At 42.9% G+C, this 144,179-nt stretch overlaps 2 protein-coding genes, 1 long non-coding RNA gene and 1 pseudogene across 3 annotated transcripts; 2 read left to right on the forward strand and 2 right to left on the reverse strand.

Moving 5' to 3' along the window:
- Window positions 1-1,181: 1,181 nt before the first annotated feature.
- RTRAF (RNA transcription, translation and transport factor) lies at window positions 1,182-18,652 on the forward strand. Its single transcript, XM_003987637.4, has 8 exons — window positions 1,182-1,355; window positions 3,118-3,242; window positions 5,213-5,312; window positions 12,169-12,255; window positions 13,133-13,221; window positions 15,841-15,909; window positions 18,157-18,205; window positions 18,325-18,652. Exons 1-8 carry the CDS (start codon window positions 1,295-1,297, stop codon window positions 18,477-18,479), a joined length of 735 nt encoding a protein of 244 aa, XP_003987686.2. The 5' UTR covers window positions 1,182-1,294; the 3' UTR covers window positions 18,480-18,652.
- A 111-nt stretch (window positions 18,653-18,763) lies between these two features.
- On the reverse strand, window positions 18,764-86,697 carry NID2 (nidogen 2). The gene is made up of 21 exons (XM_023255688.2): window positions 86,125-86,697; window positions 85,161-85,469; window positions 73,810-74,042; window positions 67,642-68,396; window positions 56,523-56,672; window positions 55,846-56,091; window positions 54,490-54,690; window positions 52,715-52,945; window positions 40,952-41,095; window positions 39,884-40,012; window positions 38,848-38,991; window positions 31,953-32,072; window positions 30,908-31,138; window positions 26,955-27,176; window positions 26,174-26,343; window positions 23,606-23,735; window positions 22,959-23,130; window positions 22,283-22,440; window positions 20,691-20,814; window positions 19,718-19,830; window positions 18,764-19,427 (listed from the first exon to the last, which is right to left on the reverse strand). Exons 1-21 carry the CDS (start codon window positions 86,548-86,550, stop codon window positions 19,417-19,419), a joined length of 4,419 nt encoding a protein of 1,472 aa, XP_023111456.2. The 5' UTR covers window positions 86,551-86,697; the 3' UTR covers window positions 18,764-19,416.
- A 22,322-nt stretch (window positions 86,698-109,019) lies between these two features.
- Window positions 109,020-138,797, reverse strand: LOC123386079. Its single transcript, XR_006599594.1, has 3 exons — window positions 138,371-138,797; window positions 130,980-131,181; window positions 109,020-109,263 (listed from the first exon to the last, which is right to left on the reverse strand). It is a non-coding gene; the product is annotated as an uncharacterized LOC123386079 (long non-coding RNA).
- Window positions 135,199-135,297, forward strand: LOC111561077 (annotated as a pseudogene).
- Window positions 138,798-144,179: the final 5,382 nt, after the last annotated feature.

Genomic DNA, 144,179 nt, shown 5'->3' on the forward strand with positions numbered 1-144,179 from the left:
AATAATAATATGTTGAAATGAAATGAAACATGTATAGTTGGCTTACCCCCCAAGAACTTCAACAGGTCCTCTTTGCATGGCATGAAAGGCCTTTCGTGATCAGGCCCCCACCTCTTTCCACTGTCATATCAGCTGTCATTCTCTCCTACCCTCCAGACCCTAGAAGTTCTAGACCCTCCAGATCATGCTACTGCTCACGCCTTGCTTCTGTTCATTTGCCTCCTGACAAATGACTGCCACAGTTCCTACTTGCTTATCTGTTTATTGTTTGTCTTCCCTCATTAGCCTTTTAAACTTTATGAAAGTGGGGGCCTGGTCTGTCTTGCTCACTGCTGTCTCCCCAGTGTCTGAAAGCAGATAGAGACTGGACCAGTCTTAAAGACAAGAAGTTTTGATTATTTCCAAAGGCAACAGAGAATCACTAAAAGATGCATTAAAAAATTATCAACGGGCTTTTGTTTTTGAAAATCACTATGGTTGCTGTAGGGAGTGGGGTGTGGATGGATTGGAGAGGGCAAGACTGACCCTAAGAAATCTTACCATTAGAGTAAGCAAAAATGATGAAAGCCTGATTTGAGGTAGCATTAGTGGGGTTGGGAGGAGGTGAGGGATTGGAGACAGTGAGAGAACAGCAGGAATGGATGGCCTGCTGGATGCTGTGACTGAGGGTGAAAGGTAGTAAAGGATGACTCCCAGTTTCTGGCTTCAGAGATTCCGTAGCTGGTGGTGACGATGTCTGGAACCGTCACACAGTGTTACCGTTGTACGTTTACTTGTGGGTCTGAAAGGGACCTTGCTAAATCTTTGAATTAGCAGTGTAAGAGAGCACCTAATACATGGGAGGTATATAATAATGAATGAATGAATGCACTGAAAGTAATTCTATGGCCCAATGAGAGGAGAGGCCACAGTAGAAATTCTACACTTACTATTATCTGCCTGCTGTATCAAGAAAGAGAGAAAAACCAGAGGAAACTGGCTTGGAAAACAAGTGAGAACTAAGTGGCTACTCAGAAGCTTTCTGCCTATTGTACAACCAGGAAGCTGACAATAAAGTTTATTTGAGCGCCGACGTGCCCCGACGTGGCCCCGCCTACCCAGTCGGAGCCGCGATTGGTGGGCATTCCCCGGCTCCGCCGTTCCTAAGCTCTGATTGGTGAGGGCAGCCGTCATTTCGGAGCGTCCCGGCGCCTTCCCGCCCTCTCGCCGCGTCGCCGGTGCCTGTGCCGCCTGGTCCTCCTCGCCTCTCCTCTCCCGGCCGAAGCCCGGGGGACCAGAGCGAGACGCGGGGACCATGTTCCGACACAAGCTGACGGCCCTCGACTACCACAACCCGGCTGGTTTCAACTGCAAAGGTGAGGCGGCGTCCCGAGGCCGACCGCGCGTCTGTGACCCCGCCGGCTGCCGCTCCCTCAGTTCCCGCACCCGGACCCTCCGCGGCCTTGTTTCCCCCCGGGGTCCTCTGGCCCCTCTTTTCCGGGCCGCCAAGCACCTCTGTTTTCCGCCGCCTGTGCTTGGCTTGGGAGCCCCCTCACCCATTCCTGCCTGGGCATTGCCACTTTGTGCACTTGCTAAACTCCAACCACCACCTCCCACCCACACCCTCAGCACGCTAGGGAGTATTCGCTTTCTAACTTAGCTCTTCAACTCCATGGTTCTCCGGGTGACTGGGCGATACCGTAAGCAGAGTGCTGAAATCTGTGTTAGGTGGTAAGTTGAAGACTAGTTCATTGCCCGCTGGGAACTCAAGGGTGAGGGTGGGGAACGGTCGGAGCCCACCCAGCAGTTTGAGATCCGAGAGAGTGCACAGTGAAGTGCAGGACTGACAGAGTTACGGTAAACACGTAACAAGCTTGTGGATTTGTGCAAAAAAGTTAATAGCAGATGATCAGGGGGGTTGGATTGTAAAACGGAAAGGTATCTGGGATTTCACAGCATTAAAATTTTAGAGAGGATTAACACTGCTACCTACTGTTACTCAACTACTGCCCACCACTCCTTACGTCTTCCAGAGTTTTTGACCTGTGGTCGACTAAAAAGTTTGAAAGCATAGAGTATAACCCCCGCCCAGGGGTACTAAGACCATTGTATAATTCTCAAGACTTAATAATGGAAGCCTGAGTTTGAGATTGAAAATTATTTCTGAGCAGTATGCGTGTATTTTGTTAATCTCCTGTAGAATCATATAAATTTATAGAATCTTGGTTTTTTTTTTGTTTTGTTTTGTTTTGTTTTTACTTTCCCTTTATTTAATAATAATAATAATAAAAAGATCAGTGGCGGGGAGCCTGGGTGGCTCAGTCGGTTAAGCGGCCGACTTCTGCTCAGGTCGTGATCTCGCGGTCCGTGAGTTCCAGCCCCGCGTCGGGCTCTGTGCTGACAGCTCAGAACCTGGAGCCTGTTTCAGATTCTGTGTCTCCCTCTCTCTGATCCTCCTCCGTTCATGCTCTGTCTCTCTCTGTCTCAAAAATAAATAAACGTTAAAAAAAATTTTTTTTTTAAATAAAAAAAAGAAAAGAAACTTCAGACAATTTTCTCATCTGTAAATTGGGGATATTACCTTCGCAAAAAAGTGAGAGGATTAAATGAAATGTATTGAACTTCCTCTTGTATGCACTTATGACAGTAAATGACAACAGTGGTCAGTATCTTCTGTTTTTCTGTTTTGTCATTTAGTTTCTTGTACTTTATTATTACTTTGCTATAAATTTAACTTTGCCCAGTCCTCCCTCACTTTCCTCCCTGAAAGGAACTGGAATAGTAACTAACAAATAGCAAAAATATGTGCCAGACACTGTTTTTATCCATATTTATTTAATCTTCATAACAACCCCGAGATGTAAGTGCTGTTATTACACTCATTTTGATACTCAGTCTGAGGCACAGAAAATTTAAGGTGATCAGTCCAAGTTCACACAACCAAGTGTCTGCAGCTAGAATATGAATGCAGGCCAGGGCTTGAACAGTTTTTTAATCAGTTCATCCAAATCCTGCACTTCCAACTTGTACTTTAAGCAGCTCAGTTAACTTCTTATTTTGGAGTCAAAAAATTATTTGTAGAGAAAGAAGTGCTTTTTCCTAATGCTTCTAATGATTTATGAAATACCTTTGTTGCAGATGAAACAGAATTTAGAAACTTTATTGTTTGGCTTGAAGACCAGAAAATCAGGCACTACAAGATTGAAGACAGAGGTAATTTAAGGAACATCCACAGCAGTGACTGGCCCAAGTTCTTTGAAAAGGTAATGAATTAGAAAGTGAATAAACGTACAGAGAGCTTTTCTAAAACTTATATGAAGACAGTTGAGCTTAAATTACTTTGTGCTTTTAAAATAAATAAAAATAATAATGATCAGTATTAGGAAAGCTGGGTTTCAAGGATTTAACTTTTCTCTTTCCATGTTTGTTTTGAAACCAAATTATATTATCTCTCCCTACCAAACTTTCAGTATTAGAAAGCAATAGTTTTGTCTGGAAACACTGTGAGGTTTCTTAATGTGACATGTATTCTGTAAATGGTAAAAGTGGCCAAAATTAGAATTTTTACATTAGACTAAAAAGGTAGGAATAACACACTTATTATGTTAAGACATTGACTTACTTGCAAACTAAGATTATGTCTTGTTTGGGCTTATATTTAATGTACATAGTAGATGTTCATTGTTGTGTACATTATAAACATTCCTGACAAGGTCTGTGTATATCTTATTTTTGCAGCTAGAATAGTGTTCCTATTGACTTAGTTTAATCGTAGTAACATTTTTGTAGAAAAAGGAATTGTTTTCAAATTAGAATAAAAATCACATTTCCTGGTACCGTTACTTACATTAAACATTTTCATCAGCTTCATTACTTTGAAGAAAAAGATATTTTCCTTTAAAAATATGAAAAGTAAATTTTTCATTTGCCGCAGCAAAGTGATTAGGTACTTTTCTCTTTAGAATCAGAGATTTTGTGTATTAAGGGATTGTGTAAGTTACACACTAGCTCTATGACCACAGGCAAATTTTGTTAAGGTTTCTGTGTCTCAATATTGTCATCAATAAATAGGGATGACCGTAGTGCCAATGCCATACCAGTGGCACGTATTGGTGAGTGCTATATACCTGTGACTGGCCCATAGCAAGTGCTATATGCTCATTACTTCCCCTGCCTGTCCTAGCATTATTGCTACTACTGCTATTTTCTTTTTTCGTAAAAACTATTTTTTTGAAATTTTTGGTAGGTTTAAGACTTGGAAGTATGTTGTTAGGATTTTATATTTGTATATATCACCTCTCGTGACACATTCATGTGTATAAGACAACACAAAGTTTCACAGAAGGATATTTGAAGAACATGAAAATTTTTCTAATGGAAAACACCTAGAAGTGACAGTAAAGTAAGATAACTTAAGTGTGTTGGAACTTGCTATCCAGAGATTATCTTTCAAGTTGGTCTCTTTGGAATAATGAAGTCATTGTTTCAAACATATTCAGAACTTTTGGAATTACTTTTAAATCATGAGACGTGTTTTGAATATCTTTAATACTGGTAATTTTTTATACTTTAAGGTGGATTTGTTTTTTGCATCATGACCAAATCATGTGAATGAAGTGTTTTCTTTAAAGCAGGGAGATAAAATTTTGGGTTAGAAAATGAGTTCTAGCAAAAAAATACTGATTTGTCAAGTACCCTGAAAAGATTTCCAAAAGGGAGTTGCAGAAGTTTTGGCTAAATAGCATTGTTCCTGAAATTAGATGTTGAGCTCTTAAGAGACCCATTTGAAGGACAGTGTTCACTTTTTAAAGTGTTTTTGGGGTTTTGTTGTTGTTGTTGTTGTTGTTTTTAAACTGTGTGTTTTCAGAACTGGAGTCAGAAAGTTTAGGTTCAAGTCCCAGATCTAAGTTGTGTAACTGCTAGCAGGTGTTAATACCTAGGCCATATTTCCTCATCTGTAAAATAAGGAAGTTGTTTTTAGACCAGTGGTGCTTTACCTAGAATCTCCAAAAGTAAAAATTGCGAAAAGCAAGATGGAAATACTTTTTTTTTTTTTTTTAAGTAGTATGTGTACATGTTTCCATCCTTTGGGGTAAGTAATTGTACCAACAATTTAGTAATATAAACGTTGTTTATATTTGTAGAGATCCAAACTAAGATCTCTTTCAACTACCATTTTTTGATTCTGCTGTGTTACAGTAATAATGAAACCAGGTATTTTTTTTCTTCACAGTATCTCAGAGATGTTAACTGTCCTTTCAAGATTCAAGATCGACAAGAAGCAATTGACTGGCTTCTTGGCTTAGCTGTTAGACTTGAATATGGAGATAATGGTATGTTTTGTGGGGAATGTGTGTTTCACAGAGAGGGAGAGGAAAGGTGGGAGCAAAAGGAATGTCAAAATGTAGGGAACTTACCAGTTGAGTTTCTTTGTCTTATATTGTTTTACCTTTGGTGCATTGTAGGTTTTACGCATCCTCATTTCCCTTTTTATCATCTTTTCAAAAATTTACTTTTTGAAACCATTCTTTGTCTAGCTCTTACCCCTGCAACTCCCAAATTATCTAGGAAAGAGTTTTCTTTTAAAAAATTACAGTCTCTTCATTATCATAAAGCATTGAAAGCAACTGTCTTTCATTGGTACTTTTTAAAAGATTTCTTTATTTAGAGAGAGCAGGAGAGGGGCACAGAGAGGAGAGAGAGAATCCCCGGCAGGCTCCCTGCTGCCAGTGCAGAGTCTGATGCAGGGCTCGAACTCATGAACTATGAGATCATGACCTGAGCCAAAATCAAGAATCAGAGCTTAACCAACTGAATCACCCAGATGCCCCTTTTATTGGTATTTAGATTTTTTCTTTTAGAATTTAGAATGGTGTCTCCTGGTAATTGTCTTCTCCCAAAGTAACATTACTTTGGTAAATTTGCTGTCTTTCACAGTCTGCACCTTAGCCTTTTGTGTTAAATTGTTGTTAGAATCCTAGAATTGATGGGATTTCAGACTGTTGGTTGCAGCTGGTAATTTCACAAGAGACTGAAACATATATCTAATGCCAATAGGTGCTGTAGCCCTAATTTGTAGTAATATGTTTATTACTTTTGTTAATATTGTTTTATTATATATACTTATATTATTGGAAACTTTTGAATATTAGTACCTGTAGTAAAAAAAAAAAAAAAAATTCCAGTAAATTTGTTTCCTCTCATTAGACCATTTCATTTTGAAAGGGCTACCAACATCTAAATGCAGCATCCAGTTACCTTACCTCCATCCTCTGCATTTTATGTTGTTCTCTTTTATGCAACTGTCTCTTACAGTCCCTTCCATTTGCCTTTTTGATCTTTGTCGTCTCCCTTTTCCTTCCAGCCTGTCGCCATCCACCTTTTCTGATGTCCAGTGGATCTTTTCTTTTCCATTCCCACTGCTATAACCCTGACTCAGGCTCTTGTCACTTTCTGCTGAGATTATTGTAGTGTCTTTCAGACTCCTCTCCCATTAGCTTCATCCTCATGACCCACCAGGCTTCCTTTTGGAAACATAAGTGTTTTAGAATGCTTTGCTCTGTTTCTAAAGAACAGTTACTATTAGATATTCAGGAACACCATTGCTTTCCCATTTTCTACAAAAGGAACTCCAGGTTCCCTTGGCCTGGTATTCAAGGCCTTTGATAACTGGTATCCAATTAGTATTCACATACTTGACATCCCAGTCAAACTAGAAGAGTGCTGTTTCCTGTTCACATCTGTTTTTTCTCCCTTAGATTTCTTTGCTTACACTTTTCCTTGACCAGAATGCCATATCAGTCTGTCTCTATGCATCCAGATCCTACTCATCCTTGTAAGATCCAGCGCAACTGCCACCTTAGCAAGAATATTTCCTTCTCTCAACTGTCATAGCTTTTTTTTTTTTAATTTGTTTACATTTATTTATTTTTGAGAGAGCGAGCGTGAGCGGGGGAGGGGCAGAGAGAGAAGGAGACACAGAATCCAAAGCAGGCTCCAGGCTCTGAGCTGTCAGCACAGAGCCCGTCGCGGGGCTCAAACCCATGAACTGTTGACATCATGGCCTGAGCCAAAGTAGGACGCTCAACTGACTGAGCTAACCAGGCACCCTTCAACCTTCATAGCGTTTACCTTCATGCTTTGTGTACCTTTTATGTCATTCGCCCCTTTCCATTTTGTTTATATGTCTTATTTGCCCCACTAAATTATAAGCTGATACTCAGCTTTGTTTCCTACATTGTACCTCTATTAGCGTCCTATTGCTGCTGTACCAGATTACCACAAATTCAGTGACTTAAGACACAATTTATTATCTTACAGTTTTGGAGGCTAGAAGTCCAACATCTTGTCTTACTAAAGTCAGTTTGTCCACAGGGCTGGTTCCTTTTGGAGGCTTTATGGGAAGATTCATTTCTTTGCCTTTTTCACTTCCCAGAGGCCGCCTGCATTCCTTGATTCTGGCTCCTTTATCTTCAAATTTAGCAGCATAGCATCTTCAAATCTCTCTGTGACTCTTCCATTGCCACATCTTCTCTGACTCTGATCATCCTGCCTCCCTCTTACAAGGATGCTATGATTATATTGAGCCCACCTGGATAATCCAGTATAATTCTCCCATTTCAAGGTCCTTAATTGAAACACATCTGTAAAGTTCCTTTTGCCATGTAACCCAACATACTCCTAGGTTTAGGAATTGGGATATTGACATCTTGGGGCCGGGGCCGGGGAGGAGGTGGGAAGGCAGGGGAACAGTCATGATTTTATCTGCCACAGTATCTGACATAGTTTCTTGGAGACAGTAGATGTGCTTATTAACTTTAATGTTTGGCAAATTACGAGTATTTACGTATACTGCTACAGAGCATCAACCAGCTGTTTTTTGCTGCTTCCTCAGACTTACATTTCAAAAGCCTTATGGCAGAAGTCTTAAGGAAATCTCTAAGAGTCTTTACTTTCAATTTTAGTTTAGAAAGAAAATACTTGTGGGGCACCTGGCTGGCTCAGTAGGAAGAGTGTGTGACTCTTGATCTCAGGGTCATGAGTTTGAGCCCACGTTGGGTGTAGAGATTACTAAAAAAAATAAATAAATAAACTTAAAAAAAAAAAAAAAAAAAGGAAGAAAATACTTGTGATTCTCTCCCTTTATGTAATCATAAGCCTTGGTAGCATTAGTTGATTTTTAGGGTCTTTAGCAAAGTCTTTAACTGTTCTGCTCTGGGTTGACAGTAACTCTTAATCTGTGACAAAATTTTCTCCAGCTTTTCCAAGGTGTTTCTCAGCTGTTGCCAAGTAAAATTGTAGTCACATCTGTTTATTTGTTTTACCCTTATTTATTTCATTTGTCCCATTTTTAGAATACTGCAACTTAGGTTACGTAGGTCCCAAGAACAGTAGATGCCATGTGAATGTCCTACAGTTGACTGTAACTTTTAAGTACACTTATCAAGTGTATTAAAAGTCTAAACTAGAAAACAAGTGTTTGTTTAATTTTAAAATTCAGAAGTGCAGACCATTTTTGGAAAAGTGTTAAAGTAGTAATACTGTCCCTTATCAGTAGGGGGTGCTGTTGTTCTTTTGTTTTACGTTAATATGTTGCATTCTTCTTGACTTCTTTGACATAATTTCAGATTTACAGAAGTTGCAAAATAGTACAAAGGATTTTCCCATATCCATATGTAAAAAATGTTAGCATTTTACTTCATTTGCCTTATCCTTTTCTACCTACCCAAATACATATATGTAATTTTTTTCTAAGCCATTTGATAAGTTGTAAATGATTCTTTTCCCCTTACGTTACTTTAACGCACATTTGCTAAAAAAGACTGCCTTCAATAATTACAGTATAGTTATCAAAATCAGGAAATTAACTTTGATTCAGTACTGTTACATACAGTTGTTATATTTTTCCAGTTGTCTCAGTAGTGTTCTTTATAGCAAAAAAAAAAAAAATCCTGGACCATATGTTGCATTCAGCTATTCTGTTTAGCCTCCTATACTCTGGAACTTTTTTAAGTTTATTTATTTATTTTGATTGCACGTACATGTTGCCAGCGGGGGAGGGGCAGAGAGAGAGAAAGAGAAAATCCCAAGCAGGCTCTGCATGGTGACAGCGTAGAGCCCGAGGCGGGCTCCAACCCACAAACTATGAGATCATGACCTGAGTTGAAATCAAGAGTCAGAGGCTTAACTGACTGAACCACCCAGGTGCCCCTAATCTGCAACATTTACTCCAGTCACTTTTGTGCTTCATGACGCTGACAATTTTTTTGTAGAATGTCACTCAGTTTGGGTTTGTTCGATATTTCTTCATAAGTTGATTCAAGATTTGTACTTTTGTTAAGAATAGCACAGAAGTAGGGGCGCCTGGGTGGCTCAGTGGTTAAGCATCCAACTTCGGCTCAGGTCATGATCTCACTGCTTTTGAGTTCGAGCCTCGAGTCGGGCTCTGTGCTGCCAACTCAGAGCCTAGAGCCTGATTCAGATTCTGTCCCTCTCCCCCCTCTCCCTCTCCCTCTCCCCCCTCTCCCTCTCCCTCTCCCCCCTCTCCCTCTCCCTCTCCCCCCTCTCCCTCTCCCTCTCCCCCCTCTCCCTCTCCCTCTCCCCCCTCTCCCTCTCCCTCTCCCCCCTCTCCCTCTCCCTCTCCCCCCTCTCCCTCTCCCTCTCCCCCCTCTCCCTCTCCCTCTCCCCCCTCTCCCTCTCCCCCCTCTCCCTCTCCCTCTCCTCCCTCTCCCTCTCCTCCCTCTCCCTCTCCTCCCTCTCCCTCTCCCTCTCCTCCCTCTCCCTCTCCTCCCTCTCCCTCTCCTCCCTCTCCTCCCTCTCCCTCTCCTCCCTCTCCCTCTCCTCCCTCTCCCTCTCCCCCCCTCTCCCTCTCCCCCCCTCTCCCTCTCCCTCTCCTCCCTCTCCCTCTCCCTCTCCCTCTCCTCCCTCTCCCTCTCCCTCTCCCTCTCCTCCCTCTCCCTCTCCTCCCTCTCCCTCTCCTCCCTCTCCCTCTCCCTCTCCTCCCTCTCCCTCTCCCTCTCCTCCCTCTCCCTCTCCCTCTCCTCCCTCTCCCTCTCCCTCTCCTCCCTCTCCCTCTCCCTCTCCTCCCTCTCCCTCTCCTCCCTCTCCCTCTCCCTCTCCTCCCTCTCCCTCTCCCTCTCCTCCCTCTCCCTCTCCCTCTCCCTCTCCTCCCTCTCCCTCTCCCTCTCCTCCCTCTCCCTCTCCCTCTCCCTCTCCCTCTCCTCCCTCTCCTCCCTCTCCCTCTCCCTCTCCCTCTCCCTCTCCCTCTCCCTCTCCCTCTCCCTCTCCCTCTCCCTCTCCCTCTCCCTCTCCCTCTCCCTCTCCCTCCTCCCTCTCCCTCTCCCTCTCCCTCTCCTCCCTCTCCCTCTCCTCCCTCTCCCTCTCCTCCCTCTCCCTCTCCTCCCTCTCCCTCTCCCTCTCCCCCCTCTCCCTCTCCTCCCTCTCCCTCTCCCTCTCCTCCCTCTCCCTCTCCCTCTCCTCCCTCTCCCTCTCCCTCTCCTCCCTCTCCCTCTCCCTCTCCTCCCTCTCCCTCTCCCTCTCCTCCCTCTCCCTCTCCCTCTCTCTCTCCTCCCTCTCCCTCTCCCTCTCCCTCTCCTCCCTCTCCCTCTCCCTCTCCCTCTCCCTGTCCCTCTCCTCCCTCTCCCTCTCCCTCTCCCTCTCCTCCCTCTCCCTCTCCTCCCTCTCCCTCTCCTCCCTCTCCCTCTCCTCCCTCTCCCTCTCCCTCTCCTCCCTCTCCCTCTCCTCCCTCTCCCTCTCCTCCCTCCCCCTCACCCCCTCCCCCTCCCCCTCAAAAATAAATAAATATTAAAAAAAAAGAATAGCGCAGAAGTGATATATTCTTTTAAGTTAGTGATATGCCTCAGTACTAGTCACGTACTGGTCACGTTCTGTTCACTTGGATGAGGTTTGTCCACTGTAAAGTTAATATTTTCCCCTGTGTAATGTGTGTCTTGTGGGGAGATGATGTCAGTATGCTTTTACTCCTCAAACTACACTTCTACCTTTATTTTTTAATTTTTAAAAAAATTTTTTACTGTTTACTTTTGAGAGTGCGTGCGCAAATGGGCGAGGGGCGGGTGGAGGGGAGACACAGAATCCAAAGCAGGCTCCAGGTTCTGAGCTGTCAGCACAGAGCCTGTTGCTGGGCTCAGACTCACAAACCGTGAGATCATGACCTGAGCGTGCAGACGCTTAACCCACTGAGCCACCCAGGCGCCCCTACACCTCTACCTTTGGTCTCCATTTGATTTTTCTTGTCTGAGTCATTTATTATGTTGATGATGAGGGCCAGAAGTGTGTTTCTGATTCCATCATTTGTTCTACATTTATTTGTTGGCTTTTTACGGTAAAGAAAAAGGAGCTTTCCTTTTTCTCCAATTTATGTTTGTTTATATAAATTAGTGTAGATAATGTGGATTCTTATTTTACTCAGTGGGTCATAATCTTTTTTTGTCATTGTGTGATGTTTACACGTTCCAGATTTGGCCAGTGGGAGCTTTTTTGAGCTAACTCCTGTGTGACTTAGATTTGAATGCTTTTGTTTTTCCTCTTGCTTCATTAACAGATCATAGAAGCACTGTAACCAAAGATGGCACTTTGGACTTATTTAGTGAATTACTATTAAATACTTACATTTGTAAATTCTTTTTAAGTATTGTTAATGATTTATCAAGTGAGAGTAATGAAACCTGCCTTTGGAATTCTGAATTTCACATCTCCATTAAATCAGTTTAGGTTTGTACATGATGGTGTACTTGATGTGCTGGTTTTTTGAGAAAGCAAGGTTTTGGAATTCCACGTATGACATTCAAAAGACTTAGGGAAGAGATTTTTAGTGAGGTGGTATCTAAATCATGTAACCTATACTTACGCCTCCCATTCTTCTACCCCTGTTAAGTTTCTCAGCAAGCTGTAAAAGCACTTTCTCTCCTTAGATTTAGATGGTGTGTGAATTGTGTTACTTTTGGAAATGTTAATGAAAAGATATTTGTATAGATATTCCAGTAATCATTTTAGCTTAATCGGAAAGCTATCATCACATTGTCTTCTGATGGATAGTTTATAGCAAAAAAATAATTTTGATTGGATGAGTTATGTTTATAAATCAGTTTGGCTTAAATTCAGTAAGCAGTGTTTGTTTTACCTTAAGTAAAACAGTTCTACAAATTCTATTTTTGCCTATGTTTACAGCTGAAAAATACAAGGACGTGGTACCTGATAATACAAAAAATGCTGACAATGCAGCTAAAAATGCAGAGCCATTGATCAATTTGGATGGTAAGTGTATAAGTGCATAAAAGTGATCATCAGCATTTTTGGTCCCATAAATGTTTTTTTACTTCCTAGAATGAAGAAGTGTGGATTTACTTGGTTTTAGTAAAGTAAGAATGCTTTATTTTCTATGATGTTTTTTATTGTCATTTACAATGTGTTTTCTCCCTCCTCTTACAGTTGAATAGCTGAATGTTAGAATGCTGTTCTTTGATGTGTTCATAGTAATTTGAAGGTTTTGATTTGTATTTAATCATGGTGGTGATTGTTTGCCTTCCTGGATGCATAAAATATTTTTTCTAATCTAATGACATGAGACAAGTACTAAAATTTTTCATTATTTGAAATTCCGAGTGCCTTTAAGAAATTTTCTTTTTAAAAGTATGAAGATTCCAGTTACATTATAATAATTTAAGTATTCATTCATGACAGGTTCATTGTGACCTATGATTCACAAGCTACTCTTATGAATTAATAAGCTGGTTAGACAGACTCTAGAGCTGCTGCTTGGAGAAGAGGTTTTGGGAAAATTATCAATTGAAGGAGTTGAGTTTAAAATTGATAGCTTTGGGAAGAAATGTTTCTTAAAATTGCTACAGTAAGTGTGCCTTTTGGGAAATGTTATAGGACAAACCTAACGGGAGTTAATTTAGTCATTTATTGGATTGTTCAGTGTGGCTGATTAATAGAGAACCCATTGAGCTCATCAGTTAGCCTAATTGTTGATGTCCCTACACTGCTCTTATCAACAGCAGTTTTAAAAACTAAGAGGCTTTTTGTTATTGGAAAATTAAAAATGTTTTTTACAGGTTTATATACTTACACATAGATCTATAATAACATGCTTATAGAGCTGTAAGTTTCCATTTTTTATCTTTTACAGTAAATAATCCAGATTTTAAGGCTGGTGTAATGGCTTTGGCTAACCTTCTTCAGATTCAGCGTCATGATGATTACCTGGTTATGCTTAAGGTCAGTTTCATATTCTTGATTCTTTAAAAAAATTTTCTTAATGTTTACTTATTTTTGAGAAGAGAGAGACAGAGCATGAGCAGGGGAGGGGCAGAGAGAGAGGGAGACACAGAATCTGAAGCAGGCTCCAGGGTCTGAGCTATCAGCACAAAGCCAGATGCAGGGCTCAAACCCATGAGCCATGAGATCATGACCTGAGCTGAAGTTGGACGCCCAACCCACTGAGCTACCCAGGTGCCCCACATATTCTTAATACTTGACAGAAACCTTATATGTAGAAAAAAAAATTTCATTTTCTAAAAATTAACTTTTATTTAAATATATGGTTAAATAACAGGAACTTGGGACTTAAAGCAGATTTCATCTGTTTTAGGTTATCTAATAGCAGCTAACATCAAAGAGTGTTTACTTTGTGCCTGCCACTGTGCTAAATCCTTGGCAAAGAGATCTCATTCAGTCCTCCCAACCGTCCTGGAGATAGATGCCGATATCCTTTAATTTTAATATGTATATGAAGAAATTGAGACCAAAAGAATAGATAATGTCCAGATGACACAAAAATTGATAGAGCCAGGAATTTTATCTGGGCACTTGTGGTCTGACCTTGCGGTCCATTCTTTTTCCTGTATCTTCCAATTCTACTTAATCATTCCTTTTAAAGATTTGTGATCTGTACTCAACTAAGATAACGGAAAATGCCAAATTGGTAATGGTGGATTTGGCCAAAAACATATGCCCCAGAATCTCTTTGAGGAATGAATGTTTTTATTTTTCCCAGTGCCCCATCCTAGGTAGGCTACTTAGTTCATACCTGCATGTTAGGGAACCCAGTGATCTGAAAAGAGGTCTCTTATTTCTAAGAGGAAAGATATACTTCACCAGAGTTAGGTCCCATAATTGTGATAGTACAGTGGGGTGGGGTGGGAGGAAGGGAGTGGTATTTAAGATACTTCAGATTCCAGACTTAGAAATTATTTTAGAAATTATTACTGATCTTATGAGAAATTAAAGAGCTTTTGACTATACCTAATACATATAAATTACCTTATTCTACTTTGCAGTAAATTGAATAATTAAATTCTGTTGTATCCATAAGAGATTAAGCCATAATTTATTCTTTTTAAAACTGTATGTATTAAATGACACTTCCAACAAGAGAAAAACTATTTCTACATTATTATAATTCTCTTTACTGAATCTAAACGTTAACTCAGATTTTCTCAACTCAGATTGGTTGCCAAGAGATAAAACGTTGGGGCACCTGGCTGGCGCACTTGGTCATGAGGAGCATGTGACTCTTTTTTCTTTAATGTGTATTTATTTTGAGAGGAGAGAGCATGTGCGAGCAGGGGAGGGGGAGAGAGAGAGAAAATCTCAAGCAGGCACTGCATTGTCAGTGCAGAACCTGATGTGGGGGTTGATCTCACGAACCACTGAGATCATGACTTGAGTTGAGGTCAAGAGTTAGATGCTTAGCCAACTGAGCCACCCAGTCACCCAGAGCATGCAACTCCTGATCTTGGGGTCATGAGTTCAAGCCCCATGTTGGGTGTAGAGATTACTTAAATGAATACATAAATAAAAACTCTAAAAGGCAAAAAGTTGTTTTTATTGAAATTTAGCTCTTTATTCCTTACTTGGACAATTATGTAAATTGCTTTGGAACAGTTCTGCAGTGGTCATGTCACCTTTAGTCATAAACTGAATGAGAAGACAAATAGACTAGCATATTTGGGGTGCTTTTATTAGACTTTAAAAACCCAAAGGAAAAAGTATGAATCAGCTATAATCAAAAGCTTTTTAAATTCTAAGCTGCCTATTTGTCTTGGAAGTTTGGAAGCATTCAAATAATCCATGACACTATTGCAGACATCTTCATAGGTTTGCCAAGTGTGAGAATCACTATATTGACTGGCAGCTGGACTGATTATTGAAGATTGATTTAATGATTCTTTCTAAATGTAGTGTTTGGCTTGTTATATTATTAATAATTTTTCAGTTTTTGCATTTAAGTCACAATTGGCATCTACTAGAATTCCACTTAAAACTTATTTTTTAAACACGTGTAGGGCATGCATGCACTTATGTCTGCCATAATAAAATGCCTTGGTGATGGAAAAAACCAGTCCTTGAATGAGAGATCTGAAAATGTTTTAGTATAATTTAAAAAAAATCAAGGACAGTAGGTATGATATGCCACTCTTTTTGTCAAGAGTGTGTGTGTGTGCGCGTGCATTTATGCTTGAGCATGCTTATAATAGTCTTTTTAAGGATATACAGCAGTCTGGTTCGTTCCGTTGATTGTCTTCTGGAGGGATGGCTAAGGCTTGGGTAGGAAGGAGAACCCCCCTCCCTTTTTTTTAACATGTATCCTTTTTAAAAATTTATTTTTCACACGCATGAATTACCTATTCAAAAAAATTTAATTTTTGTGAGCATCTTTCCACATTATAAAGTATTAAAAGTGAAAATGTTCATTCTAATAGCAGTTTGTTTTTGTTTAATTTATTAGGGAATTTTAATTCTAACTTGATTAGTCTCTAGGTGTCCTTATTCTCTAGAGTCAGAAGAAGAGATGAACAGCCAATAAAAAGTAAAAAATATTTTTCGGTTTCTTAGGCAATTCGCATTTTGGTTCAGGAGCGCCTGACTCAGGATGCAGTTGCTAAAGCAAATCAAACAAGAGAGGTACGTACTATTTTTTTTAATAAATTCTAAATTGATCACTAATGAAAGCTTCTTCTAGTGTTGTCAGGAGTTTACACTTTGTATCTGCTTAAGATAAACTATGGTTGAACTGTCCAGAGAAAGGATAGGTTATTTCAGTGGGATTGAATTTGCTTCTTAAGGAAATTATAGCTATTTTTGAGTGAAAAATAAATTTACCTCACTTCATACCTTAAAGCAGCTACCAATAGCATATCCACAGTCCACCAGTACAAACCACTGCACATGCCCAGTTATTTAAAAGAATTTACCTTGTAAAATTTACCAGGTTATTTTGACGAATTGCTGGAAAACAGGACACACCTTGTCTTTGTTACTAATTTTCTTCTTTGACGTAAATCCTGTCCTTGCTCTTTTGTTTCTTCAGAGACATCTTTTCTCATTTTATTCATGTTTCCTGGCATCACTTAGGAGAAAGTAACTTACCTAAGACCACCTAGTTGGTAAGCGGTTGAGCTCAAATAGTCTGATTCAAGAGCCAGTGCTCTTAACGGTTGATGGGGACAAAGGTCTGTGTGTGAAGGCCTGCATGAGCTCATTGGCCAGCCCAGGAGAATTCTGGCATAGGGGTGTGGAGGCTGTATTAGAGTGTAAGTTTCAAGGTTCAGGTGCCTGCAGCTGTCCTCTTTCAGTCCTGCTTTGTAGGCTGAAAACTATACACCGTGACAACTTTTCCCTTAATTCTGAGATATTTTAGATAAATTGTACTAGAAATCCAAAATCCCTAGTCTCATTGACTATGGGACAGTGCAGAGAATGTCCTCAGGGTTAGCAGTAGCAGGTGTCTGATAATGCCTCTTGCTATGAACAGATACTGCAGTGAATGCCTTGGGCACAATAAACATTCTAGATTCTTGTCCTTTTTTTGTCTCCCCTAATCCCCCAGTGTCTTTTGTCCTCTGATCCCATCTTTAGTAAGGCCCAGCAGTGTTGAAAGGTTATTAATGCCAGGGCAGTGTAGTTCTCTCTGAAAGACACTGTTTGTTTTAAAGGCTCTTTATTGCTTATTAATTATGTATGAATTGGGCCACTGGAAATTGGATTAAAGATCAGCTTATTTCACCCACGCTGTAGAACAGACAGTAAATTGTTCCGCCATAATAAAATCATTCATTCATTCGTTCAGCAAAACTATGTCTTCTGTTTGGAGGCGGTGCAAATGAGGGCATAGTCAACTCTTTTTACTCTTTTTTGCAAAGTACAATTTTATTTTCATTGCTCCAAATCTTTAGTGTCCTCTCAGAAGGTCTCATGCTATAGGTATACATACAGTGGAGAGGTTCTTATAGTGAGTAGTCTTGTTTATAAACCATAACTAGCATTTGGGGCATATGGTCATCTTGAGGGGTTTAGCTGTTCCTTGGTGGTCTGTTGGCAGAGAAAACGAAAATAAGACTGGCCTAGAAAACCACTCGATGTAATTCTACTTTCTTGCTTTGCTTGCTAAATTTACATATCCATTTCTTCACCTGTATAATGTATTTAGCTATTTTAAAGTATTTGGAGCCTAGATAGATTTGCTTTAATAGATTAGGTAAGAATTGAGTAGTGACATCCTAGCATTTGTAACATTGAAAGTATAGATTTTATATAGTATAATCAGAAAGTCTGGACTGTCTGTCCTTGTTGCTACTCTGAACTCCATGGAGGTTGGCATTATAGTCCCCATGTTTGGCATATGTGTATGTAGGTACTGACCAGTTAACTAAATGGTTTAAAGTTCATTTGTTTTCCTGGACTTCAGAATAACTTCCAAATGAACTATTATTGAAAGTTAAATTCTATAAAGGTAATGTGGTAAACATCACACTAGCTGGAAAAAAGTTAATATAGATTTTAGATTTTGTATAAAAACAAATTAATGTGTTCAGAAATATTAAAAGTAAACCTATTTACTGTGCTGCTTATTGTAGCTAAAATAGGACAACAGCAGCCCTGCTCAGCTGTCCTTCCACAGCATCAGTGACAGAACAGCTGTGAAAGGAGCTAGTGTTTTATATGCCTAGTCTTAGAGGAGAGAATGGTTGGTAGAACTAGCTTCCCACTACATGTAGAGGCCATTATTTCATCAAAAGGCAAATCTACAGAGAAAACACTCAGCCCCCCACCACTGCAGCTGAAAGGGTTAATAGAATAGCTAGCAGATTTTCAGTTACAGATGAGAAAAGAACATGATTTTTAACTATAAAATTTTATTTTGTCTTTAAGGGCTTACCTGTTGCTTTAGACAAACACATTCTTGGTTTTGACACAGGAGGTAAGTGATTTTGTTTTAATCCAAATTCTTATTTTTAGAGACCAGGTGATTATTTGGGGAAGAAATGGGCAAGTAAATGGTCTTGAATACGGATTAATGCAGTGTTTCTTATAAAATAGATGCAGTTCTTAATGAAGCTGCTCAAATTCTGCGATTGCTGCATATAGAAGAGCTCAGAGAGCTACAGACAAAAATTAATGAAGCCATAGTAGCTGTTCAGGCAATTATTGCTGATCCAAAGACAGACCACAGACTGGGGAAAGTTGGAAGATGAACGTTTTAGGATGTCAGCTTCTCACGTACTTAGTACAGTTGGGAACCATGTACACTCTGGCATGTGTTTGGAAATCAAATGTCACATTTTCAAGAGAAGAATCCTAGAAAATTGACTCTGTTCTTGAGATTTACCATCATTGCTTTTTCTTTAATAAAGTTCAGGAAAGTGGATTTTTTTTTGACTGTTATGTTTGTGTATCTATATAATTAATCATCCTCTTTTGTGGGTGAGGTACATGCCAGCCCCCAGCACTGTTACAGAGACAATACAGATGCTCAAAATCATGGGAAAACTTAAAATATTTTATTGGAGTAATCTAGAAAATTTGAGAATTGTTACATCTTTGGTATTTATAAATGTAGTAACTTCTGTGGGTAACTATAGAGGGACTTATAGGATCAGAAGATACAAATTGAAACATTCTAGCACCTTTTAATATAAATAGAAATGCAGTGATGCAGAGGTAAAAAAAAAAAAAAAAATCTTAGAACTTTTACTGGGAAACTTCCCTACCAGTTCCACATAGCCTTCTCTAGGTCAAGGCTTGTGGTCTTTAGGGTTGTGTCTTTGTACTGACAACCCAAGCTTTAATTTCTTGGTCAGAAAGAATCCTTAGCAAAAATTAGATTTAGGGTCTTAATGTATTCTAGTGAGTTTGACCCTTTAAATATGACGGAAATGCTTATTAAAAATTGCTTTAATAAGCAATTAAAATTCTATTACTTTTTTAAAAACTTGTAACTTTTGTTATTCAAAATACAGTAGTAAAGATTGAGGTATAAAATTTTCACAAGATATACTTAGTCTTTTTGTACTGAAAATGTTCATCTTCTAGGTCCAATTCCTTTTTCACTTTCTTTGCCTGTGTTTGTAGTAAATGCTCTTTAGGGTCCAGATTCTGATTGTAAACTCCAAATCCTTTGTGATGCCATATTTACTTTCTTCCTGTGAGGGGAGGTGGAAGAGACAGTGGGTGAATATTTTATAACCCAGTTGCAACAACATTTTAAAGGGGAAATATCCTTATAGGCTGGCCTTTTTTGTGTATAGTTAAGCTAGTGTAGTCAAGATTGATCACCCCTGTGTATGGGCCATTAACTTTTCTATTCAAAGTGGCTCTCCCTGGTGGTGATGTTAGTGGCAGCAGCTGCCATCTGGGCCAAGGATCATCAGTTACCAGTTATAGCCTTCTCTACCCTGCTGATCCAAAGGAGCACCCTGCACATTTTGTTTACCTGTTGGGCAGTAGGGGTAGACGGCAGTTATCCCGTAGAGATGAGATCGCTGCTCCGGGAGATACTCATCAGTAAACTGGCCACTATCTCTATTTACTGATATAACACCATCCCTGGTAACAGAAAGGAAGAGTAAATTCATGGGATTTAAGGTTGGATAGAAACTCAGTTTCAATAGCAAATCTCTGCTAGCCTTCTAGAATATGTATTTTTTTAATTTAACCAAGTGAGTTTTGACTCATTTAGATTTGAAGATTTTCTAGGTGAGTGGTTCTCAAAGTAGTCCCCAGACCACCATCATCTGGAAACTTGTTAGAAATACAAATGGCCTCAACTCCAACCTACTGAGTCATCAGGAATTATGGGCTGGGACCCAGCAACAGGTTTTAACAATCCCTTGGAATGTTTCTGATGCCATACAAAACTTTTCAGAACCACTGGTCCAAGTCAATGGTTCTCAACCCTTGTTCAACGAATCACTTGAAAATCTATTAAAATACTGATGCCTAGGCCTCACGCCAGACCGATTAAATCAAGATTGCAAGGAATGGGGTAGAAGGGCTTAGACATCCATATGTATTTTTAATGTTCCCCAGTTCCTCCTTGGGGCACTAGTGTAAATTACACTACTCTTCCTTCTCCCAGGTGGACAATATATCCATAATACCATTTTTTAAAAAAATCAATTTAAATCACATGGCACCACTTAAGGGGGTAGTGTTTTGGATTCATGTACTTCCTTTTTGGATAGTTCAGTGTAAGCTGTGCCACTTTTAAGCTACGTGTGAGCAGTGCCATTAAGTAGGACTTAAAAAGCATTAGCACTTGAATGATGTTACCTACTAACAGAGATAATGGAAACTTCGGCAGAGGGCATAGTTTACTAAAGACACTTAGTGACATTAGGTAAAATGGGTGGCGCGTCTTCCGGAACCCCAGCCTCGTGAGGCACGTCCAGTGTGCGTCGGCTCACCTCCTCCAGTCTGTGTGGTAGAAGTGATCTGCAAAGCTGACAATACTGAAGGGGTAGTTGAGGTGGTTCTGAATAACCCGCCGTCCAGTCCCATCAGGTAGTGTACACTCCAGTTTCTTGGTTCCTTTTAAAACATCAGAGAAAATGAAATCATTCCATACCAGGAGAAAAGTCATTTGCCAAAAATAATTGTGGCAGGTGGAGCCCTTCTGAAAGGAAACAAAGGTAGACGAGGAAATAGGGTATTTTCTTCCCAGTGCAGTGATGCAAATTAGAAACTACAATTTTCCTGTTCTGTTACCAGTCTTCAGTTTAATAGCATTCTCGTTTCTTAGAATTTAGACTCTTGATCCCTTCTTGGAAGAGAGGACTGCATTTTTTTCTCCCTAAGTAGGACATTAGAGATAAACTTTGTTCTAATTAAAGTGTCACCTCATAAATTGTCATAAAACATCAGATAAACACTTGCCCTTTGTAAGCAATGCATAAGGCCCTTAAGAAATATTGAAGGATTTTAAAGACTTATCTTTTAGATAGGAATTAAAAGTAACTAAAATGGCGACATGGCTTATATTTTTCAGTGTAAAGGAAGCACTCTTGAAAATTTTATAGTACCTAAACAAGTCAAGAGTTTCCAAGTTTCATGCGTCTTACGAAACATGGATTTAAATTTCAGGTAGTTTTTAAAAATATAACTTAAAAAAAATAACTTGTTTTGGGCCAACCAGGTTATAATATTGGTCCATCTGCATTTTAGTTCCTTTTATTAAATTAGAAATTCTTTAAGAATGGACATTTTCATATTCTTTTTAGTATAGAAGAAGACCTATAGCATCTTTTCTATTTTTCTAATAAGGAGATCACACAACAGAAAGAACTTGGGTATTGGCAACCTTAACTTACTACCAAGGGCCGTCCTGCCACATCACTTTCCAAAAAATGTCTTCCACGTAATAGCATACTGTAAAGTGTTCTGATACTGGCAAACAAACAAAAAAAGCCTCTTGTTCATTTATCTAAGATTGCCAGTTCCAACAGAGGATAAAGTTTCTCTTTACTTTAAAAAGTATACCAGGACAGGCCACCTGGGTGGCTGAGTCGGTTAAGCATGCGATTTCGGCTCAGAACATGATCTCACAGTTCAGGAGTTCGAGTCCTGTGTTGGGTTCTGTGCTGATAGCTCAGAGCCTGGAGCCTCTTCAGATTCTGTCTCTCTCTGCCCCTCCCCCGCTTGCACTGTCGCTGTCTCTCAAAAATAAACATTAAAAAAAAAAAGTATACCAAGTGCTTGTGTGGGGAAGGGCTAGTAGCACAAAAATGAATTGGGACATAGTTCCAGCCCTCAGATCATTGCCTAAGTCACAGACAACCCCTCCCACCCAAAACCCCAAGAAGGATTAGAAGTATCGACTAAAAGTGTTCTTTAACAGTTTAGACACCAACCAAAGGAGTAGATTCTGTGCTGGCTGTACTGTTGAAAATTGAAGCCAAAAGCTCTACATACTGGGATTTGGTTTTGTTGTAAAAGCTGCGGTTAAGTGCTGGCACCCATGGTGCTGAAGTGTGCTGTGTGTACATGCCATCAGTAATACCTGCGTCTGCCCAGCAGAGCAGTTTGGAGAAGGGGTCAAAGGTTAAACCGTTAGGTAGTCCAATGTCTTTATTCACCAGAATTCTTCTGTTTTCTCCTTCTAAAGAAGACGTTTCAATTTTGGGAGCCTCACGATTCCAGTCTGTCCAGTACAAGTTGCTGTGGGATAAATTAAATAAAGATTTTTTGCAATAGCGAAAATGAGGCCAGAGAAATAAAACACCAGTGTCTGAGTTTTGGTTACTCTCACCATTTAAGGAACTTAACCCTGTTGCTTCAGCACTAGAGTTTCCTAATGTGTTGCTGAAGGAGACCCACCCATCCAGTTCAAGTGTTAGACAGCCTTGCCTGGTCAGTGATCTCGGGTGGCCCTCCAGTGCCTCTCACATACTCTGAATTCTCTCTGTATTGCACTGTCGTCTTAATGATTTTCTAGTTTATTCATTAGTTTACTACCTTACTTCCTCCCAGAATGTGAGCTCCACGAAAGAGCAGACCTTGTCCCCTTTGTCTAGAACAGCGTCTGACGCCTAGTAGATCCTATATAAATACTGTTTTTAAGTCCATGCTTTGGAGCTTTTGCACTCTTGTTCTGACCCTCCCCACACTGCATTTAAAATCCAAGGGCTCCAAATTAGGATCCACAGGAAGCAGGAGAATAGGGAAGCCCAGCTGACCCTCGGATTGGATCCACAGCAATGGCTCGAGGATTCACCAGGTCCGTGTGGAAGAGGGCCTTCCGCTCAGAGCCGTCCAGCCTGGCCCTCTCTATCTTGTCCAAGCCGCTGTCCGTCCAATACATTGTTCTACGGAAGTGGTCAATGGCAAGTCCTTCAGGGCTTATCAGACCTGGAAGTAGAAGAGCAGGACTGGAGTATTTGCAGGCATGAAAAGGGAACCCGAAGCAGAGAGATCTGCTATGTTTGAACAGTTTAAAAAACAAAAAGAGTCGAGAGGCTCTCGGCCTCAAGAACCAGGTTAACTGAGGAACAGATCCTTTGTTACTTGTCCTGCCACCTCTAGTTTTCCTTCTAGACTACATACCCACCAGCCTGATGGTACCGGGCATGCACAGTGCTGGGGCCAGGCAGCATCAACTGTGGCCACACCCTGAGTTCTCACTGTGAGCCATTTCTGTTGAGAGTTCCAATTTCTCAACAGGCTCACAGTAAGAATTACCTCCTTTCTTACGTATAAGTGTGTGTTTACAGAGGGGCTGGTATCGCAGTGCTTGATGAAGTGGCTTGAATGGCGCTTAACCTCCCCTGGTGAACGTAGAAGACTCAAATGAAATACAAAGCATCTTCCAGATGAAGCTGCTGACCTGAGCTGATGATCGTCTCAGGCTCTGCTCCTGGCTCCAGACTGGCACGGCTGATTGCCCGGCCAGCAACATCTGTCCAGTACACCATCCTCTCGCGGCAGTCATAGTCAATTCCCACGACTATGGAGCCCTTTGTGGACCAAAACATGAAATTGGAAGAGTTAGGACTCCATGCATTTCCCCAGAGCTTGTGCTCAGCTGCTGCACACATGGCTGTAGTGAACGACTCACAGTAGTCCTAAGGGCAGCTATGCAGCAGGATTACACAGGTGGCTTAGAGGCTGACTTCTGGGGTCCCAGCCAGGTTTGGCCACTGACTAGCTATGACTTTGGTATTTAACCTCTCTATGCCTGGGTTTCTTCATTTGCAAAATGAAGATACTAGTACCTACTTTATAGTGCTGCTATAAAAATTCTACCAAAAGTTCTTGTAAAGTATCCTCATCGGTCATTAGTATACAGCAAGTGCTCAATAAGCACAATTACTGTCAGCAGTAATAAAATGATTTCATGAAATCAGTCCCTTGAGTGATTAGAGAACAAACAGTCTCAGCAAAGTAAGTCCTTAATACAGTACTGGGTGAAAACGTACTCCTTCTGAATGGTATCAGCACTTCCGAAACAGCCTTTCTAAAATTCACCAACATAGGAGTGCCTGGGTGGCTCAGTCAGTTCAGCGTCTGACTTCGGCTTAGGTCATGATCTCACGGTTCGTGGGTTCGAGCCCCACGTCGGGCTGTGTGCTGACAGCTCCGAGCCTGAGTCCTGCTTCAGATTCTGTGTCTCGCTCTCTCTCTGCCCCTCCCCTGCTTGTGCACGCATGCACACCTGTGCTCTCTCACAAAAATAAACATTAAAAAAAAATTTTTAATTCAACATACAACAACAAAATTTACTCTCCCTTTTCCTATAACTATCATGAGATCTTTCCCCTGAGGTTTAATCCCTTATCCCTATCTCTGCTTCTTATACAAAGCAAATGATTTGGTTGTAATCGTATGTAGAAGAAAGTCTCCAGAAGGATAGGTTAAGGAACTGGAGACTGGTGGTCACCAAAGCGCTGGTTAGGGAGGTCTTCCCTTCCCTATTGCTAAATAAAGAAGTCTTTTTTAAATGCTGAGTCTGTGGTATTTCTTTACAAAACTCTGCACAGTACTTGCTTCATTCAGTTTCCAACCCAGACTCCTGGTCTGAGAAGCCCAACAGATGTGCAAAGCCAACATCTAGGGGCCATCTGGCTGTCCCTGAGGTCATACCAGCTCCCTGCTTGCCTAACAAAGCCTCCTGGGGCTAGCTTGACATGCCTCCGGGAGAGAAGTCAATATAAAAAATACTGTACAAAGCAGGATTTGACTCCTGTGGAAAAAATGGGCAGTTGATTTAGAGGGATCTGAAGGTCAAGAACAGTTTTACTTGAAAAGTGAGTCATCTGTCTCAGGCAGGAGTGACATCCATGTGCTTCCAGTGACCTAGGGAATCATGGGATCCATTAACCCATGTACTGACTTTAGGGTTTCTTCGAAGAAGGAGGCTCAGTTTAAGTAAATTTCCCCAAGACGTGCTCATAACCCGTGTGCCATTCTCTCAGTTCTACCACCACCACCACCACCACCTTGCCCGAATGAGAGGCAAGCGCGGAAATGCAGTAAAACCATCAGCCGTGGCTACGATAGTTAGACTGAGGTGTTGACGATTTCTTAGTTTCTCTTAGAGAAGCTTGCTAGTGGTTGCCAACACACCGAAAACTCCAAAACCTAAATCTTAAAAAACAAACCTCTTTCTCTGAATACTACCTGCTTCTAAGCTTTTTTTTGGAATCCCAAAAGTTACAGAATTAGCTTGATAACATAAGTAAAGGGAAACATGGACATTATACTCTTCTATCAGATGGGCAAGTACCTGCTGCATGAAGTTTAGAAATGGAATCAGACGGCTTTCCTTAATAACCATCAGTGCCTTTCTGGCGAACTCCCTTCTCTTTTCTCCATTTTAGAGAAGAAAGCTGTCCTCCAAAATGGAGGGAGGCTGCTGGCTCAGAAAGCGACAAGCATCTCCTATGGAAAGCTTGTCCACTCCTTTCCCAGCGTCCCACTCCACCCAAATCTTCATCTGTGAAGGAGTTAGAGAAGATAGGAGACCGATCAACAGAACCAAAACGGAGGGGAGGGGGCTACAACAACGAGGCAGTCATTAACTTCTTTCCACAGAAACCACACCCTTTAGCTAGTCCTGGACCCTCTGTGGAGATGCCTGGCATGGAGAGAACCCTGGGGACTCGGGCTGAGTTTCTTTCCATTTGCCCTCGGCTCACCATACTGCCTCCATATCCTGGTAACTCCGAACTTCCCTTTCCACTTCTCTGAAACCCCATGAACCACTGGAGAAAGCCTTGGTCAGTCAGACAGGACTCCCGGCAGACAGTGCCCTCACTTTCTGTGGCAGCGGCGTCAGACTCATGGAGTTGGGCCGCAGCCCAGAGATCCTCCAGGACCTCCCTCTACCTCAGGCCCTGGCCCAGATCTGAACGCCCCGTACGGTCCCACCCCCCACGGGAGAAATCCACTTTACATGCAGTGACAGCAGGGTCTTGGCCATGTCCTTCTGGAGCCTGGTACCATTGAGGGGCAAGTGACCGATCTGCTGGCCCTGGGCGTAGAGCAGGAAAGTGCCCACAGATGGAGGGGTCACATCAGGCCGGGGCAGGGGCCGGGCTGTGGGTGGCGCAACGGTGGGTATACCTGCCGTGGGAAGGAGGAGGGTATGAAGAATGGAGAGGAAAGAACACAAAGGTGGGTGGGGACAGGGGAAGAAGTTACTTTCCACATACCAGAACCTCCAAAAACATCAAAAGGTTTTTACCCTAGACAGATGTATTCCAGATGTTCCTTAAAAGAAATTCTAATTTCTAGGGGTTTCCCCCTCCCCCCCAAGGATTATGTAAAACACTGCCAATTACTAGGGAGGAAGACAACAAAACACTTCCCTCAGAACAAAGCAAAAACGTTTTTTTTCTTTTTAAGGGCAAAAAAACAGTATTGTGTCCGCTTTTCTTTGGGCCCCCAGGGTGACACGTGTCCCCTCTCACCCTGGGCTGGGGAGGAGGAACTGCTTGTTGAACTGAGTTCCAGATGTTCTAATTACAGAAACTGCTAATGACAAAACCAAACGTTAAATCCAAATAGGGATTTGGATCACAGACCAGCTGATAAATCAACACGGCATCTTAGCGACTTCTTTCACTGGACCTGTGGGCCCCCCCTTTCCCCAGCTTCACTCACAGCTGGCAGTTTCCATACAGAAAGCCCTCAGAGTGGATGAGGGGGATGAGGGCTGACCCCCGGGTGCTTACATGCAGGGGTGGTGCCTGGCTGGGAGCGGGTGCCCTGCACTTCTCTGCCATCTTTGTCCACGCACCAGCAGAAGTCACTCTTCCCGTGGCACTGCAGGGGGGTGAAGTGGCCCAGGTCATCGCACTGAGGCACATACTGATCGTCCCTGGGCGTGCCACCGTAGTGCTCCAGCAGGTTTTCCCTCCAGCGCTCGCACACAGTCCGGGGCCTCCGGGTGGGCTCTGAGCAGATGGGGACAAAAAGCCTTTGATCGTGAGCCAAGGACAGAATGCAGCATGTGGCTGAAGATCCCCACACCTGGCCTCCCTCCTCCTAGTATCCGCCAACAAGGCCTCAGCCAAGCGCCTGGACGTTGGACCAGTCAAGTGCTCTAAGAAGCTCTCCACAGGCATCCGGAGAACGGAGAAAAGCTCCTGGGCCAGGAGGATTTGTCATGAAGGCCGGCCATGTCAGCAGAGAGCAAGAGGAGGTTAAGATCAGGGGTGCAGGGCACACTCGGGCCCGGCCCATGGGGACACTTCTGCCAGGGCCCAGGACCTCTGCTAACAGAGCCCTTTGGTGGGGACCCTCCTCGGGGACTCAGGGGCCTACATGATACTTAAAGGCAGTATTTATTGTTTCTGGCTTGGTCCAAGTTCCAGGCCTGCACCTGAGAGGACAATCTTGACACTGGCCATGCATCTTACAAACTAGTCCTGACCTACTGCCTGCCCTACTTTGCCCTACTGCCAAACTATTCCTGCCTCCTATTCCTACCCTACTTATGTGGCCCTCACTCTGCTCACTGGAAAACTATATGGAGTAAGACTCACTGTAATTAGTAGGGGTGCGCATGGAGTACATGGTGGCCAACAGCACCATACTGACAGACGCTCCAGTTCCTGGAAGCCCTTTGGCTCAAAGCTGAACCTTTCTCCCGGGCTCCTGCTTCCTGCCCATAGCTCTGCCCCTCCCTTGTCCAGCATCCTCCCGTCTGCTCGCCCTCCTGGCTCACCACCCGGCTTACACTCCTGTGAGCTCTTGCAGAGTAGCTTCTCTAGCTGCAGTTTTCTCCCTGCTTGCTTCCACAGGGCTGTCGCTCTGTCCCAAACGTGGCGGTTCTCTGTCTGCAGGGAGTCTGCTGCGGGCTTTGGAAGTAACTTGTACCCCCGTCTATCAGAGGAGTATCTAAAGGAGCTCGTTAGAAGCTGCTGCTGCCTTAATTCCTGTAACTCGAAGCCTGTGGTCTGTGGAATCACACAGCCAAGTACCTACATGCTACTACCACCTGGGTGTATGCCATTAATCTCAGAACAAAAACGGGGACCCTGCTTTCCACCGTCAGCGCTGCTGTCCCCTAGACTTTTTCCTATCAGTAAATAGCACCTCCATTTTCCATTGTGTGGGCCCAATCATCCCTGACTCCTTTCTGTCTCTTGCTCTCCTCATCTGGTAGGTCAGAAAAAGGTCAGATGTGCCTTCAAAATACATTCAGAAAATCTTCACTTCGCACTATATCCACCCCTATCACCCTGGTCGGAGCCTCATGGTCTCCTGCTAGGATATTACAAAAACTTTCTCACTTGGTCCCTGGCTTCCACCCTCTTTCCCACCCCCCAATGTAAACAGCCAGCAGCCAGAAGAGTCCCTTTAAAATGTCATTTCTGGGGCACCTGGATGGCTGAGTCAGTTGCGCGTCTGACTTCGGCTCAGGTCATGATCTCATGGCTTGTGAGTTCGAGCCCCACATTGGGCTCTGTGCTGACAGCTCTGAGCCTGGAGCCTGCTTCTCCCTCTCTCTGTGTCTCCCTCTCTCTCTGCCCCTCCTCCACTCGTGTTCTCTCTCTCTCCCTCACTCCGTCTCAAAAATAAACATTTTTTTAAAAAGCAAAAAAATACTTCAAACACAGTCATTTCATGTCACTCCTTTGGTCAAAACCTCCACTGGCCTCCAAGAACAAAGTTGGAAACATTACAATTCGGTTCTAGTACCTACGATTCCTCCGGACAAGAGGGAGGATGGTTAACAAAATCCTCAGAGCTCAAACCCAACTAGCTCAACTCCAAGACTCACCAGGTCTGGTGGCAACGGATGCCCTTCAGGTGGCCTCTATAGTTCATAACCCTTGGGAAGCAGAGTTCTTTATAAGACCCAACGGAGAAGGAGACTTCCTCACCCAAATGTGTCTCAAAGAATCAGGACAGGGAAAGGTCACTTCTTCAAACACTAACGAGCCACCTCAAGGTGGGATGCCCCGCAGAAGTTCCCAACGCGGCTCCAGGTCCGCCCCGCAAACTCAGAGGGTGTGTTCTTAGCTCAGGGGACCACCCGATGAGGCACGGCTCTTTGTCTGGAATGGAGACACACGGCTCACTCAGCTTCTGGGAAGTGGGCACATCACTGATACGTGGGCATCCCTCTCATTCCTTACTATTTGAAGCTACTTCTTAATCCAACTACAGATTGATTTCTGGTTTCGGTTGGCAGGGTTTTAAATAGTTTGAAATCTTGGACACAGACTTTTTTCTCTCCCTTCAAGCCAACCCCATTATGCAGATGGGACTAGTCAGAAAAGGCAGCCAAGGCCAAACCAGTGCCAAGAGAGGAGCCTGGGCCACTGGGGGGAGAGTCTGCACGAGACAATGTGTCCCTCCCTTCAGTCATTAACTTCTCATTCTCTTGGCTCCCTTCTGAATCACGGTCCTTAAAACTAAATGCTTGTCTTAGTAAATAGAACTCTGAACCATTCCCTAAGGCAGGTCCCAACCATCTGATTTCTTTAAATCCCAGATGGAGTTAGAACCAAGACTTTTTAAAGATTTTAAAGGAGTGAAACAGGATTTTTCTTTCCTTTTTTTCCCCCTTGGACCTGTCAAATCTTTTCCTAAAAATAGGGACAAGAGGAACTAGGAATGTCACTGCGGAAACAAAGGTATACATCTAGATCAAACATTACCAATTTTTACCTGTGTGAATCTTAGAACTACTCATGTCCCGGCCATTGCGATATTGTTGACAGGATCAAAACTGGTGGTAATTCACCAGCTCTTCTTACTCTCATGTTAAAAGCCAAGATTTATCTTTTCCAGTAGTAAAAATAGCAAGCTCATGGCTATAGGAATTTTTGGCTAAAATGGAATCAGATCAATCCTACATTCTTCATAATAAAGTTCTTCTGTAGTTTTAAAAACGTGCTTTCCACTCTTAACAACTCAGCAAGGAATACAATCTGCCTTGGCAACCTGCAGCTGGCAGGACATGTGAGCACTTGATAGCCAGGCCCCACCCCCCCCCCCGGGGAGCACGGAGAGCCCTCAGATGGTTACAGACACGCTCACCATTAGCATCTCAGACCGCACGGGCTAACACAACAGGTCCCTGCATCTCTTCGGACAGTGGCTGGGGCAAGGGGGTTCCCCACTGATATGCTGGGCCTGCCTAGAGACAGCGGGGGTCATTAGCTTAGAGCAAACTAGTGGGATCCACCCACAGGTGTCTGCTTATTTTTCCTGTTAATACTAAACTGGCCTTCATACTGCTTCCTGAAATTCAGAAGGCAGAGTGTAGTGATATAAAGGAACATGTGCAGGCAGTTCTCTTTGGACAAAAGGCGGGTCTGGCAAGATCCGTTAGCTCCAAGGCCTCCCTAAGCTGCCATAACAGGTCTCGGGCAGTGGCCTCAGCCTGACCTACACCATTCATCTCAACGTCCCGTCTTGTACCGGGCAAGTCTAAGGCTGGAGTCCAACGTGTAACAGTGATGTCAGTCTATGTCCCTGTCACCTGAATGTGTGCACAGGTGGGCACAGATCATCTGAGTGGTCCTAGGAGGAAGGAGGCTATGAAAGGACAGCAGTCGGCCCCGAGTCTGCACGGTCTGGGCAGGAGTTATAATCTGCCCCACAGGCTGCGCCATTCAGCTTCTCAAGCCCCGGGCCTAGGTCGGTACAAGCTCCTTCCTGCCTGGCTCACCTGCTGGTCCGCAGTGAGGTGGTGTGGAGCCGGGTGGAGTCCGGGTGCCGGGGACTTCGTGACCATTGGGGTCCACGCACCAGCAGAAGCCAGTGCTGCCGTGACACTGCAGTGGCAGGAAGTGGCCCTGCTCATCGCACTGGGGGATGTGCACCCGGGAGCCAGGATAGGTGTGCTGAGCGTGGGCACTGCGCTGCTGGCGTTCACAGGGTTTCAGTCCTGATGTGGGGTCTTCGGAGACCAGGGTGGAGGAGACGTACAAAGAAGGAATAAAAGACATTGCAACCCATCCACTTTTACCAGCTAACTTCAAAGTCTCTCGTCTGAGGTGATGTTCTTTGCTTATTTTTCCCTCCCTATACTTGGGAGACAGCATAACATGGGGAAAAAAAATAGCCGGGCACTGAGATTGTGAACTCCTGGATTCTTATTTTAGTTCTGCCACTATCTACCTAATGTCTCCCTAATTCTCACAGTTCACCCTGTTAAGTCCTGAGCTGACCGTACCTACTGTAAAATCGCCCCTCCCTCAGCCCTAAGGGTAAAATGAAGAACCCATAGCTTGTGTCCAAATATCCCAAGAGACTTGGGAGAAAACAAGTAAACCTCTGTTCATCCTCTCAAGTCCAGAGTCTAAGTCTGAGAAGCTCCAGGTCAATGGCAATCACTAGGTCACACAGTGCTGGCCAAGACCTCCTAGCGTGTCACCACGGGGGCTTACTACCAGCTCACTAGGTGCATATGGCTCCTATTTAGTCAGCTTATCCCAGTCCTTCATCTAAATGACACTTACCAAGGCAAAGCAGATCATGATGGGAGTTGAACACAGCTGCCACTAGGTAGGACAATGGGTGGGGTCACACTCCTGGCCTCCCAGATTACTAATAACCAGGGACTTCTAAGTAAACTAGAAGGAGGGAACAGGAAGAAAATCCAGAGCCTAGAAAAGCCTTGGTCCCCGATAAGAACAGGCTAAAGGCTATAGAAAAAATACACTGAAGGAACCACGAGTTTTCTGTGCCTCAGGCAGCCCTCAAGACCTTACCAGGTGCGCACTGAAATCCATCCCCATGATATCCAGGGAGGCATCGGCAGGAGAACGAGCCAGGGGTATTGTAGCAGGTAGCCGAGGGGTGACATCTGTTTTCCGAGCATTCATCAACATCTGCAGAGGCAGGAACAGGGATGGGGTGGGGGGGGGGGGGCAGGGAGGAACAGCATGACTTCACTGCACCCAACTGGGGCTACTACGCGGCCCTAGTACATGTGGGTCAATGCCAAGGGGTCAACCTTAGAAGACCTCTGGGCATGAGCAGAAATATGCTGACAGCTAAAGGCGGGCTAAACATACAAAGTCGAGTGACACGTGAACGAACCCATTAGAGTAAGAATGTACAGTGTAGAAATCAAATGTGTGGTCACTTCCAGAAAAAAAAATATCCTGCGGTGTATTTCTAGAGTATCTTTCATCCACAGTGAATTCCAGGAAGTTATTACCTTTGAACTAGCCTTTGGGCTGTAAATCACTCACTTCCTTTCAGTACCACAGCAGTAAATACATGTAACAATGGTTTCGGTCTTGCCCTGTTGGCACCATGTCCCTATAACACCAATCTACAGATCCGGAGAAGCCCGGTGAGGCTCCAAATGCTTTTTCAACTAAGTCTAGAAGCACATCCAGTCTCCCGGAATCAGAGTCCTACCATCTACAATGCCCAAGGAATCAGAAATTTTCTCTACTTTCTACCTTTAGAAGAAATAGAAAAGCGTCAGAAAAATATTATCAGAAGTTTGGAACAACACATTCAAAAGAACATCTAAGGGCGCCTGGGTGGCTCAGTCAGTTAAGTGTCTGACTTCGGCTCAGGTCACGATCACGCAGGTTGTGAGTTCGAGCCCCGTGTCGGGCTCTGTGCTGCCAGCTCAGAGCCTGGAACCTGCTTCAGATTCTGTGTCTCCCTCTCTCTCTGCCCCTCCCTGCTCACGCTCTGCCTCTGTCTCTCAATAATAAATAAACATTTAAAAAAAAATTTAAAAAGAACTTCTAAATTTGTCAGGTTTATCAGTACAAACAGTTCAGGCCCTCCCACTCTCCACATGGTACTGTAAGGATTAAATTTCATATTTCTCAAAACTGCAACATCCTAGGGGTGTCTGGGTAGCTCAGTCGGTTCAGTGTCCGACTCTTGACTTCAGCTCAGGTCATGATCTTGCGGTTCCTGAGTCTGAGCCCCACATCAGGCTGCATGCTGTTGGTGTAGAGCCTGCTTGGGATTCTCTCTCCCTCCCTCTCTCTTCCCCTCCCGTGCCCTCTCTCTCAAAATAAACTTAAAAAAATTTTTTTTAAGTTACAACATCCTAGAACCTTACATGCCAGCTTATAGTCCTTTTATTTACTGCAATCAGCATATGCAGACAATAGCAAGACAGTCCCCTTTCCCCCAAAAAAACCTATGAGAGTCAAACTATTAAAACCAATGGCTAGTGGTTGAGATAAGCTCTCTGCAGAGATAGGAAGTCTTCCAGAGTAAAAGGAAGATAAAGAGTGTAAGTCTGATCAAGGCTCCACTGAAAAGAATGCCATCACTTTGACGAAAACACCCAAAAAACGATTTAAAAAATGGATGAAAAAAGGTGGGTTGGGATGATCCATGTGAAACCTAGAAGAATGTGAGTCCCAGAAGTGAACTGCATCAATTTGCTATAGCCCATGGCAGAGACACATAGAACCCAGGAAGCCCAAGAGCCACAGCCTGAATTTGACATGGATCAGCTGGGGACAGAGTTGGCCCCTCAGCCAGCCTCCCATGTCCCAGGTGAAATCTCTTCTAGGGTTATGACTACCAGCCTTGCTATGACCATGTGCTCACTGAGCCACCCTCCCAGGTGCCGGTGAGCAGACATGTTAGTGGGAGAGGAATCTCTTATGTCGTAATTAGCGAATTCACATTCTGCTTATCCTCAGTCTTAAGGAAGTTTTGTCAACATACATCAGCTCCCCTAAGTCCAAAACCATCCTGAATGCTTGACAGAACGGAGTTTAATGCCACCCAGAGAGGCTCTGCCCAGATGAACTGGCCTCCCTAGTTACCTTCTTTCCACCTACAAAGGCAGGAAAGTACAAGGTTAGAAACAAACAAGGTTTTCTGGTTAGCTCCTCAGTCAACCAAAAAGAAACCAGACTAATCACAACAAAAACTCTATCTCCAATCCAATCAATAGGTTCTATATTGTCATATTTAATTATCTTTGAGTCTGGCCCTCAGTCTCTTGACGAGGACAACTCCAACACCTAGCTGGGCAAAGCCAGTGACCATCCAGTTCCTTGGGCCTGCAAGAGGCCATAAAACTGGCTGTAAAACCAAAGCTGTAAAACTGAACATCCAGCAGGAAATTAAATGCAGGAAATTGAAGCTATTCATAATACATATGCTAAAAGGACTTCTCATGCTAACAGGAACCCCAGGCAATGACAGGAAGCAGGAATTCCTGAGACACAGGGCCTATTTCTAGAACCCATGGATCAGTTTCTTGAGATTGTTTTTGAACTAAGGGAGAGGGGACTCCCCAGAGCTACCAGGTTCCTTATGTTCTTAAAGCCTACGGCCTAAGAATTGTGATCAGACTGAAAGCCAGTCATCTTCCCACAGATACTAGAGTCAGGGGGAGGGACACTAATGGTTGTAAATGACCAGCAGGAGAAAGCCCTTGAAGGGACAGAAAGCATCACAAGTGAGGAGCCCCCGTCCCCTAGAAGCTGGAGGAGGTAAAGCTCCCTGAAACACAGTCCCCCATACCTCCTTGGAAGACCTCACACCATGACAGAAAATGAGTGCAGTCAGCCACTCCAGAGCCTGGGCTCAGAGCAGGCTATGGCTCCTCCCAAGGAGTGCTAACATTGAGGGGTGTGGGGGGAACTGGGGCTTTTGTGTAAAGAAGGGGAGCTCTTCCCTCTATCACAGGATGTCAAGTGTCAGGACAGAAAGCATGGAACACTTTCAGCCCCTAGGGAAGGGAGAAACTCCTTGTTGCTACGCTCAGGCTGGGAGCTGCCATTTATGCCTAACAATCCCTGTCAGGGGTCTTTAGGGGCTGTCAGAACACTGAGGTCAAGACGACAATGTTTGGGGCACAGTAGAACTCCTTTGCCACTCAGATCATGAAACATGGCTCAATGTCAGCACAATTCTCCATTTTATTCTGTTAAGCTGGTAAAACACCTGTATGGAACATTTGTTAAAACCCTCCATTTTGAATTCATGCTTTGGTGTTTCAAAGCTTTCACTGCCGTAATTCTGAGCCCATACCCAAATCAGGCGAGGTCCCTTCAAAACAAGCCCAACCACCGGATTACCACATTCTAGCTACACTTAACCCATCCCCCCCAACCTCCTTTGCTTTCAGATCATCCAGTGAAATTTCCAGACCCCAATAAAGGCTTCGGCCCATAAGTTCTAGCTCCCCACCTATTCAGTCAAGCACCTTGCTGGGTGTGCCCCTGTGTGGTATGTGGTGACCCTCTCTCTGGGACCCATGAGCATAATAAACTCCTCCCTTGCAAACCTTGTACTCTTCTCCTGTGGCTGCACCAACTTTACCACACCTTACTTAACATCTCTCTTTTTAGAACAGAAAACCAGAGACAGAATAACCTAAGTGCCTCTCCTCACGTCCCTCCTGAGCAGTGATGGTGCTGAGGGATGTCCCACCCGTAACTCAATCGCTTCTCCTGGAAAGGTCCCAACTCAAGACACTCTGCTTCACCTGGCAAAGTTACCAAGATCTATGAGGACAAACATGCCTGAGAAATACCGGCTCATACCAACACAAGGTGGACATCAACCCTGAAACCGTTGCAATCGGGGTTGATTGAGGGAAGCTGGAAAAGATTGAACTCTACTTGGATAAAAGTAGTAACTGCTGGTGACTCAGACTAGACTGAGAACCCAAAGCCAAGTCCAGCCTCTCCAGGGAACCTGGTTTTTAACAAACTGGCTAGAGAAAAACCCACACAGCTTTTATTGCTAGTTTAATGGAGTAAAGAATAACATGCATGCTTCAAGAATGCGCACTTTCCACAAAATAGAGCTTCTATCTCTATTTTTCTCTATTTTGCTATTTTCTCTCTATGGCCATGGGTACACATGCACATTGTGGCATGTCTTTAAATATGCGCATGCATGTGCATACACCCACACACACGTATGTACTTATCCTGCAAATCACCTTCATGACTAGCCCAGTCGGATTTAGGCATGGCATAGGTCTTTAGGAAAAGGACTATTCATTCTCTTCTACTCCACAGTCTGAAAAGCTTGGAAGGCAACCCATGGTAATGGATTCTGGGAGACAGCCTCTAAGGACCCCCAAAGATCCCTACCTCCTAGCATTTGTAATCTTATGTAATCCCCTTCCCTTGAGTAACTTGCATCTAATCAATACACGAAAGCAATACTGAGGGGATGTCATTTTTGTGATTATAACTTCCAATTTGCTAAAAGACTTTCTGCCACCGGCTTTGATGAAGTAAGCTACCTTGTTGGAGGTCTGCGTGTCAAGAAGCTGAAGGTCATCTCCAGGCCACAGCTAACAAGGACCTGAGGCTCTCAGGCCTCAAGGAATTGAATCCTGCCAATAACCATGTGAGGATGTTTCCCCAGTTAGGCCTTTAGAGGAGACCCCAAGCCTACCAGACCCCTTGTTGCAGTTTTGTGAGGATCTTTTTAAGCAGAGGACCAAGCTAAGCCATTCCCAGGCCCTTGACCTATAGATAATAAATGTGTATTGTTTTAAGCTACTGTATTTTGGGGGTAATTTGGTATGCAGCAATAGGTAACTAATACACTAAGGGAAGCAACTGATGGGTTTTAAGTTTGTGAGTTCCAGAGAAAATCCCAAATGCAGAGAAGCAAAGATTGAATAGGGACAATTAAAAATGGCAGAAATCAGCAAGAAGGCAGTAATAACAATGAATGGCATTACTCGCAAGTTCCCAACATGGAAAAGTAACCAATTTTAACATGATCCCAAAGATAATCAAAGTTTTACAGGACAAATAGAAGTTAAAAGAAGAGAGAATGATTCCAGACGGGATTAGGGCAAAAACTATCTAACTCAATTAACATTCTGATTAACACTCATCACACCTAGGCTGCAATTAATTTCAACTTGTTAGCTTTAAACCAAAGACCTAAGAAGTGAAATACTTTAAAGGCACGATCTCTGCTGACCTGAGTGGCCGGATGTTTAAATACGCAATTCTACTGACAAGATTTTGCTTCTCCAGGCAGTCTCATCTCTTAAATGTGCTAAATGGAACTGAACGGTAAAGATCCACAAGGGTGGACAAAACATTATTCCCGCATGAAGAACAGAACCATGAGGAGTTTGTGCACCTCACATCCTGACCCCCATACCTGTGGAGGCTACCCTCTGTGTGTCAAGAGTGTATCTATTACAGATGGAACTCTTGGGCTGGTCAAGTGGGAGAAGCATCTGTGAATTCCAAATCTACCTCGTTCTCACTGGGAAGCAGTTGAGCTCTGTCTAAAACCGGGGATATTTTTAGTAGAGAAAAAAACAAAACAAACCAGGGCTGAACTGAGCCATGGCTTTGGGTCATTTCAGTATAAACTGTGTTTTTAAGAAAAGCCTACAGCAGAACTTCTGTACAACAGAAGTGGAAACATGGAAGAGCCAGTTCAGACAATACCAAATGGCCCAGCACAACGAGGAAGCAGAGGACAGCTGTGCTGCCCTGACACGTGTTCTGTCCAGAATGGACGGCGTCAGTGGGCTCGTCCGGGAGCCTCTCCGCTGAGAGGGAAGGGAAGAGGAATCAGGAGCAGGAGGAGAAGCGAACATCTGGTAAGGAGGCAGGGCGGGCATGTTGTTTCATCTGCTGTGAAGCTCCCAGGGGTCACACGGCTGTTCTAGCAAATCAACGGTGGCCCAGCCAATGCAAGCAGCAGTCTGAAGGGAGGGGGAAACCCTGTGTTCCAGGTTTATAATCCCCACACAGACCCTTTCCCCACCATTCTCTCATTGCCGGTGTCTCATTTTACCCTAACTTTGTGCGCATTACTGACAGCATGAAATGGAGTTTCAATTCCATCATGTCACTGGATATATTTTGAAAACCTTTTGTGGATTATGTAGATTTCTTAAATAATCTCTATATTAAAGTACTACTAATCCCAGTTTCATGAATATTTATACCCAGAGAATTATACCTAGTTCAGTAACAACCTCAAATATTATTATTATTTAACCGAGTTAAATTTTAACAGTTAGTCCTGCATTCCAGTTTAGTGATTTTATAAAATACTGTACCAAGTCTTAACCAGCTTAAATGTGGTTAGATTTCTGGGGGAAAAAAAAAGTTTTGGGTATTTATGTATGCATTACTATCCTCTTAACACAGAGTTCTCTCTCTCCTCACCCCCTCCCCTTCTCTCCAGAGAGAGAGGTGAGAGGGAAAAAATGAGAAAGAATTGCATGTATGTTTAGAGATTACTTAAAATACCCCTTCAACCAGTATCATAAGCAACTCAAAGTTAGGCGCAACTGGAAGTGCTAGACTAAGTCACTGACCATAGATGGAAGGATGGAGACTTCCCAACAGGTGAATAGGCTTTCCCGAAGTTCCTCCAGCCTACGCCAGCTCTAAGGAACAGAAGGTTGGCTACAAGCTCGCAGTGGCTTCCTAGTGCTCCGGGAACGTCCCCACCATATGCTCACCAATCTAATCCAAGGGAAAATACCCTTTGCTCTGCTTTTTGACTCAAAGGACAGCTTTTCTCTTGCTCTTTGGACAATTCCAAGGCTGTGTGAGTCAAGGAAGGGAGAAGTCTTTTTGAGAAAGGTTCCGGTTATGTGGGGATGTTGCATACAAGGCAACTTTCCAGAGTCACTGAGGCTGACGACCCGCAGGTACTCACCAGTACATTGGTGCCCGTTGCCAGTGTAACCAGGCAGGCAGGTGCAGCTGAACGTGCTGCCCCCATGGTAAATGCACCGGGCCTGGTCAGCAGGAGCACAGGAATGACTGCCATCCGCACAGGGGTTGGGAGGTGGGGCGATCACTGAAAAGAGAAGAAGGCAAGGACATCTGAGAGTTCAGACCTGCAGATGGGTGAGACTGCTCCTCCCAGTGTGATTCACACACCCATAGCATCAGGACATCTAGGGGCTTAGAAGGCATATAGGTTCTCAGGCCCTATCCCAGAGCCAGTTAATCAGAATCTGACTTTCAACAAGATCCCTGGATGACTTGTATGCATATTAAAGTTTGAGAAGTGCTGGTCCGGGTTTGTGGTTAAAACTCTAGACATGAAGATCAGTCATTAAAATAGTGCTTGATAAAGTTTATAACTCACCAGAACTACACACACACACACACACACACACACACAGTTGCTATGATCACTGCTACTTTTTCATCCCACTGGGTTAAGAAGTGTATTTTCTCTATCATCGTCTGGCTTTACCAATGGGATGAATTTGGGATCCTAGTTCCTGTGGATCCACTTTTAGGTCCAAAGGTTTCTTTTTCTTTTCTTTTTTTTTTTTTTTTTTTTACTCTTGAAAGAGTACATTTATTACAGATGGAGTTGTACAGCTGGCCCAGTGGGGCAAGCATCTTTGAATCATAAATCTGTTTCATTTAAATTTGAGAAATATTTTACTTCTGTCCAGAACCGGTGGTATTAGAGGTTCACAGTCTTGTTATATGACTGGGCCAGATACCAAGACACGCAGGAATCCCAACTGGGTGAACACCCTTCAATAACTCAACACCGAAAGGAAAGCAACATACAAACCCAGGGCTGAACTGGGCCATAGGGTTATTTCAGCGCAAAGTGTTTTCAGAAACCATATGGCAGAGCTTCTATACGTTAGAGCGGAAACATTAATGAATCAAAGAGCAAGGTTCAGCACTATTTTGGCCAAAAAGAGAAATGGCTTAGCACTCACATATACAAGTGTGGTGGTCGTCTGCAAACTCATAACCACTCCGGCAGTCACAGCTGTAGCTGCCCGGCAAGTTGGTACACACAGAGTTGGGGCCACAGTGATGGAAGCCCGTTGCACATTCATTTACATCTAACAAGAAATAACGACAGAAAAGCGCGGCTTAAATCAAGGGTTCCACAAGTGAAAGGTCTGAACACTCGATGTTTCCTCACTACTATGAAGCTTCAACAGGACAAATAAATTGTGGACTAAACAGAAGTCCAAAGGTAAGATTTCTAAGCATCGACCAGAATGCATGTTGCAGATTATAATATTTATCTGCAGTCAGTCAAGTATAAGTCCGAGGGAGAAATATTTCAATATTCTAAGCATTCTTTAGACTTTATTTTTAAAAAAACCACTCAACATTTAAAAGAAAAACACACTGGGGCGCCTGGGTGGCGCAGTCGGTTAAGCGTCCAACTTCAGCCAGGTCACGATCTCGCGGTCCGTGAGTTCAAGCCCCGCGTCAGGCTCTGGGCTGATGGCTCAGAGCCTGGAGCCTGTTTCCGATTCTGTGTCTCCCTCTCTCTCTGCCCCTCCCCCGTTCATGCTCTGTCTCTCTCTGTCCCAAAAAAAATAAATAAACGTTGAAAAAAAAATTTTTTTTAAAGAAAAACACACTAATGACTTTTCTTTTAGAAATGTAAAGAAATTTCTGTGGATTGTGGGGATATAATAGGGGAAAAAAAACAATGTCTGAAACCTGAAGACAACCTGAAAACACATGTTTTAATAAATATAAGAAAATACTTAATACAGGATTAAAATGACAAAACTTAAGAACTCAAAATATGCAGGAACTGCAACAGTTGTCTTCTTTCTCCAATCCCAGCCCCAAACACCCACGTCCAAACTATCCTCTCAAACCTAACCAGAATATGCTTCAGTTTTTAAATAACAGCATTTAGGTTAGTAGCTGCTAAACTTGTCTTGTTGATCAGTGGAGATCATAAAAGCAGACGCACCTATCTTCTATAAACACAGGGCTGGAGGACCCCATGAAAGAACACAGCACATACAACTTACCCACACAACTCCGTCCATCTCCCTGGTACCCGGAGGCACACTTGCAGGTGTAGTCTACACCTGTCCCTGGATGGCACCGAGCTTTCGTGTCACATGTGTGGCTCCCATCGAAGCAAGGATTCACTGGGGTGGGGGTTGAGTCCACTGCATGAGCAGAGAGGAAATAAACCACACTAGCACAATCTGGTTGTTGTAAAGAGAATGGCACAGAAAGGAGATCAAAGACTCCATGGGGCCCAAAAATAAATTCAAAATGGATGAAAGACGTAAAGGTGAGACAGGAAATCATCAGAATCCTAGAGGAGAAAACGGCAACAACCTCTTTGACCTCGGCCACAGCAACTTCTTACTTGACATGTCTCTGAAGACAAGGGAAATAAAAGCAAAAATGAACTATTGGGACCTCATCAAGATAAAAAAAAACTGCACAGCAAAGGAAACAATCCACAAAACTAAAAGGCAACCAAAGGAATGTGAGAAGATATTTGCAAATGACTTATCGTATAAAGGTTAGTATCAAAATCTATAAAGAACTTACCAAACTCAACACCTGTAAAACAAATAATCCAGTGAAGAAATGGGCAGAAGACATGAATAGACAGTTTTCCAAAGAAGACATCCAGAAGGCTAACAGACACATGAGAAGATAATATTGTTCATCGTCAGGGAAATACAAATCAAAACCACATTGAAACACCACCTCACACTGGTCAGAGTGGCTAAAATTAACAACTCAGGAAACAAAGGATGTAGGTAAGGATGTCAAGAAAGGGGAACCCTCTTGTACTATTGGTGGGAATGCAAACCGGTGCGGCCACTCTGGAAAACAGTGTGGAGGTTCCTCAAAAAATGAAAAATAGAATTACCCTACAGCCCAGCAATAGCACTACTAGGAATTTATCTAAAGGATACAGGAGTGCTGATTTGTAGGGACACATTTACCCAATGTTTATAGCAGCACTATCAACAATGGCCAAATTAGGAAAAAGCCCTAATGTCCATCAACTGTTGAATGTATAAAGAAGATGTGATATATATATGTAATGGAATACAACTCAGAGATGAAAAAGAATGAAATCTTGCCATTTGCAACAATGGATGGAACCGGAGGGTATTATGCTAAGTGAAATAAATCAGTCAGAAAAAGATATCATGTGTTTTCACTCATATGTGGAATTTGAGAAACTCAACAGAAGACCATAGGGGAAGGGATGGAAAAATAAGTTACAGAGAGGGAGGGAGGCAAACCATAAGAGACTCTTAAATACAGAGAACAAACTGAGGGTTGATGGGGGGGGGGGGTGGTTAGAGGGGTGGGGAAGATGGGAGATGGGCATTAAATGGGAGATGGGCACTGAAAAGGGCACTTATTGGGATGAGCACTGGGTGTTGTATGTAAGTGATGAATCAAGGGAATCTACTCCCAAAGCCAAGGCTACACTGTATACACTGTATGTTAGCTAACTTGACAATAACTAAAAAAAAAAAAAAAAAGACTCCATGGGACTGACTATATCCTCATCTGTTTGGGGGCCCACCAGGCGACCTTACTAAATTATTAATCCCCAAAACTGGGCTGGATTATCCAACCTACAGTTTTAAATTTTTTTTTTTCAACGTTTATTTATTTTTGGGACAGAGAGAGACAGAGCATGAATGGGGGAGGGGCAGAGAGAGAGGGAGACACAGAATCGGAAACAGGCTCCAGGATCTGAGCCATCAGCCCAGAGCCTGACGTGGGGCTCGAACTCACGGACCGCGAGATCGTGACCTGGCTGAAGTTGGACGCTTAACCAACTGCGCCACCCAGGCGCCCCTTTTTTTTTTTTTAATTTTTTTTTTTTTAACGTCAACCTACAGTTTTAAATTCCAGAATGGCTTCCTCTTCCCTACTCTACAGACACCTAACCTTTTATTACTTACATTAGGCTTGTGTCCAGGGAATAAAAATATCCAAAACATGACCAACTTTTATTTTAAAGTGCTTTCACTCTATCACCTCATGTGATTCTCCGAACTTTGTGAGGTTGGCTGTCATCCCCATTCCCTTTGCAGATAAGTGAGTGACATTGGAAAAATTGCCCCAGCTCACAAAGCCAGGAAATGATACAGCAGGAATGCATACCCCCAATTTTTGTCCCTAAAGTGGGCAAGACCTCACTAAAATTCACCATTTTAGAAGTCAAAATTTCATTAATGGGAAATCTTGCTTTTATAAGATTTAGAAGACTAAAGAGGAATGATTTTTGCAGTATTTCCTCTTCAGGATTAACCTTGCCAGAGATCCATCCACCCACTGGGTAGTGAGAACTGTTAACATCTGAGATCTTCCCTAAAGTTTTATTTCTAGACAGAGTAGAGTAGTAATGCTTAGCGAGCACTTACTTACCAGGCACTGTTCTAAACCCTTTACATATAGCATCCCTTTAAATCCTCATGAGTGCACTGTGAAGAAGACATTAATATCTTCATTTTTTACTACAGTATGGAGAGGCCAAGTAACCTGCCCAAGGTCATAAGACAAGGTGCATGGAGTGGGGACAAGAAGCCAGGCAGTCTGTGCTTTCCACCACTTGGCTACAGACACCACTGAAGGAACTTCATAAACTGGGCTCATCTAAGCCAAGGGCACAGAAGTGGTGTTGGAGAGAGCCCCAGACACAAGGAATCCATTAACTCTGGGCACTTCCGTTTACTCCTCTGATTCCTCAGGTGTAAAATGGGAATAAAGACAATGCTTAGATCTGCTAAAACTGAAGAAAATAAAGCAAACCCAACATAATGTACGTGGAAGGCAATTTCGCTCCCCACAGGCAGGCCCGCCCAGTCCCTAGTGACTCTGTTCCCCCCTTTTCTTCCTCAGTGGGGCCACTACCCTCAACATGCTTTCAGCTTTATGTCTCAGTTCCTAGAATTAATTCTAATCTTAGATCCAAAAGATTTCAAGAGCTTTATCCAAACCTCCCAGGCTTTACATCAAGCCATCCCTGCTACCGAGAGGGCTTCGTCTAAGTCATAACCGGAGCTTCTGCCTTGGATTTCTGCCTGTGCCTGGTCCCTGTCTTGACAGCCAGCTCGGTACACCCCAAGTTCTGCCCGGATCATGACAGCTCCCACTGCTCCAGGGACCAGAACCTTGGCATTGGTGGATACACTGGCAACACCACCTACTTGAACTTCCTGGCACCACCTCCTCCTAGATTCCCTCTCATTTCTCTCTAGCTCACCTACATCTCCCACCCTCCTTACCTCAGGTGGGTGGGTCTTGCCCAAAGTAACTCCTAGTATAGACTCAAGGTGACACTTGCTGCCGTCACCTGCCTCAGACTGGACCCCCTTGCAGTCCTTCAGGACATCCAGCTACCTCCCCAGGGCTTGCCCACTGTCCACGCTGACTCTTCCAGTTTTCTCAGCCTGGTAGGAGCAGGGATGCCTTGTCTGAGTCTCTGAAAGGACCCGCTGCCTTCTAGTCAATTCCCCCTATCACTTTATAAGAAACACCACTCTGTGTTCTTACAACGCAATATTCTTAGTCCCAAATTATGGCCAAGCAAGTAAATAAAGGAGGGCCATGGGTTTATCCTTGGTCTGCCTCAATGATGTTGGCTGGTGTGTGTTACGGAATCTTTGCCAAGAAAAAAAGGACCAACAAATGGCTCCAGCACTTTTTAAACCTGATGAACTTAAGTCTGTCAGCGTGCGCCTAGCTCCGCAAATCAAGCAAGGTACCCTTGGGCGTCCCTCGTTCTTCCCTCTGGATCTCTTGGTGAATGGGATGGAAGCAGAACGCTGGGGTTATAGCGTAGTACAGACCAAGTTCCTGAGACAGTCCACAGCATGGTTATGGTTAAGAGTAGGGTCATGTCCTCACTGAAAGCTGAGAGCAAGGCAATTCCTTCTCATTTCTCCATTTTAGGAGAAGATGCTGTATAACGTGCGTGGTCTACCCAGCCAAAGGGGGAAGCGATCTCTGAAATGTTTTAATTTAGAAATACCAATGCTTACCCTTCTCGTTCAGTACTTTCCAGCATCAAATTTGCACTGTGGCACATTCTGGTAAAGATCAGTGAGAATGCATAGACATCAAGAGCTCACCGCCCTGCTAGGCATGAAACAAAACAAAACAAAACAAAAAACAACACAGTGCAAAAGCTGACTTGCAAACTTGGACGGGAAACACTGGCCTACCTGAAACCGAGGGGGCAAAATGTCCATAGTTACGTGACACTGATTTAAAATATACTACACTGACAGGACGGGCTATGTAATTCACAGAGTTCAGTGCAAAATGAAAGCGTGGGGCCCTGTTCACAAATTAAGAGTTTCAAGAGAACAGCCGCAGAGCTCTCAAACCAAGTGTAGAGCCCTTCTGAGCACAGGCCCTGCTCACTGAACTTGGTTTCCAAAAACACGGCTTTAAAAATACATTTCTAAAACCATTTGGCTACTCACTCTCCACGGCTTGTTAGCTTTCTCCTATTATAGCAAGAACAACACTATCTTCCTTACCATGTATTCTATTTCGCCCTCACCCTTTTAAACGGCTTGACTCTCTGACAGGGGATCTGGAACTAATTTACTCATTTAATCAAGAGGAGAAGAGCAGTTTTCCATCAAGGAACAGTCCGTTCCGCTTTGCTGCATGGCCCTCTGCCCAGTCTCCTCGACCCACCAGAAGGAGCCCTGAGGTGGGCACAAGGGCAGGAGGCCCAGCGGCGTCCTGCTCGAGGACCCCACGAAGGACAGCCAACCCAGACCTGAAGCTCAAACACTCGGAGGGCGGTTGGGGGCTGCAGCTGGGAAGTGGGCCAGGCCCCAGGCTCTGACTGCTCACTGGGAAGACTGGACGACAGTACCTCCCGAGCCCTGGGAAGCCACAAGTGCCCACATCAGATGGGGCAGCTGCGGGGTGTCCCAGACATTCCAAACAGATCATTATTCCCTCCGGAGAAACGGAACGCTTGAGAGGATACTGTTGTGTACTGCGGGGCGGGGGGAAGGTTTTGTCATTTGTTCATTTGTTGTTTTCTCTCCCCCCACCCCATTTTTCTCCTATTCAGGGAGTATAAACAACAGTATTGCAGTTTTCCCCAGGGGTGGGTGAAACGGGGTGCAAACACACAGGGTTAAAACACACACGCCCTCTTGAAATTTGGCCCAAATTACGAGGCAGTCCTGAGGCCAGCGGAGTCCATGTGGAAAAGCAGTGCCGGGCGAGGTTACGAGACGGGCTCTAGAGCTGGGGCCCAGGATTGGGTCCCAGCTGGACACGTTTTAGTTGTGACGGAGCAAGTTACTTCATGTCTATACCTCAGTCTCTGTAAAACGGGGGATGATGATTCCCCTGTTGGGCAGGGGGTTTTGTGGGACTGAGTTCATTTCTGAAAGTACTTATGACAGTGCTTGGAGCCAAGTAAACCGTCCTTTGCTATTATATTGGACTGGCATGGAAGGGAAAATCACATAAAGTTCTAAAGACAAATGAGCAACTTGGTACCTGTCAGTTTGCCGGCATTCTTTTTGTTACTCTCATCTGGTGTGCCTCCGGGAAAAACACACCCAGAGATTTATCTTTTCACTACGAAATTCTAGAATCTGCGCGGGATTCCACGGCCTGGGAGGCTCTTCGCTAATCACTGTTCTTACAGACCAGACACCGACACCCAGCAAAGTGCTGAAGGGTGTTTTCCTCAGCTGTTTGTGTTCAACTCTTTTCTTGAGAAATAGGCAATCATCTTTTCCCTTGTGGGATGTCCGTCTCTCTAAAGTCAACTGACGTTTTCATGCTATTAAAAAAATCTTTGCGTTCCCAATGCCTGTACTCCCAAGCACGTTTCCTAAAACCAAACCACCCACACAGCCACACCAACAAACTCGGGATTCTCATTTCAAGTCACCTCCGCATCCTCCAAGAGTCCAGCCCTCCTGCCTTCATCTCATTATCATATTGCTGAAGTGATGCTCATGAGCCTGAGGAGGCTTACGGAGCCCTCGTCTCCACTGCTGAGTCACAGAATCACCTCTGGAGGGGAGTCTGGCCTCAACAGTATCGATACAGAGCAAAACACGGGAGACCCTCTCTTTACTCCTTAGGTACGCCTTGCATTCTAGGGGAAAACACTAGCTATTGGCTTTCACAACTAAAATTTCCCTTTCATCTGACAATTTCCTATCTGTTAGGGTTCCTGGACTTTGCAGGTTCACCCTCTGGCTCACCAAAAAAAAAAAAAAAATTTTTTTTTAATTGACAGACTTTTTTTTTTTAAAGAACAGTTTTAGGTTTACAGAAAAATTGAGCAGAAAGTAAAGGTTTCATAGCGCCCCCCCCAATATGCAGTTCATGAACTTCTTATATTAGTGTGATACAGTCCTTGTAACGATAAGCCAATACTGATATTATTACCTAAAGTCTACAGTTTATTAGGGCTTACTCTTTGTGTCATGCAGTTCTATAGGTTTGGGCAAATGTATAATGACATCTATTCACCATCATAGAAGCATACAGAGTAGTAGTTCCACTGCCCTAAAAATCCCCTGTGCTCTCCCTACTCACCTCCCCCTGAACTCCTGGCAACCACTGACTTTTATTCTCTATAGTTTCATTTTTCCTAGACTGTTACATGCAGTTGACCCTTGAACAATTTCCTGATCCCCTGCAGAGCTGAAAAATCTGCATCTAACTTTTGACTCCCCCAAAGCTAACAGCTTACTGTTGACCAAAAGCCTTACCAATAAGGAAATATCTGATACATATTTTATATATTATATACTGTATTCTTAATAATAAATTTAAGCCAGAGAAAAGAAAAAACTAAGAAAATCCTAAGAGAGCACCAAAAACAAGAAGATACCTAGGAATAAACCTAACCACAGAGGTAAAAGATCTGTACTCCAAAAACTATAGAACACTTATGAAAGAAACTGAAGAGTACACAAAGCAATGGAAAAACATTCCATGCTCATGGACTGGAAGCACAAACATTGTTAAAATGTCTATACTACCCAAAGCAACCCACACATTTAATGCAATCCTTATAAAAATACTAATAGCATTTTTTACAGAGCTAGAACAAACAATCCTAAAATTTGCATGGAACCACAAAAGACCCCAGATAGCCAAAGCAATCCTAAAAAAGAAAAAAATAAAGCTGGAGGCATCACAAACCCGGATTTCAAGCTGCTTTACAAAGCTGTAGTCATCAAGACAGTATGATACTGGCACAAAAACAGACACATAGGTCAATGGAACAGAACAGAAAGCCCAGAAATGGACATGGAACTATATGGTCAACTAATCTTCAACAAAGCAAGAAAGAATATCCAATGGAAAAAAGACAGTCTCTTCAACAAATGGTGTTGGGAAAGCTGGATGGCAACATGAAGAATGAAATTAGACCACTTTCTTACACCATACACAAAAATAAATTCAACATGGATGAAAGGCCTAAATGTGAGACAGGAAACCATCAAAATCCTAGAGGAGAACACAGGCAGCAACCTCTTTGACCTCGGCCAGAGCAACTTCTTACTAGACACGTTTCTGGAGGCAGGGAAACAAAAACAAATATGAACTATGGAACTTCACCAAGATAAAATGCTTCTTCACAGTGAAGGAAACAATCAACAAAACTAAAAAGCAGCCTACGGAATGGGGAGAAAATATTTGCTAATGACATACCTGACAAAGGGTTAGTATCCAAAATCTATAAAGAACTTACCCAACTCAATACCCAAAAAAACTAATAATCCAGCTAAGAAATGGGCAGAAGACATGGATAGACACTTTTCCAAAGAAGACAATCGGATGGCTAACAGACACATGAAAAGATGCTCAACATCACCCATCACCCGGGAAATGAAAGTCAAAAAAAATGAGATACACCTGTCAGAATGACTAAAATTAACACAAGAAACAACAGGTGTTGGCAAGGATGCAGAGAAAGGGGAACCCTCTTGCATTGCCGGTGTGAATGCACACTGGTGCAGCCACTCTACCAAACAGTATGGACCGTCCTCAAAAAGCTAAAATAGAACTACCCTAGGACACTGCAATTCCACTACCAGGAATTTACCCAAGGGATACAAAAATAGAGATCTGAAGGGGTACATGCACCCCACTGTGGAGCTAAAGTATATTATGCTAATTGAAATAAGTCAGTCAGAAAAAGATAAATACCATACGATTTCACTCACATGTGGAATTTAACAACAACAACAACAACAAAAAACAACAGATGAGCATATGGGAAGGGGAGAAAAAAAGAGGGAAATAAACCATAGGTAACTCTTAACGATACAGAACAAATTGAGGGTCAATGGAGGGGGGTGGGTGGGAGATGAGCTAAAGGGATGACAGAGATTAAGGAGGGCACCTGTGATGAGCACTGGGGGTTGTATGTAAGTGATGAATCACTGAATTCTACTCCTGAAACCAATATTGCACTGCATGTTAACTAGAATTTAAATAAAAGTTAAAAAAAAAGAAAATCATAAGAGAAAATACATTTACAGTACTGTATAAAAAAAAAGCCACATATAAGTCAACCACCCAGTTCAAACCTGTGTTGTTCAAGGGTCAACTGTAGTTGGAATCACACAGATGTAGCCTTTTCAGGCTTTCTTTCACTTAGCAATATGTACTTAAGGTTCCTCATGCCCTTTAGTGCCTTAGTAAGCCTAGAACATTCTTATCTGCATGTTTACCAAGCTTCACAGGTGTGGTTAATTCCAACTCAAGTTTGAGAAACACGGCTTTTTTTTTTGTTTAGTTTTTTGGGGGTTTTTTTTGTTGTTTTTTTATTTTTACCCCACGGCTATTTTTTTTTTCAGTGAAGACATAACTCACATACCATATAATTCATGCATCTAAAGAACACAGATTTTTTTAGTATATTTACAGTTAGGCAACTATCACCACAATCAAGTTTAACACATTTTAATACCCACCCGCAAAAGACACTTGTACTCTGGCCATCCACTCCCTATCCTCTTATGCCCCAGCCCTAGGCAACCACTGATCTACTCTCTTCGCAGATTTGCCTCTTTGGGATATTTCACATAAATAGAATCAAACAGTAGGTTGCCCTTTGTGACTAGTTACCTTCACAAGTCAGCATGTTTTCAAAATTCATTCATATTGTAACATGTGTCAGTACTTCATTCCTTTTTATGTCTTGATCATATTCCATTGTATGCATTAGGACATTTTAAAAATCCACTCCTCAATCGATGGACATCTGGTTTTTCTCTACCTTTTGGCTATTCTGAATAATGCTTCTATGAATATTCATGTACAAGTTTTTATGGGGACATAAGTTTTCTTTTCTCTTGGTTATAGAGCTACGAGTATAATTGCTCAAGTGGTGGGGCACCTGGGTGGCTCAGTCAGTAGAGCGTCCGACTTCGGCTCAGGTTGTGATCTCGTGGTTTGTGGGTTCAAGCCCCACGTCGGGCTCTGTGCTGACAGTTCAGAGACTGGAGCCTGCTTCGGATTCTGTGTCTCCTTCTCTCTCTGCCCCACCCCCCACTTGCACTCTGTTTCTCAAAAATGAATAAACGTCAAAAAAAATTACAAAAAAAAGACAATTGCTCAAGTGGTAACTTTAACTTTGAAAAACTACTGGATTGTTTCCCATAGTAAGTACCATTTTACACTCCCACTAGCAGTGTAGGAGGGTTTCAATTTTTCCACAACTTCACCAACACTTGTTATGTCTTTTTAATACAGCGATCCACACGCATATAAAGTAGTATCATTATGGCTTTGACTGTATTTGCATTTTCCTGATGACTAATGATATTGAGCATCTTTTCATGTGTCTACTGGGTAGTTTGTGTATCTTCTGAGAAATGTTCTATCCAAATTTTTTATATTGTTTCTTTTTACTGTGTTTGTGAGAGTTCTTCATATATTCTAGATATAAGCCTCTTATTAAATATATGATTTTCAAACATTTTATACCTTTCTGTGGGTTGTATGTTCACTTTGTTGGTAATAATCTCTGAAGCACAAGTTTTTAATTTTGATGACACCCAATTTTTTCTTGATTGCCTACGCTTTCAGTATCATATATAAAGAAGCTATTGCTGGGGTGCCTGGGTGACTCAGTTGGTTGGGTGTCCAACTTCAGCTCAGGTCATGATCTCACACTTTGTGAGTTCGAACCCCACATCAGGCTCTGCTGTCAGTGTGGAGCCTGCTTTGGATCCTCTGTTCCCCTCTCTCTCTGCCCCTCCCTGCTCTCAAAAATAAACATTAAAAAAAAAGCAGCAGCTATTGCCAAATTCAGAGTCATAAAAATTTGCCCCTTTATTTTTTCTAAAGTGTAGCTAAATTACATGAAGGTCTATGACCCATTTTTGGTTAATTTTTGTGTATGATGGAAGACAGGGGTCCATAATCATTTTTAGCATGCAAATATCCCAACTTTCCCAGAACCACTTGTTAAAAAAAACTACTCTCTCTCCTCAATGAATTGTTTTGGCAACCTTGTCAAAATCAATTGATTGTAGATGTGAGTGTTTATTTCTGGACTCTCACTTCTATTCCACTGATCTTTATACCCATCCTTGTGCCAGGACTACATGGTCCTGATTAAAGTGGAAATCCTCCAACCGTTCTTTTTCGATTTTGTTTTGGCTATTCTGGGATCCTTAAATTTCCATCAATTGTAGAATCAGCTTCTCAGTTTTTGCAGAAAGACCAGCTGATAGCTGATAGGATTGTGTTGAATCTATGCTAGGAAGCACTGCTATGCTAATAAGTCTTCTGAGTCATAAAGATGCCATTACATCTAATTTTCTATTTATTTAGGTCTTAATTTTTTTTTTCAAAACTGCTTTATAGGTTTCAATGTAGAAGTGTTACACTTAAAAAATTTTTTTTTATTCCTAAATATTTTGGGAACAGAATTGTTTTTAAAGTTTCCTTTTCAGTTTGCTCATTGTTACTATACAGAAATAGAAGACTGATATACAAAAATTATATCCTTTGACTTTGCGGAACACATTAGTTCTAACAGTTTAACGAATTAGACTTTCTACATATTAAGATCACATCATAGGAGAACAGAGATCATTTTACTTCTTCCTTTCCAGTCTGCATGCCTTTTATTTTCTTGTCTAATTGCCCCGGCTAAAACTTCTGATGCAGTGCTGAGCAGAAGTGACAGGAACAGACATCTTCAGAGTGAAGGCATCCAGGCTCTCCTCATGGGGTACGATTCAACTTGTGTTTTTCTCTCTTTTTGTTCTTCCAGGCACTGGCTCTTTGTCTTACCTTGATTTGATTTGATTTGATTTGGTGAAATCCAGCTCACCCTTTGCGTTCTAGCTAAAATGTCCCTTTTTGGGTACCTCTTCCCTACACTTCCAGACTAGGCTCATAGTGCCATGCTCTTATCAGTATTATAAATACCTGTCAGCATCAGTCCCCCTCCTAACTTGCCCTCACCTTGTTCACAGATGTCTCCCCAGCAGAGACTGGCACACACATGGGGTGTGTGCTTGGCACACCAAGCAGCCTCACATATTGTGCTCTATTCCTTAGTTTGGTAGGAATGCTGTTCTACAAGTTCCATTTCTACCTCTGTCTCCACCTCAAAGACAAGCCCCTGCTTTATGCATCCTTACGCCCAGCACCTAACACAGAGCCTGGTACTCAGTAACCCTTAGTAACCTCCGTGAATCATTCTGAGGCTACCCAAAAAGGAATTTTTAAGAGCTGGATGCGATTTTTTGCCAAAACAACAGAAGGAAACATACCTTCAACTGGGCCAAGCTGATTGGTCACAGCAAATCTAAGTACTCCTTCCCCATCAGTGTACAAGGCAAAGACCCGGTCCACATTCAGCTGCTGGGTTTTGGGGATGGCCCGGTGTCTGGGGGCGTGCCTGCACGCCTGGTAAGTGATGTTCTGGTAGATGCGGTAGGACAGTGTTTGGTTGATGCCACCGAGGATGAGTGAGTAGTCTCTGGAACTTGTGGAGGTCACAGCTGCAACAGACATTATTCAGCCAAACCGGTCAATTTTGAAGATACCAGAGATTTTCATGTGGGGTAGATTTTTCTGCACAGTTTTTCATCTAATTCCTGGAGGGTGTTCCCTCGGGAAGTTCCTGAGTTAATATGGAAAACCTGCCCGACAATTCCAGGAATGTGAGTAGACACAAAGCCAACATGCAGAGGAGGAGGAAGGACGATCACTGCCATCATTACTAGCAAAGAATAAATTCTGCCACGATGTGCCAGCCACGCCAGATGCTCTACAAGCACTGCCTTGTTAGTACCTCACCCCAGCAGGGTGGCCTCTGCGATCACCGCCAGGGGGCCTTGCAGAGGTGAAGAGGTAGCCTATCACATACCAGCCTTGTGTATGTGACAGAGCTGGAACTGGGACACGAGGCAGCCCGACTCTCTACCCCAAGTTTTCATGTTCAAGATTGCACAGAGGTGACAGCTTCCAACTTAAGTCCGAAGAGTTCTGGACAAAGGGAAGGGACGTTATTTCAATCTGAATGCGGAGTTGGAAGCCCACACCAGTGTTCTGGCCATCAGCTGTTCTGTGCACGATCTGGGTTTCTCCTGCCCATTCTCCTCTGTTCACCCTCTGCCCAGCTTCCAACACTCACAACACAGAAGCAGGAAAGGCACGGCTCGGAGCAAACTGCTGTGCCGCAGGACGACTGCTGTGACTACGCCAGCGTCTTGCATTCAGGTGGTTTTACAGAACTCAGCACAATTTACACATAACAACCACGGAAGGTAGAGAGAAAAGGCGTTCTTCTGCTCATTCTCAAGATGAGAAAATAGGCGCTTAGGTGGCAAGTGACCTTAGCCCTCAGCTAGTTTAAACTACAAGTCCATGATGTGAATTCCTATCCTCTGACTCCAAACCTAGCATTAGTTGTACAACACTGCATAACACCTCATTTTATTTAAAAATTTTTTTTTTCACGTTTTTATTTATTTTTGAGACAGAGAGAGACAGAACATGAACGGGGGAGGGTCAGAGAGAGGGAGACACAGAATCTGAAACAGGCTCCGAGCTGTCAGCACAGAGCCCGACGCGGGGCTCGAACCCACGAACTGTGAGATCGTGACCTGAGCCGAAGTCGGACGCTTAACCGACTGAGCCACCCAGGCGCCCCAACACCTCATTTTAAAACGGGCTGAAACAATGTTACAGGACAAGTAAAAATTCCAATAGTCAATACTTTTCCGTGGCCCAGAGAGCACAGGTGGTTAAAAACGGTATATAATTATACAACCCTAACCCACCCCCAGAGACAAGGTTACCATTGATTCCATTATTATTTGAAAGTACTGGGATAGGAATGTTGGTATTCATTTGTGTAGCAGCCAACACTCCTCTCACTTATACTACATATTTAGTAAGAGCACTAAAATGATATTGAGCTCCTTTTATGTACCCCACACCATTCTAAGGACATCCCACATAAAAACTCATCATCCTCACAACTATCTTGGGAGATATGCACTCTCCCCATTTTATAGATGTCAAAACGGGTTACACATACCTGAGTCCGTGTAGTGGTAAAGCTCCTTGTAGGGCGCCATGTGGGCTGTGAAATTTGCTGGGATGTAAGGCACCTGGCCTTGAATGTTGGTCTTAATGCTCAGATAGTTCTCTGGGTCAAGTCCCTCGGCAGTTTGAGTGATGCGAACCCTCTCTTCCCCCGGATAGAAAATAACTTCCATGTCATGGGTAAAGGTGGCACCTGGAGAGGAAGAAAGACTTCAGCACAGAGCTAAGAAGGGGTGTTGCGCCTTCCAGTAACTATCACCGCTGTGAATTTCCTCATTCCTACTGCTGTTGGAGACGGCGCCTACGGAGATCATCTGATATCCAAGACTAAGTACCATCAGCTGCCGATTTCGTCAGTTCCCCCAAGTTTCTACTAAACAGTGTGGTTTCATCCTGCCTCATTTCACACTGCTTCTCTTTGTAACAGCTTGTTTTCCGTAAGAAACTACTAGGAACATCCTGACCTTTCTCTTTCTGAGGTTGCCAGACTTAGTAGAAAAACAAGCAAAAAAATCTTAGGACACCCAGTTAAATTTGAATTTCAGATAATATGTTTTTAGTATAATATGTCTTCTACAATATTTAGGGCATACTTTTACTAAGTTATTCACATAATTCATTGTTCACCTGAAATTCAAATGTGACGGAATATACTCCACCTACTTGTAACTCCAAACCTTGACGGAAAACAAGATAGCTCTGGAGGTGCGGGAAGAACTTTTCTCTCAGCACTTGATCTGTGATAAATCCAGTAGTAAACTGGCCTTTTCAGGTTGGGAGGAAAGAGCCAAAAAAAAAAGATCCTCTACACCACCTAAGGTGGTCCTTAGACCAGCATTTGCGTCTCCTGGAAGCTTGCTAGGAAAACAGAATCACAGACCCCAGCTCAGGTCCACAGAGCCAGAATCTGCCTTTTCACAAGGGCTACAGGTGATCTGTGTGCAGGTTAGAGTGTGAGAGGCAATCACCGGTCGGTACCATTATAGGTCAGAGTCGTGGGGGTGGGAGAGGAGGAAGTTTACTCACGAGCAAACTCCTCTCCAGATGCCCTGTAATCACCATTTGTGCATCTCTATTTGTCAGATCTGTGTGTAACAACTCAAGTAAACACAACCTAAGAAACAAGCTTGAAGCAATTCTGGTGAAAGGACATAAATGGTCCAAATGGAATCATCCCATTTCTCAGGATGACTTGGAGAACATGTGGAAGAAAACAGTCCCGTGAGACCAAACCAGGCCCAGCTACACACCTGTAGAAAACTGAGCAAACAGATCCTCTTTCACAGAATAAAAACCAAAGCTTGGTGGCCAGGAGCCATCAGCCCCCTCAAAGGGCACAGCTGCTCACCTGTGAGACGGAAGCCATTCTCCCAGCCTGGTTTTTCTAATGCAAAGAGCCAGCCAAACAGGCCTCCGATTGGCGTGAGCGGGAGAAGGGCTTGGGCCGCAGGCTGTGGGATGTGGCTGATGGCCGTGTAGGCTCTGCCGTCATTGCCCACGATGTAAGCATGTAGGTCCACGTCAGTGAAGTGGACGGGCGTGTGGCCCACGCGGAGGTGGCCACTCACTTTCCCGTTGACTCGATGCGGTACCCCTGAAAGACAGCAGATCCGGTCAACTGTGACCACGGTCCAGGTTGGGGATGGGTACCCAGAGAGTAATTCCGCTCACAATTCCCCAAACTCAGTCTTTTAGCCGTTTTCATGATTCCTAACCAACCCATTATCCATCTAAGTGCAAAACAGACCTGTCTTCGATTTATTTTCTCCCATCCACTCTCCCATCCACTCTGACTCTAATGAGCTGGCAAAAAGGAGGAAAGATTTCTGGCTAATCCTCAAATTGGGAAACCAGCCCAAATGCGCTCATTTCTCTCGATCAAGCACCTGCAAGTTGCCGGTGCTTTGATTCAGGCAGTCGGAGATTCGAGGTCCATAAGCAGAGTCACAGCGGCGGCTGGAAACAAGCAAGTGGCAAAAATCTGCACAGAGCAGCCCCCAGCCCCGTCAAGCCAGCATCTCTTACCTTCTGGCAGACAGTGCTTCCCATTTCCGTAAAACCTGGACTGGCAGTGGCAGCAAAAGCCAGTTGTGTAGTCAGTGCAGAAGGCGTGTGGGGAGCACTGTCCGTGGTTGCGTTCGCAGGTTTCCTTGTCGGCAGCATTATACGTGAAGACTGGAAAGTCAAAACAAATTCGCATTACAAGGACTAAGTGATTCCAGCATCGTTCCTGCCAAGCTTCATCGTGGACACCACATCTGCTCCATAAAATCAGTTTAGCTTGTAATAAACAAATGGGTTTTTGATGTTTAAGAGACAGGAACAACATTCAACCCAGGGGAATTAACTTGCTTTGTCTTCTGGCAAGAAGTACCACGGACTGCTCCCATCTGGTCTCACCGCAAAGCTGGTGAACTCCGGGGAGGCCGCAGCACTGTGGGGTGAGCGCAGAACACAAAAGCCAACCAGTAAGTACGCGTGAGGCCGAACTGTACAAAACTGCCATTTTGTGGGTCTAAAATGGTCAAATAGCAGCAATTTTATGTGACTCAACCTGAGAGTAACGACCTGGAGAGAGAGAGGAAGACTGAAAAGAGAAATAACAAATGTGGTCTTAGGTCCAAGCACTCTTTGCTTCTAGGGGATCCTGTACCTAAAGAGAATACCCTGCAGCTTGTCTCATCTGCCCAGAGAGGTAGGTTTTCTTCTGAGAGAGAAGGGCCTTAAAGAACACACCCACCCCTAAGGAGAATGTATGGAGAGGAAGGGAGGAGGGGGAAGGAGAGGATTCAGCTGTTAAATGCCCTGTGCCTTTGTGGGGTTTCTGGTGGTGGCTATGGCACAAGCGAGATTGCTATGCAGTGGGAGAGAGGGGGCCACGATTACAGCTCTTCTAGGAAACCACAGTGGACCAGTAGTGGCTCCTTCCATCTTCCACTTATTCTGCCCATTAAAAAAAGAGGGCCATCAGGGGCACCTGGGTGGCTCAGTCGGTTGGTTAAGCATCCCACTCTTGGTTTCGCCTCAGGTCATCATCTTATGGTTTGAGTTCGAGCCCCACGTCAAGCTCTGCGTTGGCAGTGCAGAGCCTGTTTGGGATTCTCTCTCTCTCCCTCTCGGTCCCTCCCCCCCACGCCCCCTCAAAACAAATAAACGTTAAAAAAAAAAGTGAGAAAGAAACAAAGGAATTGGAGCAGATTCTATTTCCATATAGGAAATGGCCAAGAGAGTGGGGTGTGGTTGGGGGGGGGGGGGAGCTAATAGAGAAGAGAGGGCTCTCTCCAGACACCAGGGATGATGTTAAGCCCGAGCGTGGCCACCAGGAGGCAAAGTGGCTGAGCACACCTGGCCTTCACATGGGGCGGGAGGGTTAGGATTTGGGCGGAGACTCAGGGAGCGCTGACAAGCAGGGACAGCACGGAACTCCAGCGCTGGACTCTGCCGCTGTGGGGTGCCAGCTCCGGAGGAAGACGGAGGAAGACTCCTAGGCAAACCTAGGTGGCAGCTGTGCTCCGGACCTAGGTCTGAGAAGGAGGAAACTGAAGGGTAAGGAAAAAATGGAAAGATTAACATGTGCACACTACTCCAGGGAAGAAGGGCAAACAAAGAAACCGAAGGAGGGGAGATGTACCCCAGGTAAGTAAACATAGCCAGGCAGAGAGTTGTATCCACAGGTAAAAAGAGAGCAAAGTTACCATTTAAATAGCCATTGCTCTATGGCAGATACCACTCTATGCATTTTTTTTTTAATTTTTTTTTTTTAACGTTTATTTGTTTTTGAGACGGAGAGAGACAGAGCATGAACAGGGGAGGGGCAGAGAGAGAGGGAGACACAGAATCTGAAGCAGGCTCCAGGCTCTGAGCTGTCAGCACAGAGCCCGACGCGGGGCTCAAACTCACGGACCGTGAGATCATGACCTGAGCCGAAGTCGGACGCTTAACCAACCTAGCCACCCAGGCGCCCCATCTATGTACTTTATTAACACCTTCAATTTGCACAAAAGCAGGGACTGTTTTGATCCCTGCTCTGCAGATAAACAAGCTAAAGATTAAAGTGAATTTCCTGAAGTCACACGGGCCATAGGACTTGAACCCTGGAGGTCTGGCCCCAGCTGGACTGCAGTGGAAGCCAAGTACATAGGCCATGAGAGCTGGGTTAAGGATCTGATCAGCTGCTTGGGGTTGATCAGCCTAGGCTTCAGCAAGTAAGATTTGAGGCACACGTTATAAATCGGGCCTGATGGAAGGAGAGCTGGGATGATCCGGACGGGGATTACGGTGTGTTGTGGGAAAGAGCACAGGTAAGAGGTGGCGGCAGCGGCAGGAGCATTAACTTCTGGGCCGTACTTGACCGCTGCTTACAGACTCTTGAGAAAGCAGCAGGCTGAGGGTTGGCAGAGCAGGTGACTGGACTCAAGTGAAATATCTGGGAACATGGTGAGAATGCAGTCAGTGACTCAAGACTTGGTATTAGGGCCTTGATGACACAGATGAGAAATTCCAGTTTGATAAACATAGACATTTAGGCATAATCCTGAACAGGGTGTTTTGTTTTTGTTTTTGTTTTTGTTTTTGACTAGGACAGGGACATAGAACTCACAAGCCCCTCCAAACTCCCCTCTCCCCACCCCGCCCCAAAATCTAGATTGGGTATTATAGAGGCTGCTGTGAAGAAAACGATGTCATCACCGTCCATTGATTTAAGAAGTTAGGACCCAGTTTGAGTAAAACAAAAAGTAACTTGTCAGCCTGGGTTTCTCTGGCTCCAAAGGTGACAGCTAAGTGTAAAGAAACAGTTCCTGGAGGGATTGGCACACTGGCAAGTGCTCAGGGCACGGCTGCCATCAGGACTCTCCTCTGGAACAAGGTGGGAGGGACACGGGGTGGGGGGGAGCGGCAGGAGGACCCCAACCTCTAGAACTCAACCTTGACTGTGGCTCAGGTGGCTCTGTGCAAACCACAGAAATGCTCTCTAAAATCAGGGTGACACCCCTTCTCATACCTCCATTGCCAGAAATCACATTTTTTCCTGAACGTACTTCAGAGGACCAAGGTAGAAAAGCAATGTGACGGGGCGCCTGGGTGGCGCAGTCAGTTAAGCGTCCGACTTCAGCCAGGTCACGATCTCGCGGTCCGTGAGTTCGAGCCCCGTGTCGGGCTCTGGGCTGATGGCTCAGAGCCTGGAGCCTGCTTCCGATTCTGCGTCTCCCTCTCTCTCTGCCCCTCCCCCGTTCATGCTCTGTCTCTCTCTGTCCCAAAAATAAATAAACGTTGAAAAAAAAAATTAAAAAAAAAAAAAAAAAAAGAAAAGCAATGTGACACAGGTCTAAAGAGTCGTCATATTCAGGTTAAATCGGGTAAAAATAAAACCAAACCCTAAACAGTGTTCTCCCGGATTAAAGAAAAAGCGGGTCTGTCTTGTATTCCCTCTCTTTCTCTGGTGAAGACTTGTTCTTGCACCCAATCCCTCTTACAAGAGTAGGTCGTCACACAGGGAGAGATGGGATGCAAGAGGACTGGAGATTTGGAGAGCTGAGGTTCATTAAACTAAAAAGCAAGGCGCAGGCATGGCTTTCCTATGGGTAAAAGGAGAGGTGCTCAGCAATGCAGCCAGCAACTTACAAAGGCAACTGTGCAAAAGTTTAACCAGACTGGCACACTGACTGCATTTTTCTTTTTTTTTTTTTTTAAGCTGATTTGTGAGTGCGAGTGGGGGAGGGGGCGGGGGCACCAGCTCTGAGATCATGACCCAAGCGAGACCCCAGCAGATACTAAGAGTCGAATGCTTAACTCACTGAGCCTCTCAGGCGCCCCCCAGACTGCATTTTTCTAAAAAAAATAATAATAATAATAATGGGTAGGGTCCCAAGAAAGGCCATTATGAGACAAACTATAATTAGGACGGGTTATTGGTAAACTGGTTCAGGGATATTTGTATGCAGTTTTTTTGGAGACTACTGCATTCACAGGATGGAGGTTATTGGGCCACAAATAGAAGCTCAGCCTTCCAGCCCCGTGACAGCTGCACAGGGAAAGAGGTGGAGTTCGCTCCCAAAAGGAGCAAACACAGGCTCCCCTTAGGATCCCTTCGTATGCCTGCCGTCACACAGGCGTGCACACAGATGCACACACTGGATACAGTATCAGCTTGTCAGGCCAAAGGTAAAGAAATGCCTGTTGCACTTTTTTTTCATGTATTAATTCAACACATAATGTGAGCACTCACTATGGGCCTGGCTCTGATCTAGGAATTAAGGATACAGCAGACAAACACGCCGTCCTGAAGCTTACATTCTTCTAGGCAGCACTGAACAAACAGCTCAAATACTTAGTACAGAGATGGTTGTTACGAGCTGTGCAGAATCTTAAGTCGGGGAAGGTCAAGAGGGCTGGGAGTGGGGGTGCGGACTTCGCTCTTTTAAACATCAGGATCAAGGAGGACCTTGGGAGAAGGTGACCTCTGGACAGAGGCCTGGAGGCAGGGGCACTGCAGGCAGGACACAAGGGGCACGTGGGAGGAACAGGGGCAATGAGAGAAGGCCGGGGAGGTACTGGCCAGTTGTCAAAGGGCCCCCATAGGAAGGAGCTGAGCTTTAGTCTGAGTGAGAAAGGGAGCCACTCGGGCATCTTGAGCAGGAGAGTGACAAGATCTGACCTGCCAATGAGCCAATGAGTGTGTGCCCTGGCAGCTGGAAGATCTGGTGGAGAGAAGGGCACAAACACGGAGTGTTTTGAAGATGGGGCCGACGGCGTTTGCTGATGGGTTGGATGGAGCGCAGAAAGGGAGAAGAAATGGGGAGAAGGTGAGAGGAAAGGCAGAAGCCCATGGTGACGTTCACACCTTGGTGAGCTGCCATCGCCTGAGACGGACTGTGGAAGGGCAGGTTTGTGAGGGATCCGCCTGAGACAGAGAGACTGTGGAAGGCCAGGTTTGTGAGGGATCTGTTCCAGCAACAGCTGGGAGGCATCGAGGAAGCTCTTTCCCCCTCCGACAGGACCCTCAGAGGGCACCATTCAACCACTCAGAAGGAGGGCTTTCTCCATGGATTGTGGGGAACCACTGCATCAGAATCATCTGAACCACTCCCCAGGTGGTTCTTGTGCCTGCTGAAGATGACCTTCAGGCCATTTGTAAACTTTCCATTTCTGAGCTCGAGGATGCTCATTAGCATAGTTAATGAATTTCAGCTGACAGCAGCTCCTGGGGGTGGCAGGATTTCAGGCAATGCCCTCCTATTGATTCCTGGCCAGGTAAGCAGCAGGACTCAGTGCTTACTGCCAGCTTGGGCCCAGATCCACCAGCCCAGAGGCTAAATCCCCTCCCTGATGAAGAGGCAGAACTGGATCTAGAAATAGGCTCCGACATGCAGCTATCTATCCAAGGCAAGAAAAGCCAGGCTTCTGGCCCATGCGCCTTCTCAAATTTCTAGGAGAATTGCAGATACATCCAAAGATGCTGAGCTGCTTGAAAGTATAGAATCAACGTCTGAATCCCAGCTGGATGAGATGTGCCATGAGTGTATCCCAAAACAAGTGACAATTTTCTTCTTCAGTGATCATTTATATGCCTCTTTACATCAGAGTTTTGAATGTATTTTCATCCACTTCTTCCTATTCTGGGGAAGAGATATTGTTTCCATTTTACAGATGAGAAACTGAGGCCCATGGAGGTGATATGATCTTCTGGCTCTAAATCCTATGTTCTTTCCACTACTTTGGAATCACCAGGGGACTTAGTTTAAAAATGCAGATTCTGGCTCAGAAGGTGGAGGAAGGGTGTGGAAATCGGCATTTTAAGCAAGGGCCCCAGATGAATCAGACGCTAGGGGACTAGAGACCACACTTGGAGAAATCATCTTCCGTGGCTTCTTCTCTCCTGCATTTACCCACAGGCTGTCTTCCAGACCCTCCTGGGACCCACTCTCTGCCTGGGCGCACCTGTCACAGAGAGTCAAAAACGTTAGGGACAAGTCGGCTGGCTTGTGCCCGGCACAGCAGGAGGGCAGAGGCCAGCCAGGTTTGAATGTGCTCAGTTTACAAAGGCTTTGTTAACATGAGGACTTTCAAATCTCATTTCTTCTTCCCCTTTAAGGCTTTTTCACTCTTCTCAGATCCTTCATGGAAAGAAAAGTGGGATGGGGATACATAAGAGAAGGAAAGGCACCTGCCAAAGTTCCTGAGATTCATCTTCATCGGGAGTTCTTCACAAAAATGGAAAACTTCTCTAAAAAAAAAAAAAAGAAAATTGAAAATAAGGGTGCCTGGGTGGCTCTGTTGGTTAAGCATCTGACTCTTGATTTCAGCTCAGGTCTTGATCTCAGGGTCATGAGTTCAAGCCTTGTGCCAGGCCCCACACTAGGCTCCCTGCTGGGCGTGAAGCCTAAATTTAAAAAAAAAAAAAAAAAAAAAAAAAAAAAGGAAAACTTCTCTGCTCTAGATTTGATCTGTCCTTCAGTCTTCATTCTGCCGGCAGCACGTAAACGCTGGTCTTCAGCCTTGGGCCTGCCCTCCTTCCCTAAGGGCTCTGGCCCAGCCGTGTGAAAGGTGGAAGGCGGCTGGCTCCAGGCAGATAGGACACAGAGGGGAAGGAGGACTTCCAGCAGGAGGCTGCCCCTGGCACCTAGAGTGACTTTTTTTTTTTTTTTTTTTTTTTTTTTTTTTTACTTTCAACAGCTTTTACTGCTCAAGAAAAGGACCCACATTTTCACTGCAGGAAAGATCTTCTTAAGTTTCCCTGCCTTGTAGAATGATTGACTAGTAAGAAAAACCACATCCAACTCCGTAATGAAAAACAGTGGTATAGGGGCACCTAGGTGGCTCAGTCAGTTGGGCGTCCGGCTGGGCTCAGGTCATGATCTTGCAGCTCGTGAGTTAGGCCTGGAGTCTGCTTCAGGTTCTGTGTCTCCCTCTCTCTCTGCCCCTCTCCCACTTGCGCTCTGCCTCTCTCTCAAAAATAAACATTAAAACAAAACAGTGGTATACTTTTCCCTCCAGTTTTCAGTTTGTTTTCTTCTGGGGTGTGTGTGTGCGTGTGTGTGTGTGTGTGTGTGTGTGTGTGTGTGTGTGTGTGATGCCATTGGGCACATAGTTATTAGGAGTCGAGGCGTGGGGGTCGGTATGGGCAGTGGTTTACATCCACTGTCATGACACCAGCAGGGGTCTCCACAGGTATGGGAAGCCTTTGTGCTCGCAGACCCTCAGCAACCTGGACATGTCCCTGGGAGAGATGCTGGAGGGGGAGGCAGAGCCTGCTCTGATTCATCCCAGGGTGGAAGCTGCGTGAGTAACACATTCCTGCAGCCTTTCCCAAAGCCAAAAGGAAGGTTGGACTAGAAGCCACAGGGAAATCCCTGTGGCACCCTGGGCTTTCCCGGCTCGACTGCCATGTAAGTGGGGACACCAGGATCCCATGGTGGAGTACGGATGGCTGAGGTTTCATCATGCAGACTGAGGCTAGATGAAGGTGCTCACAGCACCACCCCAGCAGGCACAGGAACACCTAAGAGCTCTGTAAGTCGTCGTGCCCACTACCCACCTCACAGTCAGTCCTGGTCCTGGTCCTGGTCAGCCGTAGTCCTTACCTCTCTCCCCCACCCCATCCACTCTCTTGCTTTCCATTTTCACGTGTCAGTCCTCTGTCCAGACCACTTCCCCAGTTGCCCTCTCTAAGCTCAGACTCTGATGCCATGGTCTGGCTCAAGGCCCTCTTCCTTCGCAAAGACTTCCCAGACTGCAGGGACGTGTGGGTCTGCCCTCCACTGTGTCACCTTAACAGCATGTGCCAATCCTTCCGTGGCTCCCTTCTCTCTTATTCAGACAAATCACTCAGTATTTCCAGGCTTCAACTTCTTCCTCTGTAACATGGGAAGAATGACAGTATCTCCACTTCACAGGGCAGTTTTGAAGACTGATCGTGACAGCACAAACTAAAGCAAGTTTCCACCTAGAGTCCCAGGGGGTATGTGACAAATGCCAGCCAAAAAGTCCACTAGTGCCTCGGTCAGAGCAGGGCGTGAGGCAGGCACTCGGGTAACTCTCTGCTCTGCCGACCAGCTCCTGGAGCTCCCTGCAGAAACAAGGCACCTTAGCTAGAAGATGCTTGCATTTCCATTATAGTGCTGGCTCTGTGGTCTCTGAAAATAGAACAAAGCAAACAATGCATTTGAGGCCAGAACTGGAGTGTGACTGGGGGGGAGGAGCGCCTGGGTGACTCTGTCGGTTAAGCATCCAACTTGATGGCACCTCAGGTCATGATCTCACGGCTCGTGAGTTGGAGCCCTGTGTCAGGCTCTGCGCTGATAGTGCAGAGCCTGCTTGGGATCCTCTCCCTCCTTTTGGGCCCCTCCCTCTCCCTCTCTCAAAATAAACAAATGAAAAAAAAAAAAAACAGAGCGTGATGGGGACATTCGTTGAGTGAGGTACACAGGTTCTGAAAAGAATCTAGGTTTCTCAACAAGAAGAAAAGTCTATAAAAAGAGTCTCTAAGGGAAAAAAAAATTTTGAAAAGAGAGGAAGAGATATTTGGGGGTTCTTTAAATCTTAATATTTTGGTTCGGCAAGATGACCTGTAAGTTTTAAAGGGGAAATTAAAAATGCACTGGGCATGGTGCTTGCCATACTCAATTCCAATCCTCACAGCCACTTCACAAGGTTTACATTTTCTCCATTTAATAGCTGAGGAAAACGAGGGCCAGAGTATATGTCTTAGCCCAAACCACACAGTAGAGCTGGGACTCAAGCTCAGGTCACCCAACACCCAAATCCATGCTCCCCCACTCGGTCAGTAGAAACAGCCAGGCAGGTGGCTCACGGCTGGGCACTTGCAGGCAACTTTCCGTGTGAGTCACTGCTTACCCCCCTCCACTAGCTATCCCAGCGGAAGTCCATTTCTGCTTGACGGACCTCTGGGGTGCCAATGTTTCCATTTGAAAAAAAAAAAAGTACCTACTAAGTGCACGTTTCTATAAACCACACAGTCTTCCTGAAGCCTGAAAATCCGAACTGATTTGCCCTCTCTGCTCTCAAGGTTTATCTGTGCTCTCTGAGGTTGCCGATTTTTTTTCTCCCCACGGTTCAAAAATTTCTAGTTAGGTATTTTTTTTTTCCTAAATGTCTCAGTGTACTAATCAGCTTTTTCATATGCATTTTGCCATTTCTAAGACGTCAGGAGTAGACGCCCTCCAGCAGCTGCTAAATACCATAGTTCGTGCCCCAGAAGGGTTATGGCTGCTGCCTCTGTTCTCTATATTCCTTAAGCCTCCTCCCCTCGCTCCAGCAAGCTCAACCTCTCACAGCTCAAAGCAGGCTAGGCAGCCCCTTTCTTCTTAACCCTTCAATCAATCACTTCCACAGATCGGCGTCTTAATATTCCAACCTCTTCCCAGGGCAGGAAATCACAAGTGAAAAGACCGTTTTAGGACTGCATCTTTACCTCCGAATTCCCTTTCCTAAAAATCTTTGATACGTGGCTTTAAATATTATGGAATTTTCACTGAAAAGTCTTCCAATAAAATTCACATCTTCCATTTGACAGAAAAGTGGCCCTTAGGCACAAATTGAGGCATAGTGACTTAACAAGCCCCTTGCCTAACCTCTAGCCAACCCCCGCCCACCTCATTCGTACTGCCTTAAATCTTCCATCATTAGTAAAAGCAGCCACCATTTATTAAGGATCAGGTAGTGCAGACACTGAGAACTTTGTTATCTCACATAGTCCCCTCAGCAAACTGAGGAGAAATCAGAGGCTTCAGGGTTTCATGAGCTGCCTCAGGTCACCCAGCAAGTGAGCGCGCAAGCAAGCAAGGCAGCTAGGATTCAAACCTAAGTCTGACACCAGTGTTCTCCCTCTAATCATTACACAATGCCACTTTTGTCACAAAATAGCTTCTTTCCTCCTAAAATAAGCACTTCTTTGAGCATGTCCTTCGAGATCGCTACCACAGCAGAAGAACCCAGAAGGCCCTCTGCTAGGTCAACACATTTTTACTACAAAAGGAATGGGAAACAGCAAAGGTGGGGCAGGGGGCAGGGCAGAGGTCCTGAAGAGTGCTTTCACCTCGGGCCTCTCGCCTCCTATTAGAGGTCAGATGAGCAGTCCCTGGAACTGGAATGAATTTGTGCTCGGTTTCCCACTCATGTGTTTACGTCCCTGACTGGGAAGAAAGAGCTGATGTGACAAGACTCTATTTGGAAGAGAAGGCAACATGGCTCCATGTCTGTATTAATTAACCACGGCCTCCTCTTGGCATTTCTTTCCTGGCCCCCTCACACTGGTCAGTGAGTCATAAAATGAGGACAAGACTGCAGGGAGGTGAATACCGCAGCCGCACAGCCATGAACCAGAAATGACAGGGCACAGGTGGTTAGCAACTTTCTTTCCCCAGGGGTCTCCCCTCCCACACACACCACCAATGCATCTCTAACTAAGGGGAGCACAAGCATTATCCCATAACAGAGCAAGAATCTGGAATGTGCGTCTGAGCCAGCACAACCAGCCACTTGAAACTAAAGCCTTCACCCCTCCGTCACTATAATGTATATGAAGCCTCAGAACACTTTACCTTTGCTGGACTTTTTTTTTTAATATTTATTTTTGAGAGAGACAGAAAGCGAGAGAGAGACACACACACAGACAGATGGTAAGCGGGGGAGGGGCAGAGAGCGAGGGAGACACAGAATCCGAAGCAGGCTCCAGGCTCCGAGCTGTCAGCGACGAGCCCGACGTGGGGCCCGAACTCACAAACTGCGAGATCATGACCTGAGCTGAAGTCGGATGCTCAACCGACTGACTGAGCCACCCAGGCACCTCACCTTTGCTGAACTTTCAAACTGAAACACTTCATTACACTATGACAGCACAGCCGGCACGAACAACCTAGTTCTTCCCCACTTACTTCGTGAGGCCCATTTAAAAAAAAAAAAAAAAACATTATTAATGGTCAAGAGATTCCAACAGACTTTGCCTGCCAAGATTTACTTGGCAGAAGAAAGATACTCCGTCTCCTGAAACGTAGGTTTAAAAGTCAGTTCCAATCTTCATTTTGCTGAATGTTTCACCAACTCCCTGGAGGGAAAAATCATAACTCTGCGCAAAACCAGCATTTTAAAAATGAAATCTCAGCGCCCGGTTTTCTCACGCACTTACCCTCAGTGTTGGAAGTGATGACGTCTTCCACCCCTAACACTTGCCTCCCTCGACCCAGTGGTATACTGTGAGCTGGCAAGGGATAGTTTAGAAGAACGACCTTTCCTTCAGGGAGGGCCGGAGGAACATCCGCTTCTGATGGTGGTGCCCCTCCATATGTGTAGGGGTTGATGCTTTTGTTTTCAGGATACGGAGGCAGGGTCCCCTGGGAAGGATCCAGTGACTCTCCTTCTACTTCTGATGGAGCTGGGCCTCTGGTCCCTGGCTGTTCAGAAGACTCAACGCGGACGTTTAAATCTGGGGTGTCCATCCCCCACGGATGTCTCCCCTCTTTGGGTTGAGGGTTCAAGGTGGCAGATTCCGTTTCAGGGTAGAATGGCCAGTTACTAGAGGTCAGATGCGGCAAAGGGGAGGCCAGATCAGAATTCGGTGGAGACATTCCACCCCCCATGGGTCTTGACTCAGCTTTCGATTGGAAGGAAACATCAACACTGCTGTGGCCATTCAGTGCTTCCTCTGGTTCACTCGGAGTGTATTCAACTCCCCCCTCATTCTCATTCTCATCATAATAATCCAAATTGTCCTCAGTGTAGTCACTTGCCAGGACCTCAGGGAGGCCGAAGGAACGCTCGGGGGGAGCTGCAGAGTGGCCTTTGGAAAGGTCCCCTCCAACTGTTGCTGGCCTGATATTGTCCAGTCGGGGGGTGCTGCCAATATGAAAAGCCCACACTCCAGGAGCCCCCAGGTTGCTTTGTCTAAATAAAAAGGAAACAGTGCATGACCAAAGTGTCCATTCGCCCACCATCCAACAAAGGTGAGCAATTTATTTTAAAACTGAAACACTGTTAAGATCAGATTCAGAGTTTTCATCAGTGTATAAAACCAAATAAAACCAGGCTTATGTGCTAACTAAAAGGATTATACTGGAATTTTGATGTAAACTACCTCTTACTCAACATTAGCTTTCAGAATGCTGGACCATCAAATTAGAAATCTGCTTTAAGGGGCACCCGGGTGGCTCAGTCAATTTGGCCTCTGACTCTTGCTGTCAGCTCAGGGCATGACCTCTCGGTTTGTGAGTTTGAGCCCCGCATCAGGCTCTGTGCTGACAGTACAGAACCTGCTTGAGATTCTCTCTCTCCTTCTCTCCCTGCCCCTCCTCCGCTCTCCCTCAAAAATAAATAAACGTTTTAAAAAAGAAAAAAAATCTCTAAAATTCACGTTTTATCTGAAATCTGGCTATTTGAAAACAAATAGAGAATGCAGGAATATTTTATACGTCCTCTACTTTTAACACACTCAGAAAAATGTATGCTTATACAACTTTGTTAAACACTTAAAACAGTGACAACTACGTACTTTTGAGATTTAGTGATATACCAAGTGCTTAATGTTCTTCAGTACAATCTACAAGGTAGGGGCAGTCATTATGCCCAATTTCACAGAGGTGAAAATAGTTTAGAGAGGCTAACCAATCTTCTTAAGGTCATACAACTAATAACTGGCAAAGCTTGGACACAAACTCACCACTAACACCAAAGCCCATGCTCTAAATATCTACCTTATGTCAGAAAACCAATATACTAGAGTCAATCGGCATCTGAATGATCACTGGTCTTCAGAATGTTACAGACATTTCACTGTTTAATCACATGGATTAATCAATAAACTAACTCACATAGAATTGTGAGTCAATGTAAAAACACTCAAAGAAATATACATGCCCAAGTGTAAAAAATGTTGAGCAAACGCAGAACAAAGTTAAGGGGAATATCAGAAAGTAGTTTTGGGGCACCTGAGTGGCTCTGTCTGTTAAGCGTGCAACTCTTGATTTCAGCTCAGGTCATGATCTCACGGTTAGTGGGATCAAGTCCCATATCAGGCTTAGCACTGACCGGGCAGAGCCTGCTTAGGATTCTCTCTCTCTCCCTCTCTTCCTGTCCCTCCACCCCCACATGTGCACGTGCACTCTCTCTCTCTCTCTCAAAATAAATAAATAACCTTAAAAAAGAAAAAAAAAGAAAATAGTTTAATCAAAATTCCATGGGTTATAGGTGAGAGGTGTTCAAAAACATCTGGAACCAGAGAGCTCACGTGTTTTCTTTATTAGAAAAGAACATGGACCCCACTCAGTTTTCCCAATGCCCCAAGGATCCATTATTTTAGTCAATGATACATTCTAAAGAGAACTACACAAAAGACTTCTAAAAAACTAAAAACAAAAACAAACAACAACAAAAACTTGAACAAACAAGGGTCTGGCTAGCTTGAATGCACCAGTTTCTATACTCCTCTGGTGTATGTACAAAATACCAAGCTCAAAGCTCCCCCCTTAATCAAAAAAATTATGGGGGTCAGTGAGGCATAAGACTTAATTTAGAGAATAACAAATTTATCGAATCATTGTAAGAATCATTGCTCATTTGGGTAGGAACTCATCATGTTCACATGGATTTCCATAGCAATAATAACTTCAGTACAATTCTAAGAATGTCTCCTTCCCTCCTTGTCTGCCCATCCCTTGCCCTTTTCTTCCTCTCCTCCTGTCCACCTTCCCCTCTCCCACTATCTTGTGTGTGTGTGTGTGTGTGTGTGTGTGTGTTGTTGTTGTTGTTGTTATTGTTTCTGCTGCTGCTCTTATAGTTACTTTAGGGAAAGAGGAGCAGAGAAAACAAAACTGTGATCTCTTGTGCAGTATGCTATATATGCTTGGTATGTTCTAAGATTCCATGCTGGTGTTTTTCCAGCAAGCAAATAAGGAACACTTAAGTAAGAAGAGAGAATCCTGAGGATCTGAGGATAGTTAGTTTATATTATCGCATCAGAGGTGTTGCAGCTATGAAATGTCTTCTTGAAGTTAGAAAAACTATAAAAGTTTCAAAGACTAGGAAAATACAAATTATGGCAGAAAACCGCTAAATAAAACAACTCTCTAATGAAATATAAATCAGTATCCTGGTTTTTGTTGTTGTGCGTGATGGGAAAGTAACCAGTTTGAGTTTATCCTAAAATCCGAGGTCATTTGGAAAGCTCAGAGATAGAGAAAATTTAATTTATTTTCTACAAAGGAAAACAAGGCCACAAAGTGGGATGACAGTGCCTTCCTCCCTGGGCTGTTAGGAGGATTAAGTAAGAACACCACACAAAATGCCTAGCATGAGGCCCTGCACACGATTAGTACTTAGTAATTACTGTCTTTCAGGAGACAGAAGAGTATAATTTCAAAAAACACAAATGTGTGCGTTCGCATTTAAATTTGCAGAAGAGGAGTTATGCCAAACACTATGGATTAGATAGTTCATTACCTTTAAGTTCACAATTATAAGACAAGTTTGAGGAAGACAAAGATACCACTGACTAGGAAGATAATTTTATTATTTAGAGATGCATACTGAAGTATTTAGTATTTAGCATTAGCATGATGTTTGTGATTTGCCTTAAAATACTTAAGTGTTTTAAAAATGATGAATAATATGGCAAAATGTCAACAGCTTCTAAATCTAACCGATGAGCTTCTGGGTATTCATTCAGCTATTTTCTCCACTTTTCTGTGTATTTTTGAAAATTTAAATTCGGACAAGTAAAATAGAAGGTTAAACTGAGGACCATTTCCACAATGGGGAGGTAGGGAAAGCCTTTCTAAGAATAACAAAGGAAAAGAGTACTATCTTTGACGACACTAAACCTACAGCTTCTCGATGTGGAGTAACTTTAAAGATGAACTGGGCAAAAATATTCACAGCATATGAGAGAATTAATACTCTTGCTGTAATTTTTCTTATTTATAAGAGCTCTCCGCGCACACCCCAGTAGAAAATAGCAAAGGGCATGGGCAGAGAAGTCACAAAGATGGATAAATGGCTATTACACCTATGAAAAGGTGTAATCAAAGAAGTGAGAGTAAGGATCTAATCAAAGAAATTAGAGTGAGGATAGCAACTGATACCTACCAGATTCACAAATATTAACAAGAAGCTGTTGATCACAGTTCTATACTATTGGTGAGCATAGAAATTGCACATTTCTGAACGGCAGTTTGTTGATGTACATCAAAGCGTTAAAACTGTATCTATCCTTTCTCAGCAATTCCACTCTTAAGAAGTTATCTTTACCAGAAATAAGAATCTGAGCAATGTGTGTTATGCTGTGTACTGCAATGATATTTCTAAAAGGAAAGATAAAAAACAAATTCATCAGTAAGTTTTTATCTTCATAGTGTGGTATAAAAATGGTGCAATGTTCGATAGCCTTAAAACGATAAGACGAACAGATTATCTTAGTGAATGATACCTATAAGACATTGATAAATGGGAAAATGCTACATGTATAGCAAAAGAACCATTTTGGTTTTAGAAAGTTTTTGCATAATTCTTAAGTTAGAATGACTGCTAATACTGGTTATTGCTTGAAGCAGTGATAATGGGTAATTTGTGCTTTTATTTCACATTATTCCGTGTGTTTGTACTTTATATTTTATATTAAGTATGAGCTATACTTCAGAAAAATCTGTTAGTCCCCTATCTTCTGTTCTCAGCAAGAACTCAGAAGAAGCATCAAAGACACAAATGAGGGCAGGCACGGAGGGAGGTAAATGGGAGTGCTGCGTGTGTGTGTGTATGCACGTGCAAGTCTTTGTGTGCATGTGTGTGTGCATGTGTGCGTGCACATGTGTAAGCATGTGTGTTAGTTCCAAAGGGTTTTTATCACCGTGGTGGGGAGCGCAACTGCTTTTTCCTACAGACTTTTTGGCCCCCACCGCCTCCTGTACCAGGAGTAGAGTCAACACTCATTCCAGTGCTCTGAAATTCTTCCCATTTGTCTGTCTACCAGAGTATAGGTTGCTAGTGTGCAGGGCCGCTGTCTCAAACATCTTTGCATTTCAAGTGCTTTGCCCACTGTGAACTCTTAGTAACGTCTGAGGAGTAGAGAATCTGTGGCCTCCAGAGACGAAGAGGAAGGTGAAACCAGAGGAGAGAAAGCAAGCAGCTAGATTTTCTCACGTCTGAACTAAAAGGCAGCCTGGATGGAGACCTAAAGATGCCCAAGGTTGGTCAGAAGACGGGGAAAGCAGAGCGGGATTCAGCATAAAAGAAGGAGTTGGAGACTCCAGACTTGTGCTTGAATTTTGGCCTTGCCACTTAATTACTTTGAGGTCATAATTTCACTTTCCTAAGCCCATTTATCAAATTGAGAAGATAGTAGAACTTACCTCCCAGGATTCCTGTGAGTTTTAACTAAGACAACTTCTGGAAAGTGTTTTACACGATGTTTGGCAACTAATAAGCCCTCAAAACATGTCAGCACTAAGTAACCAGATCTGGTTGTAGGGCCTGCTCTCTGATAGCTGAGTAGAGCGGATGGCATGTAAAAGTGTGAGGTACTGCAGTGCCCAGGAATAACATAATGGAAGGGAGACACAGTTAAGGAAGGCTAAGTAAACAGTGTATTCCGCCTGGATTCTAGCCCAGTATTAGGGAAAGGAATAAAAGCAAAGACAGTTTTTACAAGCCCTGAAATTAGTAAGTTATGAAATGGTGCCGACCCAGATATGGTGTTGATGCGGACTGACACATAGCACAAGGGCGTATTATTGCACTGGCAGAGGAAGCCTCTGATGGCACTGAGGAATGTGCTCAGTTCTAGCGACCTCATGGAAAACCAACCAGTATGGTTTCAGTTAATGAAGCCATACAGAAACCCTGAGACCTCTAAAATGCTACCAATGTGTTTGGTTTTCCCTTTTCCCCAAATTACGCTATACTTGATTTAACTTTTAACGTGTATCTGCCTAAAAGACTAAATCACAACATCTCCTCCGGTGAAATGATTAACTTGGAAAAATCTCAGTCTGGGCAGTTATATTACTGGACATTTTTATGTGGCTCCAAGAGCAATGTTTTCCATAGCAAGCCTCAGTGGCTGTGCAAACACATAAACACTGTTCTGTTTCCGGTATCTATACCCAATAGGGCAGGAAAAATAAAGGGCCTTTTATATTTTGGTGAATTTGTTCCCCCTAGGGTCTAATCTAGTTCCTGGTTTTGACCTGATGCCTCCAGTGGAAGCCCCCAAGATATTATTTAATGGTCTTATGGCCGCTGGAGTTTGGGTAGCTCCAAAGGGTCCTCAACATCAGACAGGGAAGGGCTTATGCCCTGAGTTACTTACTGGTAGAGATTCTTTACAGACTGTTCAGTGCTTGTCAAGCTGAAGTAGGGACCTTCTCTCTTCAGGTCATCGACCTCCCCTCGGCAGAAGCCCACCCGGGCAGGAAGCTCGAGCTGGACGTTATAAGACTCTTTGGGGCGGGTTCCAAAGAACTGAAGGCCATTGGCAGGGTAAAGAAAGAGGGCGTAGGTATCAGACTCATCAGACGCCAAAACTGCCTGGAAAGTGTTCCGCTATGAAAAACAAAAAATAGGAAATATTTTTAATAAAAGAAACAGAAAAGAAAAACAAAACAGAATGCAGACAAAGCATCATAAAATACAAAGGGTTTGCCCCCTTCTTAGGATTCCTCCAAATTGCTTTTGTACATTATATTCTTCTCAATTTCCTCTCCAAGTTACAATTTTGTAAGCTATACTATTATTATAATTCTTTTTTATCATTTAGATTAACACTTGAAATGTGCATAGGTAAGAAACACAGGTTACAAAAATAACGTTTTTAAGGTTTCGTATTGTTCTCATCCAAACCTCTTTAAGAGCTAAGAGCAAGGACCAAAATTAACCTGTATATTCCCACAGCCACTGGCCTAGTTCACTGTCCCAGGCACTCATGTGGATCATTCATTCATTCATTCATTCATTCATTCATTCATCTGTTACTGAATACCCGTGATGGGCAGGCATGGTGTTAGCCAGTGGATGATCTAAAGGCCTCCTTACTGTTCTCACACCCTTGCTCTCTTTCCTCTTTCTGCCGCCTTTTCACACCAGCACGCGAGTTAGCCTACCCTCACTTCACAGAGCAGGAAACAAGACTTGAGGGCTAAGAGATCTGCCTAAGGGCTGGTAGCTAGTACGTGATGGCAGGCCAGGCGGCTCCAGAGTCTATGACCTGTGCCACTAGGCCACCCTAACTACTCCTTAGCGTGCCATTCAGGGCGGTTTGTAAGTGCCCTAAACTCTTTCCCCAGGTTTAGATCCACTGCATCTTCATCGGACTATGTAACATTCCCCATCTGTGTCATGTATTTTACTGCTTCTGTATTTTTGCTCATGTTTCCCCGTGCCTGGAAACCTTCCTAACATTCCAACGCTCTCCTTCTGAGGCATTTTGTGATTCCCTGTAGATTTATTTCTGTTCTCCGACCATCCACAACACCTTTGTGGGTATTTCTCGTTAGCATTCACCTCATCTTGCTTAGTTAGCTGTTTATGTGTTTGTAAACTCCATTATTAATCCACTCGCACATTAATTCAGCCAAGTGCCTACTATGTGCCTACAAAGCACGAGACATTATGCTTGGTGCTGAAGAAACAAAGGAAGGGAGACTCTGCCCAGGATATTCTCACTATTTCGGAGAAGGAACGGCCATGACTGGAATTCAGGAGAGTTGGCGGAGAAGATAGTAGAGGCCAGAGGAGGGTGTGTGAGACCTTAGGGTTGGGCTGGGGAGGCATCACAGAGGCAGCCTGTGAATGCTAATAAACACAGGAGGAGCCAAAGCAGACCAGAGTGAGAGACTGAATTAGCCACAAACCCAACACCCACGTCCTTTTTTTTTTTTTTTTTTTTAATTTTTTTTTTCAACGTTTATTTATTTTTGGGACAGAGAGAGACAGAGCAAAATGGAGGGGGGGAGGGGCAGAGAGAGAGGGAGACACAGAATCGGAAACAGGCTCCAGGCTCCGAGCCATCAGCCCAGAGACTGACGCGGGGCTCGAACTCAAGGACCGCGAGATCGTGACCTGGCTGAAGTCGGACGCTTAACCGACTGCGCCACCCAGGCGCCCCAACACCCACGTCCTTATAGAATCACTCCTTAAAGTTCATTTTACTCTTGTATTTTCAGCCAGACACTTTTTGCCTTTACCTACATAAGGCTATCTCCACCCAACCCCAAATGGTCTGTTAATGGTACTTCCTTATCTTAAAAAGACGTTATATTTAGGACTCTAAGAAGGCTTCTCTCACTAAATCCCCCTCCTTTTACAACTTGGTAGGGGACTGGGAAGTATTTATAAATAACACTACTTCCTAAATAATGTGACTCTTATTGACTGGTAAGGAGTATTATTTCTCCATTTTGCTAGACAGATAAAAGCAGGCAGAGAGAAGAACATCACATCTTACTAAATAAAAGAGGAAACAAGAGGAAAGTGTCCTGCGTTTCGTTCTGTCCATGGCCCTTCTCCATATGGTGCTCAGACTCTTCTAGTGTTTACTCTTCCTTTCACAAGCTTAATTTCCAAGTACAGTTTTGAGGTTTAGCTTATAGGACAAAGCAATTCAGGTGTTAAAACGCTTTTAAAGAAAAAAAGAAGGCACACAACCTTTCTTTTTGTTTTCTAATGGAAAAACTTACCTTGCTTTGCTTCCTTTTTTTTAAAAGATTTTATTTTCTTTTTAAGTTTATTTATTTATTTTGAGAGAGAGAGAGAGAGAGAGAGAGAGAGAGAGAGAGAGTGAGTGGGGTAGGGGCAGAGAGAGAGAATCCCAAGCAGGCTCCACACTGTCAGCGCAGAGCCTGATGCAGGGCTTGAACTCGTGAACCGCTAGATCATGACCTGAGCCGAAATCAGCGCTGGACGCTTAACCTACTGAGCCACCCAGGCACGCCTTTATTTATTTATTTATTTATTTATTTATTTATTTTTAATATTTATTTATTTTTGAGAGAGACAGAGATAGAATGCAAGTGGGTTGGGGCAGAGAGAGAGGGAGACACAGAATCTGAAGCAGGCTCCAGGTTCCGAGCTGTCAGCACAAAGCCTGATGCGGGGCTCGAACTCACAGACCGTGAGATCATGACCTGAGCTGAGGTCACTCAACTGACTGAGCCACCCAGGTGCCCTCCAGGCACCCCTTTAAAGATTTCATTTTTAAGTAATCTCTACACCCAAATGGGGCCCTGAGATCGAGAGTCACATGCTCTACCAACCAAGCCAGCGAGGCACCCCTGCTTGCTTTCTTGCTTTCTTTAAGCACACACACTTAAAGATGGCAGAGGTGGAGCGGGGGTGGGGGGGGGGAGGCACTAAGTGTACTTGTTATTTTTGTAGTTGTGGATCGTTTCATTAGCAAACTCGACTGTTCCGAAAACAAAAGGCAGAGGATGCTTTCTAGAACGTCTCAAAGCTAGGAAACCATAACTTCTGCTGAATGTCAACAAAGCCTACTCTGCATCGTATCTCTACATAATACATACTACATCATCAATTAATGTTGATTCCGTAACTTCAGAGTACCCCATTTGTCAGAATCAACAAAGTTCGGCTAGGGAAAGAAAAGTACTCGAGGAAGGAGAAAGGACCTGTTGTAATAATCTAAGCTTTCAAAGCTCCTGGCATTGATTACCTATGGCAAATGTGAGGAAGGAAGCATCCTGGTTGAGTTTAGAGAAATTTTGTAAGATAAGGAGGAGGGGGGTCCTAGAGACTTCGAGGGAACTGAAGGGAATGGGGGAAGAAGGGAGGGAGAAAGTAAACAGAGCTGTGAAGGGGAGTGTCTGGCTTTTACTGCAGGGCCTGGGAATTTAGCACTTTATTTTATTCATTCTTTCAGTCAATCAGTCAATAAATTCATTCCAATGAAAATGTATTCAGTGCCTTTTATATGCCATCCCTGAGCCAAGTGCTTACTAGACAGGTGATAAGCCTTTATTTAATCCACTTGTCTCCACTAAAACAGGCCAATAGGAGGGTTTTAGATAGAATTTATGATCCCAAAGTACAGGCCAAAAGAGGTTGGCTGTTCAAAAACTACCCACACACCAAATGATCTCTTTTGAAGTTCTCTGTCTCGGCCCCACAAAATTCTACATCTAATTGCTAAAGAGCACACTTCATGCAGTCCTGAAGGGGTCCTCCTCCCAAAGTACCCCTCGACTGGCTTCCAGACTGGAAGGGTCTTCACATTCCTGGAGACTAGCGCCTTTGCAAGAACCCCACATGCTCTGTCTCTGAAGACAAACCTTCAGATGGGCCGCCAAACCCCACAAAAGGGTCACTGGTTCCCAACTTCCTTAGGATCCCAGGGAGGAGAGAGTGACCTCTGTGGGAAGAGGGGCAGCACAGGAAGGATCAGGGCCAGTGGCTGCCTTGTTTCAAGGTTTCTGCCATCTTGTTATCAGAAAGAGAGACAAGCCAGAGTCATCAGTAGAAACCAGGCAGGGTCTGACTCTCCCCTGCAGGTATGGGACATCACCAATCAGTGTTGACGCTCAGCAGAGCCATGCTGGCAGATATAAAACATGCCCTTCTACAAACTTCTGAGTTTACAATTCATGCAATTGATTTCGGTCATCTGGCAAAAAATCAGAACAGTGCCAGCCAGCCTTGTCCCAAATAAGTTTGCCTATAGTGAATTACAAAAATTACAATGAAAGGGGCACCTGGGTGGCTCAGTCAGGGTTAAGCGTCTGACTCTTGGTTTGTGCTCAGGTCATGATCTTGTGGTTCATGGGTTTGAGCCCTGCATCGAGCTCTGTGCTAACAGTGCGGAGCCTGCTTAGGATTCTCTCTCTGCTTTTCTCTCTTTCTGACTCTCCCCTGCTCCCTCTTCTCTCTGTCTCTCTCTCAAAAATAAATTAAAAAAACTCGGGGTGTCTGGGTGGATCAGTTGGTTAAGTGTCCAACTTCGGCTCAGGTCATGATCTCATGGTTTGTGAGTTCAAGTCCTGCATCCAACTCTGTGCTGACAGCTCAGAGCCTGGAGCCTGCTTTGGATTCTGTGTCTCCCTCTCTCTCTGCCCCTCCCCTGTTCATGCTCTGTCTCTCTCTCAAAAATAAATAAACATTTAAAATAAATATATACATGGGGCGCCTGGGTGGCGCAGTCGGTTAAGCGTCCGACTTCAGCCAGGTCACGATCTCGCGGTCCGGGAGTTCAAGCCCCGTGTCAGGCTCTGGGCTGATGGCTCAGAGCCTGGAGCCTGTTTCCAATTCTGTGTCTCCCTCTTTCTCTGCCCCTCCCCCGTTCATGCTCTGTCTCTCTCTGTCCCAAAAATAAATAAACGTTGAAAAAAATAAATAAATATATACATACATACATACATACTTACTTACCAAAATCTTTAAAAAAAATGAAAATTAAGAAGTAGGATAACTCCCTATAAGTGTCACAAAATTCTCTTTCCTGTCTGTCTTCCTTAGGGTCACATGTTCTCTACAGCGGTGGCATCACTGACTTCTGGCCTCCAGTGTTTGGTGCAAGCACTAATCTCCACTCTTTAACAGGTTTCTCCATCTCCCAGTACCTATACATTGCCGTCACACACAAGACTTCCCTTCATTCATTTTTATGCCCTAAATCCTACAGAGATAAATTCTCTAGTCTCTAACGTGACATCATTCCTGACTCTTAGCCTTTAGCAAAACTTCAGCATTTCATTAACCAATTTCCATATATGTCTCTGTTTAGTGCATCTTCACAACTATATCTTAGAGTCAGGTTAAACTCTTTCAGATAGAACCTCAGACTTCTCCTCTTCTGGACTTCAGCTCCAGAAGTCAGTGACCTACAAAAAAGTCCTGCTTTTACCTCCCATTTTCTCTGTGGACCCACCCCTTCCATCAACCACAATCATCCTGTGACACAAGTCAACACACCTTGTCCCCATAGTGAGGCCTCCGAAGTGCAACCTTCCGCCCATCTTGTGCAATCCCTTCATCCATTTCTCCGGCCTCAGGAAAAGCCTCACTTGGAACAATTTCTCCTGCTGCCTTATTCTCAAGGTCCATTCTTGCCGTCTTTCCAGCCCAACTTAAATTCCAACAGAACATCCCCCCATGTCACACAGATCTGTGTGACCCAGTTCTCCATAACTCCCATCACTCAAACAACAACAAAACAATACCTCCCTCCCCCCAAAACCATAGCTAAAGTAAACACTAGTCCTCTTTACCTCCATCAACAAGTTCTTTGAAGGCCAATACCATGACTGCTTTGCCCTATGAGGTACCTAAGACAGTTCAAGGAATCTCAGATTACCTGAACTGATAAACACTACTCATTTTTTTCTTTCTTTCTTTTTTTTTTTAAGTTGCAATCACCCCTGGCCATTCCTGCAACATCAGGTACCATGCCCTGTCATACCCACCATGAATATCCATGGACAGAAAGGGCAACAACTGAAATTGTTTTACATGGTAAAGATGCCATTCCTTTGATATCTTCAAGTTTCCGGCAACTCTGTGACATCAGGTTAGCGTGTCAGGGTTCAAGAAAGCCACACAGAACTCACGCAGTGCTTCAGGCAAGGCAGATTACTGCTTGCCAAAACCTATCTCCAAAGAACTATTAAAATAAGAACTCAAATCACAGGGCTCTTTAAAGTATTCAGAAGAACCTTCCATGCGGGTAACTGAAAAAAACATCCTCTCTCCAAACAGAAGAACCCTTATCTCCTTTCGAAATGAAACAAATCCCAAAGCCAAATGAGCATATGGCGATGTCTGAGGAATGATTTTAACTAGAAAAGTAAAAGAGAGACGGAATCTACAAATCTTCTTGTACTTCCCACCCAAAAGAGACCAGACAAAAGTTGCAATTCAGAAAACCTAGTATTTAAAGAATCCTTATGCAAAGGGCTTACATCACAGTGTCCTTACAAGATAGAAAAATTAAAAAACTAGAATCTGGTCCTATCAAGCCAACACAAAGGAACACAGATTGGCTGAGCAACCATACCCACTAGGTCTAGAGGGATATAAGGACTACTTAAAAATGTCATCCTACCTAAAAATGCCACATTAGTTAGGGGCGCCTGGGTGGCTCCTAGTCAGTTAAGCGACCAATTCTTGATTTCGGATCAGGTCATGATCTCACGGTCATGGTGTCGGGCTCTGCACTGATCATGAAGCCTCCTTGGTATTTTCTGTTTCTCCCTCTCTCTCTGCTTCTCTCTCTCTCTCTCTCTCTTTGTTAAAATAAATAAATAGAATTTAAAAATATGTTTAAAAAATGCCACATTAGCTAATTCTCACAACAATCCTGTAAGGTAGGCATTGCTCCCACATTTTACAGGTGAGAAAACTAAGAATGAGGCTGAATCATTACTTCCAAAGTCACTGGATAACCTTTCATAATCCACATCTTCTTTCAAGATGTTTTTATATCGTCATTGTCTTGACAACCACCTGAAAGTTGGGTGAGAGAGCAGTATTCCTATGCTACAGATGGAACTGAAAAAATAATGAACAAATTCACCTTGTCTGTATTGTAATTTTTGGTTTCAAATGAGCTCTGATAAAAATGGAATTGTAAAACTCGACTGTGATTTCACCGAACCAGCACTTCTGTGTAACTGTTCATCTCCCTGATTCAGCCTCACTCAATTCAACATCATCTGTCTTTATTCTACTGAAAAGTAAGACAGATGCAGCTGAATTCTCTTCAGAGCATTGGAATACTAATTTAGAAGTAATAAGGCATCAATAGCATCCTTGGCAGCCAATTTCATTGCAAGTTCATTCTTCCTTTGAATGAAATATGATTCCAAGCATTCTTTTGGTACTAAGATCACACCGAGCCTTATTTATTGGAAGTCTGTGGAAAAAGCACAATTATTATTGTGCCCACCAACATCACTCGAGCCAAGGAAATGGGTCTCGCGTGAAAAATCTGGGTTAAAAGCAGTAAAACAAAGCAAAACAAAACAAAACAAAACAAAAAAAACAACTGGGGTACCTGGCTGGCTCAGTCAGTAGAGCATTCGACTCTTGATCTCAGGGTTGTGAGTTCAAACCCTCACTGGGTGTAGAGGTTACTTTAAAATAAAGGCAATTAAAAAAACTAAGAATCAAGAAATGTGTCCTCTAAGCCTGACTTTGCCTAACGAGGAGAATTCTGGACAACTGTATTATCTTCTATTTGCCATTATCTGTGAAATGCAAACATAATTCTTATCTTGTAGGACTGTTGTGGGAAGACAGTATGATAAAATAATTGTTTCAAGAATTAAGTAGATAGCTTGAATAAACAACATATATAGTAATTGTTTTAGTAATCTTTCCTTTGAGCCCTTACCCTCTCAATACAGACAAAAAGAACTTTAGAAAAAAAAAAATCAATCCCCTGCTTAAAATCCTTCAAAACCCTTCCCACTGCCAAAGAACCAAGTCCAAACTCCCAGCAGAACATGATCTGTCCCCACCCCATGGCCTTTTCATCCTCATGCCCAACAACCGTTCTTCTTCAGTAATAATGCACCACATGCAATGCCCAAAACACATTATACTTTACAGCACATGGGTGATATGTCACATGCTATTTCTTCTGAGACTGTCCCACTAAGCTCAACTCAGATTCAAAACTACTTTCTCATTAAAACCTTCCCAGATTGAGGGGCACCTGGATGGCTCAGTCGGTTAAGCGTCCGACTTCGGCTCAGGTCATGATCTCGTGGTTCACGGGTTCCAGCCCTGCGGACTCTCTGCTGACAGCTCAGAGCCTGGAGGCTCCTTCAGATTCTGTATCTCCCTCTCTCTCTGCCCCTTTCCAGCTCATATTCTTTCTCTCTCTCTCTCTCTCTCTCTCAAAATAAATAAAAAACATTTTTAAAAAATTTAAAAAAAAACCAAAACCTTTCCAGATTGAGTCCCCTAATCAGGAAGGGTCAGAGTTAGTCTTCTTAAGTGAAGATGCTATTACACTTATCATATTATATTACACACAATCAATGTCCTCACTAAAACTATGAGGTCTTTGGGAGTAAAGAGTATTTCCTTTCATTGTGTCTATACCAGTTCTGAAATATAGTTAGTGTACAAAAAACAATTTGTTGGATGAATAAATCTTAACTACATTTAAATATAAATTACTTATACACACACATACATATCTGCCACATATAAGACATATGTTTACAAAAAGAGACTGGAAGAAAACACAAAGTATTAGCAGTGGTAACCTCTGGTTACTGAAATTGTAAATAATATTTGTTTTCTTATTTTCTACGCTTTTTATTATAGGTGTGGTATATTTAATTGCAGGTAAGTGTTTTGAACTGATATACAGAAACGAATGGATGAGTGAATGAATGAATGCAACATAATGATGGGGAGCCTTACCTTATTCATCTTTCTCCAACCCCCCACCTAGCCCAATGCCCTGCACTAAGAAAGTGCTCAATATATTTGTTTGAGGGGCGCCTGGGTGGCGCAGTCGGTTAAGCGTCCGGCTTCAGCCAGGTCACGATCTCGCGGTCCGGGAGTTCGAGCCCCGCGTCAGGCTCTGGGCTGATGGCTCAGAGCCTGGAGCCTGCTTCCGATTCTGTGTCTCCCTCTCTCTCTGCCCCTCCCCCATTCATGCTCTCTCTCTGTCCCAAAAATAAATAAACGTTGAAAAAAAAAATTTTTTTTAAATATATTTGTTTGAATTGACTGTATTCTGTTGAATTGAATAATTGAAATGTCAAACCCACATCTGTAAAAAAAAAAAAAAAAATTACTCAATGAACAAAACTAAATGTTGCCTGACAAAAATTAAATGTCAAAAAAAAAAAAAAAACCACCACAAATTCAAACACTTTTTTCTAGATCTTTTCAGAATAGCCTTCTGGGCATATTTCTCTTACAGAACACAAAACAAGAATAGCCACCATCTTGAACTACTCAGGGAGTGTGGACAAGCTACCTGATCTTGATCTTTCAGGGAGGATATGTGCCATCATTCCACAGCTAAGAAACATAATGAGTTAAAATAGAGATAAATTATAAGAGTTTCAGCCCTTCGAGTATGCCATTTTAGATTCAGGTCTAATTTCACAGGAGCCCTTACCTATTCTAAGAATGAGGCAGTTCACCATTTGCCAAGCTACCCTGAGCCCACCTGAGGTCCATTTGGAGTATTTAGATCTTGCTGCCAAGCCTAAAGACTGAGCGCTTGGGTTGTTTTAGTTGCTCAGGTAGACACTATAAAACAAATGGAGGGCAGTCCCCTGTAAACTAGGGTGCACGTAAACTAATATCTGCAGGGCAATTTGGCAAAAGCCATCAAAAACCTTATGGAAAGTGTATTCCCAGGGCGCCTGGGTAGCTCAGGCGGTTGAGCATCGGACTCTTAATTTCACTCAGGTCATGATCTCACAGTTCCTGGGATGGAGCCCTGTGAGGGACTGTGTGCTGACAGCACAGGGCCTGCTTGGGATTCTCTCTCTCATGCTCTCTGTCCCTACCTAACTTGTTTGTGCGTGCGTGCACACACGCACACGCACACACACACACACTCATAACACACTCTCTCTCAAAGTAAATAAGCTTTCTTAAAAAATAAAAAAAAAATAGGGGCGCTTGTGGCTCTGTCGGTTAAAGGCCCAACTCTTGATTTCGGCTCAGGTCACGATCTTATGATTCGTGGTTTCAAGCCCCACCGTTGGGCTCTGTGCTGGCAGCATGGAGATTGCCTGGGATTCTCTCTTTCTCCCTCTCTTTCTGCCCCCCCCCCCCACTCTCTCTGTTTCAAAAATAAATAAACTTTAAGATGAATAAATAAATAAATAAATAAATAAATAAATAAATAAATAAATAAATAAATAAATAAATAGAAAATAGAAAAAGTGTATTCTTTCTTGCCCGTCAATTCCACTTCCTAGACTATCCAGTAAGGACATGTGCAAAAAATTTAGCTAAAAAAAAAAAAGTGCTTCACCAAATTATTCATAATGATGAAAAACTGGAAATAATCTTAATGACCACTGAACACAGTGGTCAATTCACTGTGTGGAATATTATACAGATATTATAAATGATGTCAGAGAAATGTATTTCGTGACAATGAAATATATTGACAATATACTATTTAGTGGAAAAAATAGTTTACAAAACAGTGTGTGCAGTGTGAACCCATTATTGTTAACAGACAGTCACAGATAAAAATACAGATATTAATAGGGGAAAAAAACCTCCGGAAAATATAAATGAAAATGTTTAACAGTGATTATCTTTGAGTGCTGGGAAAATGAGAGGTTGTTCTTTAAATTGCCTGTATTTGCTGATGTTTTTCCTTCAATGAACATATAATTAGAAATAATTCTTGTATACTTAGAGGTGATTCTAAAAATAAACAACCAAACAGTGAACCGCCTTGTGTTCGGAGGGCCTTCCGCATCTGCCCTGGGGCCCTCCGATCCCTTTGCTAGAATTCTGTAGCCACCTCTCAGATCCTCAGAGGATGCCTAAAGAAGCCTTCTCCACTTCCCAGTCACTCCAGCCCAAGTGCCACCACAAGATACAGCAGGTTCAGCAAGAGAGCAGACCCCGAAGAAACTCCAAGCCAGTCCCTGAGTTCCAGCCCAGAGTTCAAACCCATCCCTCCACTGGCCCAGCGGCCCAGCACTCCTGGTCAGTTACCTCTTCCGAGGGCGGCGCCCGGCGTGTGGTCTCCTCGTAGGCGCCCACCTGCTTCCAGGTGACCAAGAAGGTGTGGGTGGGGGTGAAGTGCGCGGCGGTGCGCGGGAAGCCTGAGCGCACGTAGCGGGCAGCCAGGTCCAGCACGGCCCGGGACGTGTCCTCACGGTACAGGACCTGGCCCCGGCCCTGGCTCGTGTCGATGTCTGCCAGGAAGGGAGCAATGGCCGGGAAGTCTGTGGGGAAATCATCGTCCACGTACTGGGTTTCCCTAGGGAAGTCCTGAGTGGAGATGATACCGTTGGTGCCCACCTGTGGGAGGAGGGGGACAAAGGTGACGGTCGCGTACGCGGCAGGAGGCCCACGGGCGGCCACCAAAGGTCCAAATGTGTGCGCCCACCCTGCTCCACATGGAGGGAAGGCAACCGGCCCGGGCTTTAAGCTCCCCCTTCCCCACCGGCTGGGAGCCCGATTCCTGATTCAGGGCGACCAGCGCAACTTTAGCCGCTGTCCCACCAACCCCCTCTACCCCCACGGAGGGGTGCGATAGGTCCAGGAGCCCTAAAGTATCTTCTCACTTTCCGCACCACGCTGGAGGAGACCTCCGGGTCCGAGGAGGGAATACACCAGCTCTGCACCCGCGCACAGCCTTCTCGAGGTCCTTACTGGAAACCCCACTGGCCGCCCCAGCATCCCCACCTCCTTTTCCGCCTGGGACGCTTCTGTGGCTGCGAATTTGTGGGTCTGAATTCTTGCTCTTCCTCTCGAGGTAGAGAAAAGCAAGTCAGACAGCAGCATCGCTGCAAAGCCAGCTCCCACCCCAGGGGCGCTCGGGGACAGCAGGGCGTGCGGACTATTTCCTCCCCCTCGGAAGGCAGGGGTTCGGTGAGAGCCACACCACACGCACCCCTGGGAAGAAGCTGCGAGACATCTGCCGGTTCCCACACCAAGCGGGGGCTGAACTTACGTAGAGGTAGCTGAACTGAGCTTCGTAGAAGCGCAAGGGACTCGCCAGCTTCACCGCGGCTGAGCTTTCGTCGTCGCCCTCCTGCAGGAGCTGGTCCCCCCAAGACTGCCCGTAGGGGAAGAGCTCGTCCGGGCGCAGCGCCGCGGCCCGGGACAGCAGCAGCAATAACAGCAGCGGCAGCAGCGGCGGCGGCGGCAACGCCCGGTCCCCCCGCATGCTGGCTCGGCTCCTGGGCTGCCCCGCCGCAGAGCGCGTCCCGGCCCGGCCCGCCAGCCCGCTAGTTGCGCCTCGCCAGCCTCCAACCTGGATCCCCGCGGGCGCCCGGGCGGGCGGGGACTCCGGGCCCTCGCAGCGCGCAGACTGGCTGCGGCCCTCGGCCGGGGACCAATCGCCGGCTCGGGGAAAGTTCGACAGCGGCTGCCACATCTGGTTCTCGTTAAAAGTTTTTTAAGGCAGCGGTCGCGGGAGCAGCGGGGCTGGCGAGGTAGAAGCCTCCGGCCAGGGCTGCCGGGAGGGCTGCTCCGCTCCGCTCCGCCTCCGCAACCCGAGAGCGGCCGGGCTCGCTCCCGCCCTCCTTCAGGGGCTGCTCCGCGGGACCTACGAGCCCCTCCCCCAAGACCAAATGGCCCTCCAAGTCCGAGGGCAGCGGCGCCGCAGGAGAGGACTTCAGCGCCAAGGGGGAACCCCGCGGTGGCGTGTGCAGCTGCAGGCTGGCAGGGCGACGGGGTGGTGGTGGGGTCCCGGGCGCCCCTCGCTCTCGAGGCATAGTCGCAGCCACAGCTCCGTGGCTCCACCCGGAGATGCCCTGCGGAGAAGCGTGCCTTTGTATGGAGATGAACGGGGGCGGGGGGAGGTGTAATTCCTAAATTCCGACCCCCCGTCCAAAGGCCACCGACGGGGAAGACTGGGCTGCCCGGCCGAAATACCCACTCGTCAGGGTCAAGAGGCGCCGTTTAAAAAGAGAGTGGGAGAGAGAGAGCGCTGTTTACCTTCCCCGGGGAAAACGGCACCTGGGAAGGCCATGAAACACTACTGTGTGTGATGGGCTCCATTTGGGGCATGGAATGAAGCATCCTCTTTGGGCACCTAGCGGAAATGGGCGAGGCGCCAGGGTGGGGGTACGCTGGGTCTCTCACCCCGTGAGCAGGGAGGTGGTAACCTGAGCCGGTCCCTGGGACTGGAAACCGCACAGCCTCGAGACCAGCTGCTAGGTGTGGGGGAACCCCATCCACCACACATATCCCCTCTGTGACGAATCAGGAGCCAGCGAGATTTTATTACCACTTTTATTATCAGGAGCTTGAAATTTCCCAGATAGTCTGTTTTCTCTCTTTGCCCGCCCCCCCTCCCTCCCCGCACCATGGGGTCGTTGGAAACAAAGGTATTTAAAAAGAAGGAAAAAAAGCAAACCCTTGGAAACGCCTTAAGTAAGGGGTGTTCAAAAGGCACATTTCTTTTTGTGGGTGTTTATTCCAGTTATACAAATCCTTCTGGGCCCGCAGGGCCAAACCCTGAAAACTCTGAAGAGATCAGACTGTGAGACTCACAGAATCAACACAAAATGGAAAACTGGCCCAAAGCAGTCGGCTTCCTCCCACTGTGAAGAGTTGTATATTTGTTGTGACTAAAATGTGCTTGCACATTTACATTCTCATTTCTTTGGGACATGGGTATTTTCATTGGACGGAGGAGGAAATAAAGGCTCAAGGACATGAGGTGATTTGATTTAGCCAAGATTGCCAAAAGTTACTCTTTGATAGAAAATCCTTCACTAGCTTTCTCTAGGTTTTCCAGATCTCTCAATTCAGCATAATAAAAATAACATTTGTTCGGTGGTAATATAAGCTACAGGTTAATAGGTAATAAGCTATAAGCTACTAGCTATAGGCCCTCCCTAAATCCCCCCAAAATCCCCATTTCATGGTATTCATTCTCTTGTATAATCCCATCCCTCCCCCCTCCAACCTCCCAGAGTATGGGCTGGCCTAGTGACTTTTCACCTACAGAATGTGGTAATAGTGACAAGAAGTCACTTCAGTAACCGTCTCTCACTGACTGATGAAGCAAGCTGTTACGCTGGGGAGGCCCACATGGCAAGGAACTGAGGGCAGCCTCTGGCCAATAGCCAGCCAGGCACTGAATTCTGCCAACAATCACCATGTAAGTGAACTTGGAAATGGATCCTTCTCCAGTCATGTCTGAGATGACACCTCATCTCTGGCTGACACTTTGCGGCCTTGTGGGAGACCCTGACGCAGAGGACCCTACTCAGCAGGGCCCAGGTTCCGGACACATAGAAACTGTGAGAATTTAATAAACGTGAGTTGTTTTATGCTGTTACGGTTTGGGATAATGTCTTATGCTGCACTAGAGAAGTGATACAGCTAGAAACTGTGTTAAGGAAACAAAGACTTAGAGGAGTTTAAAAAACTCAGTCACGAGGCTGGGAAGTACCAGAGCTGGGATCTGAACGCAGTTCTGCCTGATTTCTAAACCTCTGCCGAGGCACTAAATCATACTGCCACAAGGCCCTTTCTTTGTGAGGCAGTTGTAGCCTACCTCTCTAACTTCGGCTCTGGCCACACAGCTGCCCTTTCAGCCGAGACTTTAGTCCTAACAGCCTCCTATTTTATGGTTTGGAACATCTTCACATGCTCGTCCCTCTACCCCGAATGCTCTTCCCAATCAGCCTCCTCTACCCGTCACTCATCCTTCAACGCTAGAATAAAAAAATCCTTCTCCTTCAGGAAGCTTTCCTGAAAACCACAGTCTGATTTAGAATCTCCATGTGCCCTGTGCCCGTCGTTATCATGCTGTCCATCACACCATATCTCCCACAATTCCCGATTGCCTCATGTCCCCCTCACCACCACCACCACACCTTGAGAGCAGGGACTGCTATTCAGGGCTTGCCGCAACACTTGCCCGGCTCCTTGGCACAAGCTTAGAAAAATGTTTGTTGAATGGGTGAAAGCAAGCAAGCCAACGTGGGGCTAGGATCCATGTGGGCTGACTCAAATGAAACATTCTTTCCCCTACACCACCTTTCCTGCTCATCTGACCTGAGTTTCGTAATCTGCTTTACCAGACAGCAGCCCAGCCCACCTTTCGCTGTTTTCCAGTTTTTGTCATTGTTTTATTCATCCATCCATCCAACAATTTCCTGTAAGTTTACCATGGCAAACACAACTCTGCAAGACATAATGGAATACAAGGTGTGACCGCTGACCTTCGGGTGCTCTTGATCTGGTCTGGAGAACAAAGTATATCTATGAAAAAGCAGCAACACCGCAGCGTGGCACGGATTTGGCAGCAAAGCAGGCAAAAAAGAGCCGTTGCACCAGGAGGGTGTCACTAGTTTTGAATCTGATGCTGAGTCCAACGAATTCGACCCAATAGGAAAGAGGCTGACCTGGGCAGTCCCGGCTTCCTGTCTGCTTAGAGTGGCCGCATTCTTCTTGAAATATGAGGCTATAGACAGTTGTGCTGGGCAGACATTCCTTTGAGCTCTTATTCTAATATAATTTTTTAGAAGACTATGGCACCCAAAGAGTGGTTTCTCCTTTAAAATGTCACTCTGTGTCTCGGAAAAAAGAAAAAAATCTGTCATAGTGATTTCACTGGTCAGAGTAAATAGTGAAGAAATATTTCTCTTGTATCCAGTTCCAGAGTAGAATTTCCATGACCTGCCAGACCAGCTAAAGAGGCAGAGGCCCCTTCTGGGTTGGCGGTGACAGAGGACTTCTTCTGTAGACGTTTTAGTCCTCTTGGATCCCATCTTCACAGTAGCTGGGAGCACGGCTCGAGAGGTGAGATTATTTAAACGCAGGACTTTTGCAGGAACGGTACCAGACGCCTTGCCAATAGACCTCAGCAAGAGTCTCCACAGTCATATTTGTGTGCGTGTGGTTATATGTCTGTTATAAATACCAAGACTTCAAGAATGATGATACTTCCTGTTATTTTAATCAAGAGAATGGAAACACATTTGCTCCACAGTGTGGCAAATAGATGTCGGGATTCAAGAGAAAGTTCTATGTATAGCACTGACTGGTATGTGTATGTGTTTGTGTTGGAGGTGGGCTTGGCAGAAAATGTCCTGGTGCTGGGTTGCACACACTGATTCTTTGCATAACTTTACTGTCCATTAAATTCCAGGGTGAGTATATTAGCATGTGGAAAAAAACAGGGCTGTGCAAATTAGCACGTCTCCACAGGCTTAGGCTTAATTGAAATTGTTAGGCCTTAGGAAAAACCATGTGCTACTTAGAGATTCTGAGTACTGCTTGAGATATATTTGGTGGGATCCCTACATTCTAATGACCTACAACTTTCACTTGAGGTTTTCATTTATATCCCTCCCCAGGTGGGATGACACATCCAAGCCTCTTCTTCTTTTTTTTTTTAATTTTTTTTAATGTTTATTCATTTTTGAAAGAGCACAAGCAGGGGTGGGGCGGAGAGAGAGGGGGCTACACAGAATCTGAAGCAGGCTCCAGGCTCTGAGCTGGCAGCACAGCTCAGCGCTCGAGCGGGGCTCAAACTCACGAACGGCGAGATCATGACCTGAGCTGAAGTCGGATGCTCAACTGACTGAGCCGCCTAGGAACCCTTTTCCAAGCCACTTCTTGAACTAGATCTACTACTCTGAATTTCTGAGTTTTCAGTTTTTGTTAAGGGCAGCAATAGCCACTCCTTCTTTATTACCATTGTCCTATTTCCCGTCCTCATCATCTCACCCCTTATTCCCACCCCTTATTCCCAACCTTCTCTCTTGCATGAATCCACCCTAGATGGAAGATGAGTGCTGTCTCAGCTCCTCTTGCAGTGACAGTCACCATCTGGTACAGTCCTGACCAAACTGCTAGCTGTGTGCTGAAAATCTGGTGATTCCAGGAGGGCTTCTACTTGGTGATTAAAGGGAACAGTTGCATCTTTCTCCATATTTGTTGCCTTAAACGTGGATGTGTTGGTTTGAGCTTGGGCAGTCCTCTTCTGACCACAAAGGGACAACTATGAAGACAAAAACATGGTGCAGCAAAAAGACAGAGAGGAGAAGACTGTCTTAGTGAGTATGTGCCTACCTCCAGACTTTTTGTTATGTAAGAAAACAAACGCTCATTGGCTTAAGCCACTGTTACATGCAGCAGTACCTATCCTGATACCTTGCTAACTCCTTTCTCTACATCTATCTGAAACACAAATCTCGGCGCCTGGGTGGTTTGGTCGTTAAGCATCTGACTTCAGCTCAGGTCATGGTCTCAAGGTTCATGAGTTCAAGTCCTACATCAGGTGAGCACGAGCCCCACTTCACTTTGAGCAAGCCCACTTCTCTCTCTGTCTCTCTGTCTCTCTCTTTGCCCCTCCTGGAATTCTCTCTCTCTCTCTCTCTCTCTCTCTCTCTCTCTCTCTCTCTGCCCCACACTCACTTGCACCCCCTCTCTCTCAAAACAAAACAAAACAAAATAATAATAAATAAATAAACCCACAAATCTGACCATCACACGTTCCTGTCTAGGACCCTTTGGTGGATTCTCCCTCACTTTTAGGCTGAATCTTCAGCTGGAAAGGCTCAGTGGCTTGGCCTCTATCTGTCATCTCTGGCCTTTTCCTCCCTTCACCTTTAGCAATATTGAACCATTGGTAGTTCCCCATCCTCACAGATAGCCTGACGGCAGTGCGCCTCTGTTTGTGCTATTCCTTGCTTGGAACACCCTTCCTATCTCCTGATGATCTCTCATTCCCTCCGGGATTTAGTTCAGACATCACGTCGGCAGCCTTACAGAGTTCTGGCAGAGAACCACCCTGAGTGGTTGTAACACCTGGGCACACCCGTGTCTCAAGTCCTCACCAAAAATACTGAAATGGTCTCTTTGTATCTGTCCTTTCAACTGGTTAAAAGGGCCTCAGGGATAGTTTTCATTTAATGGCTCTTTCGTCTTCTTTTTTTCTTATGCACTCTTAAGGACTCAGTACATCTATTTCAGATCATTTTTACCACAAGCCTGAGCACAGAAAAAGAGATAGGCCTTGACAGTCCCACATGACCATTAGAATGTGAACCATCCTTCCCTGAAGGCAGGACCAATCTTCCTCATTCTAAACATCATGGGTCTAGCATAATACCTGGTACATCCTTCCTGGCTGTTTTGTAAACCATTGTTGATTTGTTTTTTTGTTTTTTAAGTTCTTTTTTTTTTAATGTTTATTTAATTTTGTTTTTGAGAGAGAGAGAGAGAGAGAGAGAGAGAGAGAGAGAGAGAGCTGTCAGCACAGAGCCTGGTGGGGCTCGAACTCACAGACTGTGAGATCATGACCTGAGCCGAAGTCAGACGCTTAACCGATTGAGCCACCCAGAGGCCCCAACCATTGTTGACTTGAATTGGGAAAAAGTATTGTAAAGAAATCTTCCCCCAAAAGTAAAGAAATAAAAAGAAATCAGGGCTCCTGGGTGGCTCAGCCAGTTGAGCATCCGACTTCGGCTCAGGTCATGATCTCAAGGTTCATGAGTTGGAGCCCCGGGTCCGGCTCTGCGCTGACAGCTCAGAGCCAGGAGCTGCTTCAGATTCTGTGTCTCCCTCTCTCTCTCTTTGCCCCTCTCCCACTCATGCTCTGTCTCTCTCTCTCTTTCTTGAAAATAAATAAACTTTACAAAAATTTTTAAAAAAAAGATATCTTCCATAACTCCCATACTTTTCCATGAATAATCTACTCCCAGATTCTTCACATATTCGTTACAATCAGGGTTATTGTGGAATAAAAGGAATTAAAAGGTGTGGCCATTTATATTGGTAGCCAAGATACCTTCATTACTAATTATATTTGAAGGTTTGATGGATAATAGCATTATTTGCCTGTAGACAGAATGGTACAAAAAGGTCAACATTGTTCTCTCTCCTCTTGTAACTTCACTGCAGTCAGAGGCCAAACCTCACAAGTTAGCTCTTAACACCAGTATCCATTCTTCTTGAAGACTTCTCTCCCCAACCAGACTACAAGTTCCTCAAAGGTTCTACTTTTCACTTCCTTGAATACTCCCACACTATCTGACACAATGTTGAGTAAATACGGGCAGGTCAACTTCTAATGAGTTGAGCGACTGCCCAAGAGTGACCTCAGTGTGTGCTGTCTCCATTGCATTGTGGCTGTGGTTGTGTTTCCAAAGGCTGTTGTCCTTGGCTTCATCTGTGCTTCTTTCCTAGACATCCTGTGCGTCTTACCAAATTGAGTCACCTCGTTTCTGTTGCATGTGGCCTGCTGGCCATTGTCCCTTTCTCTAGAACTTAGTGCATAAGTCAGAACAATGCTGATAACGCCAAAAATAAGAATAGCAAGCCTTAATTGAACCTTTATAATGTACTAGCTTCTAGTTAAGGACTATATATACATTATTTCATTAATCCATTCAACACACCCAGTTTGCAGACAAAGAAAGGAGCTGAGAGGGATTAAGCAACTTGATAAAAAATTCAGCCAACAAGAATTGAAGCAGAATTCAAACTCAGGTGGTCTGACTCCAGGACCCAAACTTTTAACCTCCTAAGACTGTGGATCTGATTCTCTGGTAGACCAGTCACTTTGCTCAGTAACCTGGTCACAGACAGTACCTTTAATTCTGTAAGACTGATAAAGGTAATCAGTTCTATCTAGTATTCCCTATAATTTATAAAGTTGGAATTGTGTTATCTTTATTGAAAACCATCTCATGCATGATTAAGGAATTATAAATACCAAACTATATAGAGAAATATGACCCAATACCCTTAAGGCATTTGCAATCTAGATTTGGAGGTAATAACAGCTCTAATTTATTGAACATTTCTTATGCAATAGACAGTATAATATATTATTTGCAATCCTTACAACAACCCTCTAAGATAAGGAAAATGAGACTCTGAGAATTTAATTGACTTGCTCAGGCTATAACAACTAGCAGTAGTTGAGCTAGGATCTGATGGCCCCAACAGTCACATCAAATGTAAATGTGGCTGTGTTTCTTGCATCTGGTGATAGGAACTTGGTACATAAGTCATCCAGAATGACCATGAGCACAAAAATGAGCCAGAAGTCTTCCAAGTATAAACATCAGAAATAACAAAAACAACAAATAAATGAAGAAAAGGCAGAAATGTGAAGGCTACAAAATCTTCACGATACTTGATTCCATTAATATATTGATAGATACATCAAGCAGAGGAATGTCCATATCAGATGCTACTCATGTTTATACTGTAATAGCACTACCAAGTTTAGCATGAGTAAGAATAAGCTCTCAAATTCTAAATGATACACAGTGGGCTATGTCCCATGGCTGCCCTCCTTTTTATTGTTTTGTTTTTACCATGGACATGTAACCTGATAAAGATACTCCATGAATTGGCTAGGGTGCATTTCTACTGCCAACGTAAAGTATATCAAAATGAAAGGCACTAACTTAACATGCAGTCATAGTAAATAAGTACCTTTATTTGGACCTTATTTTTTAGCCAGCTTATGTTGGCAAGGCCTGCTGGGATATGGTCTTAGTCCAAATCCCATGTTTTAAAGCTATGGTTCTTAACAATAGCTGCATGTGGGAATTACCTTGGGAATTTTTTTCCCTCTCAAAGACTAATTAAAACAGAACCCCTGGGGTCAGACTCAGGTATCAGTATGTTTTAAGGTTCTCAAGGTGATTCAAAGTACAGCCAAGGTTGAAAACCACTGTTCTACAGACACCTTATAAATAGCTCGTGCTGGCCACTTTGACCTAAGGAAAATCTATTTATAAGTCACTGAGTGTTTGAACCTACTCTTAACATTTTTTCAAGATAAAATGGTCTCTTCCGTAGCTATGGTACATAGCTAAGTAGGGTTTAAACAAATCCTTTAGGAGTATGAACAGATTCAATATACTTTTTTTACAAAGGGGTTGGGGGGAGAAACAATGATCTTACCATCTCTGTGGCCCGCTTCTGAGAGGAAGCAGAATGATCTCTGGCCTGGGGAAGAATAAAAAAGTAGGACTTCTAAATTTTCTTAGTAGCATGTCTACTTTGTTGGTATATATCTGTGGCCTACAGAGCTTTCTTTGATGAACCACACTGAATACTGCTGTGTTATGTACCAGGCAGAGAGGTTGGTGAGGAATTAACTGAAATTCAGCCCATGGCAGTAATTTCCAAGAGACATCTGATATTTGAAACACAGCGTACAGGAATATGTCCATCCCTATATTCCATCCCTGTAGCAAGTAACATTATTATGAATAAATGCACTTGGATTATTTTGTCTTGCTGCCTCCAAAAAATCCCTCGACTGGATGAAGATTTACTTGTATGCTCTCAACTTTTATAGAAGGTCTTTATGGGAAAAGTGAACTTGACATTTAGTCTTTTTTTATGAAACCATATTTATAGATATTATCTATGTTAATGAACTTTCTCATATAAGGTTTATAAAAAAAAAATGTCTCCTAAAATTTGGGACCAGGAATGAGTGTCTCCAGTCCATTCTGGATGTCTCTTGAATTAGACACGGAGAAACTGTACCACTCTGCCTAGATCAGCTGGTGCCAGTCACAAAACCCAAGAGTTAAACCCAGAGCTCATTTCACTTTAGGAAAGCATTTTAATTAGCTAACAATTCTTCAAGTTCATTGTGCTGAACACTGAATGTGTCACCTTTCACCCCAACCCACTCCATCTCCTGCCTTCTCTTGCTGTCAATTGCACCCCCATTTCCCCAGACGCTCAAGCTGGAAACTTCAGTCACTTCTGTGTGATTTCCCACTTTCCCTTCTCACTGACATCCAATTACTTGACAAATGGAACAGACCATAATTTCACAGAGATCAAGATTCTACCTATTTTATTCACTGATAAAATTCCTGTCCCTGGCGCAATACCTGACACGTGGCAAAGGTTCTATTGAGTGAATCAAGTTCTATAGACTTATTGTCTTGACTCCTAGTCTCTTTAGTCTTTACCTCCTTCTGCTCCTGCCATCCTCCAAGTACAGGCTCTTACTACCTTTCCTTGTCAGTAAATAACACTCCTCTGTCCTGACCCCAGTCCCCATCTCCTGGTCTATCAGATCAACTGCTGCTAAGAAAGCTTTCTAAAATACCTGAATATGCCCGTTCCATACTCAAAAGCTCCCCTTAACCTAGCATTCAACATGAGTGTTTGATATTATTCTTACATCTGCTTCCAATAATAACTATGTGGTGTGAGAGAAAAGAAGTGGGAGCCGCGGCCAGACCATGGGAGCTGCGAGGAAAGATGCCGACGGGTACTAATCCCAGGGTCAGGATGGGGACAAACAGCTATGTACCTTTCTGTGGAAACGGAAGGAAGTTATGTAGGTGACGGCAGGTTAAAGTGGTAAAGCGCCATAGACAGGTATGGTTAGCGCTACAGACAGGTATGTTTTCTCGGTAATAGATGTTCAGGAAGATAACCCCGAGTCATCGAAAAAAAATTGCAACTTATTTCAACATGTCAGAGAAACGGATGTATCCTTTCAGAAAGATTTCTATCCTCGGTTTTCATTCATCATCTTGCTAGCTCCTAACAACGCTTGCCTTTGCAGAGTTTGTGGTTTACAGTGCATGATTTCACATGCACTATCTCACAGAGCTCATTTTAACATCCTGAAGAGATAAGCATTAATACCCTCATGGGGACACCCAGACTCGGAGAGGTTGGGTGACACGGCCAAAGTCACCCAGCTAGGAAGTGACAGTACATGCCTAATGTAATTTATACTGTGGAATTTGTTTGTGGGCACATTCTTGATCTCTGTGTTATCTGGAATCAAAACCCTAGGCTTCAGAAGCCAAGTCTGGCGGCTTAGTCACTCCACCACAGCCGTCCCTTTCCCCAACACCATCCATGGCTCCGTGTTCTGGAGTGTATCATTCCCTCAAGACTATATGTAGCAGCGGCAACAGAAGTGGTGTTAGTAATTGACTTCCAATGTTTCACAATGCAGGCAAGCATGAATTATTTTATTTAATCCTCAGAGCAGCTCTTTGAGGAGAATTTTATTATCACTTTTTACACCTGATGAACAGAGGCCCAAAGAAAGAAAGCTGGCTAGGGGTGCCTGGGTGGCTCAGTTGGTTAAGCGACTGACTTCGGCTCAGGTCATGATCTCACGGTCCGTGAGCTCGGTGAGTTCGAGCCCCGCGTCTGGTTCTATGCTGACAGCTCAGAGACTGGAGCCTGCTTTGGATTCTGTGTCTCCCTCTCTCTCTCTGCCCCTCCCCTGCTCATACTCTGTCTCTCTCTCAAAAATGAATAAATGTTAAAAAATTAAAAAAAAAAAAAAGAAATCTGGCTAAGGATACACAGCTACCAAGTGCTAAGACTAACATTTGAAGCTGGGCAGGGAGACTCAGAAACCTGAGTATCTAACATTTGCTATGACATGTGCCCTTAGAACTTTAGGAAAATCTCCAATCTTTCCAGATTGTCCTCCTTTGATAGTGTCATTTGTGTCCACTGCCACTTCTTTACTTTGTATTCTACATATTGAATGAGTGGTGAACTGACACACAGGTGACTTAATCATTCAGAAAGAATCCCAGTCATCATTATATATCCTTGAGCTCCGTTACTGATTTGATCTCATTTTTTTCCCCTTAGTTCATAAGCTCATGGCCTTCAGAACTGAGGGCCCCAGGAAATCCCATCATCTAATCTCCTTGTTTTAGTGTGACAAAACTCTGACTCAGAAAGTTACAGTCACACATCACAGCACCAGGAGGAACAATCGAGCCTAGTTCCCACGCTAGCAATCATTGAGCCAAAGCTCCAGCCCTTGCTGCCCAGATATAAACAGAGATGATGAGAAGAAGCATCCTCCGTCAGATCAGTTTCAAGCACTGGTGACACTTTCTTTCCCGAGCTTTCTGGCTGTTACCCTTCCAAAGACAAGGTACCTAGGAAGGGCTTAACAGACCCAGTAATTTGATGATTTGGGTTGAAAAGATCCCCTTTTAGCACCTACTTGAAGCAGCTGGCAGCCACAGTAAACAGAATAACAGATGGAATCAAATAGACAGCAAGCTAGTTTCCCACCGCTATTTTCTGGCAGGGGCAGGGGGAGGCGTTCTATTAAATGAAGGGAAATAAAATGATAGGCCTTTGGGGGAGGGCACTTCCTTCAGTTTAGAGTCTTAGGTATATGCTGTTATGCGAAGTGGTCACTTCACTAAGAACATCTGGTGCATCATTACCAAATTCAGGGTGGCACTTTAACGACTTATTTATATGAGGAGCACCTGGGTGGCTCTGTCGGTTAAGCGTCCAACTTCAGCTCAGGCCATGATCTCACGGTTCGCGGGTTCAAGGCTCGCATCAGGCTCTGCTGACGGCTCAGAGCCTGAAGCCTGCTTCAGATTCTCTGTCTCCCTCTCTCTGCCCTTCTCCTGCTCACATTCTGTCTCTCTCTGTCTCTCAAAAATAAACATTAAAAATTAAAATAAATAAAAATAAAAACTTATTTATATGGAACAATCTGTTTCAGTCTCTCCTATTAACAAACCCAATTTGTCAAGGCTGACTCATTAATAAGCCATGCTCAAAGGGTAGGCTTCCCTTCTAGGTTGAGCTGGAAAATGGAGGTGACTGAGGAGAGCTCAGGCTTCTGGCCTTAGACCAGCAGATTTTATCGTGTTGTTATTTTCTCCTTTTCCTTCTTTTACCTTTAAAAAATTTTTTTTAATTTATTTTATTTTATTACCCCTCCGTAAGATGCACAAACTTAAAGAAAAAATATACTCAGAAACAGTGCTTTTATTTGGCCATATACCATGCTAACTGCTAAAGAGATTATTCTCATGCACTGCATTTTACATTTTCAAGCCCACGCAGATATATGCTGTCAGGGTCCACAAAACTGTTAGAGGAGAGAGAACCTTGCTTCCTCTGGCACTTAAGGGCCTTCTTTACTCATGGTCTGAATAAAAGGAAGAATGAGCATAGGAATATGAGACAAACATGATCAAACAATTTTTTGCATCTAATTGATGGGTGGGCAAGGCAACCTTCCAGTGTGAAGGGGATTAAAGCCTTAATGGACAGCATTCACAACCTGTATAGTCTGCTCCTGAATAACTGTTGACCCACACTTCATACAGTTCGAACTTATACAGAGAGTTTGCAGGCTATGGCTCTGAACTCCCAATCTCTCCTTAGGTAGCAAGAATATCAGTTAATTTACAATTGGCAACTACCTTTGTCAATTTAAAAGCAGGTTCTCTTGGGGTGCCTGGGTGGCTCAGTCTGTTGAGTGTCAGAGTCTTGATTTCGGCTCAGGTCATGATCCCAGAGTTGTGGGGTTGAGCTCCACGTATTGTCTCTTTCTCTCTGCCCCTCTCCCTGGCTTGTGCACTCTCTCTCCCCCCGCCTCTCTCTCTCTCTCTTTTTTAAAGCAGTTTCTCTTAACCCAGAAAACTTATAAGATTAATCAATACTTGTCAACTTTTTAAAATAAAACATCAATTAGATCTTTTTTCAATAGCATTTTTAAAGTATTTTTTAAATTTACATACAATAAAATTCATTTTTTTTTTGGTGTATAGTTTATGAGTTTTGCAAATGCTTAGGGTTGTATAACCACCACTGCAATCAAGATACAGAACAACGCCATCACCCTAAAGCACTGCCCGGTGATTCCACTTTCCTCACCCCACCCCTAATCCCTGGATAGCAACTTACAGTTGTGCCTTTTCCAGAATGTCACATAAGTGGAATCATACAGCTATTCTTTCACTCAGCGTAACGCATTTGAGATTCATCTATGTTGTCACATGTCTTAATGGCTTGTTTCTTTTCACTGCTTTCTAGTAGTTCATTTTATTGACACACCAGTTTGTTTATCCATTCACCAGTTGAAACACACTAAGCTGTCTTCAGATATTGATGATTATGAATAAGACAGCTACAAACATTCCTGTGCAGGTGTTTGCGTTAAAATAACTTTTCTTTCTCTTGCCCAAGGAGTGCAATTGCTGAGTCATATGCTAAGTGTATGTTAAACTTTATAAGAAATTGCCAAACTGGGGGGCGCCTGGGTGGCTCAGTTCGTTGTGCATCTGACTCTTGATTTCAGCTTAGGTCATGATCTCAGGATGGTGAGATTGAGCCCTGCATTAGGCTCTGCACTCAGTGTAGAACCTGCTTAAGATTCTCTTTCTCTCTCTCACTCTCTCTCCCTCTGCCCTTCTCCCCTTATACATAGGCTCCCTATTTCTTTTTTTTTTTTTTTTAATTTTTTTTAACGTTCATTTATTTTTGAGACAGAGAGAGAGCATGAATGGGGAGGGTCAGAGAGAGGGAGACACAGAATCTGAAACAGGCTCCAGGCTCTGAGCTGTCAGCCCAGAGCCCGACGCGGGGCTCCAACTCACGGACCGTGAGATCATGACCTGAGCCGAAGTCGGCCGCTTAACCGACTGAGCCACCCAGGCGCCCCTCCCTATTTCTTAAAAACATTGTCAAACTGTCTCCCAGAATGGTTGTAACATTTTACATTCCCACCAGTAATGTATCCATGATCTGTTTTTTTTCCTGCATGCTCTCCAGCATTTGATTTTGCCACTATTTCTCACTTTAACCATTATGATATGTATAGTGGCAGTTCATTGTGGTTTAATTTATATTTCTTTAATTATTAATGATGTTGAGCTTTTCATATGCTTACTTACCAACTGTATATACAGATTTTTAAAAATATTCTTCATCTGATTTCAAATATGATACATGCTTGTTATTAAAAAATTAAAATGTCACAGAAATATGTTATATTGAATACCAAAGTTTCCTTCAATAATTTTACTTTCTAGTTATAGCTACTGTTGACAGCTTAGCATAATTCCTCCATAGAGTTCCCATGTATATGCTATGCTATGTATATAGTATAGTTTCATACAAGTGCAAAAACGGTGGCATTTTACATATATGGTGTGAAAACTTGCTTTTATCATTTAATAATAATCTTGGAGAGCCTTCCACATCATGGTAATCAATTATGTGCTTTATTCAATCATCTAATATATTCTCTTTCCTAATAACACAAAAACGTTCTGGTTTTTTATATAAAAAAAAAATCACATTTGACAATTCCATGTGCTTCCAAATGTAATAGCAATTTTATTTCTAGTATATTTGAATAAATTTTAAAGTTGTACAAATTTCCTGATGAAATTATACACTGCACATTTCCCAGCTTTGAATTGAGAATTATGCTGCAACAATAAGGACTGTTTTAGAAAGATGTGACCAGTTGAATCGTGTGGAAATATGAGAAAGTCTAGTCAATTTCATGTTTATGTCTTAGGAAACTTGGTATATGAGTAGCTGCTATATCATAAAGAACAGCAAGACTACAACAAAATTTATTACCCCTGCTTACCAGGGGTTTCCATAATAAACAAACTGGTTCTGGTATCTACTTTTAATTATTTCATTTCAAGGCAATTCCCTTATGCATCAATCACTCCCACTAACTCATAATATTCTCATGGGGGTTAAATTACTATCAGTATCCTTTCATTGATGATCTCATAGAGAATAGATATGGTGGCAAGGGAATGCAAATGATTTATTTCTTGTGACTTAACCTTAGACTCCTATGCTTGCTTAAATTGAGACAGATAAAGGGAAAATGCTGACAATATGGTCATTCTTAAGTAGAAGATTCTTTTGGTCTTTTTAACAACAGATAGCCATTATTTAATCCTAGAAGATTAGAAGTAGGAAAGAAAAAGGAAATATCAGAGACCTTAGCAGGTATTTCCTCCCTCCATCTCTCCCTCCCTCCCTCCCTCTCCCTCCCTCTCCCTCTCTCTCTCTCTCTCTCTCTCTCTCTCTCTCTCTCTCTCTCCTAAGAGTATTTAATCTTTTGGTTTTTTAAGCAAATCTCTTGCAGCTGCTTAGTTCTCTGTTCGTGCCAAGGACCCTTTGTTTATACTAACTACACCCAAAGAATTCTTACACAAGTTGTACTATTTAAGCTCTTTTGCAAGGCTCAGACTTTATCACATCCATGGGGGAACAGAGCTATACTTTTCTTTCTCAACATTCCTTCTGGTCAAAAGAGAATGTAGAGGATTTAATTCCTTAAGCATCAAGTCTTAATACTGCTGGTAATTTGCACGTTATCAATGTATGAAAAAACTTTCATAAGCCTGTGGCTAGATACACCTACCAATTTCCATATAAAGTGAATTTAGAGAGATAGCCCTAAAAAGGGACTAGAACAACAATTTAGGCCATCTGGATTCAGGGGTTTTCTATCCTAGCCTTAAAATCAGCAAGAACCAATAGGTCTAAGAAACAGAATAAAACTGGACCAAGTTCTCCTAGAGAAGACTGATTCTAGATATTCATCCATAAATTCATACCTTTTTAGTTCTATTAAAATAATTTTTTGGACATATTTTTGAAAGTTCTTTAAGATTATGAAATAATGTGTCACTTTTTATCATCAACCCCAAATTACACAATAATTGATATATTTCTCAATTTTTAACATTTTCCCTGACAGCTGAAAAGCTATGAACAAAAAGAAGTTCCTTTTATTCAGCCGTGTCTGTTCAACACCAAAACTTAATATTAAATAAACATTTGGATGATTAACACCATTCATTTAAATTGTCTCAGTTGATGTCCATTCAACCAATTTAGAGATGAAATTGTCAAAGCTAGGAAAGGTCAAGGGATATGTCCAAGATCATCCATCTACCTATCCACTGGCTACAGAATTCAATCCAGACCCTTCAATTCCTCCACATTCTTTCCACTGTACCACAGCTGCTTTTCCCAAATTATCCAGACTTTTAAAATTGAGAACACAATTAATCATTCTGATATTTACTATCATCCAGATACAAGTGACTCATACATTTTATTTTTTATTTTTTGGCATGATAGAGAAAAACTTCATTTATGTCCAATCTTACTTGGCTAATAATACATCTCTCCCACCTTTATTTATTTTCCAGTTCTTCCTGAAAAATTCATCATCTACAGGAGTCACAGACTCACATCTAGCCTTAGTCTATCTATACTCACTTGTGAGCTGTGTGAGCTTCACCGAATTACTTAAACTCTCTGAGCCTCTGGTTCCCCATTTTGTGAGATAAAGACAACAGCAGTGTCCTCAAAATGGCATAGAGAAAATAAGGTAAGAAAATGCATGGTGGGGGGGGGGGAGAAGAAAATGCATGGGAAGCCTTTATGGCAGTGCTTGGCCAGGTCAAGTACCCAGGAGAAGTGCTCCAAGAAGGCATCTTACAAGAGTAAGTGTGTGGGAATATGAGGAGTAGGAAGACTGTGGACCTTGCCACTAAATGGTGAGTGACGCAGGTTTGCTCCAGGCTCCAAAATGTATTTGATGACAACATAACCTACAAGGTAAGTTGTGGTGTGCTAGAGGCAGATGATAGCAGCAACAGTTGATTTTGTGTATTTCTTCCCAACTCTCTGATCAGTGAGATCATGTTTGTGGCTCGAACATTTGGTAGTTGATAGTCTGGTAGCTGGTAGTTGAATGTGTGTTCTAGTGGAAACTGGCAAACACCAAAAAGCAGACCTCCCCTCCCACACCAGAGAGCTGGTTGTTGAACATTGATCAGCAATGATGAATTATAGATCTACTGACAGAGACCAGACTTTCAGGTCAAATCAATCTAGGTTTGCAGCCAAACCTAAACTTTGACACTCACTAGTGTACTCAAGTTCCTTGAGTCAGGAGTCTCTGATTCCTGATGCTTAAAGTGGATGCAATAGTACTACCTAGTTTAAAGACTATTGAGAAGATTAAGTGAAATAAGGTATATGAAAAACACTTAGAACAGGATCTGGGACCTAACATCAAATAGTTGTTGATAGTGATTGCTATTATTGTTGTGAAAAGTCTAGACTGCTTTAAAACTTACCCAAATCCTATACATATTTCACTTCTTTTGCATGATAATAAAGATATGAATGTGATTTTAGAGTGAACTTGTCCGGCTAAGTCAGGAAAGAATTTGTTTCACGGAAAAAATTTCTATTCAAGTTCTTTTATTGTTTCTGTTTCAGAAAATATTTAAACAAATTTGAACATCTAAACAAAGAAAGTTTTAAAGCCAAACATCTAAGTGCTCCTAGTCTCCTCTGAGCATTTTTCAACAATGTTGGGCCCAAAGCCAGAGTATGTTACAACCCTTTTGAACCCACCCCACCCTGCCCCAACAGCAGGCCTCCCCCAGAGAAAAGAATTTGATACAGTGCCAATAAGAGAATCTTCCTCTTAGAATATCTTAAAGCTTTCATCCTTTTTGTTTTTCTTAAAAAAAAAAAAAACTAAAAATTTGGGTGTAACAAACTTCAAGATGTCCAAATGCACAGAGCCCAGAGAAATAAATATTGAAAATACAAAAATCCTTGGTTCAGAGGCATGTAGATGAAGGACCTGGGCCTGAGGTCCCCCATACCGTGCTGTAGAATAATCCAGACAACCACAGGGCTGGATTCCTGTCCACTCCCAAGCCTTCCTCCCAGTTCCCACATCTTTAAAGGAGTAGCTGGTCACTCTTCTGTCGATGTCCTTTGGGGGAAGCACAATAACTCAAGGCCATCCAATGGGCAGTTGGGTGAAGGGTCATCCATTCATTTTTCATTCTGTTACCAGGGCATGCAGGGGTGGGGCAGGAAAAGGAGAGTGCAGACATGACTTAAGAGTACTGGTAGGGGCACCTGGGTGGCGCAGTCGGTTAAGCGTCCGACTTCAGCCAGGTCACGATCTCGCGGTCCGTGAGTTCGAGCCCCGCGTCAGGCTCTGGGCTGATGGCTCGGAGCCTGGAGCCTGTTTCCGATGCTGTGTCTCCCTCTCTCTCTGCCCCTCCCCCGTTCATGCTATGTTTCTCTCTGTCCCAAAAATAAATAAAAAACGTTGAAAAAAAAATTAAAAAAAAAAAAAAAAAAAGAGTACTGGTAGAGTTCCGGAAGCTACACCCTGTAAACTTGGTGAAGGAAGGATGTGGAAAGGATGGTCCCTTGTAGGTCCTCCAGTGTTCTGGGGAAGTTCTAGCACTTCCTCTTTATTCCACCATCCACCTCCTCCTTTTGCTGGACGGACTGTTGGGAACATGTAATGCATTTGATATACTCTATAGGGGGGTAAAATCAAGATTTTCTATGGACAGCTGTTTCTTTATTCTGAACCACAAGTTTTACCGCCATTTTCCCATTACTGTGAAGCCAGGAAGACAAACAGGAGCTTAGAATTGCACCTTGTTCCACTGACAGGACTCCAAGTGGCGAAATCCTTTCTCTAAAGTTGTACAGCTTACTAATTGTGTCTAGAGCACAGATTTTTTTTTTTAACTTTCCTCCAAGTGCAATTTTCCCAGGCTACACAGTGATAGCAACTTTTCACCACCAAGACCTTAACCTTCAAGTCTCTTTCTCTGAATTGACTTTCAGTATTCTGCTCTTCAGGCTAAACTTGAACCAAAGTCCCACAGGGCAATACCCCTTCTGGTCCATTTGCTTTGAACACCAACCTCCTTCTGGATTCACTTCTCCCCATACAGAGGCTGGACTCAGGGTCTAGCTCATAGCTTTCCTGGCATAATTGGCCTTGTCTGGGTCTCTCCAACCTTCAGCTTTTCCCACCACATTCTAGGCTGCTGGGCCTGGCTGGGTTCAAATGACCTTAGCTAGGTTCTAAGTGCTACTCAAAACACTCTTGCTCATCCTTCCATGTGCTTACTTCCAAATTCACCATTGAGACCGGGCTAAGATTTTCTCCCTGCCCAGGTCTCTTCACCATCCTCTTGCCTGCTCCCATGCCCCTGACATGCCTAGAGAACTGAACCACAGCATATTAAGAGCAAGTAGATCTATCAAAGACTATGTCATTCAATGCTCTCATTCTACAGAGAAGGAATCAAAGATCACAGACGCTCAGAAATTAATGAGTACTTCAAAGCACCTGGCCTATGCCTTACCTTCAGGCAGGCAAAATATTACGTCCATGTTTGAGATGAGGCACTAGAGATCCAAAAACGTAATGTCATTTCTTTGAGGTCACAGAGCCAGCCAGGCAGATTTTAGAGCAATACTCTCTTCCTTTTGATTCCCCGCCTTCCAGATGCTCTCTAACTAGACATCCTCTTCACTTTCAAGTAACTTTTGTACAACTTACAATTAATTTACACTGATGATCTATTTTTAATTTTCTTTTTTTAATTTTTTGAGGAACCTCCACACTGTTTTCCAGATTGGCTGCACCAGTTTGCATTCCCACCAACAGTGCAAGAGGGTTCCCGTTTCTCCACATCCTCTCCAGCTTCTATAGTCTCCTGATTTGTTTATTTTAGCCACTCTGACTGGCGTGAGGTGGTATCTGAGTGTGGTTTTGATTTGTATTTCCCTGATGAGGAGCAACATTGAGCAACTTTTCATGTGCCTGTTGGCCATCTGGATGTCTTCTTTAGAGAAGTGTCTATTCATGTTTTCTGCCCATTTCTTCACTGGATTATTTGTTTTTCAGGTGTGGAGTCTGGCGAGTTCTTTATAGATTTTGGATACTAGCCCTTTGTCCGATATGTCATTTGCAAATATCTTTACCCACTCTGTTGGTTGCCTTTTAGTTTTGTTGACTGTCTCCTTTGCTGTGCAGAAGCTTTTTATCTTCATAAGGTCCCAATAGTTCATTTTTGCTTTTAATTCCCTTGCCTTTGGAGATGTGTCAAGTAAGAAATTGCTGCGGCTGAAATCAGAGAGTTTTTTTCCTGCTTTCTCCTCTAGGATTTTGATGGTTCCCTGTCTCACATTCAGGTCCTTTATCCATTTTGAGTTTATTTTTGTGAATGGTGTAAGAAAGTGGTCTAGTTTCATTCTTCTGCATGTTGCTGTCCAGTTCTCCCAGCACCATTTGTTAAAGAGACTGTCTTGTTTCCATTGGATATTCTTTCCTGCTTTGTCAAAGATTAGTTGGCCATATTTTTGTGGGTCCAATTTTGGGTTCTCTATTCTATTCCATTGGTCTATGTGTCTGTTTTTGTGCCAATACCATGCTGTCTTGATGATTACAGCTTTATAGATCTACCCTATGACCCAGCAATAGCACTGCTAGGAATTTACCCAAGGGATACAGGAGTGCTGATGCATAGGGGCACTTGTACCCCTATGTTTATAGCAGCACTCTCAACAATAGCCAAATTATGGAAAGAGCCTAAACGTCCATGAACTGATGAATGGATAAAGAAATTGTGGTTTATATACACAATGGAATACTACGTGGCCATGAGAAAGAATGAAAAATGGCCGTTTGTAGCAACGTGGATGGAACTGGAGAGTGTTATGCTAAGTGAAATAAGTCATACAGAGAAAGAAAGGTACCATATGTTTTCACTCCTATGTGGATCCTGAGAAACTTAACAGAAGACCATGGGGGAGGGGAAGGGAAAAAAAAAAAAAAAAGCTAGAGACGGAGGGAGCCAAACAATAAGAGACTCTTAAAAAACTGAGAACAATCTGAGGGTTGAAGGGGGGCGGGAGGGGGGGAGGGTGGGTGATGGGTATTAAGGAGGGCACCTGTTGGGATGACCACTGGGTGTTTTATGGAATCCAATTTGACAATAAATTTCATATTTAAAAATATAAACAAACAAACAAACAAACAAACAAATAAATAAATAACACTGATGAGCAGTGAGCAAACCAGAAAGGTACACTGCTTAAAATCAGACTTTCTATGGCACTTTACATTTTTCTATGACTTTGGTGGGAAATTAATAATTAATCAGAGGCTAGGAACACTCATTTTTTTGCAGCTCTCACAAAGAAATGTCCTATAATTAAATGCTACTGGAACAGTCACAGGCACACAGAATGTGGATCTGGCCTATATCTCTTCTTGGAGCTCTCTTAAAAAGGAGGCATTCATATATACTGACATGGAAAACAATTCAAGTTGGTCATTTCTTGGGACTTCCTGTTTTGTTTTCATTTTATTTCTAATAAAACATCTCTCCCCAAATTGTTTCCTGAGGATGGTTTTGGTTCTTCCGTGATTCTGTCCAGACAACTGTCCTGGTCAGGCACCTTAATTTCAGTAAGAGGACCCTAATCTTACTGTTGACTTTACTGATTGCCAAAGATTTGGATCTGGTTTTAATTAGCAACTCAGAACATCTCGATTCCAAGTTTTGATAAATATTACAACTTTCAATTCTCTGTGGTACAAGACAGATCCAAAGTTCAGCTACAAAAATGGAACTTGACAAAGGCACATAATCCATCATTCTGCTGGAGATTAGAAATTTTGCCCTTGGCTCAAGCAGACTGTCCAGAAAACATGGCTGTACTGTTAGGCTTCCTTTCCTCCCTCAAGTCACTAGTCAGCCACAAGGCTACATTTTGAAATTATATTTTCAATTGAAAAATCTGAAAGAAACAGCCATCTAAATTCTGTATTCTATATAACCCTACTGAAGCAATGGCCCAGAATCTGAGTGGAGTCCTAGTCAAAGAAACATAGTCCAGCAACCAACAACTAATTTAAAAATAATGCAGACTCAGGGCACCTGGGTGGTTCAGTCAGTTAAGCGTCAGACTTCAGCTTGGGCCATGATCTCCTGGTTCATGAGTTCAAGCCCTGTGTCAGGCTCCGTGCTGGTAGCTCAGAGCCTGGATCCTGCTTCGGATTCTGTATCTCCCTCCCTCTCCCCTTCCCCCACACGTGCTCTGTCTCTGTCTCTCTCTCTCTCAAAACTAAAAACATAAAAAATTTTAAAAATAATGCACTCTTGTGTTTCTTAAACACAGCAAAGTTAATACACAGTTCATAGCAATATTTATTAAAATGTCATCTATAAGTTGGTTGACCTTGAAAAAAAAAAAAGCCAGCACTTTTAGCAGCAAAATAAGTTTATTTGGGAATACCAGAGAACTGCAATTTGGGACAAGCAAAGTATGGCAAACCACAGGTAAGAGTAGATAACCGGGGAGACTAACTTGCTTTTATGGAGGAAAGAAGGAAGTCAGGAGTGACTGCTTCCAAGAGTTCAGGTCACGGCTTTACTCTAGCTGAGTGAAGCAGTTTCTCACTGGCTGGAATGTTGCTGGACATGGAGAAATTCTTCTTCTCCTCCTGCTGGAGTATGAATGGTAGTGTGTTAAAGCTCCATTTTTAATCAGGTTTTATCTTCACAAGTTCATTATCATTTTTTAATGGTCATGTATTTTTGGGAGGGGGGGTGGGGAGGGGTAGAGAAAGAGGGAGACAGAGGATCCCAAGCAGGCTCTGCGCTGACAGCACAGAGCCCAATGTGAGGCTCCAACTCATTAATGATGACCTGAGACCAAAGTCAGACACTTAACCAACCTGCGTCACCCAGGTGCCCCACAAGTACATTATCTTGATTGCAATGATAATTTCATGACTGTCTACACATATAAAAACTCATCAAATAGTACACATTAAATATGTACAGTTTATTGTATGTCAGTTATACCTCAATGAAGCTGTAAAAAGTAATAAAACTACTGGAAAAAATGCCATCTGTGATCAACCTTCTTACCCTGTAGTTCCCACCAATTCTCTCAACTCCTAAATCTCTAGGGAAATTCCTGACTTGTCCTATCCTGCCCACCCATTATTCTTCACAATCCTACCCCCTTTCCTATCAATTCTTCATCATGAAGCCTCAGAAGAACTGATCTACCAAAGGCAGGACACCACTTAGACAACAGGCGAGAAGGAAGAAAACAGATTAGCTAAAGCCAGACTCCTCCTTGGAAAGCAGTAGAGGCATGAGGAGAGGCTAGGAACACTCGTATTTTTTTTGCAGCCCTCACAAAGCATTTTGTTCTCTTTGTGTTTCTTTCATGCCTCATGGCTTCTGCAAGCCAAAACTCCTCCAAAACTCCTTAAAGAGTTTCTCTCCCAATCTTAACTCACACATATCTTGGCTCCCATCCTTCTCCCTTTCCTCCTAATTAGTCATCAACAAAATCCAAGGGGAAAAAAGTCTGCAAAGGCAGAACTGTCTTTAAACAGTAGAGAAGGAGAAGAAACTTAGTGAGCAAAACCAAAGCAGAGAGAGGGAAAGGCTGGCATTAATTATTTATAATTAATAAATTTCACCATCACCAATCCCTGTAGGGATTAAACAAGAGAGTACATCATCTGTTACATCACTGTGTCCTCTTTCTGTGAACACAGGAAAACATTTACATGTATCAAGAAAAGCTGTGTTCCCACCAAACAGTAGATTTATCTTCATGGATATTGAAAATCCTCCTCTGTACCTACACAGGTCATTCAGAAGTCTACAGCCACGTTTACACTATAATCTTAGTAACATGCAGTGTAGTGTCTTTAGCATGCAAACCTATCTGCTAATATCATATCTGGTATTTTCTATGTCTATTTATCTATTTATTCTCTATGCAATTTTATAAATGGCTTCAGATCCATTGTGGAATGAGGTGATGTGCTGAATGAATGAATGAATGAATGAATGAATGAAAACACATAACTTTCCTTCTAGTTCCTCCTTTACAAGGTTACACATGCCGTTTCCCTTGCCTTTTACATTTCAGCTCCACTGTATTCTAAACCCATTCCTGTCCTGGGTTCTCTTCTTTCTCTCAGTGACCTAGGGTCTCAGTTAGACATCATCTTCAGCCTTTTCTGTGCTTTCTCTCTCAGGCAGTCACTAAAACCTGTCAGTTCTCACTTCATTTACTGCTGCACATCATTCCCCCTTACCATTCTCAAGGAAAAATTCTTGTTCAGGTCCTCGTTACCTCATTCCTAGACTATTGCAATATTTTCCTAACTAATCTCCTTGGCTGCAGAACTTCTCCACTCCAAATCATCCTACAGATGCTGGATCATTATTCCTAAATGCATAGAAACTCTCTTGCCTTTCCTAAATGTAAACCACCAATTAATACTTTATAAAAAAATATATATGTGAAGATTCTTTTAAATCTAAGCTATCTTTGAGGCTTTCTAGATGGTCTCTAGGTAACTAAAAAGATTTATCCAGTTATCTTATAAAAGATGGTCCCTAGGTAATGAAAAAGATTTATCCCCTCACCCTATTATTATAAAATAATAAGGTATGTTTCATGCTCTTTATATTTTAATTAGCTCTATCAGCTATATGAGTCACTGAAATAATTGTGTCAATGCCTGCTTTCTGAATCCAGATGCCAAATGAGCCTTTCCTTTATTAGGCAAAAAACAGACTAACTCTCTATTTTGGCCATTTTGACCGACACTAACCCTTTCTCACAATTTGTGCATAAAGGACAATGTTATATTTTAAGAGTACTTATTCAAAACTAGGAGTTTATCATAAACCCATTGCTTATGTTTCTCTTGACCCCTCATCTAAGGCTTCTCCACCTCGTTTATCTGCTGGAAGCAACCCAACCATAAGCAGCACTTTAGCCAGTTGATTACCACCTATTAAATTCTTGTGTTGCCTGCTTCCAACACACTAGTTAAATGCTGCTTTGATCTGAACCCAATAACCCTCCCTTCCATTCCTTTTTTTTTTTTTAATTAAAAAATTTTTAAAGAAATCTCTTTACCCAACATGGGGCTCGAACTCACAATCGCAAGATCAAGAGTCACATGCTCTATAGACTGAGCCAGCCAGGCACCCTACCCCTACCCCTTTGCCTTCCCCTTCCCCTCCCTTCCCTTCCCTTTTTGAGAGAGAATCCCAAACAGGCTCCACACTCAGCACAGACCCTGATTCAAAGCTAAATCACATGACCAGGAGATAAGGACAGATTTCGATCACTTGAAATCAAGAGTCAGACACTTAAAGAACTGAGTCACCCAGGCATATCACCCCATTCCCTTTCGAACATAAGCAAATCTCATGACATCACATTTTCTGTTCTGATTTGATGTTTAACCCTCATGACAATGATACATTTGGTGATTGCTCACATCTTAAAAATAATCAGTGTAGGGCCCCTGAGTGGCTTAGTTGGTTAAGCATCTGACTTCAGCTCAGGTCCTGATCTCAAGGTTTGTGAATTTAAGCCTCGCATCGGGCTCTGTGCTGACAACTCAGAGCCTGGAGTCTGCTTCAGATTCTGCGTCTCCCTCTCTCTCTGCCCCTCTCCCGCTCAACTCTGTCATTCCCTCTTAAGAAATAAATAAACATTAAAAAAATTTTTTTAAAGAAAAAAAAGAACAATCAATGTACACTTTGTTGTATGAGTATACAACACTTTGTGTTATATGAGCAATAGATTCTAGCTATTCTGTTACCAATAGCTCATTCTTCTCAGACAGCTCTAACATGAGTATGCCACACTTAAGACAGGTCTAAGTTGATGTTTTTCATGATTTTGATATGTTATTTTTAAGAAGGAGGGGTTTCTAACCTCTTTGGAAACTTCAATCAAACATTAAAAAAATAAATTAATGTCTACTTATTGGGAACAATTTAATATCTAAAGGAAATTAATTTTAAAGTTAAAATATTTGAGGGAATATTTAAAGAAATATGTCACTGACATACCACTCCTAAAACTCTAAGAACATAAAATGAGCTAATGGTATTTGACAATAAAAACTGTTCCAGTTTTCCATTTTCATGGAATCTGTCAGAATCCCCATAAATTTGCAATGTATAAAATTGTTGCATAAAGCCCTGTGAGATTCAGCTTGACTCTTTTCCTGGCAGATTGCATTTGGCCTTGTCAGATATGATCAGGTAGATATGTGATCACAGGTCCAACAGATGTGAGCTGCCATTCCAAAAGGTACATAGTTGAAATTATCACTACATGATATAGATTTAGGAGATCAAATATATTCAAACAGACCCCAATGAAAGTCAGCCTTGAAACTACACTGAGTTCAAGCCACACACTGGGCATAAAGCTTACTTGAGAAAAAAAAAATGCAATGCAATACATTTTGAGGTGCTTGGCTGGCTCAGTCTGTAGAGCACTAGACTCTTGATCTCAGGGTTGTGAGGTCAAGGCCCACATTGGGTGTGGAGCCTGCTTTAAAAAAATAAAATAAAAAAAAATACACTGAAAAGGGGTATTTCAGGTATTCTTAACCACAAATATTGTTCTCAAGTTCCAAGACATATATTGTAGACACATGTGGGCCAGCAAACATACTTACAATCTGTATCCTATAGTCTAGACCACTGTGTATCTGCCCAAGACTCACTAAAAGTCCTCCAGAAGCAAGACAACTTCTGGAAGCCATCAGCTTACCTCCCAATCCTCTATGGATGAAGAAGTTGACATCAAGTATAGATAGTTTCCTCTCAACACTTTGGATGAACATCCATGATTGGGTCAAAGGATTTATCAATCAACTTAAGACTTATTGTTTGTCTCTCCTTTATTTCTTTCCTTTTGGGTTGATCTGTTTTGCTCTCTTCTCAACTACTTTCTTTCCCGTAAAATTCTCTAAACTAAATTTGCCTTTCGCAAAGAATTGCAGTGACCACCCAGTTTTCTAAATATTAAGTTAATCTATAGCTTCAAAATTCACTAAAATATATATATTTTTAACTTTGATACATCTCTATATTTCAGTGGGATTCAAGACCCCAACCAATTAGCTGCTGTTACAGATATTTTTCAGAACTTCAAAGGGATGCAAGGACATCAGAAAATAAGGAGACAGTGACCAATTAGGTAAATTGGTCCAAATTATTTTTCCATAAAACTATGCAGGAATAACTGCATGATTTCCTCTTAATTCTCCCAGGGATTTTGTTCTCTACAATTAGACCAGTTAAGATCAGACTGTTATTAGTACCTATTCTCATTAAACAGCACCTCAATGGATATCCTTGAGTCTATTCTTTTAAATGTTTATTGTTTATTTTGAGAGAGAGAAAGTTTGACCATATGCTAGTAGGGGAGGGGGAGTGGCAAAAAGAGAGGGAGAGAGAGAATCCCAAGCAGGCTCCACACTGTCAACACAGAGCCTGATGCAGGGCTTGAACCCATAAACCATGAGATCATGACCTAAGATGAAACTAAGAGTCAGATGTTTAACCAACTGAGCCACCCAGGTGCCCCACCTGGAGTCTATTTTTGAATAATGAAACAGCCTTCTTGTCTTTAACATACTAAAATGTAATCTATTTTCTCGACATGGTAATATGGCCTTTCCAAGCATTTAAACCCATTCAACCATTTACTTACATCTTGAGAGCTTTACAAGATAACTTTCCAAGAGTTATCCAATACAGATTTTGTTGGCTTATACAAGGATTCCTGAACTATAATGTAAGATTCATAATTTATGTCTGATAACGGCCCCAAAATAAAATAAGAAAACTCAATCTTGAGTTGCTTAAGAGGCTAATATAAATTTATTGGTTAAAATAGTCCTAAATAATAAAATTGCCCTAGTCTATTTCCTAGTCAGCCAAGATAAAGTCTCATAATATTTAATGCATTTTTCTATAACTGGATAAATACATCAAAAAAGACAAAATAATCAGTAAAGGGGATAACAGTCACTCGGGTAATTAAAACTTATCAAACCAATCCTGTGAGACTGACTCTTCTGATTAGGCTTAGACTGACTAAAAACTGAATGCAAAACAGATTCCAATTTTTTTTCATATTTGTAATTATCCTCATACATGTTTACCTTGTTCCACTCTTAACTGTTGACACTGCCCCAGAAAGACACACAGGCCCTTGAGAAAACTGATTCTTTAGGAGTTTGCTTTGAGAAAATTGTGTTCTTGCTTGTTTACTGTCTTTCTCTTCCATTAGAAACATAAGTTCCATGGGGCGCCTGGGTTGCTCAGTTGGTTAAGCATCTGACTTCGGCTCAGGTCATGATCTCATGGTTTGTGGGTTCAAGCCCTGTGTCGGGCTCTGTGCTGACAGCTCAGAGCCTGGAGCCTACTTCGGATTCTGTGTCTCCCTCTCTCTCAGCCCCTTCCCGACTAGTTCTCTCTTTCCCTCTCTCTTTCTCTCTCTCAAAAATAAACATTAAAAATTTTTAAAAAGAAAAAAGAAACAGAAGTTCCAGGGGAAGAGGGTTTGTCTTTGTCTTATTCACCACTATGCCCTCAGTGCCTAGGTGTAATAGTGCCTGGCACGCAACAGATGGTCAAAAAGAATTTGCTGAATAAATAGGTTTCCCTCTTCTGCACGGATGGAGGACGATACAGAAGTATTCTCCACACTGGGAAGAACAGCCCAGCTGCATCTTCGTAGTGACCACATGTATAGTCTGCCATTAGTCAGGCAGAGCAAGCAGTGTTCCACTCTCAGCAGCACCTGTCAGAACCAGGAGCTCAGGACCTTGGCTTTGTCACCCACTGTAACTTCAATAACCAAGACTGGGTCTTGGATACAATTGTGCATCTCTGGAAATCCCAAGATTTATTTGGGGAGAAAGACATCGGAAGACATTGGCCCTCTGGTAATCACCTGCCATCATGATGTGGATATGTATGTTAATGGAATCATAGTTGTGTTTACCAGCTTTAGACACTGGGATTCCACTTCTATTTCCCACTTTGAATATGTATAATCAGCCTCCTTGACTCAATTATAAATTTCTCAAAGGCAGGCATTTAATATGAATGAGGAGTTTTATTGATTGTTGAGGGAATGAGAATAGCCCTTGCAGGTTTAAATCAAGAGAAAGAAAGAACAATTAAAAGCAGGTCAAGACCTATCTTATCCTATGCTCTTCTCATAAGAGCTCAGAAAATATTTTTTTTCTTTTTTAAGAAAGAGCACAAATGGGGAAGAGGGGTGCAGGGAGAGAGGCAGAGAATCCCAAACAGGATCCATTCAGCATGGAGCCCGATGCAAGGCTCAATCTCACAGTCATGAGCTGACCTGAGCTGAAACTGAGTCAGACACTTAACCCAGGTGCCCCCAAAATAATTTTAAAACCATATGATATAGGAAGATGCAGCAGCAAGGAGGTTGACTGAGGTAATATAATTCAACATCCAATGTGATCTGGTGGTGGTATCTGCTCATTATCTTTCAGAATAGCCAAAGACAAGCTTCTTTTTCCTGCTTGTTATTCAGAGACAGTAGCCTAAAAAGAACTTGACAAGAGTAATGGATCAAACTTGATTTAGCTGCTGACTTCTTGTGTGATCCTAATTTCAATATTTAACTTCTTTCCAACTGTATTTCCTCTTCTGCCAAACAAGGATATTTGGCTGTGTCACACAGAGTTGTTATAAAAGATCATAATATAGAAAGGCATTTAGAATGTAAACTACTCTATATTAAAATGTTCTAGCATCCCTTCAGTCATTGAATGCATTCTAAGCAGTATTATGTTGTGGGCCATTTGCTATCACTGAAAAAAAACAGATGGTCCTCTATGTTACAAATGTATACAGATGACAAGGTCATTGTTTTGCAAAAATACATTGAAAGCAAAGAATCCTCTGCATAAAGTATTACTAAGAGGGAAGCCATTATTTCAGCCCAGAAAGACTCAGCTACAATTTCCGCAGGATTTCCAAAAGTGGAAGAGAAATCAGCATACTGGGATTATTGAAAGCTACATCTGGCTCAGGCAAGCAGCTTACCTGTTTGCTTTTATTTTGACTCCTGGCTCAGAGCAGACAGTATTCTTGCCACCGATGCCTACAGACCGATATTACTCAGTTACTGTCAGCATCTAGCTGATGCAGAAACATCATAAGGGAAGCATTTCTACAGAGTTGGTTAAAAATGTAATGGATTGGGGTGCCTGTCTGGTTCAGTAAAAAGTGCACATGACTCTAGATCTCAGGGTCATGAGTTCGAGTCCCACACTGAGTGTAGAAATTACATACACACTACTTACATAAATATTTTGAAAACTGAATGGATTAATCAATGAATGTCAGAAAATTTTTGTAAATAAGACATATGCACAGGACATAAGATATAAAGATTTGAAAAAGTTTGGAATTCCAAAAAGTTTCAAGTATTTCCTGTTTTTATTATTATCATCAAGCAGTACAGTTTGGTGTTTGGTAAATACAAGTCTAATTAAGAAAAAGACACAATTTGGGACTGCTGGGTGACTCAGCTGGTTGAGAGTCTGACTTTGGCTCAGGTCATGATCTTGAGGTTTGTGGGTTCAAGCCCCACCCTGGGCTCTGTGCTGAGAGCTCAGAGCCTGGATCCTGCTTAGGATTCTGTGTCTCTCTCCCCCTCATGCTCTGTCTCTCAAAAAATGAACATTAAAAAAAAAAAGACACAATTTTATTTTCTGGTTAGAGAAGTACAGGGAAGCCATGAGGCATAATTTGAGAATCGGAGAATAAGGAGTGTCAGGCAGATGTTAAATAGTAAACACTTAGAAGGTTTTCTGTTTTGTCTTAAAAGATTTTGCAGATGAATATTCTGTTTTCACCTCACATAGTCTAAGGTTTGAGCTCTTTTAAATCAACAGACAGCGTCTCTGCCTGAGTTCTTCGTTGCTGCAAGTTGAGCAAATATTCCATCCCCTCTTAAGAAAATGAAAAACAGCTATGTAGCATTATTCTCTTGACTACTGTTGAAATATACAATGCAACTGTATATCTATATAACAATATGTTAAAACTACACAGCACCTGCTTGAGAATGTCCTCTAAGTGGGTGCATTTTCTGATGAGAAGATGCCATGGTATGAGAAAAAGGTGCTCCTCTTACTGATGAATTCTGCCTGATCCAGAGCAGTTGGGCAAGCTCCCATTGGCTTCCTTGGCTGCAACCCTTTTTGCAGTGCACAAACCTTACAACTGTATAGAATAATTCATCAGTACTCAAAGATAATCATTATCACAGGTTGGCTTCCTGGAAACAACACTGTCCCACATCTGTCTGTGTTTTAGAATTTACAAAGCCCTTTTAATATTATCTTAATTTCTTCAAGAATCACTAAAGGAGATATTAACTTCTATTACTTAGATAAAGAAGCTTAGATAGGTTAAAGTACATGACTAGTAAGTGACAAGACTGGGCATTACAGAACAAGCCTTTTATTTCACAATGTCCTTGCTCTAACAGCACCAGATCTGTTCCTTCTTTTTTTTTTTTTTTAATTTTTTTTTAACGTTTATTTATTTTTGAGACAGAGAGAGAGAGAGACAGAGCATGAACGGGGGAGGGGCAGAGAGAGAGGGAGACACAGAATCGGAAGCAGGCTCCAGGCTCTGAGACATCAGCCCAGAGCCCGACGTGGGGCTCGAACTCACGGACTGCGAGATCGTGACCTGAGCTGAAGTCAGACGCTTAACCAACTGAGCCACCCAGGCGCCCCAGATCTGTTCCTTCTTTATTCTTGTTTAAACACATCAGATTTTTTGACCATTTTTGATACATCTGTTTCCTCTGCACTTAAAAGCATCTTTGTAGAACCCTCAGTCCCATGTCTTTCTAGAGCTTGGAGACCCAAAATCCAGACACCATAATATAGATCAAGTCACTTGTCAAGAGCCTTGATGGACTGAGTGTGTTGTGAGGGGATCCAAAGCACCAAAAAGTGCAGCCCCAAGGCTTGAGTCAAGTATTGATCTCAGATGGATAAGTATTCATTGTTATTAAACCTTACCTGTGTTTGCTTCTCTTGAGAACACAGCACTACTATTTAACACTATAATTTGACATCGTTCATCAGATTGTTAATGCCATAACCTCAGGCTTTCCTTATTTTGTACCTGTAGCATTTCATTTTGGATCCTCAATGCCCACTTCAACTTGATCACTTATTGTATTCATTTTTAATATTTTTCCTGTATTTGATTAACAAGTATTTTCTCCTCCTGCCTGGTTTAGCAGCACTACAAATTTAGCTAACATACACTTTTAGCTACAAATTTAGCTAACTACAAATTTAGCTAACATTGATAGGACCCCTCTCAAAAGTGTTCAATTGGGTAAGACAAGGTCTCTAAATGCATTAGGGCAGGAGTCCACAAACTTTTTTCTATAAAATGCCTGAGAGTGAACATTTTAGATTTTGCAGGCCCTATGGTTTCTGTTGCAACTAATCTACTCTGCCATTATAGCACAAAACCAGCCATAGATAATACATAAGCAAACAGGCATGACTGTGTTCCAATACAGCTTGTTTTATGGACACTAAAATTTGAATTTCATAAAATTTTAACATGTCACAAAGTACTATTTTCCTTTCAAGTTTTCTTCTGGCCATTTAAACATCCAAAAACCATTCTTAGCTCACAGACTGTACAAAAGCAGGCTATGACAGGGTGAGGTTTGGTAGCCTTGACACAGAGATCAATACTTATATATCTGTTAGGGGGTTAATATGTGAAATATATAAAGAACCCATACAATTCATTAGCAAAAAACCCCAATCTGATTAAAAAATGGGCAGAGGAACTGAATATTTTTCTTTTTTTTTAATTTTTTTTTTTTATTTTTAAAAAAAAAATTTTTTTTCAACGTTTATTTATTTTTGGGACAGAGAGAGACAGAGCATGAACGGGGGAGGGGCAGAGAGAGAGGGAGACAGAATCGGAAACAGGCTCCAGGCTCCGAGCCATCAGCCCAGAGCCCGACGCGGGGCTCGAACTCACGGACCGGGAGATCGTGACCTGGCTGAAGTCGGACGCTTAACCGACTGCGCCACCCAGGCGCCCCGGAACTGAATATTTTTCTAAAGAAGTCACACAGATGGCCAACAGACACATGAAAAAGTGCTCAATATCATTAATCATCAGGGAAATACAAATCAAAACCACAATGAGATGTCACCTCACACCTGTTAGAATGGCCATCATCTAAAAGACAAGATATGGGGCACCTGGATGGCTCAGTAGGTTAAGTGTCTGACTTTGGCTCAGGTCATGATCTAATGGCTCGTGAGTTCAAGCCCCGCCATTGGGCTCAGTGCTGACAGCTCAGAGCCTGGAGCCTGCTTCAGATTCTGTGTCTTCCGCTCTCTCTCTGCCTCTCCTCCCACTCGTGCTCTCTCTCTCTCTCTCTCAAAAATAAACATTTAAAAAATTTTTTAATAATTAAAAAAAAGATAAGATATAGTGAGCATTACCAGGGATGTAAAGAAAAGGGAACTCTCAGGCACTTTTGGTGGGAATGTAAATTGGTGTGGCCACTATAGAAAACTATATGAAGGACTCTCAAAAAAATTAAAAACAGAACTATCAATTGATCTAGCAATTCCACTTCTGGGTACTTATCCAAAGGAAATGAAATCACTATGTTGAACAGATATCTGCATCCCCCTGTTCCTTGCAGTATTATTTACATTAGCCAAGATAGAAACAACCTAAGTGTCCACTGACAGATAAATAGACAAAGAAAATGTGGGGATACTTGGGTGGCTCACTTGGTTAAGTGTCTGACTCTTGATTTCAGCTCAGGTCATGATTTCAGGGTTCGTGAGATCAAGCCCACGTCCAGCTCCCTGCTGATTGCACGAGGCCTGCTTGGGATTCTCTCTCTCCCTCTCTCTGCCCCTCCCCAATTCGGGCACATGCACTCTCTCTCTCTCTCTCTCCCTTTCTCAAAGTAAATAAATAAACCTTTTTAAATTTTTTTAAATGTTTTATTTATTTGAGAGAGAGAGAGAGAGAGAGAGAGAGGAAGCATGAGCAGGGAGGGACAGATTGAGAGGGAGACAGAATCTGAAGCCGGCTCCAGGCTCTGAGCTGTCAGCACAGAGCCCGACATGGGACTCAAACTCACAAGTGGGGAGATCCTGACCTGAGCCAAAGTTGGACATTTAACTGACTGGGCCACCAGGCGCCCCAATGAACCTTTTTTTAAAGGAAAATGTGGTGTACAAACACACACACACACACACACACACACACACACACACACAGTATTATTTGGGCATAAAACAGAAGGAAATTCTGCCATTTGCTACAACATAGATAGACCTTGAGGGCATTACGCTAAGTGAAATAACTCAGACAAAGACATATACTAAATGATCTCACATACATCTAAAATCTAGCAGAACCAGCTCATAAAGACAGAAAATAGACTGGGGGCTTCCAGAGGCAAGTGTGGGTGGGGTGGATGAAGGTGGTCAAAAGATGTAAACTTCTAGGTATAAGACGAATAAGTTCTGGGGATATAAACTACAGCATGGTGACTAAAGTTAACAAAACCGTATAATATATATGAAAATGGCTAATAGAGTAGACCTTAAAAGTTCGTATCACAAGAAAAAAATTTTAACTATGTGAGGTGATAGATACCACAGTACGCCTGATAAAGAATTCAAAGTAACGGTCAAAGTAACTAAACTTACTGTGTGGTGATCATTTCACAATGTATACACATATCAAATCATCATGCTATAGTCCTAAAACTAATACAATGTTACATGTCAATTACATTTCAATAAAAACAGAAAAAAAGAAAAATAAGTCTACTATCTTCCTTAAATATTCTATTAATTTTATACACAGGTATAATCCAGATGATACGTTCTTATGAAAATCATCTGGAATTGAAATTTAAATATATAAAAATATGTTATAAATTTCAGATGCCCAAGGTAACTGAGTCTATTCTAAACAATATCATTTATACACTGATAAATATCACATATATATAGATAGTCATCATGTATTGAAGAACCATTTGTGAACTATTACTGTGAACTTAAATAAAGGACACATGAAAAAGCAAGATGCAGTCCTTTTAGGGAATTAACACTTTAGTGGCAGAAGCTTATGTTAGAAATAAATACATAAATATATACTAAAATATATATGTGTGTACGTGTGTGCGTATATATCTCTCTCTCTCAAGAGGGTAGGAGGGGCAGAGTCACTGTTGGGAACCAAACCCCTCGCAAGACTAATCACAAAGAGGAGGGACAGCACAAGAAGGGAGAAGAGCAGACCCACACAAGGCACACCAGGCACAGGGGACCTGCCTGCACTGGGAAGATGAGTCCCCATAATATTTTGGCTTTGAAAACCAGTGGGGCTTAATTTTGTGAATTTTTGCCATCAGTAGGGCTTAACTCTGGGTACTTTAAAACTCAGCAGGCTTAGTTTAGGGACAGGCAGAGGATGATACAAAACTGAGTCCCACCCTTACAGAGCCACAATAACAAACAGCCCCTTGGGATACAGCATAGAAGCAGCAGTTTGAAAAGCACGTGGGGTATATGAGAAGATTTATTTACTAATCTCAGAACATGCGCTGGAGGGGCAGGAATATTTAGGAGACTTCTCCAAGAACAAGTGCTGGCAGATGCCGTTTCTCTTCACATCCCCACCAATCCCCACCCCCTCGCCCAGACAGCAGGACATTTAGGGGAAACACTGTGATCACTGTCCGCCCAACTCCATAACACTAGGCAAACTGCCCCCACATTCTCCTGCAAACCCACCCCCGTCCAACGTGCTCCACTAGTAGGCATCCCTCCAAATCAGCTCCTGCCTCAACACACACTGCAGGCATCCCCGGCAGGGACCAGTGCCACTCCAAAGTGACTCCTACACTGGAGAGAGGGAAAGATAACTACACAGACCAGTGCACCCATAGTCCCAACAGCCAAACCTTATGATAACCTGCAGTGCAGAGCGAATACCCTGCAGATCAGTGCATCTGCAGCCCTGGACTGGGGGCAAGCATGTGATCTGACTGCTGGCCCAACCACCCATGAAAGCCTCACAGAGGACAATGTAGGGAGAGTGCCCTACAGGTTGGTGTGACTACAGCTAAGGGGCCGAAGGCAGGCTTCTGGTCTGACAGCTGATACTACCAACTACAAACCAACAACAGTTGCAGACTGGCCCCTTAACAACACAGGCACCAAACCCTTCCTGTACCCACAGTAGGCAAAGTGGACCACTGCAGCCAACTGGACTGAAGGCAAATGCAACTCAGATAAAACAGTGTGGCACATGTAGTCTAATAGGAGACACTCCTAAAGCACCTGGTCCCAGTGGACAGGATGCATTGGGCTACACGGCCCTCTTCTTCATAAGACCACTACTTTCAAGAGCAGGAGATATAACTGACTTTCCTAATACATAGAAATATACACAGAGTTAGACAAAATGAGGAGACAGAGGAATATGCCCCAGATAAAAGAAGAGAACAGAACAAAAATCACAGCAAAAGAGCTAAGTGAAATGGAGATAGGCAGTATGCCTGGTAAAGAATTCAAAGTAACAGTCACACAGACATTCACTGGACTCGAGAAAAGAATGGAGGACTTCAGTGAGACCCTCAACAAACAGAGAGAAAACATAAAAAAAGAACCAGTCAGAGACAAAGAACTCAATAACTGAAATAAAAAATATAGGAGAGGGAATCAATAGCAGATTAGAGGAGGCAGAGGAATGGATCAATGACTTGGAAGACAAAGTAATGAAAAGAGGCCAAGCTGAATAGTAAGTAAATAAATTAAATAAACAAATAAATAAATAAATAAAATAAAAAATGAGAATAGGTTAAGGGAACCCAACAACATCATCAAGCATAATAATATTTACCTTACAGGGATCCCAGAAGAAGACAGAGAAAAGGGGGCAGAAAATGTATTTGAAGAAACAACAGCGGAAAACTTCCCAAATCTGGGAACAGAAACAGACATCCAAATCTAGGAGGCATGGAGAACTCCCAACAAAATCAACCCAAGGAGGTCCACATCAAGACACATTGTAATTAAAATGGCAAATGATAGTGAAAAGAGAATTTTTAAAGCAGCAAGAGAAAAAGAAAACAGTTACATACAAGGGACCCCCCCCCCCACACACACACACACAAGGCTGTCAGCTGATATTTTGGCAGAAACTTTGCAGGCCTGAAGGGAGTGGCATGATATGTTCAAAGTGCTGGGGGGAAAAAAAAAAACCTGCAACCACAAATAGACTATCCAGCAAGGTTATCATTCAGAATAGAAGGAGAGACAGAAAGTTTCCCAGATAAACAAAAACTAAAGGAATTCATGATCACTAAACCAGCCTTATAAGAAATGTTAAAGAAAATTCTTTGAATGGAAAGAAAATGCCATAGTCAGGAGTAAGAAAATTAGGAAAGGGATAAAAGTTCACAGGTACATGCAAACATAGAATAAAAGTAGTAGATGAATCACTTGTAAAATCAGTATGGGAGTTAAAGCACAAAAACAGTAAATCAATTATATCTACAAAATTCAGTCAAGGCATTCATAAAATAAAATGATGTAAAGTATCAAATCATATACATAAAACATGGGGAGGGGAGTAAAAATTTAGTGCTTTTTAGAATGGATTTGGACTTAAGTGACCATCAATTTAACATAGACTGCTATGTGCATAAGATGTTATATATGAACCTAATGATAACCACAAATCAAAAAGCTGTAATAGATACACAAAAAATAAAGAGAAAGGAACCCAAGCTTAACACTAAAGAAAGCCATCAAAAAGCAAGGGAAAAGACGGGGCGCCTGGGTGGCGCAGTCGGTTAAGCGTCCGACTTCAGCCAGGTCACGATCTCACGGTCCGTGAGTTCGAGCCCCGCGTCGGGCTCTGGGCTGATGGCTCAGAGCCTGGAGCCTGTTTCTGATTCTGTGTCTCCCTCTCTCTCTGCCCCTCCCCCGTTCATGCTCTGTCTCTCTCTGTCCCAAAAATAAATAAACGTTGGAAAAAAAAAAGTTAAAAAAAAAAAAAGCAAGGGAAAGAGCAAGAGAAGAAGAAAGGAACAGAGAATAACTACAAAAACAACCGTAAAACAAGTAACAAATGGCAAAAAAGCATATACCTATCGATATTACTTTTGGTGTAAATGGACTAAATGCTCCAATCAAAAGACATAGGGTACTGAATGATAAAAAATCTAAGACCTGTTTATATACTGTCTATAAGAGATTCACTTCAGACCTAAAGACACATGCAGACTGAAAGTGAAGGATGGAAGAACATTCACCATGTAAATGAATGTGAAAAGAAAGCTGGGGTAGTAATACTTGTGTCAGCCAAAACAGACTTTAAAACAAAGACTATAACAAGAGACAAAGAAGGACACTACACAATGATAAAGGGAACAATCCAACAAGAGTATAACAATTGTAAGTATCTATGCAACCAATATGAAAACACCTAAATATATAAAGCCACTATTATAGGCATATGGAAGAAACCGACAGTAATAAATACTCACAGGGGACTCTAACACCCCACTTACATCAATGGATACATCATCCAAACAGAAAATTGACAAGAAAATAGTGGCTTTGAATGACACATTAGACCAGATGGACCTAATAGATACATTCAGAACATGCTATCCAAAAAGAGTGGTACACACGTTCTTTTCTTTTTTTTTTTTAATTTTTTTTAATGTTTTTTATTTATTTTTGAGACAGAGAGAGACAGAGCATGAACGGGGGAGGGGCAGAGAGAGAGGGAGACACAGAATCGGAAGCAGGCTCCAGGCTCCGAGCCATCAGCCCAGAGCCCGACGCGGGACTCGAACTCACGGACCGCGAGATCGTGACCTGAGCGAAGTCGGACGCTTAACCGACTGAGCCACCCAGGCGCCCCTCTTTCCAAGTGCCCATGGAACATTTTCCAGAATAAGTCAGATGTTAGGCCATAAATTTGTCTCAATAAATTTAAAAAGTCTCAATAAATTAAAAAATGTGGAGGGACGCCTGGGTGGCTCAGTCAGTTAATCATTGAACTTTAGCTCAGGTCATGATCTCGCGGTTTTTGAGTTTGAACCCTGCGTCGGGCTCTGCGCTGACAGCTCGGAGCCCGGAACCTACTTCGGATTCTGTGTCTCCCTCTCTTTCTGCCCCTCCCTCACTCACATTCTGTCTCTCTCTCAAAAATAAACATTAAAAATAAATGTGGAAATCATATCATGCATCTTTTCCAACCACAACAGTATGAAACTAGAAATCAATCACATGAAATAATCTGGAAAAAACACAAAGCATAGAGACTAAATAACATGCTACTAAACAATGAGTGGGCAAACCAATAAATCAAGGAGGAAATAAAAAAATACATGGACACAAATAAGTGAAAACACAATGGTCTAAAATCTTTGGGATGTGGGGCATCACCTGGTAGTTCAGTCAGTTAAAAATCCGACTTAGGCTCAGATCATGATCTCACAGTTTGTGAGTTCAAACTCTGTGTAGGGCTCTGTGCTGACAGTTTGGAGCCTGGGACCTGCTTCAGATTCTGTGTCTCCCTCTCTCTCTCTCTCTCTCTCTCTGCCCTTCCCCTGCTCGCTCTCTCTCTCTCTCTCTCTCTCTCTCTCTCTCTCTCTCAAAAACAAATAAACATTTAAAAAATTTTAAATCTTTGGGATGCAACAAAGCTGTTCTAAGAGGGAAGTTTATAGCAACACAGTTCTACCTCAAGAAACAAGAAAAATCTCATAAGAACAACCTAATCCTACAAGTAAAGAAGTTAAATTAAAAAAAAAAAAAAAAGGGGGCGCCTGGGTGGGGCAGTCGGTTAAGCGTCCGACTTCAGCCAGGTCACGATCTCGCGGTCCGTGAGTTCGAGCCCCGCGTCGGGCTCTGGGCTGATGGCTCAGAGCCTGGAGCCTGTTTCAGATTCTGTGTCTCCCTCTCTCTCTGCCCCTCCCCCGTTCATGCTCTGTCTCTCTCTGTCCCAAAAATAAATAAACGTTGAAAAAAAAAAAAAAAAAGCCCAAAGCAAGTGGAAGGAAGGAAATAATAAAGATTAGAGCAGAAACAAATGAAATAGAGATTAAAGTAACAATAGAACAAATCAGTGAAACCAGGAACTGTTCTCTGGAAAGGTCAACAAAGTTGATAAAACTTAGCCAGACTTATCAAGAAAAAAAAGAGAGGATCCAAATAAATAAAATCAGAAATGAAGGAAGAGAAATAACTGACATCACAGAAATGCAAAGGATTATGGATTATAACAGAATATTATGAAAAAATATATACCAACAAACTGGACAACCTAGAAAAAAAATGGATAAATTCCTAGAAACATACAATCTTCAAAACTAAATCAGGAAAAAATAGAAAATTTAAACAGACCAACTACTAGCAATGGATTGACTCAGTCATTGAAAAACTCCAACAAATAAATGTTCAGGACCAGATGGTCTCACAGGCAAATTCTACCAAACATTTATGGAAGAGTTAATACCTATTTTTCTCAAACAATTCCAAAAAATAGAAAAGGAGAGAAAGCTTCCGAATTCATTCTATGAGGCCAGCATCATCTTGATACCAAAACCAGATAAAGACACTGCAAAAAAAGAAAACTACCAATATCTCTGATGGACATCAATGTAAAAATCCTGAACACAATATTAGCAAACTGAATCCAACAGTACATTTAAAAAATCATTCACCATGATCAAGTGGGATTTATTCCAAGGATGCAAGGGTGTTTCAATATTGTAAATCAATCAATATGATCCATCACATTAACAAGAGAAAGCACAAAATCCATGATTATCTCAATAGATGCAGAAAAAGCATTTGACAAAGTATAATATCCATTCATGATAAAAACTCTCAACAAAATAGGTTTAGAGGAAACATTATTATATCTCAACATAATAAAGGCCATTTGTGAAAAACCCATAGCTAACATCATACAAAATGATGAAAAACTGACCGCTTCTCCTCTAAGGTCAGGCACAAGACAAATATGTCCATTGTCACCACTTCTATTCAACATAGTACTGGAAGTCCTGACCACAGCAATCAGACAAGAAAAAGAAATAAAGGGCATCCAGTGTGGTAAGAAAGAAGTAAAACTTTCACTATTTGCAGATGACATTATACTATACATAGAAAATCCTAAAGAGGGGCGCCTGGGTGGCTCAGTCGGTTGAGCATCCGACTTCAGCCCAGGTCACAATCTCGCGTTCCATGAGTTCGAGCACCGCGTCAGGCTCTGTGCTGAAAGCTCGGAGCCCGGAGCCTGTTTCAGATTCTGTGTCTCCCTCTCTCTCTGACCCTCCCCTGTTCATGCTCTGTCTCTCTCTGTCTCAAAAATAAATAAACATTAAAAAAAAAAAAAAGAAAATCCTAAAGAATCCACCAAAAAACTACTAAAACTGATAAAAAAAAAATCAGTAAAGTCACAGGATACAAAATTAATATATAGATACCTGTTGAATCTCTTTAAAATGAAGTAGCAGAAAGAGAAATTAAGAAAACAGTCCCATTTACAAGTGTCCCCCAAAGAATAAAATACCTAGGAATAAACTTAGCCAAGGAGGTGAAAGACCTGTGCTCTGAAAACTATAAAACACTGATAAAAGAAATTGTATATGACACAAATGGAAAGATATTCCATGCTCAAGGATTGGAAGAATTAATATTGTTAAAATGTCAATATTACCCAAAGGAATCTACAGATTCAATGCAATCCCTATCAAAATAACAACAGATTTTTCACAGAACTAAAACAATCCTAAAATTTGTATAGAACCACAAAAGACCCTAAACAGCCAAAGCAATCTTGAGAAAGAAGAACAAAGCTGGAGGTATCGCAATCCCAGATTTCAAGATATAATACAAAGTTGTAGTAATCATATCAGTATGGTACTGGCATAAAAATAGACTCATAGACTGATAGAACAGAAGAGAGCCCAGAGATAAAACTACAGGTATATGGTCAATTAATCGATGACAAAGGAGGCAAGAACATACAATGGGGAAAACACAGTCTCTTCAACAAATGGTGTCAGGAAGACTGGATAGCTACATGCATAAGAATGAAACTGAACCACTTTCTTACACCATAGATAAAAACAAACACAAGAAAGATTAAAGACCTACATGTGAGACCTGAAACCATAAAACTCTTAGAAAAAAAAAACATAGGCAATAATTTCTTTGACATCAAATACAAAAACATTTTTCTAGATATGTCTCCTCAGGCAAGGGAATAAAAAGCAAAATTCAACTATTGGAACTACACCAAAATAAAAACACATTTGCACAGCAATGCAAACAATCAACAAAAATCAAGGCAACCTACTGAATGGGAGAAGATATTTGCAAATATATATCTGATAAGGGGTTAATATCTAAAATATATAGGGGTGCCTGCATGGCTCAATTGGTTGAGCAACCAATTCTTGATCTCGGCTCAGGTCATGATCTCATGGTTTGTGAGTTCAAGCCCTACATTGGGCTCTTTGCTGACGGTGAGGAGACTGCTCAGGATTCTCTGTCTCCCTCTCTTTCTGCCTCTCCCTCACTCATGCCTGTGCTCTTTCCCTCTCTCTCTCAAAAATAACATTAAAAAAATAAAGATTTACAAAATATATAAAGATCTTATACTTAACACCAAAAATAAAATCCTTCAAATATTCTAATTTAAAAATGTGCAGATGACCTTAATAGCCATTTTTCCAAAAAAGATATACAAATGGCCAACTGACACATGAAAAGACAGCCAACATTGGTAACTGTCAGGGAGATGCAAATCAAAACCACAATGAGATATTACCCTACACCTGCCAGAATGGCTAAAAAGTCTAAGAAATAACAAGTATTGACAAAGATGTGAAGGAACCCTTGTGCACCGTTAAGAACGCAAAGTGGTACAACCGCTGTGAAAACAACACGGAGTTTCCTCAAAAAATTAAAAATAGTATTACCATATGATCCAGCAATTCCACTATTGGATATTTATCCAAAGAAAATGAAAATACTATTCTGAAAAGATATATGCACCCCTATGTTTACCGCAGCATTATTTACAATAGCCAAGATATAAAAGCAACCCACGTGTGCATCCGTGGATGAATGGTTAAAGATGTACTGTGTATATACAGAGATATAGATACCAATATAGATTACAGAATATTATACAGCCATAAAAGGGATGGTATCTTGCCATTTGCAACAACATGAATGGATCTAGAGGGTATAATACTATGTGAAATAAGTCAGACTGAGAAAGACAAATACCATATGATTCCCCTCACATATGGCATTTAAGAAACAAAACAAGTAAACAAAGAAAAAAAGGGGAAAAAACAGACTATTAAATACAGAGAACAAAATGGTGGTTTCCAGAGGAAAGGTAGGTGGGGGGTGGGTGAAACAGAATAAGGGTATACTTCTCGTGATGGGCACTGGGAAATGCAGAGAATTGTTGAATCATTATATTGTATAGCTGAAACTAATATAACATTGTGTGTTTATTAAAAATAAGTAAAGTAAATAAAATAAAAATAAAACCATTCTTAGTTCACAAGTTGTACAAAAGCAGGCCAGAGTTTGGCAAGGTTTGTTGGCCCTGATGTGGAAATCCATGTTTCTAGTAACATTTTGTGAGCTAGGGGCACCTGGGTGGCAGTTGGTTAAGCGTCCGACTTCGGCTCAGGTCATGATCTCACGGTTCGTGAGTTCAAGCCCCGCATCAGGCTATGTGCTGACAGCTCAGAGCCTGGAGCCTGCTTCAGATTGTGTCTCCCTCTCTCTCTGTCCCTCCCCTGCTTGTGTTCTGTCTGTCTCTCTGTCTCTCAAAAATAAACAAACATTAAAAGAAAAAAAATAAAAACAACATTTTGTGAGCTAGATAGGCACAACTATAACTTTCATGCTCACTATTCTCAGTTCCCCAGGCAGTAAAATCACTAGAATCAAGTCCTAAAGACCAGAGATAAAAACTAATAAAAATGCATTCGATGAAATAAAGTTGAAATTATAATCTAGAAACAACTGCTCCCTTCAAGTTTAATTACACATCACTGTAGCTAAGAATATTCATTTATTCATATGAGGTTTCATATTTTCATATTTCCCTTTTCCCTTCAAACTTCAGTTTTATGAAGTGTTCACAGAAAAAAAATAAATGAAAAGATTTTTGACTCCACATTAATAATAAATAGCCTCAGGCAGTGAACACTGGCCACTCCTGATGTTACCCTTGGCTCTGAAGTCTGATTGACCATGTCAAATTCTTCCTGTCTTGAGTGATTTTAATTCAGGCCCCCACCGTCCAGGTCCATGGTACTTGATTTCCATTTTGGTTACATGCTTCTGTAAGTTAAACAAATGATTTGGATTCAGGACAGTAGGTTCTAGGCAAATCCTGTCTCAAGAGGAATTTCAAGCCGGCAGGATAAACTAGGAAGAAGGAGAAAGAAATGGGTAAATTACCTGTGGTGAAAAATTTAAAGTGGCCTCTAGACTACTGGCCTCATTAAGAGTTCAGACCTAAAAACACTACACACTAGAAGACAAAAAAAAAAAATCTGTATCCTGTGGATTTAGCTATTTGGGGCTTTAGCTATGAGGTCTGGATTATAGACTTGTCTAAACCTTCCTAGTTTTCACCAGGCTGACTCTTGTGGTCTCAACCCCTTTGCCTCATTCTGCCCTCTAGTGCCTCTGCTCCTGGCTGCCTCTACCTCAGCTGGGGATTTCTTTTCTTTCTTTTTTTTTTTTTTTTAAGCTTATTTATTTATTTTTGAGAAAGAGAGAAAGAGCAGGGGAGGGGCGGAGAGAGGGAGAGAGAGAATCCCAAGCAGGCTCCGCACTGTCAGTACAGAGCCCGCTCAACAGAGGGCTCAAACTCACAAACCGTAAGATCATAACCTGAGCCAAGGGTGACACTCAACTGACCCAGGTGCGCCTCAGCTTGGGATTTCTGGGTTTCTGCCTTTAACTCACTTCCACCTCCATTGTGTGGCTGTCCCATGGGAGTCCCTTTGAATTAGGGAGACTCTTTCCTTGGTGTTCTGCTCTTTTCAAAGGGCATAGTTGAGTTCTTAGGGACAAGAAGAATGAAAATTAAAAATAGAAGGTACTACGTTTCTGTATCAAAGCAATAGTGAATATATAATACAAACATGAATCTATACATGTATATTTAATGCTGTTAGAGGTGTCAGGAAACATATTCTCACATAATGTAGGTACATGTGTAAATCAGAACACCGGATAGCCCTGTTGGGATACAATTTGACAACATACATCAAAAGCCATAAAACTGTTTGTATCCTTTAATTGCATAGCCCATTTCTAGGAATATAGCCTAGCAGAAGAAACTTAATATAGAAAAAACTTTCAGCAGAAAGATATTCACTATAACATAATCATGACAGAACAAGGGAAACCCACATATCCAACCAGGGGGGAAGACAATTGTTAACTAAGCTGCATATAGTTGATGAGTAGTGTTAGTGTTTATAATGCAAGAAAAGGTGAAAAAGCTACAAAATTGTATGTACAGAAGGATTCCCACTATTAAAAAGGGTATTTGCATAGGAAAAAAAGAAGAAAAATTCCAAATAATAGTTAATTTCTTCTTCATACTTTTATGTACTTGATATTTACTACTGTATATACACTAGATAATCAGGGAGAAAATAAGTACGGCATTACATGGTATATAACACTGTACGTACACCAGAATGATCAGGGAAAAGGGTTAGTGATATATTGCTGACGGAAAAGAGCTGAACGTAAAGTTGCATGTGCAAAATGAATGCAATGATTAAAAAAAAAGCACTCTACATCAGGACATCAAACTTAAATACCTATGGAAGCCAATAGGCAGCATAAACAAATAAAAGAAACCGCACTGGGACAATGGCAAATTGGCAAGCACGGGTTCCTTTTGAAGGTGACTCTCTCCTTATCTCCTGCCATTTGAAAATACAGGTTTGATTTTTCAAGAAAAATTCCAAAGCTGGATTTAATTAAAAATCTCTTCATTTTTGCCTGTTAAAAATCTAATTTAAATGGTAAATACACTGCATGAGCCCAATAAAACATGCCAGATTTTTTTTTTAGCTGAAAGACTGCTCATTTGTGTCTTCTGCTTGATATCTGAATAAATACACACATGCACACAGAAACAGACCTTAGAGAGAATCCAGCCAAAATGGAAGCACTCATCATGCCTGAATGATGGAACTCTGGTGATTCCTACTATATTCTATGCTTTCATATATTATATGCACAGATGATGCTCTTATAATGAAAACTTCAAAACATTATTTGTCACCATTGTACAGAGTTTATCTTTTTTGAGGGTTTCTCAGGATCTGGAGCTTCTTTTTCTCATTCCTTTCTGCATATTATAGCCACTAAATTCATCTTTTAGTTGTTCTTTTTTGTAAATTTTATTAAAAAAAAATGTTTTTAATGTTTGTTTATTTTTGAAAGGAGAGAGAGACAGAGCGTGAGTGGGGGAGGGGCAGAGAGAGAGGGAGTCACAGAACCCGAAGCAGGCTCCAGGCTCTGAGCTGTCAGCACAGAACCTGACACAGGGCTTGAACTCATGATCCGTGAGATCATGACCTGAGTGAAGTCGGATGCCCAAGAGACTGAGCCACCCAGGCACCTCAGCTTTTAGTTGTTCTTAACAGGGATTTTACAAACAGTGCCGACAGATCATACATAGATGCAAGACTTAAAGATACCAGCATAAAAATGACAACCATGTCAAGTGGACAGTTAAACAGGATGTCATTTTGATGTCACTGCCTCGTCTCTCTCTCCCCACCCCCCTGCCTCTGTCGCACTGAAACCCAATCAAAAGGAATCACATCCCTCCAGCCTAGTTGACTATAACAGGTCAGCTGAGGAGGAGAAGAGGAGAGGCAGTAATTAAGCAAGAGTTGATGATTTGGAAACAGTGAAAGATTTTACAATTTACCCCAAATTATTTTAATAATTCTCTTTTAAAGCTGAGCTGTTTCTGCAGACATAAAAAAAAAAAAAGGTAACAAAAGACCATTTCCAATTCTACTCAAGACAGAGGTGCAGATCTTGGAGAAAAACTATAAAGGAAGTTAGATTTGCCCTTCTACAAGTCAAGTACCACTAAGGGCCTTTTTAATTTCCTTTACATTTTCCTTGTAAGCTCAAAGGGACGTTCAAGTTTCACTTTATGTTCAGAGGTGGCACGCCCTGTGCATGGAAGGAATCAGACTCTTTCGTTTGCTTCTCCTTGAGAATGTGCCCTGGGTGGGGGGGCTTAGACATCACAGGAAAGTATTTGGGAAGGTGGGTTTGGAGGGAGTCCTAGAGCCCTGCCGTGGGCAGGGGTAGTGAGGTCAAGTGGTGGGGAGAAGTGTTTGCATACTTTTGAACTTGTGCCAGCACTGCTTGATTTTCCCTTGGCTTTTTCCCCTGAGAGGTTAGACGCTTTTTGTCAGTGATAATGCCGGTAAGTGCTTCACAACCAGGTCTCTGGGGGGAAGAGCCTTGATTTATAGCATTTGCTGATTTTTGCCGTGTCAGCACTCCCACCAGAGCTGACTTCCAGCCATCACTCTGCCACGACTGAATGCAGAGCTGGAGAGATGTACACACCTGGCTCCTCCAGCACCTCACTAGTTTAACTCCGCTGGTCCAGAAGGGTCAGGCCAAAGGGTCTGTTGCTTTGCAGCAAGGTTGCTCGGCCCTGTCGGTTGTTCTGGCTGTGAAACCCAGCTCTATTCTGCTGCTGCTTTGATCTCCTTTGGTTGGACACAGTCTTACTCTGGGTCTTTTTTAGCTTGTCCGATTAACAATCTTTTCTCACCACATTGTATTGCTATATCTCCCTTCCTGTATTTTATCTTTGTCATTTTATTGATTTTTCTCTTTACCACTTTTCAGTGCAGATGGAGAACACTAAACCTGGAATCCCCCTTTCTTTAAAAAGGTGGAGGGGCGCCTGGGTGGCGCAGTCGGTTAAGCGTCCGACTTCAGCCAGGTCACGATCTCGCGGTCCGTGAGTTCGAGCCCCGCGTCAGGCTCTGGGGCTGATGGCTCAGAGCCTGGAGGCTGTTTCCGATTCTGTGTCTCCCTCTCTCTCTGCCCCTCCCCCGTTCATGCTCTGTCTCTCTCTGTCCCAAAAATAAATAAACGTTGAAAAAAAAAAATTTATGAAAAAAAAAAAAAGGTGGAGAGCTCATGCCATGGTAGGTGCTCACTTTGACAGCACGTGTACTAAAATAGATACAACAAGGGGCACCTGGGTGGCTCAGTCCACCGAGCATCCAACTCTTGATTTCAGCTTGGGTCACGGTCCCAGGGTCATGGGATCGAGCCCCACATCGGGCTCTGTGCTGAGCATGGAGCCTACTAAAGATTCTCTCTCTCTCTCTACCTCTGCCCCTCTCCCCCACTTGCTCTCTCTCTCTCTCTGTTTCTTTCCCTTAGACGAATATAGATACAACAGAGAGAAGACTGGTATGGCCCCTGCACAAGGATGACATACAAATGTGTGAAGCAGTCTATATTGTTCCCAGGGACCATCTCTCTATACGGCGGTGCCGGATGACTCAGACACATGAGTAGGCAGGGACGGCTTTTTTCTCTAACTCTGAGTTAACTTTGTCACTGCGGCCATCATGAGTCTGTCTGTTCAGCAGTTCTTGAAATGGCATGGGTAGAATATGCACTGGGCTGGAAGTCAAAGTCTGACTCCACCACCAGCTTCCCGTGTGGTCTGCTACATGTCATGTAAACCTCTCAGGAACTCATTCTTCCTGAATTGATCCCCCAGCAACAAAAGGTTGCTCATTCCTGACTGCCATGGGCAAAATATAATCAAGTGAAAATGTTCTCAGTTGGATCTGTCACTTCCTCTCCAACCAGGCCTCTAAGCATCACTGCTTCCATCTTGTGTTGACTTGTATTCCGTCAGGAAACGGAAATCCCAAGCTCATTAGAAACTGCTTAATTTCTACAGGAAGGGCGCAGGAGGAAATCCATCTTTACCTGTACGGCCCAGATTGCCGTGCGAGCCTTGCTTTGTGGTTCCCTTTCTCCCTCCATGCATGCCTAAACCTGCTATCCTTTTGTGAACAGAACTGCCCCCATCACCATCCTCGTCATCTTCTTTGCGTTACACCCCTGACCCCTGAGTATCTAGAAAATGAAACTGAAAATTAGAAAAAAAAAAAAAAAAGAGAGATCCTCTCAGTTCATTGAAAACAGTTCTGAGGGTCAAAATGACAATATAATTACTTCATTTTCACTACAAAAGTAGAACATGCTCTTTGCAGAATATTAGGAAATATGGGTAGCAAAAGAAAAAATGATAAGCAAAATGAAATAGGCAAAGACCACTCATAGTTCTAACAACCAGATATAACTACTGTAAAACACAAATGGCATATATCTTTCTAGATATATACACAGATTTTGGGTTCACAAAATGAGTTTACACGGTACATTCTGTTTGGCAACCTTTGCCTTTCTATGTCCATAAACACATTTTCACTCTAACACTTTTAATGACAGTGGTGTGAGTATCCCCTTGGATTCATATACTTTATTTCACCTATCCCCTATAGCTGGGCATTTAGGTTGTTTCTCATATTTTGCATTCTTCTATACGCATTTTTACATATTTGTGTGATTGTTCTTTTAGTCTAAATTTCTTAGTTTTATTTTTTAAATGTTTTATATTTTTTTGAAAGAGAGTGAATGGGGGAAGGGCAGAGAGAGAGGGGGACAGAGGATCCAAATCAGGCTCTGTACTGACAGCAATAAGCCCGATGTGGGGCTCAAAATCATGAACTATGAGATCGCAACTTGAGCCAAAGTCTGATGCTCAACCAGCTGAGCCACTCAGGTGCCCCTAGGCTAAATTTCTGAAAGTTTAATCCTTTGATCAAAGAATCCCAGGTAGGAATGCAAACTGGTGCAGCCACTCTGGAAAACAGTATGGAGGTTCCTCAAAAAGTTAAAAATAGAACTACCTTACAATCCAGCAATTGCACTACTAGGTATATATCCAAGGGATACAGGTGTGCTGTTTCGAAGGGACACATGCACCCCCATGTTTATAGCAGCACTACTGACAATAGCCAAAGTATGGAAGGAGCCCAAATGTCTACTGATAGATGAATGGATGAAGACAATGTGGTATATATATACAATGGAGTATTACTTGGCGATCAAAAAGGAAATCTTGCTGTTTGCAACAACGTGGATGGAACTGGAGGGTATTATGCTAAACGCAATAGGTCAGTCAGAAAAAGACAAATATCTTCAAATTTGACTTCACTCATATGAGGAATTTAACACAGAAAACAGATGAACATAAGGGGGAGGGGAAGCAAAAAGAATATAAAAACAGGGAGGGGAACAAAACATAAGAGACTTAAATATGGAAAACAAACAGGGTTGCTGGAGAGGTTGTGGGTGGGGGGTGGGCTAAATGGGTCAGGGGCATTAAGGAATCTACTCCTGAAATCATTGTTGCACTATATGTTAACTAACTTGGATGTAAATTAGAAAAGGAAAGGAAAGGAAAGGAAAGGAAAGGAAAGGAAAGGAAAGGAAAGGAAAGGAAAGGAAAGGAAAGGAAAGGAAAGGAAAGGAAAAGAAAGGAAAGAAAGTAAGTTTGGACATAATTCACTTTGAGTTATCATGCTATGCAGAGAAAATATTACCCAACTAAAAAGAAGAAATTTTAGTAAAGTTAAAGACATTATAACCTACTGAAATTTTCTCAACTTCAGAAAATTTCTGACAAGATTTATTATATTTGAAATAGTCTGTCTTTTTGACTCTAATCTCCCACCAACACACAAAAACATGATAAGTTTAACTGTAAATAACATTAAAAAAAAAAAAAAAAGAGTCCCGGAGATTTTTTTCTATTTTTGATTGGGTTGTCAAACTGAAGCGATAGATTTAGAGGCTTGGAGAAGTGTAGTGGGCTGCTTTTGGAAGCGGTTTAACTGAAGTGACAAAAATATTATTATAGAGAGTAGAAACAATGAAACGACTTGTACTTAAAATTATACCTGCCCAGAGGTGGGGAAAAGGAGGCAGGTCCTCAACCCAGAAATGGATTTCCTTGAAAGATGGAAAAGTGCTAAATTAGGAGCCTAGAGGGGCGCCTGCAGGGTTGAGCAACCGCTTCAGCTCAGGTCATGTTCTCGAGGTTTGTGAGGTTTGTGAGTTCCAGACCCTCGTGGGCACTGTGCTGACAGCTCAGAGCCTGGAGCCTGCTTCGGATTCTGTGTCTCCCTCTCTCTCTCTCTGCCCCTCCCCCGCTCACGCTCGCTCTCTCTCTCTCTCTCTCTCTGTCTCCCTCTCTCTCAAAAATGAATAAACATTTTTTTTTTTTTTCTAATTAGGAGCCTAGGAAGGTGGTGTACTGGGATCTGCTGTCAGGGATCTTGGAAGTTTGACCTTTGGGACCAAACTCAGCTGTCTCCCGAGAGATAAATGATACTGGCTTCTCTGTTCATACTGGGAACGTGCATCTGCGTTAGTCAGCTCCTGCTGCAGCCCCAGTGTGTTTCAGACAAGCCCCAACGCGGTGGCTCAGAACAGTCAACGTTTATTTCTCACTCACGGTCTGCAGGTCAGCGGCAGCAGCTCCTCCTTGGGCTGAGCTTCGGGTTCAGGATTTAGGTTGCTACCAGTGACTTCTTGCGGGACCCACGCTGAAGGACCTCTGGCTCCCAGAACATGATCTAAAGCGGCTTCTGGGGCTCAGAAGTGTCACGTGGACTTCTGTCCACATCCCATTGGCCAAAGCAAGTCACATGGCCAAGCCCACGGTGGGAACCCGGGAATCGAGGGGAAGTAGACTCTGTCCCACAGGGAAGGGGAGCCTAGAGGGAAATATTTGCTGAACGGTATTTAATCAATCACAGCAGCTCTTCAAGGTATTGCATATTTAATGAGGTAATAAGGTATTGCTTGAGCTAGTTTTTCCTGAAAGTGTTCGCGAGCTGAAAAAGGAAAGAATGGACAATGAGAAGGTGGAAAGCAACAAAATGAGCAACTTGCTGTATAATTCCCTAGGAGGAAATCTCACACAAGCTCCTGGCCACCCCTAAGTAGTACTACCAAAAAAAAAAGGGGGGTGGGGGTGGGGCTAGGTGGCTCAGTCCTTAACCTTCAGACTCTTGGCTGTGGCTTAGGTCATGATCTCACAGTTTGTGAGTTCGAGCCCCGTGACAGGCTATGAGCTGTCGGTGCAGAGCCTGCTTGGGATTCTCTTTCTCCTTCTCTCTCTGCCCCTCCCACCCCAAATAAATAAACTTAAAAAAAAAAAAGCAGGGGAGTTAAAAGTATCATTTCAGAGCAGGGTGGATCCTTATTTTGCTTGTATATATGATTTAGGGCCTTTAAGAAAAGAAATGCCAAATTACAAATACAAACTCAAATTTAAAAGTGTTTATTTAAAATGAGAAAATAAACCACAAAGCATATGTTTTGAAAAAATTGATAATTAACAAAAAATATCCCCCCCCAAAAAAGATATTTTAATTAACTAACTACTGATACACCTCTATGTGTCTTTCTACATATTTGGGATGCAAAAATTTTGATAATACCTTCATTTGACAACAGTTTTGTTACATCCCTTCTACATGGAGAATTGATAAAGGTAGTCATTCCTCTGACATGATAGCTTCTGACTCTATAATTCAAAGTGTTTCTCCTCCACAAGTCACACTTCCAGCACTGGACACCCTGGGGTATCTTCATAGTGTGACATTACCACTGGTTCTGGAGTTGCATGTTAGCTGAGTTCACACATTGGTCAGGAAGAGCATAACTGGAAATAACCAAAATGTCTACCAACCGAGGAATGGATGAACAAAATGGAGTATTATGTAGCCATAAAAATGAATAAAGAACTGACTCATGCTATAACAGGAGTGAACCTTGAAACATTGTGTGAAGTGAAAAAAACCAGACACGCAAAAGGTCACATATATTATTTCTTTTATAGAAAGTGTCCAGAATCAGCAAATTCGGAGAGACAGGAAGTAGATTAAGAGGGAATTAAGAGATCAGGAGTTGGCTGGCCATGGGGGAAGGAAAGAATGGAGAGTAACTAATGGGGTTTCTTTGGGAACGCGGGGTGTGAAAAGGTTCTAGAATAAATAGTTGTGATAGTTGCAGAGCCTTGTGACTACTCTAAAATAACTGAATTATATGCTTTAAGATTCGATTTTATGGTATATGAGTTATATCTCAATTAAAAAAAAAGAGAGAGCATTCCCAAAAGCCATTGCTACATTCAAAGAGCTGGCAATAACTATGCCCAGAAGTGCCTGCAAACTATGTAAATACATCACACTGAACGAAATTCACTGTATCTTTGCTTTGACATCCCTTTAGTCAGATCCCGAAATACCCTTAGCTGCTTACCACGTGATATGAAAGGATGGTGATGGAGGGAAGTCAGGGTGGAAGGAGATACTGGTTTCACTTCTGCAAATTTTACAAAAGCATATGACCAAGTGAACACATGGTCAAGGCCCTGAAAGGGGTCCCTGTGAGAGCCCTGAAGTTCAAGGACCACACTTAATCCTCTCTTGGCTAGTCCCCCTCCCCGCCCCCACATCCCACTCCCACCCTTTGCAGACCACGCTCATTTCAATTTTAGAAAACGGTCATGTGGTCCTGAATCTTTTTATACAGTTTCTTGAAAGGAAACAAAGCAGATTTCTTAACTAAGTTTTTAAATCCTGTTTCTGTTTCCATTGTACCTGAATAGACTAAAACACTTCTCCCCCTAAACAAACAAATAAACAAACAAAAACCTTTTTTCTTTATTCAGGACTTTGCAATTTGTTCCCTTCTCCATGAAATAGAGACGACCCTCCAATTGGAATCTCTCTCAACAGGATCAGCCCCTTCTCAGAGGATCAAAGCCAAAATTTCATTTCAACACCAAAGCCTAACCAGAACTCCAGAGCCCTAAGAATTCTCCCTGCACTGATGACTCAGCCCCTCAGGCTGCCCCTCCCCCTCATGGAATCCTCTCCCTCCAGCTGTAGCCCTAATTTTGTCCTGCACCTGACTGGCTCCTTCCCAAGCTTCTCTCCTGCTCAGCTGGATTGGATTCAGATGTCCATAAATTCCCCAGCTGCCTGGAACCAAAGTGTTTGTCATCCCAGAGGAGGCAGCTCCACCAGATCCAGGCACTTGATATTCACTCAGTTGGAGAGTATGTAATTCTCAAACTCTGAAAGGCAAATAGGGATATTTTTCTAACATTGAGTGTGTTTCAGACTCTGAGTGGCCCATTTCCCAATAACCAAAAAATACTCTTTTGGATACAAACTTCTAACTTCCCATTCAGGTGTTTATAAGAAATCAGTTTTAAGAAAATAAATTGTTCCTGCTTTCTAACCAAATTTTCATGTCCCCTTCTCATTTCCACAAAGATGGGTGAATTAACACAAATCCCAGTGACTGTCAAAGGTTGGGTGGTTTAGTCAGAACCAAGACTTTCATTTCAAAATGGTGGACCAAGTATAAGTTGCAGTTTCTTCCAAATTCCTAGAAATAATTGTGCTTAAAAACGAGATAAGATGGGGCACCTGGGTGGCTCACTCGGTTGAGGGTCCAACTCTTGATTTCAGCTCAGGTCATGATCTGACAATGCTTCATGTGTTCGAGCCCCATGTAGGGCTCTGTGCTAAGTCTGCTTAGGATTCTCTCTCTCGCTCTCTCTCTCTCTCTCTCTCTCTCTCTTTCTCTCTGCCCCTTTTCCACTTGCACATGCTCTCTCTCTTAAAATAGATATAAATAAACTTAAAAAAAAAAACCTAGAGAAGACTTTGGTCATAAACAAAGAATAAAAATGGATGGGCACTTAGCTGGCTTAGCTGGTGGAACATGTAACTCTTGATCTCAGGGTTGTAAGTTTGAGCCCCACATTGGGTGTAGAGATTACATAAAAATAAAATCTTAAAAAAAATAAAAGAATAAAAATTTACAAGATTGGATCGAAAGGGAAATATATAGTCCAGACTCATCTGAGACTCCCGAGAAAAGTTGAAGCACACTAAGCGGGGAGGCTGGGGAGGGTGGGGGGCGGGGTGGGTGTATACAATTGGAGGCTGCATAAACTTGCAGCAGAAGGGAGTCCAGAGCAACAGACAGGGTACACAGATGTCACAGCAACAGCAGCCAGGCAGCAATGACAGTGTGTCTGCCTCCAGGCTCCATCAGATCACAGACAGGGCAGCAGATGGCTGATGACCTTAATGGGAAATGGTGAGTACCAACATCCACCAGACAAACCAGTAAGGTGCCCTGCCAGGTGACACATCCTGTCCTTTCTCTTCCTGAAAGCAGGCCAGAATGCAGGCAAGTCACAAGGACAACTCTTGGTTCTTTCCCAGGAAGACCATACACACAGATGTGACAGAGAATCTAAGTGGGAATCTCAACCATAGAGATGAGCCCACAACCAAGAAATAGGAAGTATTCAAGCAAACCAACCTTCATGAAGGAGACAGTGAACGAAAGGAGTGCAAGAACATGTATGGTGAAACAAAGTTAATGGCATGATGGAAATGGCACTTACAGACTAGGACCGGGTTTCCTCATTCTCAGGCCACCAACCAATCTTTCCCCTTCTTCGCATCGCCATCCATTCCTAGACCGGCACTCCCTATACAGTAGGAACATTTTTGAGATGTTTCTTTATTTCCCCAAATAAAAGCTATTTTGGGGGGAAAAGGCACATTAGAATGAGGAAGGTCCATACAGATAGATAACTACTTCATTTCCTCATTTCCTATTTTGAAGAAGTGCCTCCCCATCCACCCTGAAATGTCTGTAATGCTCTCCCCCCACCCCCACCCATCCATTCATAGGCAAGGCAGAAAGAACTAAACCATGTCATTTGCAGCAATGTGGATGGAACTGGAAGGTATTATGCTGAGTGAAATAAGTCAGTCAGAGAATGACAGATATCATGTGTTTTCACTCATATGTGGATCTTGAAAAACTTAACAGAGGACCATGGTGGAAAGGAAGGGGAAAAAACAGTTACAAACAGAGAGGCAGGGAGGCAAACCATGGGAGACTCTTGGATACAGAGAACAAACTGAGGGTGGATGGGGGCGGGAGAGAGGGGACAATGGGTGATGGGCACAGAAGAGGGCACTTGTTCGGATGAGCACTGGGTGTTGTATGTAAGTGACGAACCACGGGAATATACCCCCAAACCAAGCGCACACTTTACATACTGTACGTTAGCCAATTTGACAATAAGTTATATTAAATTTTTTTTAACATTTATTTATTTTTGAGAGATACAGAGACAGAGTGCGAGCGGGGGAAGGGCAGAGAGAGAGGGAGACACAGAATCCGAAGCAGGCTCCAGGCTCTGAGCTGTCACCACAGAGCCCAACGCGGGGCTTGAACTCATGAACTGTGAGATCATGACCTGAACTGAAGTCGGACACTTAACCAACTGAGCCACCCAGTCGCCCCATGACAACAAATTGTATTAAAATATATAATCAATAAATAAAATGACTGTACAGCTTTGTAACTCCTTGTGCTGTCTAGGGCCCCATTGCTTCCATCCTCCCATGCGTTCTCTGCACTTTAGCCAGATGGGACTTTCTAAAATGCAGAATCTGAGTACATCATTCTGGATGCTGCAGAACTTTTCAGGGTCTTCTCTTAGGTTTTTATATTGAGTTCACTTTCCTTAAGTTAGCCTACAATACCCTGTAGGATCTGGCTTCTCCCTTTTTGTCCAGTCTTAATCTCTGGATGCTTCACAACCACTCTGTCTGATCTCCTTTCTTCTATGACTCACCCTCAGCAAACTTCTTTCACTTGTTCCTCTCTTCTCCAAGTTGTTTTGTCTGCTTGAAACAGTCTTTCCTTCCCTTTTCACAAGGCCAATGCCTATTTGGCCTTGCAAGGCTTGCAGCTCTGGGAAGACTTCCTGGGCCTCCAGAGTCAGTGTGCCTCTTCTGTGTTCCCATGACACTATGTACCTCATTCTGCATGTATCTCTCTGGACCATGTGTTTTCTTGCCTGTACCTCCTCTACCATATAAGTCCCAGAGGGTAAAGATTTCTTTGTGCTCTGTTTTATTCACACATGAAGCATGGGAAGCCACAATGGCAACCTTTTGAATGGATGAACTGTCTGATGCCTTTATCCGTGTTTTTGCAGTACACTATGAACAAATTTAGAGCTCAAGAGAAATAGGGCCATTTTCCTCTTTGACAGAATGGATTTGCAGGCTGTTCTCAGATCTACCTTGACTTATAGATCATCTATTTACTCGACAAGTTAATTCAACAAATACTATGGAGGATCAGGAACATCCCATATGCTGGGTACAGCAACAAACAGAACAGACACAAATCTCGTGGAATCTAAT

This window comes from Felis catus, chromosome B3 (assembly GCF_018350175.1).
Source record: "Felis catus isolate Fca126 chromosome B3, F.catus_Fca126_mat1.0, whole genome shotgun sequence".
NCBI lineage: Eukaryota > Metazoa > Chordata > Mammalia > Carnivora > Felidae > Felis > Felis catus.

Bases quoted from the DNA above. Each gene is read 5' to 3' on its own strand.
- NID2 (XM_023255688.2), bottom strand. From the start codon at position 86,550: ATGTGGCAGCCGCTGTCGAACTTTCCCCGAGCCGGCGATTGGTCCCCG. The intron at 31,139-31,952 runs GTAAGGTCTTGA...TGGTCTCCGAAG, and splicing joins TGGATTTCAGTGCGCACCTG to ACCCCACATCAGGACTGAAA. The intron at 23,736-26,173 runs GTAAAGTGGATT...TGGTCCACAAAG, and splicing joins AGACCCTGCTGTCACTGCAT to GGCTCCATAGTCGTGGGAAT.
- RTRAF (XM_003987637.4), top strand. From the start codon at position 1,295: ATGTTCCGACACAAGCTGACGGCCCTCGACTACCACAACCCGGCTGGT. The intron at 5,313-12,168 runs GTATGTTTTGTG...CTATGTTTACAG, and splicing joins ACTTGAATATGGAGATAATG to CTGAAAAATACAAGGACGTG. The intron at 15,910-18,156 runs GTACGTACTATT...TTTGTCTTTAAG, and splicing joins AAGCAAATCAAACAAGAGAG to GGCTTACCTGTTGCTTTAGA.